At 44.3% G+C, this 144,179-nt stretch overlaps 2 protein-coding genes across 2 annotated transcripts; both read right to left on the bottom strand.

Annotated features, from left to right (window-relative positions):
* Window positions 1-59,491: 59,491 nt before the first annotated feature.
* LOC308171955 (polyadenylate-binding protein 4-like) lies at window positions 59,492-111,951 on the bottom strand (the record flags this gene model as incomplete). The annotated part of the gene is made up of 5 exons (XM_080546868.1): window positions 59,492-59,790; window positions 65,252-65,375; window positions 65,511-65,852; window positions 66,253-67,092; window positions 111,841-111,951. 5 exons carry the CDS (start codon window positions 111,949-111,951, stop codon window positions 59,492-59,494), a joined length of 1,716 nt encoding a protein of 571 aa, XP_080402994.1.
* Window positions 111,952-112,384: 433 nt separating this feature from the next.
* Window positions 112,385-114,252, bottom strand: LOC308171954 (polyadenylate-binding protein 1A-like; the record flags this gene model as incomplete). The annotated part of the gene is made up of 3 exons (XM_080546867.1): window positions 112,385-112,522; window positions 112,658-112,999; window positions 113,401-114,252. The coding sequence occupies 3 exons, from the start codon at window positions 114,250-114,252 to the stop codon at window positions 112,385-112,387; spliced, it is 1,332 nt and encodes a 443-aa protein (XP_080402993.1).
* Between the last annotated feature and the right edge of the window lie 29,927 nt (window positions 114,253-144,179).

The following is a 144,179-nucleotide window of genomic DNA, read 5'->3' as shown; positions in this document are numbered from 1 at the left end:
ATACATAAACACCAGAGGACGCCAAAGGGTCGCTCCACCATAAGAGCAACCCCCCAAACCTTACAGTATCCCCCCCCGACGAACGGCACCTGCCGTTCACCTGGGTGCCTCAGGATGTAGTTGGCGGAAGTCTGTGATAAGTTTCGGGTCCAATATGTCCCTCTGAGGCACCCAGGACCGTTCCTCCGGCCCATACCCCTCCCAATCCACCAAAAACTGCAAGCCCCTACCCCTCCGACGGCAATCCATAATCCTCCGTACCGTATAGACTGTCTGTCCATCAATGATGCATGGCGGGGGAACAGGGGGGGGTGGTGGGGACATGGGGCAAGTGACGAAGGGCTTCAGGAGGGACACATGGAAGGTCGGGTGAACCCGCATGGAAGGTGGGAGTAGTAGTCTATACGCCACCAGGTTCACCCGCCGCACCACCTTGAAAGGACCCAAGAAGTGGGGCGCTAGCTTCCTGCACTCGACCCGGAGGGGAAGGTCCCGGGTCGAAAGCCATACCTTCTGCCCCGGGCGAAAGATCGGGGCCGGGCGACGCCTGCGGTTGGCCTGAAGCTGGGAACGAACCGACGCCCGCTGGAGCGCCGCCCTCACCCGCCTCCAGGTCCGGCGACAGCGACCGACGTGGGCCTGGACGGAGGGCACCTCCGCCTCCTCCTCCTGCTCAGGGAATAGGGGGGGTTGATAGCCATATTGGCACTGAAAGGGGGATAGGCCAGTGGATGAGCAGAGGAGGGTGTTGTGGGTGTATTCCGCCGACGCCAGTCGCCAACTCCACGTCGCCGGATTGCCGGAGACGTAGCACCTCAGCACGCCCTCCAGGTCCTGGTTGACGCGCTCCGTCTGCCCATTGGACTGTGGATGGAAACCGGAAGACAGGCTAAGGCTGGTCGCGAACGCCTTCCAGAACCTGGAAGCGAACTGAGGACCCCGATCCGACACCATATCCTGCGGGAGACCATGTACCCGGAAGATGTGCTGCACCACCAGGTTGGCCGTCTCTCGGGCCGAGGGGAGTTTGAGGAGGGGGATGAAGTGGGCCGCCTTGGAGAAACGGTCCACTACCACCAAGATGGTAGTGAACCCGTCAGAGGGAGGGAGACCTGAAATAAAGTCAAGGGAGATGTGGGACCAGGGGCGTTTGGGGATGGGGAGGGGTCGGAGTAGCCCCGCTGAAGGCTGGCGAGATGTCTTGCTGCGCGCACACACAGGACAGGCTGCCACAAAGGCGCGCGTATCCCCCTCCGCTGTGGGCCACCAGAACCTCCTGCGAATAAAGTCCAGGGTCCTGGCAGCCCCGGGGTGGCCAGTGAGGGACGACGCATGCGCCCATTGCAGCAGCCGTGAGCGCGCGGTCTTGGGAACATACAACCGCCCCCTGGATGCAGGCCAGGTTCTTGTGGTCCGTCCACACCACAAACGGCTGTGCGGCCCCCTCCAGCCACTGCCTCCACTCCTCCAAAGCCAATTTAATGAACAGCAGCTCACGGTTTCCCACGTCGTAGTTACACTCGGCCGAGGACAAACCATGAATGGTATTATGTTTGTGTTGTGCTAATAAATGTAGATCCACACAGGTATACAAACTGAGATCCGTTTACTGTCAACTGCCATTCCTTCTGACAACACACACACACCGTCGTAAAGCTCTAACGGACGTACGTAACGTAACGTCGTAAAGGGCAACAAAGTGCTGCAATGACAATGACACTGTCGTACATAACATTTCCCCCCCCTTTCCAAAACTCAAACAACTAAAGTAACAGTCAAACAGGAGTAGGGCCTGAAGGCCTATGTGTGAAATTTAGTGACATAGTCCTGGAGGTGTGCAGGGCGAGCCCGTTCCCGCTGTGGCCTATCGACCTCCCCCCTGGGCTGTGACCCTGCGAGGAAGCCAGGGTTAGGTGGAGGAGGGTGAGGAAGAGGAACAGCAGGTAGAGGCTGAGCGGGTGGAGGCCACATAGGCAGTGGCTGTGGCGGAGCCTGGGGCGGCCTAGCTGCCCTTAGCAGTACAGGACTCGAGGCCTTTGAAACAGTTCTATCTGTCTCTGCTGCACCGGCTGCTGGCAGCAGTGTGGCCATGGCAGGCCCAGGAGGACCAGGCACCCTCCGCAGTCGGCTGGCGTGCCAGCGGGATCCGTCGCTCAGCAGGAACGTGGCTGGCCCCAGCTGACGTGTCACCTGAAGGGGCTGAGACCAGAAAGATGCCATCTTGTTATGTCGCTGGGGCCTACGGGCCCGAACCCAGTCGGACACCTTGATGGTGGTGGTCTTTACTCCACGTTTCTTGTCGAAGCGTCGCTTCATCTCCCCCTGATGTGTGGCCACTGCTGCTTGAGCAGCATCTCGGGTGCTGCCTGCTGCAGTTGTCACTGCATCCCGGGACCTGAGTCTGTTCAGTGGCAAGTCCATCTCACGGCCAAGCATGAGGGATGCTGGAGAGGTCTGCGTTGTTGCATGCTGACTAGCTCTGTAGTGCAACAGTGTTTGGTTGAGTGCGGCCTGGAATGTGCACCCCTGGAACAGATGTGCTCGGATCCCATTTTTAAGGCTTTGGTTGAAACGTTCCACCTTGGCCTGAGGGTGGAAGTATGGCGTGCGGGTGTGCTTGATCCCCTTGGTGCGGAGGAAGTCCGAGAACTCTGCTGAGATGAACTGGGGCCCATTATCTGTGGTGATGGTGAGTGGCAGACCCCATCTAGCAAACAGGCCTTCCAGGATGTCAATAATGGTCCGTGTTGTGACCGTTCCTGCTGGGACCACTTCAGGCCATTTGGAGTGGAGGTCGTATGCCACCACCAGAAAGCGTTGGTGGTGCGGGACCCCTCGGCCATGGATCTCTCCACAGATATCAAGCTGGAGATGCTCCCATGGGCGGGGTGGCCACGGGGTAGGCTGCAGGGGTGTTGAGGCTGGCAACCCACTTTTCCCGCTGAGCAGACATGGTGCACAGTCCTTGACCATTGTTTCGATGTCATGGTCGATGCCTGGCCACCACACCAGGTCGCGGCATCGTTGCTTGACCCTCACTATGCCCAAATGACCTTCGTGCGCCATGGACATGTACATAACAAATGGCACTTCCGAGTCCGGATGGGCTAGGACCGGAGCAGAGGTCCACGAAGGTCCACGAAGGAGCCCTCCGCCTCCGAGGACCAGGCGAACGTACGGAGGTTGGACCTGGTGAGGGCAGTTAAAGGGGCAGCTAGGGCACTAAAATTGCGGATAAAGCGTCTATAAAAATTAGCTAACCCTAGGAACTGCTGTAACTGTTTCAAGGAGGAGGGGCGGGGCCAGTCTAACACGGCACTGACCTTGGCAGGGTCCATGCTTAAATCCCCCCGTGTTATAATGAACCCCAGGAATGACACTGTGTCGGCGTGAAAGACACATTTCTCTGCCTTAACAAATAACTGGTGGTGGAGGAGGCGCTGGAGGACTTGACGGACATGATGTTGATGTTGAGTATTGTCTTTAGAAAAAATTTGGATATCGTCAAGAGACCAATCAAATCCCGCAGTACGTCGTTGACTAGTGCTGGAAATACTGCGGGTGCATTAGCGAGACCGAAGGGCATGACCAAATACTCATAATGTCCATTAGGTGTGTTAAAAGCCGTCTTCCACTCGTCCCCCTCCCTAATCCTCACCAGGTTGTATGCATTCCGTAAATCCAATTTGGTAAACACCCTTGCTCCTTGCAGTGACTCAAAGGCGGTATCCATGAGGGGCAGGGGATATCGGTTTTTAATGGAAATGTCATTTAGTCCGCGGTAATCAATGCAGGGACGCTGTCCCCCGTCTTTCTTAGCCACAAAGAAGAAGCCTCCGCCAGCGGGCGAGGTGGAAGGACAGATATGACCCGCGGCCAGTGCTTCCTCTATGTATTCGTTCATGGAGATGGTCTCCGGACGGGAGAGGGAAAACAGGCGTCCCCGCGGCGGCACAGTACCCGGCAGCAGATCAATGGCACAGTCATACGGTCTATGGGGGGGTAATTCCTTGGCCCGAGACTTGCTAAAAACTTCCCCCAGGTCCCAATACATCCGGGGCACACCTGTCAGGTCGGGGTTGGAGAGGGAAGAAGGCCCAGGGGAACTAGGGAGAGGGATGGAATGGGGGAGAGGCGAGAACAGGGACTGCAACAGGGGTGCGAGAGTCGTGGGCGGATACTCCGTATGTGCAGTGACGGAGCCTGCTTCTAGGGAGAGCCGACCTGTGGACCAGTCTATACGGGTTGATAGAAGCTAACCAGAGGTGACCTAACACAATAGGGCAATCAGGAGAGGCCACAATAAAAAATGTTATGAGTTCCCAACGACCCCCCCCCCACCTGGATATGCACTGGCATGGTGCGCTGGGTAATGGTCCCCGACCCCAATGGTCGACCGTCTAGGGCTCGAACAGGAACCGGTTCCTCCAATTCCTCTAACGGAACCCCCCACCCCCAGGCTAGGCCCTCGTCCATCAAATTCCCCGCTGCCCCTGAGTCCACCAGAGCCCGAACTCGCCGGGTGCAGCGTCCCCATCCCTCCTTAATAAAAAAAAAGGTTTGTGGGTCATTAAAACCCGAGGGTAGGTCCCTACCCGCTAGTACCCCTCCCGACACTAGCGGGCTGCCCCGTTTCCCGAGGTCCCTGGACAGGCGCTGTAGCGATGGCCCTTGCGACCGCAACAGAAGCAGCGCCGCTCGTCTAGCCGACGCCGCCTCTCTGTGCTGGAGAGGTGTGTTGCGCCCAGCTGCATGGCCTCCTCCTCCTCCGTGGTCTCCTCCGGGAACCACCGAGCCGCCTCCCTAGCAGGAGGAGGTTGGGATGGAGCGCCCCTCGACGAGCCTCTCTCACGTGATCGCTCTCGGCGCCGATTGTCCACACGCACCGAGAGCTCCACTATGCCGTCTAGCCTCTCTGGGAGCTCCCGGAGGGCAAGTTGGTCCTTCATCGCCTCCGAGAGCCCCTGGGCATAGAGTACGACCAGGGCATTCTCCTCCCAACCCGCCTCCTTAGCTAGAGTACGGAACTCGATGGAATAATCCGCCACCAAGCGATCCCCCTGTCGACACGCCGTGAGCCGCCGACCGGCTTCGTGCCCCGATATCACCCGGGAGGTGTCGAATATTTTGCGTAACTCCCGGGTGAATGCTGTAGCGTCAGAGCACGCCGGCGACTGACTCTCCCACTCGGCCGTGGCCCAGGACAGAGAACGGCCCGTCAACAGGGTGATGATGGAGGCCACTCGGGACTGCTCGGTGGGGAAGGTCAGGGGCTGCAGGCTGAAGATCAATGAACACTGAGTCAGGAACTCTCTGCAGCCCTCTGGACGTCCATCATAGCGTTCGGGAGGAGGTAGTCGGGATTCCCGAGTGGTCACCGGAGGTGGAGGAGGCACGGCTGCTGCTGCTGCTGCCGCTGGAGGGTTGGGCTTGGTCTGAGCGGCCACCAGGCTATTCACGGCGATGGTCAGCTTCTGGATCTCAGCTAACATCGCCAGCTGGTTCCGCTCCTACTGGGCTACCTTAGCCCCTTGGGTACTCAGCACCGTGCGAATCTGATCTGCCTCTGATGGGTCCATAGTGGTCGGTTGTTCTGTTACGGGTAGCTAATGTATTTGGACTCAGGTGCAGAGCAGAACAGAGTAGATCGATGCAGGAGTGTGATTCAAAATAAAGGTACTCTTTATTTGAGCAAACATGAATAACAAACCGCACAGTAAGCGATGAAACAAAAGAGGAGAAAGCAAGTCTCCGATACTTAACTAATAATAGAAAACAAAAACAACAAAAGAAAAGAGGAGATGGCTTTTGTCTCCCAAAACGCCGTCAATAGAACATGGCAAGGCAAGGTACTTACAATAGTCATTCTGTACTTATTTCCTAGGCAGACGAGGAACGATAAGGCTACGAAGACGCGCGCACACACACACACAACGCAACGTATAGTGAACAACCGACAACAAGAGAGGAAACAGAGGGATATAGTAAATAGCCACAGCCAAGCAAGACACACCAGGTAACAATCAAGTAATTAGGACAGAAAAAAATACATACATAAACACCAGAGGACGCCAAAGGGTCGCTCCACCATAAGAGCGACCCCCCAAACCTTACACTCTTCCAGCTGTTGCATCACTGGGTAGTCTGAGTCAGTACTCAGAGCACAGTAGTAGAGACCTGTGTCTGCCAGGGTCAGATGCTTTATGACAAGTTCAGTTGATATTGTGTGTGAGGTATGTCCAGTACTGCTCAATGATCCTGCACCTTTATACAGCAGATACTGAGGTGCCTGGTCAGGGTAATGCATAAACCAGTAAAACCTAATAGCGTGCCTCTTAGATTTATACGTGAAGCTCAGTTTCACAGATTCTCCCTCTTTTCCACAGACTTCAGGTGTAACAGGGACTGGGAGTTTTCTTTGAGGAGAGACACACACACACACACACACACACACACAAAAGTGTGCACGCACGCAGACATAAAACACTTTGAACACACACACACACACACACTCACACACACACACACACACACACACACACACACACACAGTGGATGAATGGATATAGCACTAGATCAACCTACACAGATCAACGTATTACTGAACATACAAACAGCATTTCCATGTGTAGTCTATGCAGATATAGAGGATGGTTGAAGGACACTGGCACCTATGAACATAGTTGTTGTACAGGAGCTGTATATCCTGTAGTCACAGTGGGCCTCAGAGCACAGTAGTACACAGCAGAGTCAGACAGCTGCAGCCTCTGGATCCTCAGAGGAACTGACTTCAGAGTGGAAGTGATATTGAGATTGGCATCAAATCTCCCTTTGAATTCTTCAGCATTTTCCCCTTTGTCTCCAAATGTGAACCTCTTCAACATGAACCTGGGGTAGTCGTTAGCTTCTTGTTTGTACCAGAACAGATAGGGACCTGTATCTGTAGTATCAAATTCACAGCCCAGTGTGACTAGACCTCCCTCAGTAGCAGTCACATCTCCTGTATACTAGATCACTTCTCTGTCTTGGACACTGTATTCTGTTGCTGTGATGCTCGTTGCTGAGAGTTTTCTGCAGAGAGGAAAAGGGGATGTATCTGACTCTGAAATCTAACCTCACTCTCAACTGTGTTAACATTGACTTCTAGAGGAACCATTTCCTTTACAGATGCTGGTGTTTTTTTTTTTTTTTTTATTATTACTCAGTAATTACAAATAATTAGCCTACCTCAGGACATATATACCTCAGCATATAAATGATATGCTAAATAAACACACTAAATATATTATATACAAAAGCAAGGCATTATCTTATTATCATTACTAAATACTACTACTATATATATATATATATATATATATATATATATATATATATATATATATATATATATATAGAGAGAGAGAGAGAGAGAGAGAGAGAGAAGATATATATATGTGTGTGTATATACATATATATATATGATATCAATAATAACTTTAATAACATCCAATAGCACTCATTTTCTATCTGATGCTGTATAAAGAATGTGTGGTCTGTAGAGGTTTTTGTACAGTGTTTCTGGGTTTCCTGTCACTGTGGGCAGCATTGCACAGTAGTAGAGAGCAGAGTCTGTCACTTCAGCAGAGGAGATCTCCAGATCCACACGTTTGGATGTTTTGTCATGTTTTACAGCCATCCCTGTATTATATCCAGGGCCATCCGTAAGCGTTTTCAGATGCTGTGGACCTGATGTGGGGTTTTGACGATACCAGTAGAGGTTTAATACAGAGTTGACAGAGACAGAGTAGTTACAGGAGAGAGTAACACTGTCCCCTTCTAAAGCCTGTACTGCATTAGTGAATGGAGAGATTTCCTCAGCGCTTTCACCTAGAAAGAGTGAGTCTTTTTAGTTTATGAACTTTACATAATGGTAACTTATATTATATTGTCATTTACATGTGACATATATATACATACACCAGGGTTTCCGTTAACCGGTAATTACCGGTCTTTGTCCGGTAAAATTTGTTGAAGTCCGACAAATTGAAAACTCGTCGGACATAATGTCCGGTGAAAATAATTCCCTCTAAGCACAATTTGAATACAATTCGCTAAAGTTCACATTCTGATTCCTTCTATTTTAAAAAAGACGAATATATAGGCTATGTATTTCTTTTATTATGATATGATTTGACACCGGCATGATGATGACTCCTAATGTGTAGGCAGGCCTATGCGAAACAGCGGTAATAGCCAGATGCCACATGGGATTGATGCCAGATGGGATTACAGCCTAACCAGTCTATTACCGCTAAACCCAGTAGCCCATTCGGCGATAACCCAGCCCATCTGGCAACCCTGCCAACCCGGCCACCATAATAATACGCAAACGTTGCAGCTCAAAGTGCACCATAGCGAGCGATTAAATTAATGTAAACATGGCAAAACAAAGTAAGCTTAGCAATTACTTCATGAAACCAAGCAACAATGAGTCTGAGGAGAAGTCTGGCTCTGAAGAGATGGAGGCAGCTGACGCCGTCGTGGTGAGCACCGGTTGCGCAAACAATTGCAGGCCCTCCGGGACAACGCGTGCGTGTCCGACACCCGGCTGGAGGAGCTGCTGGCTCGGGCATTCTTGGACATGTGCACAGATTGGTTGTCAGAGGACTACGTCTACTGGGAATGTCCAAGGGAGAAGCAAAAAGGCTCAGCAAGTATTGCTCTGTCTCTGCGATTATTGGCAGCCGCCAAATAATGGCGGAGACGGTGTTACTTGTACCCGTGAGTCTTGTCCTGTTGTATGTGAAAGACATTGTCCATGTCTGTTTGTGAATGCATCCCATCTGTGCCTTCAGTATTTGTGTCCCTGTATACTTGTTTCTATGTGGACAGAAATAAATGATTAAAATGTGTGTGTGTGTCTGTGTGTCTGTGTGTGCGTGTGTCTGTGTGTGCGTGTGTGTGTGTGTGTGTGTGCGACAGCGAGTGAGAGAGAGAGAAAAAACCAAATTAAAATGTCATCGTATCCCAGCCTGCCTATCAATTGTTTTTTAATAAACAGTTATGTTCTCCTCATTGTCATACTCCCGAGTCCGATTAAGTATGATTTGACAGGCAGCTAAACGAAATGCCTTCCCAACCAGCGAGACCTGGTTAAAGAAATGACGTTGTTTTATTGATAAAAAAAGGGTAAAACTGGAAAGAGAAAATAGAAAACTCACATTAATCCCAAACAATTTAACAAACTTCAGTTAACGTAATGTGGAGTCCGTTCATTGATCGATGCTGTCTGTTCAGTTCCCAGTGAGGCGCCCGTTCAGCGCTGGACATAATGGCATAGTGCGCATGCGAATCATGTTATATTATTATATATTATATAGCTCGCATCTAATCGTATCGGATGAGAAATAGACATTAAATGGCATATATAGTCCGCTACACAACAGTAATCACCGTGACAAACAGCTATATTATCTTTTAATATGATGACCGGAATATCTCACGTTTGTCCGGTAAATCGAAATCTTCCCGGACACGATGTCCGGCGGCAATTTTTTCTAACGGAAACCCTGATATACACTTGATCAGTTCCATCACATTTGAAACAAAGTTTTAACAGCATAATTTGGATTGACAATAATTTTATGAAAAAGCAAAGTCACTGAGGAGAGTCACGTGACCACTCGTTGACGATGCACACGTAGTCTTCTTGTCCGCTCAATTTGCCACTTAATTGCACTAATACTTTACAATTTATCGAATAATATATTAGAAACAGCAATGACCACATCACTTGCTATGGGAAGTCGCAAAAGAGAGGTTGAAAACTCTCCAACTAAGAAGAAATGTAAAGATACATCTATCTCTAAAGAAGACCTCGACGCCGCCATTGCTGACGGTATCAGGCTAGCGCTGCAAGAACAGCAATCCATCCTGAACACAGCTATTACTTCGGCCATCAAAGATGCTGTGGATTCCATCCTAACCCCTCAGCTTTGCTCAATCAAAATCGACATCGAAAAGACCAACGAGTTTATCCGAGGTATGAAAACGGATATCGAGCACCAAGCTAAGCTAGCCCAAAAGACCCAGAGCCGCATCGACTCTGTTCAGATGGCTGTGCGCGAGGACAGACATAGCATTGCTGAACTCCGAAAGCAGGTGGAACAACTCACAGAGAAAACAGCTGACATGGAAGATAGGGCTCGGCGAAATAATCTACGTCTGGTAGGCTTACCAGAGTCGTTGGAGGGCTCGGATGCTGCAGGTTACCTCAAAGCCAACCTGGTGAAGTGGATTCCCTCCTTGGCTGGCCGAGTCATCGAGATTGACCGTGCTCACCGCATATATAACGGCCGCGAGCAAAACAGCAATCGCCCCCGTACCCTCATCTTCCGTCTACTGAGATGGCAGGACAGGACCACCATCCTAAAGGAAGCTAGGAAGATATATCCAGTGAAGCAAGACAAATCCACCCTCCTGTTCTTCCCAGACTACAGTGCCCCAACTACAACCAAGAGGAAGGGGTTCAACACGGTTATCAAGGATGCGCATGGGTCTGCAGCCTTTCCTAATCTACCCCGCTATTCTCAAAATGGAGCACGATGGCAATAAGATGTCCTTCGACTGTCCGTCCAGAGCAGAGGACTTCATCCGATCCTTGAAGTCACCACTTCAGCCACACCAATCCGAATCCTACTCCGGTGCTGTGCGGCGCGACCCAACAACGAAGCTGTCTACAGGACCCGTGCGACCCACACCTGCCAGGCGGCCCGGCCGAGAGGACTCTACCGCTGTCAATGATCCGGTGATCGAGGATGGTGACGGGATGGAACTGACCACCTAATCAGCCACGACATTGCCATGGGGACTGCTTTAGATTTCAACGATAGAAATGACTATTTTACTTTATTTTCCCCCAGGATATGCAATTGCTTATGGATGTTTACTTTGACTAACGCTGAGTCTAACGAGGTATGGTTGTTATGTTCCCCTATCTCAAACTATCATTTTTCACCATTATGATGGCCTGCTGATATCCCGTTATTTTCATTATTTAATGCCATGTCTAGGCTACCTTTTTTTGAGGGGATGATATGATTCTTTAAGTTCGATAAAGACTCATTGTTATAACTAGCAGGTGGTGTATTGAGCCGATTTGTGGGCTACAGCGTTGCAATAGACTGAGTCACGTCTCAGAGAATGTTTATGTTTTGGCAAGCCTGTAGGTTACCTTCGCGGTTTGCTAACTTTTTTGTACATTGTATTTTTCTCTTCATTTGTTTTTCTCCCTCCCCCTCCCAACGGACAAGTCGCGTAACGGATTGGACTTTTACTGTACTGATAGAAATACTAAGTAGTCATGACCAGAACTTTCATTTCATTCAGATATTCTGTATTTGCTCATTAGAATCCCATGGCGTCTGACCTAACTTTTATGTGCTGGAATGTGAACGGGCTTAACTCGGCTATAAAGAGAACGCGGATTCTAGAATTCCTCCACCGTAAGAAAGTCTCCATAGCTCTAATACAGGAATCACATCTTAAGGAATGTGACGTTACACGTTTTCAGAACAAACATTTTAAAGTTATTGCGCACTCTTGCGCTCAAAATAAGACCCGGGGTGTGCTCGTCTTGGTTGACAGGAGGTTGCATTTGACTCTTGATCAGATAAGAAATGACAAACAGGGCCGATTTGTTTACATAAAGACGAGAATAAACCAGGTTAAATTGATGCTAGCCTCCATTTATGCCCCTAATGAAGTCGACGCAGAGTTTCTACCAGATATCAGTAACACATTGTTAGAAAACTCTGCAGGCTATCATTTAATAGTAGGTGGTGACTTCAATTCTGTCCTCGATCCCTCAGTAGACAGGTCCTCTCCAGTTAATGTAAGCTCACAATCAACTGCACTTCTAAATTCATTTATAACGGATTTAAACGTTGTTGATGTGTGGAGAATTCAGAATAATAAGGCCAGAAATTATACATTTTATTCTAACAGACATAAATCTTTTTCCAGAATTGATTTCATTTTTGTAAGCCCATCCCTCATTCCCTCCATGTCCCCAATTGATATTCTGCCAATACTGTTGTCTGATCACTCACCTGTGTCATGCAAGATTCAGCTCTCTGCTAATACTGACAAGGCCACTAGGTGGCGGTTTAACACCACTTTGTTGACAAACCCTGACTTTTCGATCTTTCTTAAAGCTGAACTTGAAGTATTTCTTGCTATAAACAGAGCACAGTGTGACAATCCTCAAATTTTGTGGGAAATAACCAAATGTTTTCTCAGGGGCCTTTGTATTTCGTTCTCCTCCACTCTCTCTAAAGCACGTAACAAGCGTTTTAATGAGCTAGAGAAGGAAATAAAAACAGTAGAACATTTACAAAAACAAAATTTTACAGAAGATCAAGCCACACGGCTCGCTTGTCTCAAAGGAGAATATAATGCTATATCTCTCTCAAAGGCTGAATTTATCTTTCATAGAACGAGACAGATATTATTTTGATGCTGAAAGGCCCAGCCGCTTATTGGCACTGAGACTGAAGGAGAATGAAAGCAAAGCCTCTATAAATGCTATTAGAGACTCTGCGGGCACTGTTCATACTGCTCCCCAAGCTGTGAATAGTATATTTCAAACATTTTACTCCAACCTGTACCAATCTGACATAGATTATGATACATCTCGCTGCAAGGCGTTCCTTCATGGCCTCAATTTACCTAAGATATCACAGACTGAAAGGGAAGTTCTTGACTGCCCTCTTGACTTAAAGGAGCTACACAATGCCCTTCAATCTCTACAGAAAGGAAAATCGCCGGGCTTAGATGGTCTTCCACCAGAACTGTATTTAGTACTTTGGGAGTTGATAGGTCCTCTTATTATGGACTCCTTTAATGATGCTATATCTAGAGGTGATTTTCACAGAGATCAAAAAGTTGCCCTTATCTCTCTTTTGTTAAAAAAGGGGAGAGACTCGTTGGAGTGCTCTAGCTACAGGCCTATCTCCCTGATCTCGTGTGACCAGAAACTGTATGCTAAGGTTTTGGCTATACGATTGGAGGCTGTAACAGACGCCTTGATCAGTGAAGACCAGACAGGGTTCATGAAGGGACGCCTTGCATCTGACAATATGCGCAGACTGCTTCATATCATCAATTTAACCGATAGCTCTCCCAGCCCCTGTGCAGTATTCTCGCTTGACGCTGAGAAGGCTTTCGATCGGCTTGAATGGAACTACATGTGGGCTGTTTTAGACCATCTTGGCTTTGGGGTTAATTTCATTGCTATGATTAAGACTTTGTATAATGCACCAACCGCTTCTGTTCTCACAGGTAATGTTATTTCCCCTCCAATCCAACTGGAGCGCTCGGCGAGGCAGGGCTGCCCATTGTCACCATTCTTGTTCTGTCTCTCTCTTGAGCCCTTAGCCCAAGCCATCAGACAGAGTACTTGCATTTCCCCCATTTCTATTCTAGATCATAGCCACCACATCTCATTATATGCTGATGACATTCTATTATTTCTAGATAATATTGATACTTCTGCCCCCCATGTGTTAGAAATGTTTGAAGATTTCGGTAGATTGTCAGGCTATAAGATTAACTGGACGAAGTCAATTCTAATGCCCCTTAGTCCTTCAGCAAGAACCTCCTGTCTCCCTAGACATATCCCAGTGAAAGATAAATTTACTTACCTTGGCATCACTATATACCCAACCATACCACGGATAATTAAAGACAACTTTGATGTAACCTTGAACAAAATCAAAACGGACATTCAAAGATGGGATAGCCTCAAAATATCTCTTCAGGGCAGAGCTACGATAATCAAGATGAATGTTTTGCCAAGGATCAACTTCCTGTTTTCCATGTTACCATTACCCCCACCACCCAAATAGTTTGATGATATTAATTCGTTGGTCTCAAGGTTCATATGGGCTGGCAAACGCTCGAGAATCCGTCTTACAACTTTGCAACAACCCAAATTGTCGGGTGGGATGGCAATTCCAGATTTTAAGATGTATTATTTAGCTTTCCAGACTCAAGCCTTACGCACCTGGGTGAATCCAAATTCAAAAGTACCTTGGAGGTCAATAGAGGCAGGCCTGGTCAGTCCAGTCAGATTAGAGGACTTACTTTTCTCAGGCACTGGACGTAGGACTCTCAGTCATAGATTTGGTTGCATTATAGATAACGCCCTTAAGGTGTGGAAAGCGTCTGAGAAAATCATGGGAGGTTCCTTGCGATTCTGTTCCTCCACTCCTCTATGGAATAACCAAAACTTAATGTCGGGTAACCGACCATTCAACCAGCAAACATGGAGCTCTCGGGGTGTAAATACTCTCAGAGACCTGTATGACAATGATGGCCTAGTTTCATTCCAGCACCTCCAAACTAAGTTTGTCCTTCCAGCGTCATCATATTTTGTCTATCTACAGCTGAGGTCCTCACTCAAGGCCTATGGAGTGCCTTGGCGCTCCCCACTTCCAACTCACCCCATGATAGCCTGGATTGAACATACCCCAACCTCTCGTGGCTGTGTATCCAGAATATATCGCAATCTAATGGACGCAATTAAAAAACCACTTGCGGTTGAGGCTTTATGGAGCCGAGAGCTTGGTGAATTGGATTTCCACCCAAACTGGGACACAATATGGTCTAATCTCAATTCAACCTCCAAAAATTTAGCTCATCAGTTAATTCATTTTAAAGTCATCCACAGGGCCTATGCTACACCATATAGAAGATACTTAATGAAACTACAACCCAACTACTACTGTCAATTCTGCCCTACCCCGACACCGGGTTCATTTCTCCATATGTTCTGGGAGTGTCCAGTCGTGGCCAACTTTTGGAACCATGTCAATTCTGTAATGTCCAAGTTATTTAAGATTGACTATGTTCCTAATCCATGTTTATGTTTGCTCAATGATGACTCTGATTTCGATTTAAGTATTACACAAAAGAAAATGCTATTTGCTGGTTTCACCTCTGCAAAAAAAACTATTCTTCAACATTGGATAACACCTGATTTCAGTATGAACACTTTTTGGTTTTACTCTTTACAGAGGATTGTGAATCTTGAGTGCACAACGGCCAGATTGAACAAAGCAAGGCCCAGTACAGTTGATGCATGGAAGGCTTATTCATTGAACTTGACTAACTTGACTGCTCTATGATTTGATTTTCCACTTACCCCAATCCGGATTGTGTTGTATTTCTACTATCTGGCTGTGACTTGTCTGCTACACTACCCCTTTTCTTTTTTGTTTTCTTTATATTTTTTCCCTCCCTTCCTTTCTTGTTCTGTATTGTCGTTGTTATGTGTTGATAAAAGCAATAAAAAATCTTGATCACAAAAAAAAAAAGCAAAGTCACTTACCAGAACACATTGCAGAGACAAACAGGAGTAAAGCAAGTAACATTGTGATACTAATGTACAGTTTACAATGTTGGACAAACAAACTGACAGTTGGTGAATCTTTCACGTCTCCTGTCATAACATGTAGAGTATGAAAAGGACCATTCCTCTAGCTCCTCCCCCTTGACACAAAACCCTTCTGATGATGCCAGTGAAGTGTGTGTTGGTGTCAGGGTGATGCAGGGTAGGTTTTTGTACAGTATTCCTGGGTTTCCTGTCACTGTGGGCTGCAGGGCGCAGTAGTAGAGAGCAGAGTCTGTCACTTCAGCAGAGGAGATCTCCAGAGAAACCTGAGTTTGGTCTCTATTTCGTCTGACAGTCATTCGACCCTCTTTCGTCGGTTCAGAAAACATAATCAGGAGGAACTGTGGAGGTGATCCAGGGTTCTGGTGATACCAGAGGAGATTCTGTGCAGATGAGTAGTTACATGATAGTGTGATATTGCTGCCCTCCAGTCCATACACCTCCTCTCTGGTTGGCTCAATGGTCTGTCCATCACTACCACCTGCATTAAGATGAGGTATCAGACAGATAAACATGATTACTCTATCTTCAAAACACTAATAGAGCCATGAGATATACTGTAATAACGTCCTATAATGATAACATGTACTGCAACTCTTAATAACTGACTTAAAATGATGTAACTGCAACATGAATTACTCACATGCAATTATCAAAAGCAGAATAAAGGTATAGATTGGCATCATGATTATAACTGGAGATCAACATGAGAATAATAGTGACTATACTGAATACTCCTAACTCACACCTCATGGTTTTGAATGAACTGTCTCCTGTGATTACTGTAACATCTTTAGCTCCACCCTGCTTTGACTTGAAAGATGAACACATGGATGTATGGTGTTGTTGAACAAACCATCCTCCTTATTCATCAGGAGGTATTGAAGTACGGCTGTCTGTCTCCCTCTACTGGATGTTGTGGAGAAGTGTATCTATTATTGTTATTATCTCCTACAGGCATTTCAGGCTAACAGAGGCAGGCAGAGGGGCTGTCCTGCCCAAGTAATGGTGCAGTAGGGTAGGCCTCAGTGTTGTTTTTGGTGCAGGCTCTTCAACATCATTCATCCATTCAACATGAGGAAATGTATTTTATTTCATTATAATAGGTCATTTGTTTAAGCCAGAATCTAATTGTAATCCAAATGCAATGGTCACTTTATTGCCCATTTGCAGTTAATGAAATTATTAATGCAGTTAAGAAAGTTCCTACATTGAGGAGGAGACAGAGACAGTTTTCCTCTCATGAGACGTCAGTCAGGGAGGTTTCTGGGATGTCAGTCAGGGTTTCTGGGTTTCCTGAGTAACTTTGCTGCCTTCTTCTCTGTATACTTGGTTTGACTGGATAGTTTGTCCAGAACTGGCACCTGGAAATATGAGGAGGTGAACATTGAGTCATGACCTTTTTCAAACAATCAAAGATAGTTTCTTATAATTTTACATCTACTAATTAAATTGAATAGATACGACTCTAAATGTCAGTCTTTTCCCAAGAAATAAATAAGACTACTACAATACTGTGAAGCAGTACACTACTTATGCAAAAGTGCTGAAAAAAGATAATTGAACAGAACATCAAACTGACTAGTGACAACGTTTTAATGCATTTTCAATGGAACATATCAGTCTTTCTGTTGATGTGTCTCTCCAAAGAACTTTAATGCAGTCAGGTTTTTGTACAGTGTCTCTGGGTTTCCTGTCACTGTGGGCTGCAGGGCGCAGTAGTAGAGAGCAGAGTCTGTCACTTCAGCAGAGGAGATCTCCAGATACAGATGGTTCTTCTCATCATTCAGTCTCGTTGATATTCGTGGATTTGGATTTCGGTCATCTGCATGACTTGTGGTCCTTAACCCTGATATGGTTATGAGAAATTCGGGTGCTTTTCCTGCATCTTGACGATACCAGAAGAAGTAATCATTACTTGCAGCAGTTTTGGAGTAGTTGTAGGAGAGAGTAACATTGGTGTCTTCTAAACTAGACACTTCAGTCTGGACAGGAGTGAGGTCCTGAGAACTGACACCTGCATATTAAAACATATAGAAATATTAAGTTATTCGGGGAGATGAATTTGACATTTCTCACTCATTCATTTCATAACTAAATGAGTATGTATTTAATTTGGTTAAATTCCATGAGTATCATCACATGTTCAGGACCTACCCATAACTATCACCAGGAACAACACAGAACACAGCAACACCATCTTAGATGAAACAGAGATGAAGGGACAGAGAGCACTGCTGTTTCTGGAAGTTTCATCCTCTTTTATGTACTTCACTGCCTCTGTAGCCCCTCCCCTGCCACAAGCCCCTCCCCTTAGTGTCAGTAGGTGTGTTTCATGTACTGTAGGTTCATGTGAGGTTTTTGTACAGTGTTTCTGGGTTTCCTGTCACTGTGGGCCTCACAGCACAGTAGTAGAGAGCAGAGTCTGTCACTTCAGCAGAGGAGATCTCCAGATCCAAGCGGTTTCCAGTAACTTTAGCAGACAATCTTGTGTTTGGATTCAGAGGATCTGCATGCCTTGAGTTAGTCCCTGATCCCAATATGTACATGATGAACTCTGGTGGTTTTCCTGCATCTTGTTGATACCAGAAGAATTGATCTGAAGCTGTAGCAGTTTTGGAGTAGTTGTAGGAGAGAGTAACATTGGTGTCTTCTACAGTAGACACTTCAGTCTGGACTGGAGTGAGGTCCTGAGAACTGACACCTGGACAGAAAATGATTTTACAACATTATTGATCATTCCATTTAATTTGATCTTTATTTAACTTAAACGATTCAAACATAATGAGCATCACAATGAGTATCATGGTAAGACATTATATCACCTACCCATAACTATGTTCAGGAACAGCAGAGAACACAACAACATCATCTTACATGAAACAGAGACAAATGATAACTGAACATTCCATCCAGGTGTTTATGTACTTCACTCTCTGTTTAGCCCCTCCCCTGCCACAAGCCCCTCCCCTTAGCATACTTCAGTGTATGTAGGTGTGTTTCATGTACTGTAGGTTCATGCCAGGTTTTTGTACAGTATTTCTGGGTTTCCTGTCACTGTGTCACAGCACAGTAGTAGAGAGCAGAGTCTGTCACTTCAGCAGAGGAGATCTCCAGAGAAACATCCTTGTCGTTTTTCTGGATGGTAGCTGACAGGCGAGGGTATGGTGGAGTAGCGTTTACTATAGAGCCCTGTTCTGAGATGTACAGGAGGAACTCTAGTTTAGATCCTGGATATTGGCGGTACCACTGTACGTTGAGGATACTGCTGTCATTGCTGCAGTGGCTCGCCTGGTCTTTGATACACACACACACACACACACACATACACAGACACACACAGACACACACACACACACAAACACACTCATTCTACCCCCGATGCCGATTATACCCGGCAGCTGCAGTGGCTCGCCTGGGCTTTGATATAGCGCGTTACACACCAGCATAGGCAGGCTGACCCGATCCTCACAGCATCTGGACCGGCAGAGGGTAAACATCTGAAAAGTTCAGTTCATTACTGTTATGTTGATGAAGCATGCTCTTCTCTCTGTCTGTCTGTCTGCTCCACACGTGTGCAGCCATCTGAGATGTAAGACATCCCGCAGGTGTACCGGTGACACACGGCTTTGGGGAGGAGGAGGCAGACGTGAAAGAAAGTGATGATGTGCTACTCCGGAGCGTCTCTCCGTACTCCAGCTCATTATGCATGCATGTAGGGCATCAGAGGGTTACCCAGCTGGTGGCTTGTGGGCGTGACAGAGAGAGAGGCAGCGTTGCAGAATTTCGACAGATCAGGTGTTTTCAGAAGATACACCTTGTTTCTTCAACCTCCCACCGCGCTCCTTCCACCAGCTATTCTTCCTAGTAGACACTTGTGTACTGCTGTCATAGCCTTATGGCGGTGTGGGAGGCTTACAAAAGATTGCGTGCCCCATCTAGGCTTACATGGAAGACTATTGGTAGAAGGTATGTAAATGCAGCATCCGTGACACCCATGTTTTGTGGTTACGCAGTGAGGTGGATAATCTTTGGTTATTATAGAGACATAGAGAAGGATGTGCTATTGTATGATGAGGTTTCCGCCACCACCATTAGGCACTATTTACTTTCCCACTCTCCCTGTAATCTGGGGTAAACCCACCCAGTAACGAGGCACCTCCAAACTGCTGATGAACATTGTTGATAGACCTCAGTTTTATGCAAGTGAATCAATGTAATTAGTTCTGCCTTTGCGAGGCGTCATTAAAATACTAAACAGTTTTAGGGCGGATAACAAGACAATGTAAACCTCATCAGAGAGTGGGAGGGAGAGAAGGGTTAGGGCAGAGAGCAGAGCAGGCCTGGTTTGTTTGAAGTGTGGACGAGCGTCATGGCATCATGCAGTGCAGGGTGGTGTATGAGACAGGAACGTCTGTGGACCATTATTGAAAGATTAGACCCTATTCCTGACGCTCAGTTTCTTGCATCTTGTTTTTATTCGTGAATGATTTCATATTCATAATACCCATAGAAATCATCCTTTGTCAGCACCTGTGAATATGTCGGCCGTTTCTTCGTCACCGTCCTCATCCTCACCGGTGGGAGCACGGGAGACGGCTTTCTCTGTGCGTGGTCAATGGCGTCGCTAAGGGCGTTGAGCTCATTCTCTAGGCTTTCCCAGTCGAAAGCGTTGGCCATTGTGAGCCAGTCGTCAGTCTTGGTCTCGGAGGTCTGTTTCTCTTCGTTGGAGATAGGGTCAATGGCGTTGCTCATTGCGACAATCTCGTTCTCTAGGCCTTCCCAGTCGAAAGGGGTGGCCAGTGTGTCTCTGTCGTCAGTCTTGGTCTTGGTCTGTGTATCTTCATTGGAGACAGGGTCAATGGCGTTGCTCAAGGCGACGATCTCATTCTCTAGGCCTTCCCAGTCGAAAGGGGTGGCCAGTGTGTCTCTGTCGTCAGTCTTGGTCTTGGTCTGTGTATCTTCATTGGAGACAGGGTCAATGGCGTTGCTCAAGGCGACGATCTCATTCTCTAGGCCTTCCCAGTCGAAAGGTGTGGCCACTGTGTGTCTGTCGTCAGTCTTGGTCTGTTTGTCTTTGTTGGAGACAGCGTGGTCGTCATAAGAGGTGGAGTGATCGGGGACAACAGGAAGCTGCCAGTCAACCTGGAGCTCACCCACGCTCTGCACCAGGGAGGTCTGGCAGAGGGAGGCCTGTCAGGAGAGAGAGAAGTAGAGTAAGGTTGAGGTCAGAGGGGCAGGGTTCAGGGTTCTGGGTCAGGGGTTACGGCCTGGGTTCAGGTTCAGGTTCAGGTTCTGACTGTCAGAGATAGTAACAATGTCCATGACAACACAGTCATATACAGTACAGTAGGAGAGATGTAAATACAGAACAGCGCTGCTAGGATCCTGATGAGGGTGCGAAAATACGATCACATCACCCCCATCCTCAAATCCCTTCACTGGCTCCCCGTCTCACTCAGAATTGAGTTCAAGGTCTCCCTCCTCAAGTCAAAGTCAAAAGTCACTTTATTGTCCCATCACTGGGAAATTTGTATTGGGCTTGCACCCCACAGCAGCCAACAAAGAGCAACAGACAATACAGAATATTAGCACACAAACAGAAGGCGGCCCTGATTAAAACAAGAGTGGAAATAAAACGATAAGCAAGATATGTTCACATTCATCTGGTGCAGTTTAAAGGTTTAACAGAAACGGGAATAAAATAATTTTTAAATCTATTTAATCTAGCGCGGGGGACTCTGAACCTCCTCCCAGAGGGCAGCAGTTCATACTCTGCATGTAGGACATGGGAGGGATTCATGAGAATTCTATTAGCCTGTCTGAGAGTAGCCTGTTCAAAAATAGACTGCAGGGATGAGTGGTCTTTCACCCCTATGATCTTCCATGCAGTCTGTATCAGTCGGACCAGTTTGGACCTTAGTTTTACAGATAGGTTACCAAACCAAGATGTAATGCCGTATCTGATGAGACTCTCTAAGACAGACTGGTAGAAGAGTAGCATACATTTTTGGTCAACACCATGAACTCTAAGGCGGCGTAGGAAGTGTAGTCGTTGTTGTAATCTGCTACAAAGGCTGTCTACATGAGTGCTCCAGGTGCATTCACAGAACTGCCCCCCCCCCTTCCTCAAGGAACTCCTCCATACCCCTCAGACCTCCTCACGCACCCGCCGCTCTGCTGCCACCAACCCTGACTCACCTAAGGGCACCACAGTCTGTGGATGCTTTTAAACAAGGCCTTAAAACCCACCTTTTTAATAGAGCCTTTTATTAGCCTTTTTTATTGAACATTTTATTCTTTTAATGTTTCTTCTTGTTTTTAATCTGTAGCACTTTGAGTTTTCCTTATGTAAAGTGCATTACAAATAAAATGTATTATTATTATTATTATTATTATGTTTGACATGAAGTTGTAGAAGAGATTTGATTGTCTTACAGAGTGTTCAACGTCTTCATCCAGGTCTTTCTGTGGTGGCGGTGTACGGGGTTCAGGGTTTTTGGTCAACACTTGTTTGGTTTGGTCTTTGCGCCTCCTCACTTCCTTTTTCCTGTTGTCCTTACTCCTTTCAGTGTCACCGGTTGTTTTGCCTTTGTTCCTACCTCTCCTCTTACCATTGGCTCTGGACTCTGGAGCTTTTGATTTCTGTGTATTATTAAAAGCCAAAAGATCTGTCAAAGCTCTTACCGTTGTCACAGTTGGGAGAATCGTTATCGACATGGACTCTGGAGTTATGGACTCTGGAGTTAGACTCTCTGGAGTTAGACTCTCTGGAGTTAGATTCTCTGGAGTTAGACTCTCTGGAGTTAGATTCTCTGGAGTTAGACTCTCTGGAGTTAGATTCTCTGGAGTTAGACTCTCTGGAGTTAGATTCTCTGGAGGCTTTTGACGTTTTGCTGGTCTTCTTGTTCATGGGTTTCTCCGTTTCACTTTGCGATTGACCCATGAGGGTTTGGTAGCAGTTAATCAAATACTGAGACAATAAATAAATAATCAATCTGACCACAATGTCTTATGAGTATAAGCAGGTGGACTCATCTAGAGCGTGTGTGAAAGTGGCCTGTCTGTCATGGAACCTTGACATAAGTAGGTCTAGTGCATTATTGCATCACAATACAGTAACTTCAGCAAACAAATCAAATCAGTTTAGGTGCCATTATGACATCATCAGGTTTGTCTTGTGTCATTATGACATTATCAGGTTTGTCTTAATTAAATAGCAGCAAGTTGTGGATGTTGATGAATGAATGAATGAATGAATGAATGAATGAAAGCATTTATTTCGAACATGTGCAGAGAGAAATAGTTATAACAACAAAAGACAAAACAAAAACAAGAAAAAACAAAACAAAACAAAAACAAGAAAAAACTAAACAAAACAAAAAACAAAACAAAAAACACTATTTACTTCACATGTCCGAAAAGGAGTAGGAAGAAGCATAAGCTTATTTAATCCTACCCCTTCTCCAATAAACAGAGATGAATAATTAATAAACAGCAGTTGACTTCAATATAAATATAATATATATATTTTAAATTAAATCACATTATGATGATCTTACTATACTACCCAAATAAGCACCCTCACAGAAATACCAGTTTCACAATCATAGCAATCAACAGACATATCATACACAGACAGCAGTAATCTAGGCCTTCAGTAAAAACTGTTACATACATTAAAAACGGTTAATGTTCATGGAGAAAAAAAAAGTTAATGACATTTTCATGATGAACTTTTGTCAAGACAAGACTGCTCCTCCAGGTGTGACTACAGTTGTCTGATGCCTCTAACCCTCTGGTATATGATATCAGATTGTGGTTTAATGTTTGATTCTGATCCAGACCACAACAAAGCATTTCAGTCAGGAGGGTTCTTGTACAGCCTCCTAGCGACTTTGTATCACTGTGTGTAGCCAGCCATCATCCAGAGCACAGTAGTAGAGAGCTGTGTCTGCCAGGGTTAGACGCTTTATGACAAGTTCAGTTGATGTCCGGGACGTTATGGATTCATAACGACTATCAGGGATATATTGATCGCTCCAATCTCTGGCACCTTTCCACAGTAGAAACTCAGGTGCCTCGTTCGGATGATGTCTGTACCAGTGAAGTTCAACACCTTCATAGTTTGACTCATAAGTGCATCTCAGTGTGACAGATTATCCCTCTCTACTGATGACTTCAGGTTTTACAGGAGAAATGGAATCCTCAGCTATCAGCTCTGTAATAAAGATACAATAATACAAATATGAGAGAAAAAACACTATAATGTTGTTCATTACATCGACCATAGGACAGCACAGAAAATACAAACTTGATATTTAAAGATTTACCATAATAACAATTATGATCTTTTTTATTATGTTTACACTGCACTAGAATATAATTAGATTAGATATTGTTCACCTGGGGCCATAATGAGAACCAGTATGAGTGAGTTCTCCATGTGGAACAGAGATGTACTAGATCACTTCTCTGTCTTGGTCACTGTATTCTGTTGCTGTGATGCTCGTTGCTGAGAGTTTTCTGCAGAGGAAAAGGGGATGTATCTGACTCTGAAATCTGACCGCACTCACAACTGTGTTAACATTGACTTCTAGAGGAACCATTTCCTTTACAGATGCTGGTGTTTTATTTAATTTTTATTATTACTCAGTAATTACAAATAATTACCTCAGGACACATTTATAAATGATATGCTAAATAAATAAACTAAATATCTTATATACAAAAGCAAGGCATTATCTTATTATCATTACTGAATACTACTACCATCACCCCCTCCCCCCTGGCTCGCAACCTCGGCTTCATTCTGGACCCCACCCTCTAATTCGATCCCCACGTCAGTTCTATTGTCAAGACATCCTACTTCCACCTCCGAAACATTGCAAAAATCAGACACTGCCTCTCCCCGCCCGCTGCTGAATCCCTCATCCACGCCTTCATCTCCTCCCGCCTTGACTACTGCAACTCCCTACTCACCGGCATCACCTCCCGCTCCCTCCATACACTCCAGATGGTCCAAAACTCTGCTGCACGCCTCCTCTCAAACACCCGCTCCCGTGACCACATCACTCCTGTCCTCCACTCTCTCCACTGGCTCCCCATCTAAGAACGTATCCAATTCAAAGTCCTCATCCTCACATACAAAGCCCTCCATAGCCTGGCCCCCCCTTACCTGACTGACCTCCTTCTCCCCCACCGCCCTACCCGTACCCTCCGATCCTCATCCATTGTTCCCCTCACTGTCCCACCCTCAAAACTCAAAGGCTTCGGTCACCGTGCCTTTTCACGAACTGCCTCAGGAACTCTCTCCCCCAACCACTCGGAGACTCACCCTCACTCCTCACTTTTAAATCCCACCTCAAAACCTACCTGTTCTCCCATGCCTACAGCCTCCCCTACCCCTAGCCATCTCCCCCGCCCCCCCCACCCCCCTGGACACGCATACAACCTCCCCTACCCCTACCCATCTCCCCTAACCCTGCCACCCCCCTGATATGCATACAGCCTCCCCTACCCCTAACCACCTCCCCTGTCCCTACCACCCCCCCCCCCCTCCCCGTTCGCTGACTCTCTGTTCCATGTTACTTGTTGTTTTTGTGTCTTCCGTATCTCCTATATTGTCAGCGTCTTTGAGCCTCGGAAAAGCGCTATATAAATGTAATGAATTATTATTATTATTATTACTTCCTTTCAGATTCAGATAACGTTTATTGCTTGACGCATATAGGAATTTGTTTTGGCATTACAGTAGTGTTTTTATGCTTTTTTTCACATGTATACATGAACAAAAACAAATGTAAAAACAGGACTGTCAGGACAGACAGTGCATTGGATAGTGCTATATAGTATATATATATATATATATATATAATATATATATATATAAAGTGCAGTGCAGAGTTTTTCAATGGGTTCAGTGCATATTCAGTCCTGAGCAGACTTGGGGGCGGGGGGGAGGGGGAAGCCAGAGTCATTTAGCAGCCTGGCGGCTGAGGGGAAAAAAACTGAGCCTGTGGCGGGCCTTTACTGTTTTAGGCAGCCGCAACCTTCTCCCAGAGGCAGGGTTCGAGTTATAAGCTGAGCTTTGTGGGGGTCTCCAAAATAACAGTGTGAAATGTTCTCATGCACGCGCGCGAATCATGCCCACACAGCGTTGGGACTTACACGTTTTAATTAGCCATAGGCTACTCATTTCACCACATCAACAGCACCACATGAAACAACAGCTATAAGCGATAGTCACGGGTATCTTGGCCAATCATTTTGTTGTTTTTGCTATACAGTCCATTCACTTTCCCTGTTAGCACGACACATTGTCCACATCTCCATTTCCAGTGACATCGCACCTGACATAAATAATCATGTATGCTCGTCCATGAATTGTGCTTTCATCTAATGTTTTGCTACTACGGGAATCAAGTGATTTGACATTAGAAATGAATTTGTTTCATCTCTTGTGCAATGTGCTCTACGGATCGGTGAGCAGGGGCCAACTGTCGCGCCATTCATCTCATTAAGTTTCATAATTGGATTCAGTTTTGTATAAGGCATCCTTTCTTTAGCGACAGTACAGGCTGCCCTGAACGAACTAGCTGTCTCCTTATACTGGAGGTGAGTTCTGCTACTTTCTTCGGAAGCACTTGCTTTTGTTTGAGCTCTGCTACTTCAACAGTTTCAACGTTAGGTGTCATAACAGGTGCAGCTGAATTCAAGTTTGGTTTCTTGGATGAAAACCCGAAACTTTCCAGGCTTGTCGACTCGGTCGGCAGCAGTGGCCTTTTTTGGGGCGGCAAGATAGCTAGCTACTGAATGTTTTCTTCTCAATAATCGTGTTTTCACGTTCGCAAGCTCTCAACGATCATATTCTGCTGTTGCACAATATTCTACTGCGCCCCATAGTGTCTTGGTGGTAAAGTGCAGGCAGTCAAAGGCCTACTGTCATTCACAGGAGATTAATGCTGGTGCGCGTAGTTCTTTTGGAAAACGTGTTTATTTTAGAATATTTATCATATAAATACATATAAATATCATTACATTGACATTTTTGATCAAATAATGGTTGTGGTAATGTATTATTAGCGACCCCCACAGATGTATGATTTTACTGCTTTCATGGGAGCTCAGACCTTCCTTATGGGAGCTCAGCTCCCATTGGCTCCCACATAACTCGAACCCTGCCCAGAGGGAAGCAGGGTGAGGAGGCCGTGGCCGGGGTGGGAGGGGTCGGCCATGATCTTCCTTGCCCTCCTTAGAGCCCTGGTGTCGTGCAGGGAGTTGAGGGAGGGCAAGGGACAGCCGATCACCCTCTCCGCTGCATGTATAACCCTCTGCAACTATATATACAGTGTATATAGAGAGAGGATATACAGTATATGATATCAATAATAACTTTAATAACATCCAATAGCACTCATTTTCTATCTGTTGCCGTATAAAGAATGTGTGGTCTATAGAGGTTTTTGTACAGTGTTTCTGGGTTTCCTGTCACTGTGGGCAGCATTGCACAGTAGTAGAGAGCAGAGTCTGTCACTTCAGCAGAGGAGATCTCCAGATCCACACGTTTGGATTTTTTGTCATGTTTTACAGCCATCCCTGTATTATATAGCCTGCCATCCGTAAGCGTAATCAGATGCTGTGGACCTGATTTGGGGTCTTGACGATACCAGTAGAGGTTTAATACAGAGTTGACAGAAACAGAGTAGTTACAGGAGAGAGTAACACTGTCCCCTTCTAAAGCCTGTACTGCATTAGTGAATGGAGAGATTTCCTCAGCGCTTTCACCTAGAAAGAGTGAGTCTTTTTAGTTTATGAACTTTACATAATGGTAACTTATATTATACTGTCATTTACATGTGACATATATATATATATATATATATATATATACATCTGATCAGTTCCATCACATTTGAAACAAAGTTTTAACAGCATAATTCGGATTGACAATAATTTCATGAAAAAGCAAAGTCACTTACCAGAACACATTGCAGAGACAAACAGGAGTAAAGCAAGTAACATTGTGATTCTAATGTACAGTTTAGAATGTTGGACAAACAAACTGACAGTTGGTGAATCTTTCACGTCTCCTGTCATAACATGTAGAGTATGAAAAGGACCATTCCTCTAGCTCCTCCCCCTTGACACAAAACCCTTCTGATGATGGCAGTGAAGTGTGTGTTGGTGTCAGGGTGATGCAGGTTAGGTTTTTGTACAGTGTTTCTTGGTTTCCTGTCACTGTGGGCTGCAGGGCGCAGTAGTAGAGAGCAGAGTCTGTCACTTCAGCAGAGGAGATCTCCAGAGAAACCTGAGTTTGGTCTCTATTCCGTCTGACAGTCATTTGACCTTCTTTCGTCGGTTCAGAAAACATAAGCAGGAGGAACTGTGGAGGTGATCCAGGGTTCTGGTGATACCACTGGAGAGTCTGTGCAGATGAGTAGTTACATGATAGTGTGATATTGCTGCCCTCCAGTCCATACACCTCCTCTCTGGTTGGCTCAATGGTCTGTCCATCACTACCACCTGCATAAAGATGAGGTATCAGACAGATAAACATGATTACTCTATCTTCAAAACACTAATAGAGCAATGAGATACACTGTAATAACATCCTAGAATGATAACATGTACTGCAAATCTTAATAACTGACTTAAAATGATGTGACTGCAACATGAATTACTCACATGCAATTATCAAAAGCAGAATAAAGGTATCGATTGGCATCATGACTATAACTGGAGATCAACATGAGAATGATAGTGACTATACTGAATACTCCAAACACACACCTCATGGTTTTGAATGAACTGTCTCCTGTGATTACTGTAACATCTTTAGCTCCACCCTGCTTTGACTTGAAAGATGAACACATGGATGTATGGTGTTGTTGAACAAACCATCCTCCTTATTCATCAGGAGGTATTGAAGTACAGCTGTCTGTCTCCCTCTACTGGATGTTGTGGAGAAGTGTATCTATTATTGTTATTATCTCCTATAGGCATTTCAGGCTAACAGAGGCAGGCAGAGGGGCTGTCCTGCCCAAGTAATGGTGCAGTAGGGTAGGCCTCAGTGTTGTTTTTGGTGCAGGCTCTTCAACATCATTCATCCATTCAACATGAGGACATGTATTTTATTCCATTATAATAGTATAGTAAACAAAGTAATTTGTTTAAACCAGAATCTAATTGTGATCCAAATGCAATGGCCACTTTTGGGAACCATCTATTGCCCATATGCAGTTAGTGAAATGTAAGTAAAGTTCATATTGAGGATGCGCCACAGAGTGTTTTTTAAAATTTATGTCAGGGAGGTTTTTGTACAGCGTCTCTGGGTTTCCTGTCACTGTGGGCTGCAGGGCGCAGTAGTAGAGAGCAGAGTCTGTCACTTCAGCAGAGGAGATCTCCAGATCCAAGCGGTTTCCACTAACTTTAGCAGACAATCTTGTGTTTGGATTCAGAGGATCTTTATGCCTTGAGTTAGTCCCTGATCCCAAGATGGACATGAGGAACTCTGGTGGTTTTCCTGCATCTTGACGATACCAGAAGAATTGATCTGAACCTGTAGCAGTTTTGGAGTAGTTGTAGGAGAGAGTGACATTGGTGCCTTCTACAGTAGACACTTCAGTCTGGACTGGAGTGAGGTCCTGCGAACTGACTCCTGCATATGAAAGTATATCGAAATATTCAGTTATTAATGGGAATGAATCTTATATTTTCAGTCATGAATGACATGACTAAGTAGCTCAATATTGAATTTTATTCAATCGCATGAGTATCACCACATGTTCATGACCTACCCATAACTATCACCAGGAACAACACAGAACACAGCAACACCATCTTAGATGAAACAGAGATGAAGGGACAGAGAGCACTGCTGTTTCTGGAAGTTTCATCCTCTTTTATGTACTTCACTGCCTCTGTAGCCCCTCCCCTTCCACAAGCCCCTCCCCTTAGTATCATTAGGTGTGTTTCATGTACTGTAGGTTCATGTGAGGTTTTTGTACAGTGTTTCTGGGTTTCCTGTCACTGTGGGCCTCACAGCACAGTAGTAGAGAGCAGAGTCTGTCACTTCAGCAGAGGAGATCTCCAGATCCAAGCGGTTTCCAGTAACTTTAGCAGACAATCTTGCGTTTGGATTCACCGGATCTGCATGCCATCCCGTGATGTACACGATGAACTCTGGTGGTTTTCCTGCATCTTGTCGATACCAGAAGAAATTATCTGAACCTGTAGTAGTTTTGGAGTAGTTGTAGGAGAGAGTAACATTGGTGTCTTCTACACTAGACACTTCAGTCTGGACTGGAGTGAGGTCCTGAGAACTGACACCTGGACAGAAAATAATTTAAACAGTATTAATATTATTGATAATTCCCTTGAATTTGATCTTTATTTAACTTAAATTATTAAAAACATGAGCAACACAATGAGTATCATGGTAAAACATTATATCACCTACCCATAACTATGTTCAGGAGCAGCAGAGAACACAACAACATCATCTTACATGAAACAGAGACAAATGATAACTGAACATTCCATCCTGGTGTTTATGTACTTCACTCTCTGTTTAGCCCCTCCCCTGCCACAAGCCCCTCCCCTTAGCATAGTCAGTGTATGTAGGTGTGTTTCATGTACTGTAGGTTCATGTGAGGTTTTTGTACAGTGTCTCTGGGTTTCCTGTCACTGTGGGCTGCAGGGCGCAGTAGTAGAGAGCAGAGTCTGTCACTTCAGCAGAGGAGATCTTCAGAGAAACATTCTTTTCGTTTTTCTGGATGTTAGCTGACAGGCGAGGGTATGGTGGAGTAGCGTTTACTATAGAGCCCTGTTCTGAGATGGACAGGAGGAACTCTGGTTTAGATCCTGGATATTGGCGGTACCACTGTACGTTGTAGATACTGCTGTCATCATATTTACAGGAGAGGTGGACATTTCTCCCCTCCACAGCATGCTCTTCTGGAGAGTTTGGCTTTATATCCCCAAAACTGATTGCTGAAAAATGTTGGAATGGAAAATGTGTATTAAATTGTGAATATATTGCGTGTGTGTCATATCATATGTAACATACTGTATATGCAACACTGTCACTGCAATATGAGATAAAATCTGCAGATTAAATACAGTACATTCTAACTCACCTGAAAGAGCTGTAAAGAAGAGAAACGAGAGGAGCCACATCTTGGCAGACCTTTGAGCAGTGTGTAGAGACACTGTCCTGAACTGTGAAACATGAACCATCAAGTCAGTAGGGGTTTTGTTGTGTGGAGAAGTAGGGTTGCTTTGTGGTAACTTCATCACATCTGGGCACCTGCCTCTCAGCTCATGACTGCCCCCTACTGGTGCATTCTGTACACCACACCTACTAGATGTATCTGGAATATGGATGCTGCAGTTTGCAAGATTAGTGAGAGAAGATTATCACAGCCTTGGGTCCAAGGACGAAGCAAAACAATCAACACAGGATTCAAACTTTTATCTTAAGCAAGGCTTTATTTCAAAGCATGATTTGTGTTTACCCAGTCTTTCTGCAATACAAATATGTAAAGAATACTATAAATATAATACTAATAAAATAAAATGAAGTATGTCATATTGAATTATAGAGAATGATAGATTTGCATCACCACACTGATGCATCCACTGATGCCTTTTCCACAGTAGGGTCTCTTGTGACGTTTTTGTACAGTGTCTCTGTGTTTCCTGTCACTGTGGGCCTCACAGCGCTGTAGTAGAGTGCAGAGTCTGTCACTTCAGCAGAGGAGATCTCCAGATACAGTTGGGTCTTCTCTGTGTTCAGTTTACCAGAGAGGCGAGGGTCCAGAGACTCAGCAGTCCCTCCGGTCCCAGTGGAGCCTACAAGGAGAAGGAGGTACTGGGGAGCAGATCCTGGGTTCTGCTTGTACCATAGTAGAGAGAACGCTGAGGAGTAGTTGCAGGACAGAGTAACTTTGCTGCCTTCTTCTCCATGTACTTCATGTTGGTTTGACTTGATAGTTTGCCCAGAACTGACACCTGGAAACATGAGGAAGTGAACATTGAGTCATGACTTTTTTTAAACATATAATATTTCATAATTTTACAACTACTGAGTAATTTTTATAAATACTACTCTAAATGTCAGTATTGTCCCAAAAATAAACAAGACTATTACAATACTATGAAACAGTACACCACTTACCCATAAGTGCAGAAAAAATGATAATTGAACAGATACACAGCATTGCTGGGGTTGGACGTGAAACTGACTAGTGCCAAAGAAAGGTTTTAATGCATGAAACTGAATTATTCAGCGATGTTGGAACACATCAGCCCTGTCTTTCTGTTGAAGCTCCACCCCAAAGGACTTTAATGCAGTCAGGTTTTTGTACAGTGTCTCTGGGTTTCCTGTCACTGTGGGCAGCAGGGCGCAGTAGTAGAGAGCAGAGTCTGTCACTTCAGCAGAGGAGATCTCCAGATCCACACGGTTTCTCTCCTTATTCAGGTTAACAGACAGTCGAGGGTACGGAGGATCAGCTCTCACTACAGTCTCTTCATCTCCATATGCTGAGATGAGGAGGAGGAACTGAGGAGCAGATCTGGGATGTTGGTGATACCATAACAGACTACTTGATGCACTACTAGTTAGTGAGTAGTTGCAGGAGAGCTTGACATTGTCACCCTGGATCGCATGTTCTTCCAGACTGTTGGAGAATATTTCATTTTCGTAACTGTCACCTGCAGGAAGCCAAGATTGTGTATTGTGTCACAAGACAAATCTTGAGTGAGTTGTCTTGTGTATTGTTATGAACATCAATATATTATGTTTTCAAAGTTGTTGTTAAGAGGTTGTCACATATCTATTAACGTCTATTACGGTTTACTGTATTTCACTTACCTACGAATGTTAAAAATACGAAGACTATCCAACACAGCATGGTTGATGTTAAAGAGACAAGCTGACAATGAACAGAGAAGAACACTTCATGGCACTCTGGTTCTCCCTCTCTCTCTTCTTCTTCTTCTTCTTCTTCTTCTTCTTCCATTCTAGCTCCTCCTCTCAATGCAGTTGTACATGACATCTCCTTTCAGAGAGGATCTTCTGAAGAGGAGGAACCACAGTCAGGGAAGAAGATGTGTTGGAAAGAATAAGCTTTGTTTTTCGTGTCTCTGATTTTCAAGACCAATAAGAAACAATGAAGAAAACCTCTCTCCAATCTACCCTTTGTTATGGAGTTTCAGATACATGTTTTCGTATGTCTTTAATGTCCACTGAATTAATGTCAACATGTGAGAAAGATAACAGTAGTGATTGAGTTATTAACTGCCTCTATGTTTTTACAATGGAGTTAATGTGATAGTTTGACCTTATGTGAGGTCACATTGTGTAAAGTGTTGCCCCCATCACACTAAACATGCTGCCACTCGTTCACCCAACAGGTGTTACCACAACAATACTCTTATCTCCAGAGCCTCTGCAGCCGTGTGGCTGATACTGAACTGTGGTGAGAGAATGACCTGTAAACTGGTCTACAACAGGGCCTTTCTCAGCGTAGGGGTTTTTGTACAGCCTCTAGGAGACTTTGTATCAGTGTGCGGCCCTCAGGGCGCAGTAGTAGAGAGCGGCGTCTGTCAGAGTCACTGGTTTGATCACGAGGCTGATGGACTTTGGAGACGATTCAATCGTATATCGACTATCAGTGCTGTGTTCATCTTTGTTTGTTCCTGCACCTTTATACAGTAGAAACTCAGGCGCCTGGTTAGGATGTTGCCGGTACCAGAAAAGGTGGATGTTTTGGCTGCTTGAATCATAGGAGCACCTCAGTGTCGCAGAGCCTCCTTCTGTATGGGTGTATTCTTCCTTCTCAGGAGTCATTTCATCACCACATACTAAACCTGCAGTGGGAAAACTATTATGTCAATTATTAAAAACAATATATGTATATGATATTTGTTCATATCAGCATGACTATCTACATTAATATGCTTGTTTGTATTTTCTTATGATTGTTTCGTAATAATATGAATAATGTCATGGTGATAATAAGGATATCAGGATACTTGTTGTTGTTGTTTACATGTGTTGTTTACCTGTAGTGATGATTAGAATCAGGACACTGAGGGGTTTCTCCATCTCCAGACAGACTGTTGCAGGCCTTCACTCTCCTCTAAAGTCTTCCTCTGTGTGTTACTGTGGGCTTTACAACCAGCTGGGACGTCACCACACCCACCAAGGAAACAGGAGGGGCAGGTTTACTGTTCTATAGCTTCAGTGTGTCTGTCTGTCTGTCTGTCTCTGTCTGTCTGTCTGCCTGCCTGCCTGCCTGCCTGCTTGTCTGTCTGTCTGTCTGTCTGTCTCTGTCTCTCTGTCTGTCTGTCTGTCTGTCTGTCTGTCTGTCTAAAACTTGATGAAAGTCATTTAAGATCGGATACAGTGAGTGTGTGTGTGTGTGTGTGTGTGTGTGTGTGTGTGTGTGTGTGTGTGTGTGTGTTCATCCATGTGTGCAGGATATATTCCAGGACCAGGTGCAACCATAGTCTCTCTGATAACCTAACGCCTCTACCAGAGTGCATCTGATGTAAAGTTGTGGTCTGGATATGACTTCTGACCTCATTAGATAATAACATCTTATCTCTGCTCAGCTTTTTGTACAGCCTCTTCCAGCTGTTGCATCACTGGGTAGTCTGAGTCAGTACTCAGAGCACAGTAGTAGAGACCTGTGTCTGCCAGGGTCAGATGCTTTATGACAAGTTCAGTTGATATTGTGTGTGTTATGGATTCATATCGACTATCAGAGGTATGTCCAATACTGCTCAATGATCATGCACCTTTATACAGCAGATACTGAGGTGCCTGGTCAGGGTAATGCATAAACCAGTAAAACCTAATAGCGTGCCTCTTAGATTTATAAGTGCAGCTCAGTTTCACAGATTCTCCCTCTTTTCCACAGACTTCAGGTGTAACAGGAGACATGGAATCTCCAGCCACCAGTTCTGTAAAAATACAGAAACAACATGATTGCAGTACAGTAACATAACATCACCTCCGTCCAAAGATAGAAGAAAATACGTTCAAAGCAAGTTATTTAAATGGTAATGATGATACTAGTTTACGATCTTAAACTTTAAAACAGAAACATTGTTTACCTGAGGCAAGGAAAACGCAAAAGTGTGCACGCACACACATAAAACACTTTGCACACACACACACACACACACACACACACACACACACTCACACACACTCACACACTCACACACACACACACACACACGCACACACACACACACAAACTATTTCCTCAGTAGACATTTTCAGAATATACTTTCGGGAAATATGGCAATTAGAACCTCTGCTGCAATGTCAGAGAGAGAGAGAGAGAGAGAGAGAGAGACACAGAGAGAGAGAGACAGAGAGAGAGAGAGAGAGAGAGAGAGAGACAGAGAGAGAGAGAGACAGAGAGAGAGAGACAGAGAGACAGAGAGAGAGAGAGAGAGAGAGAGAGAGAGAGAGAGAGAGAGAGAGAGAGAGTATCTGACTAGAAGTGTCCTCCACTGGCAGTTGCAAGTGTTGTTCCCTCTGGATGCTGGTTCTGTTCTGAGGACTCTGGTGTTTAGTGTTTCCTTTGGAGAACCGCTTGGTTAAACTCACTGCAGCTCATGAACACGGCCAGCGCTGTGGCCAGCTGCAGCCCGAACCACCAGTTACGTTCTTTGACGTTTTTTTTACATTTACATTTGACATTTTTGGCATTTAGCAGACGCCTTATTCCAAAGCGACTTAGAATCGATACATTTGACTAAAGCAAGTGAATCATCAGTTCACCAGTTCTAGCAGGAAGAGTGATCTAGCTCAGGCCAGGGGCCACTGGCAGTTGTCGTGATAGAAGAAGAAAGATAATTAATTAATAGACACTGGAGCAAGGGAGGCAGTAGAGTCTTAGGAGGCATAGTATAGGGAAAAAGCAGGTGTCTCAGGAGACACAGTGCTGGGGGGTGGTAGATGTCTCAGGAGGAGCAGTTAAGGTGTAGCCTGAAGAGATGGAGGTCTTCAGTTTCCGACGGAGGATGGGTAGTGACTGCGGTTCTGACAGCCGTGGGCAGCTCATTCCACCAGCGGGGAGCCAGTGTAGTGAAGAGACGTGACCGGGCAGAGTTTAATTCAACTGATTGATTTAGTAGTTCAATTCTGTATTAAAACAATTTGTCGTTCAATTAGAGAAACGCACCAATAACGCCCTGGTGTTTAGTCAGGACATAGGAATTATTACTATACATAAATATTGAGTTATGACATTTTGAATGAGACACTTTCATAAATCGTCATCTATTATTTGTTGATTGAATAAGGTTAAATGTTGGAAGAGTATCCTACAGTTCTACCAACTGGTTTTCCGTCCATGTCCTGACGCATCGAAACAGCTTTGTGTTTCACCATTCATCCTCAGAATGACAGTTGGTTTACAATTCAGCTGATTTGATTTCTCATTCCTCGACAGTTTATCACAAACAACATTCTCATGGAGCACTCGCACACACACACACACACACACGCACACACACGCACGCGCGCACACACACACACACACACACACACACACACACGAATTTCGATCGAAAACCATATGATACCATGAAAACACTGATGATACCATAACAAAATCTTACATGACCTAGCTCTGTACTTACCATGACTTTGGGTGCAAATTGCAACGACTCAAACCCTGAGGCCTACACCTTCACCTAAAGCCTGGGACTATCCTAATCCTTACCCCCCCCCCCCCCCCCCCCCCCCCCCTCTCTCTCTCTCTCTCTCCAGCCCAGCTGTGCGGGGAGGGGTGGAGCCAGGTGGGGGAGGCCTGCCTGCGGATCAACAGCAGCAGGGAGAGCTACGACAACGCCCAGCACTACTGCAAGAACCTGGAGGGCAACATCGCCTCTCTGACCACCGGCAAGCAGGTGGACTTTGTCCTGGACGAGCTGCAGAAGCTCATGCTGCAGGACAAGGTACCGTACTATAATAATAATAATAATAATAATAATAATAATAATAATAATAATAATAATGATAATGATAATAATAATAATAATAATAGCAACAACTTTTATTTGTATAGCGCTTTTCCTGCAAATGTTGCAGCTCAAAGTGCTCCAATCATTATATAATCATCATTTAATTATTTAGTCATTTTAAAGGCAATATTAAAAAGATTTTTTAAATCAATCAACAATTTGGGTGCATAAAATGAGAATGCAGCCTCACCAAATCCCCGTAGGTACCGTACTATAGCAGCTGGTCTCAGATCAGTCAAACTGTGATAACTCAACAAATTGAGGTAAGGGTCAGGGCACATTGTTAGGGTAGGTAAGTTTAGGTTAGTTAGTGTGTAAAACGTGTGTGAACCGTGTGTGAAACGTGTGTGAACCGTGTGTGAACCGCATGTGAACCATGCGTCTCCCTCCCTGCTGCGTCCCCAGCGTCTGTCCCCCTGGGTGGGCCTGAGGAAGATCAACGTGTCGTACTGGGGCTGGGGGGGGTGTGTGTGTGTGTGTGAGTGTGTGTGTGTGTGTGGACAGTGTCTGGAGTGGCAGACCGGGGACTGTCTGGGTGAGTGTGAGTGTGTGTGTGAGTGTGTGTGTGGGGGGGGGGGGGGTGGTGTGTGTGTGTGTGTGTGTGTAGACAGTGTCTGGAGTGGGTACAGTGTGATCCTCTCTCTCTCTCTCCCTCCCTCTCTCTCTCTGTCTCTGTCTCTCTCCCCCCCCCCTCTCTCTCTCTCTCTCCCTCCCTCTCTCTCTCTGTCTCTGTCTCTCCCCCCCCCCCCCTCTCTCTCTCTCTCTGTCTCTGTCTCTCTCTCTCTCTCTGTCTCTGTCTCTCTCTCCCCCCCCCTCCTCTCCCCCTCTCTCTCTCTCTCTGTTTCTCTCTCTCATACACTCGTGCTAAGGCACATCTTAATTGCATGCCCGCATCAGAACACAGGTCCTTGTCTGACCCTCAGTAATGGTTTCCCCTGTGAGGCTGTGAGTAATATACACCGGGATGAGAGAGAAGGGGAGAGGGCACTCTACTGAGCCTCTCTAGTGAGACCGCTCTCCTCGCTGTCACGGAGGCCTTCCACTCTGCTCAAGCTTCCTCCCTCTCCTCTGCTCTCATGAACGAACGAGTCGTTTAATGACCAACACACGACCAAGGTCGGTGGAATTTGTTGTCGGTACAGATGGAAAAAACCTCAATACAGCAGTACTGTCAAATTCATCAAACATGACTATCACAATGGACGATGTACACACATAACCACAAAGACAAAATCATAGTCAATGTTTACAACTTATAAAGTGCAGTACATCTGGCAGGGTTAGTGCAGTGAGTCAGGTGTTGAGAGTCCCTATGGCAGAGGGGAAAAAACTGTTCCCCGCCTCCACCATCAGACCCCTGCAGCTCATCCAGAACGCTGCTGCCCGTCTGGTGTTCAACCGCCCCCAAATTCTCCCATGTCACCCCTCTCCTTTGAACCCTTCATTGGCTCCCAGTAGCAGCTCGCATCAGATTCAAGACCCTGGTGCTCGCCTACCGGGCAACAAAAAAGAACAGCCCCTTCCTACCTGCAAGCAATGGTCACCCCCCCCAAACACCTGCCAGTTCACTCCACTCCTCCACCTCTGCTGGCCGACTGGCCCCACCGCCTCTACCTGGATGCAGCAGTCACGCTACCCGGTCACGGCTCTTCACTGTCCTGGCGCCCCGCTGGTGGAACGAGCTTCCCACTGCTGTCAGGACCGCAGTGTCACTCCCTATCTTCCGCCGTAGACTGAAGACCACTTAACTGTCCCTCCTGAAACCTCTTAGACCCCTCTACCCCCCTGTAGAGTTTCTCTAGTGTAAATAATTATAAGAAAAAAAAACTAAAAAAACGTAATACTTCCTTCGACTACCAATGGCCTCTGGCCCGAGCATAGATTACTTTTTCTAAGCTGACTGATGGATCGATGATTCACTTACTTAGACAAATGTATTTGTCGTAAGTCGCTTTGGATAAAGGCGTCTGCTAAATGCCACAAATCTAAATGTAAATGTAAATGGAGAGGTGAGGAGAGGAGAGGAGAGGAGAGGAGAGGAGAGGGGAGGAGAGGGGAGGGGAGGGGAGGAGAGGGGGGGGAGGAGAGGAGAGGAGAGGCAGGGTGGGAGGCATCAGAGCACAGGGGATTGTCATTCCCAGTCAGACAGTGATGAATTGAATCTCACTCTGATATCACGCCGTCTCCATCGTGCCCTTCTCTCTCTCTCTCTCTCTCTCTCTCTCTCTCTCTCTCTCTCTCTCTCTCTCTCTCTCTCTCTCTCTGTTTTTTCACTGTCTGTCTGTGTATCTGTCTCTCTCTCGCTGTCTGGCTCTCTCTTTCTCTCCCTGTCTCTCTCCCTGTGCCTCCCCCCCCCCCTCTCTCTCTCTACACCCTCTCTACCACCCTCTTTGCTCTCTCTCCTCTCTCCCCCCCCCTCCCTTCCTTCCCTCTAACTCTGTCCGCCACCGTCGTCCCTCAAGAGAGAGAGAGTTGGGCTGAGAATACCAAGTGTCAGAGAAGTTTGGAGAGTTCGTCGGTCAAACTTTTCAATCTCGTTCCCCCCATGTCTCCTAACTGGTCTCCTAGCGGTCTCGGCAGCACCATTGATATTTCCCCCAGGTTTGGGGGGTACTGTAAGGACTCTCCTACGTTCCATAGACGATCCATAACCGATCGATACCCATCACCGAGGGAGGGGGGGGGGCGGTGGGGGGAGGTCGGAAGGTGGTGTCTGGAGTCAAACGAAAGCCAGTGTGGCTGTTTCCTCCGATTAGTCGGAATGCCAGAATCGTCCGTAATGGACGATTAGTGTTGCAATTTGTCTCCTTCAAGAGCTAGATTTAGATTCCCCCCCCCCCTCTGGCCCGAATTCAGAATAGGGTTTTTTGGTTGTTGTTGTTGATTTTGCAATCTTTTGTTTGCCCTTGAGAAACTCATTGAAACACCCAGACGTTATTATGAGGCGCATGCAATTCCCTGGTTGTGTTTGAACCAGCGTTGGAAATTTCCCCAATTGAAATTTCCTTGAGGAAAAAGCGAATTTGTTTGTGCTGTGTGTGAATGGTAATGTTATGGTTTTTGAATCTTGCCTTCGTATTGGGATACAAGGTTGGCTTAAATATGATTTTGGAAACTTGTCATATAAGTTTCGCTTTACATAAGAGTGACATAGAGGTTGTCACCACAGCAGGCAATGACAATATCTGACAAACATACGCAGAGGCATCTGCCAGCATTCAACATTTTTTTACAGCATATAATTTCAGCTCTTTGTGATGGTTGTGTGTGTGTTTGTGTGTGTTGGTTCTGCTGTGTGTCTGTGTGTGTGTTTTTCTTGGGTTTGAGATGATAGACCCATCCCCTGTCTCAACCTCTGATTGTTGCTGCCACACACACACACACACACACACACACACACACACACACAGACACAGACACAGACACACACACACACACACACACACATACACACACACACACACACACAGACACACACACACACACACACACACACACACACACACACAGACACACACACACACACACACACACACACACACATACACACCCACACTGACAGTGATTGAATGCATAGGGCCATTTGATAAAATACAGCAATGTGTTTGCAAACTCTCAAGACATGCTTCAGTACATTCAGTACACGCACACACACACGCACACACACACACACGCGCACACACAATAAACTAACACAAAAAGATCAACTTCTTACTTCATTTAAACAACATGATCATGTCAGTTTTTTTCAGTTCAAAATGTTGACCTCTTTCTCTGGTGGGTCTTCTATTGGAGATGTTAACAAAGTGCATTTATAAACATGTAAAATGGAGCTGTTGCATTCCCAGTATGAGCTAGAATGTATGTTCCCTGAGGTCTGTTATCCTTCATCTTCAGATCCACATCACAGCATGGCGAGACCGAGCACACCAAACATGACCAGCAGGGCTGTGGGAGGGAGGGGGGGAGGGAGGGAGAAAGAGAGAGAGAATAAGAGAAACATTGATTGTAAATAATATTTAGAGTTTTGAGTTTTTTTCTTTCTCATGAAAAACGTTTTTTTACCACTCCTGTTGTCTTGACAACAAACCAATCTTCCATCCATTTCCTTACTAAATACTTTTGAATTTAAATAGAATGTTATCTGTATTGAATGTGCACTAAACCAGAACTGTACATCTGTATATCAACTGCTCCACTTCTGTCACTCAGTATGACTATGGCCCTTCCTCAACTGTTAGAAACTCCATCCTTCGCATCCTCTCCTCTGTCCTCCACTTGATTCTTACATTGGAAGAGATGATCAATGTGCCTCTCTTTTGCACATTCTCCTACGATGTTTTTGGAGAACGAAGCAAGTGGAGGAGAGGGAGGAGAGGGCGCCAGGAATCAAGTTTCTAACAATTGAGAAAGGCCCATACCGTACTGTACTCAGTATGGGCTTTCCCTCTCCTACCAGATGAGATGTCCACATATTCCCACAGACCCTTACCTTGAGAGACGGACTGCTGGAATGTGATTCCGTGGCTGGTGGTGGGGGGGGTGGCGGTGGCGTTGGCAAGGGAGTTGACAACGGTGCTGTTGACGTTGGCCACGTTCACTGCTGACGTGCTGACCAGGCGGGAAGTAGGACTACCAAGGGTTCCTGGGAGCAGAGAGAAATGACTGAGTCAGAGACACCAGAGAGCTGTGTGTATGTGTGTGTACGTGTGTGTATGTGTGTGTATGTGTGTGTATGTGTCTGTGTGTGTGTACGTGTGTGTACGTGTCTGTATGTGTGTACGTGTGTGTACGTGTGTGTATGTGTGTGTACGTGTGTGTACGTGTCTGTATGTGTCTGAGTGTGTGTGTGTGTGTGTGTGTCTGTATGTGTCTGTGTGTGTGTGTGTGTGTCTGTGTGTGTGTTGGTCTGTGTCTGAGTGTGTGTGTGTGTGTGTGTGTGTGTGTGTGTGGCTAGTTTTCTCACCATTAGTGAAGGTTCCATCAGAGAGGGAGATATAGTAGCTGGTGTCAGACGCGGCGCGGGCCGTAGCGTTGGGCAGGGTGGCGCTGAAGGTGCACTGGATCACACCGCCACTGAACGAACCCACCAGATTACTCACAGCCAGCTATAGAAACACAAACGTTAGCATCAGCATGTCTGGTGTTAGTCACACTGTGATTCAGCAGGTGCTGACCGCTAACAGTAGCAGCCCCGTTGAAGGACCAGAATTTGAATTCAATTTCAATGTAATATTCATGAATCATTTTGACTCATTCATGGTGTTAATATCTTAAGAGGATTGATCATGATCATGATCATGAATTGAATCCTAATTAATTTCCTGAACTTCCTGATATTAAGCCTCACCCCCTGAGTCATTCCAGGAAGTAAACCTCATGCAGGTTCTGATTGGTTAAGCAACTCACCGTGTCATCCTGGGTCAGAGTTCCATTGTTCAAGAGAGTGGGGATGAGCTTCACTGTGCCGTTGTTATTAGCACAGACATACGTGGTGTCATTCCCGCCCTGCAGGAGATAGAGGGGATAAGAGAACATTAGATCAACATACAGTAGGGTTAGGGTTAGGGTCAGTACAGTACACAATTCCAGTCAGACTGGCTGTTGTTTTCAGACATTTCAAGACAACTTTTCATAGAAAAGACTAAATGTTATCAACAAATTCAACATTTCAGAGACAAGTATTACCTGCGTGGCGTCAGTGGACAGGCCAAGAGCGATGTAGCCTGATGACTCTCCTCGTAGCTGCAGATTGAACTCCTGTCCTGCTGTCTGCTGGAGGGAGGCAAAGAAGCAGGAGCCTGCCACTCCGGGGTCACAGTCAGAAGGCGTAGAAGCGCAGAACTCAGTCTTCCCACAGTTGGCCTTGGAGATCTGTGGGTTAGGGTTAGGGTTAGGGTTAGGGTAGAGACAACATAGGGTTAGGGTAGAGACAACATAGGGTTAGGGTAGAGACAACATAGGGTTAGGGTAGAGACAACATAGGGTTAGGGTTAGGGTTGAATAAAGGTGTATTTGATTTGATTAAGGAACAATCTGAGAGGTCAAGTGACGGTGGGTAAAGAGAGAGAGAGGGAGGGGCAGGACATCCCTGGTACTGACGGTGGGTAAAGAGAGAGAGAGGGAGGGGCAGGATATTCCTGAGGGAGGGGCAGGACATTCCTGGTACTCGTCTCTTGTGAGAATGAGACATTTAGGCTACTCACCGTGAGACCTGTGGTAGCAGTGGTGTTGGCTGTAGCATTGGTGTTGGCTGTAGCATTGGTAGCTATATTACCCCGACTCGGTTTTCCTGCAGTCCCCGACATCATACAGCCCACCATTACCACGACCGCAATAATCAGCTTACTGCCCATTCCTGGTGTAGAAGGTAGGGTTAGGGTTAGGTAAGGGTTAGGGTTAGGGGTAAATCAGGCGCTTATGATAAACTCACAAAATATCAACATCAATCTTGTTTTGTGTGTCTATCTTAAGTATCATATGCAGGACTGCAGGAGAACTGCAAAGACAATTCCTGCTCTCTCCCACCCGTTGCTCAATGCAACCTACTTCTGTAAGCCAAACAATGAATCTGTCAATCATTTTATCATTGAAATGACCTTGAAACAAGTGTGGTTGAACACTGTTGAACACTGAACAAGTTGCAGGTTACAGGGCCACAGCAAGTAATAGATGCCCAGCAACGTCCCAAAATCTTATTCAGGCAGAAGGGCAGGGTCTTGGCAGGTGCACACACTGTCACAGACTGTGATGCATCGTAAGTAATGATTCAGCTACATATCGCACCTTTAACCTTTATTTCAGTTTTTTTTAAGCTTACAAGTGATATCTTACAAAAGTCTGTCATTTGTTGATGATGTTCGTCTCAAAGGCTATCCAATTCATCAGTTAAAATATCTACTTTGAATAGTGATTTTATCTGAATCTGGAAACTGAAAAAATATATACCATATTATAACTAAATGTATGATCATTATATTACATGAAACTTGGGATAAAATATTAAAAAGAGTAACGAAAACAGTGCATGAAATCAACTACTATTTGAATAAAGCTTAAACTAAGTATTAGTTCCAACACAAGGGCAGTGAGTCGGCGTATTCACCAACAAAACTGCAATGAAGTTGTTTGGACTAACAAAGTACATTTGGTTGGATTTAGTAGTCATTATTTCCATTGAATTATCTGCAATTCACTATTGACTAAAGGCAATCATGTGACATTATTACATATTATTATTAATAGTAAAATAACAAAACATATTTGCATAGGTAGAACAAATATAATCAGTCACGCCAAGCTATCTGACACACTGCTCTAAGAAAAACAGTTAGACTTTGCCAAAATACAAAAGAAAATCAAGCATATTATAATCTTGTACATTTTCTCTATAACTGGCCTAACTTGCCTATTAATATATATTTTAAATCATGTTTGAGTAAAATATCCACATCACAAGATTTGGCAAAAATAGTCAACGTGTTTACCTGTCATTGTGTGTTTTGTTGAAGTAAAAAGCGTCTTGTTTGTAAAGAAGATCCTCCAAGCGAGATGTTGTCCGTGAGGTAAAGGTGTTTCAGGTGCGCTCTTCAAATAGATGCTCTCACAATGTGTCAACCTGGAGGTGAAGTGATACCTGCTTGCACTCTAGCGCTATTTAACATGTCACTGAGGGGAGGGGGGCATGGGAGGAAGAGGAAAGCTTGCCCTATAAGGTGTGGCATTTTCTTTTTTGTGTTTCACAATAGGATCCAGACGTCATTCTATAGGGCTGTACCTGGGCTGTACCTGCTCTGTACCTGCTCTGCAACTCCTCTATGGAACAATAGAACTGAGCCAAGTCACTTGACTTTTCCTGAAGCCTCGCCTCGCCTCTTTAGTGTACAATAACTTCTGACTGGGACATTCCCCCTGGAGTAATCTAGGGCTTTACTCAAGGGCACACTGGTGGTGGTGTTTCAGTCCAATTCACTATTCACTAGACCACCAGTATCCCCTTGATATGTAAGGATACAAATCTGAATGACATTTTGCATTGTGTGGGACATGGCTGTTTGACAATTGGAGCAGATATAGATGGTCAACATGGCATAACAGGACCAACAGTGTTGGGACGTGCTTGTGGAACAGGGAAAGAGTGCAAAACAAGGCTATATTGTGGTTAAATATTTATTGCTTGTGTACATGTGGCAACGTTTTTTTTAATGTATGTGAATCTATCTGGCTAGCCTATGTGTTGCAATTATGAATCTATGACTATCTTTGTATGTTCTATATCTATCTATCAATATCTACCGACCTCCTGTCTATTTCTATCTCTGTCTCTGTCAATGAATGTATTCTGTCTAGCGTCCGTATGTCTCCACTCTGACTACAACCCTCCAATATGAGGGAGTTCAACGTCATTCTATGCAGTACGAAACTTGTAACACTGCCTCGTTTGCGGAATGATTGACAAAACTGTTCAATCCATGATTTTATATCTTCATGTGTGGGGTCTCTCTCAGATAAAAAATATGTTATGATTTAGAAAATCTTTATGTGTGTAGTGTACCAGACTTTAGCCAGGTTTTAATTTATTTGAAAGCCTGGTACACATAATAAGGATTATAGGATAGTAGTACCCTGACTGACCTGTAGAGGCAGCCATGTGCTACAGGGGAAATAAAGGGCCGAAGAACGAAAAGAAGACGGGTCAGTCAGCTCGCTTCTTGATTGGCTACATTCCATTCCACGTCACAATCGGACTCGGGAGTTGTCAGTTTCGCCCACACACACGAGGATTTTTGGTCGTAAATATTGAACACGTTTAATATTTACGATTGTCGGGAGAAATTGACTCTTAACACACCTCACACCACAGGGCAATCTTGTAGGATAATCTTTAGAGGCATCCGATAATCAGGCGTTTGCTGTCCTTGGTCAGAAGGGGGGAAATCGGGCCAAAATCGGCCAGATTATCTTTATGTGCCTACCAGATTATCTTTATGTGGGTACCAGATTATCTTTGTACCGGGTTTAAGAGATGATTTGGTATTTCATGCATGTATGACACATCATTTTAAAGCTTACAATCTGTACTTTCATAATCTGTTAATAAAATGTTACAATTAAAAAAGTATAATCTGTCAGCAAAATAAGCTTGTTTCTCATGATTTTTTCCGATGCGCTTGGGGGGTGGGTATGTATGCTTCCATTTTGGTGTGATTGGCTGTTGAACTCGATAGCTGAGCGAGGGGGAGGGAGGGATAAAAAGAGCACATGTTTCAATGTTTTCATTCTGTGTTCACATGTGTGCTGTACCTTGGACTCAGATGCTTGCTGAGGCAATCAACAGATTTCCAGCTGCCGGTACGAGGATCGACAGTGGAGAATTTATGAGGTGGAACACCGATGAATACATGCATGGACATAGCTACAGAGATGAATACATGCATGGACATAGCTACAGAGATGAATACATGCATGGTGTTGGGAATTTGTATTAAAATAACTAGAAGTGATAAATCATGTACTATGTGCTCATTTAAATAATATGTGAACCCACGCCGTCCACATAGCAGACAGCTCCTCCAGACAAGCCAACCTCACCTGTGGGGTCCCTCAGGGCTCCATCCTCGGTCCCATCTTGTTCTCCCTCTACATGCTCCCCCTATGTCTAATCCCTCAACGCTACAAGATCTCATTCCACTGCTATGCGGACGACACCCAGCTCTACATGTCAATCAACACTGACGACCCCGCCGATCTGAAGCGCCTGATGGACTGCCTCCGCGATGTGAAGGAGTGGATGGCCCAGAGCTTCCTACAGCTGAATGAGAGCAAGGGGGAAATCCTCCTCATCGGCAACACCACCGCCATCACTCAGCTCAGCACCAACATGGGAAGCCTGTCCACCCTTGTCAGACCACATGTCAAGAACCATGTCATCTTTGACTCCGAGCTTAACCTTGACCGACAAGTGAACTCCGTCGTGAAGGCATGTTTCTACCAACTACGCATCATAGCCAAGATCAAGTCCTTCCTCACCCCCAGCGACCTGAGGAGGGTCGTCCTCATGCTAATCTCATCTAGGCTCGACTACTGCAACTCACTCTATGCTGGACTTCCTGATAAGACCATCTACCGCCTGCAGCTAGTCCAAAATGCCGCTGCCAGGCTGGTGTCAGGCACCAAAATGAGGGACCACATCTCCCCTGTCCTCATCTCCCTTCACTGGCTCCCAGTGAAGAAGAGAGTGAAGTTCAAAATCTGCACCTTTGTTTTTAAAGCTCTCAACAGTCTCGCCCCACCCTACATCAAGGACCTCCTGGACCAGTCTACCTCCTCAAGGCCTAGACGCAGGCTCAGGTCCGACGCCCAACTCAGCCTGAGGGTCCCACGTACCAACCTCAAGAGGAAGGGTGACCGTGCCTTTGCGGTGATAGCACCGACCCTGTGGAACGCGCTCCCTTCTGCCATCAAGTTTGCCCCCACTCTGGATTTCTTTAGAGCCAAGTTAAAAACCCACCTCTTCCTAAATGATATTCCCTAAGTCTACTCCCTATTTGTTGTGAATTGTATGCCTGAGATTTACGTTTAAGTCGTCTGTGTCTGATTGCTTTCTGTGTTCCTTGTCTTTGTCTTTATCTGTTCCTTTACCCGGGCTGCGCCCCGGGCCGATGGGGGCGCATCTATAGGTGGTCTATCTATAGGTTAGCTTGTTGTATAGGTGGTCTATCTATAGGTTAGCTTGTTGTATAGGTGGTCTATCTATAGGTTAGCTTGTTGGATAGGTGGTCTGTCTTTAGGTTAGATTGTTGTACAGGTGGTCTAGATACCACTTATACAACAAGCTAACCTATAGGTTGTTGTATAGGTGGTCTATCTATAGGCTAGCTTGTTGTATAGGTGGTGTGCTTTTTGTATGATAGTTTATTTGGCAGGGACAGTGTACATCAAAGAATGCAGCAGAATTAGCCAAGAAGGCTAGTTTTCATCCGTAGTCCCTGAACACCTGTCTCCCGTTGCTGCTGACTACCCTCCGCTGGCTAGACAGAACACACACACACACACACACACACACACACACAGCTAGAACCCAACACACTGCTCTGTGTAACAGTGTTTCTAAGTTGTTTAAAAGCAGTTCCCTCAGGTCCTCGTTGACCAACCACCGTGTGAGTAATGTTGTTAGACTGCAGGAGACGGAGGGAGGAGAGAGAAGGTCACCTAGCAGGCCTGAGTGCTCTCCCTCTCTCTCTCTCTCTCTCTCTCTCTCTCTCTCTCTCTCTCTCTCTCTCTCTCTCTCTCTCTCTCTCTCTCTCTCTCTCTCCCTTCTCTGTCCTCACTCTCTCTCTCTCTCTACTCTGTCCTCTCTCTCTCCCTACTCCCCCCTCCCTCTCTCTCCCTCCTCTGTCCTCTATCTCTCTCTCCCTACGCTGTCCTCTCTCTCTTCCCCCCTCTCTCTCTCTCTCTCTTCCTACTCTGTCCTCTCTCTCTCCCCCCCCCCTCTCTCTCTCTCTCTCACGTGTTGCTCTACATTTGTCGCTCCCTGCAGAGGTTTAACCTTTAATCTTTTTCCACCTTAGTTTTTTTTGCCTGAGGGAGCGCACACTTCACACACTCCCTGACGGTGCATAGCTGATCGCCGGGCCATAAAAGTACAGCTGTCTAATGATCTAGTCGTTTTTGGCAAAACATTTTGGGCCGCTACCCACACCTTTAGCTGTGTAACTCATTCCACAAATGCATGATCCTTACAAGTTGTACCTCGTTGTAAAGGTGACTAATCAGGCTTTCCAGCGATATAAAATACAATACCAATTGGTATTATTAAAGGGGAGCAAGAATCGATTGAAATAACTTTTCCAAACTTTTTTTGAGGGGTTTAGTAGTTCATTCACCAGGAGTCAGGAGGTAGAGCCGCCGTCTAATGATCGCAAGGTTGGCAGATCGGCGGTTCGAGTCCCCGGCTGGGCACATGTCGAAGCGTCCTTGGGCAAGACACTGAACCCAAAATTGCTTTCAGTGAGTGAGTGGGCCGGCGACCTTGCATGGTAGCTTGCCGCCGTTGGTGTGTGAATGTGCGTGTGAATGGGTGAATGAGAGGCCGTTGTAAAGCACTTTGGATAAAGGCGCTGTATAAGTGCAGTCCAGTTACCACTTAGGAGGCCTTGTTGTTGGTCTATCTAGTCCAACCAGGGTTTTTACTTTTATCGTCAAGGTCCAGTTTACCCTTTTCTAGACACAGCCGAGTCCATCAATTTAATTTCCTAATGAAATAATTTATTCATTTCGTAATCGTTTTTTTTCAATGCTAACATTTTATTTCATCAGTGAATGGGTATTGTTTCATAGTCCGGGTCTCCTTTTTTATGCGTTAGCCGCTTGGAACTCTGGGAAGTGGCCAATTTTCTGTACAGCCTCCTCAGCCCTCCAGCGCAGCGACCGCTTCATCCACCTGGTAGCGCAGAGCCTCAGGAGACGCCAGCAGGCGCAGCAGATCACGGTTGTCCATCTCCAGCAGCATGCCCGTGACCTTGGGGGTGATGCTGGGGTGCATGCTGAGGATGGATGGGAAGAGATGCTCACCTGGAGGGAGGGGGGAGTAAATATCAGTAACACTAACTGTTGTAACTTTATAGGTTACCTGATCGATTGACAGTTAAAAGAGATTGATTAATATGTTACATGATTAATTGACAGTTAAAAGAGATTGATTCATATGTTACATGATTGATTGACAGTTAAAAGAGTTATTATTTATCGTTAAGGTAGTTAAAAAACAAGAAGTACATTTCTGTTGTATTAGTTAAAGAATGGGTTTCAGAACTGCAGGTTCCAGAATGCCTTGCAACAAGACGTCTCACAGAAGTCGACAGTTTGTTGTTTTTGAGAAATGCAAATTGTACCGTCCAGAATATGAAAGTGAATATCTAACAGCTTGTTTTATTGAATTGAAAGTGATCACAAGTGCATGTCAGCAGATTTGTATATAAAGAACATTTTCGCTTGATAACACCAGTCCTAGCCATCATTTCAGAAGGTAGAAATTCTACAGTAACTGTAACAGCTAATGGGGATCCATAGAAACAGACAAATAGACTCGCCTATCATCTGCTTCTGGTCCTCATGGGGAACTGTAGCCAGTATGGAGGCAGTCAGTGTCTCCTGGTCCTGGTCCTGGACATGGACAGCAGGCTGCTGCACGGGGACTTGTAGCTGGGGAGCCGTGTGCTGCTGGCGGTCGTGTCCACCAGCTGTGGACTTGTTCTGGGGCACAGCGTGCAGCCGTGCCATAGCTGGATCACCATCTGCAACGGCAGGGTGCTTTCTCAAGGCCTGGGTAGCTGAGAGGGGAAGATAAGCATAACCAAAGGGATATTTATGGCAAATGTTTGGATAGTGCTCCTGTCTCTATGTCAGGGGTCCCCACACCTTCTGAAACATCCCATTCAAGCACCTTTTTAAGGACTTTCAAGACTCGATTACCTCAAATTCAAGGACCCAACACGGCATAGTTTGAGACAGAGCTAGTTGACGAGCTGAGTAAAACATTTTTGAATATATATTATTTATTTTTTAGCGAGAGAGAGAGGGGAATTCAAGCACTTTCAATGGCCCATGTCTATTTTCAAAAAACTTTTAAGACCCTGATTTATTTTTCACAAACTTTCAAGGGTTTCAAGGACCCGTGGGAACCTTGCTTTTTCTTATACACATAATAATGTTAGCTGTAGCTATCTCACCCAGTGACTAACACTGACAGATATTGACAGCTGTCAATCTAGAGGGGGAGTGGTTGTGTTACCGCCCATTAGCTGGCTGTGTGAAGGTGTGAAAAACAACCAACTCTTTAAACAGCTTTTTCTCTGGATTGTGATTGTATGACACATCATTCGAAAGCGTACAATCTGTAGTTTAAGCACATGTAAAAAAAAGAAAAAAAAAAGACTTTGCCTACTGGTTGCTTTGACTACTTTTCACCAGCAGCTGTCACATTTTTTCCTTCATAAACACACACCTGGTATGTGGTCCTGTGGCCCTGGTTCAGTTGCTCAAACTGGCTCTTCAGGACAGCCTGGCGCTCTCCTCTCTTCTGGGCCCGGCCCACGTAGACCCGCCTCCCGTTTATCTCCTGGCCGTTCATCTCCTCGACGGCCCTCTTGGCGTTCTCGTGCCTCTCGAAGTTGACGAATCCAAAACCCACGGATCTACCAGCGCCATCAGTCATGACCCGGACGCTCAGGGCCGGTCCGAATCTCTCAAACCTCTCCTTCAGGCGTCGGTCGTCCATATCCTCCCCAAAGTTCTTGACGTACACGTTAGTGAACTCTCGCTCTTTGCGAGACTTCCAGTGTCCGACAAACACTTTTTGGTCGTTCAACAACGTGCCGTCGAGTCTCTCGATAGCTCTCTCTGCGGCCTCCTGGGTGTTATACTGGACGAAGCCGAAGCGTTTAGAGAAGCCGTTCTCGTCAGACGCTACCTTGCAGGAAAGGATGTCCCCGAACTCGGAGAACGTGTCGTAGAGGTCCTTGCTGTCGAAAGCCTTCGCTAAATTCTTGATGAAGATGTTGCCGACTCCACTGTTCCTTCTAGAGGGGTCACGCTGACACCACATGATGCGCATGGGTCTCCCGTTGACGTCGTCGAAGTTCATGGTGTCCAAGGCGCGCTCGGCGTCAGCTCGCTGTTGGAAGTTGACGAAAGCGTACCCGAGAGACCGGCGTGTCCTCATGTCCCTGCACACTCTTATAGAGGTGATCGGTCCAGAAGGGCTGAATTTCTCAAATAGCATTCCTTCAGTGGTGTCCATGTGGAGATCTCCTACATACAAGGAGGCCGTCGGTTGAATAGGCGCACTAGGATTCATTGTCTGGTGACTTTCGGATAGCGAGAGTTGGAGAAAAACTGTGAGAAGAACGAATAACTAATCTATCTATCTGGCTCTTCACAGAGGAATGGCAGGTAAATCAACGGCATGTGTACTGCAGCTGGATTCTAGAACCCCAGCTGCATGTTCTACATTGTTATGTCATCACATTGTTAGACAAACATGTTTTTTATTGTGTCATGAACATGAAAGCTTTGGGATTAAATTGCATAATAAAATCATGTTTGTCTATTATAAAATTGTCTTACTATATTCTTATGAAAGATTAATGATAGCAAAACATGATTTTATTTCATGCAACCGATGTCCATGATTCATTGAGGTAGATGCAACACCTTTTTCAGTGGTATAATATTGTACAACTGATCCAATATTGATCTGATCTTTGATCAATATTGTATCAGTTAGTATGCAAAATATTATACAACAGTACCCATACTACTAAATTCACATTTTGCCAAATTCTGAATGAATTGACCATTTCAAGGAATGTTTGGTTACTGGGCAACACCTGGCTGCTACTGAACTTCCTGTGAGTCAGCTGATACTGGGTTAGTACTTTGTTAGCTAACAGGAAGTTCGTCTGGATCCAGCATGGTATTGCCTAGTAACCGAACATACCTTGACATGGTCAATATAGTACATTACAGGTAGTTCTGTTCTGTTAGTTCTAATTGGAAAAGAGACATTACAACTGATATTACAGTACAACATCACTTATTTTTAAGAAAAAATTCTTTATTTGTCATGCATAAGTGCACTTGACTCAAACACATGTAATGGGCAACTGGAAACAGTTAAGTTTACTGAATGGTTTAAAACTTTACATAGTACAGTAGTACAATTACAAAAATGTTATTTGTGCAAAAAAATCAACAATGAACTGGTTAGGTTGGAGCTGCTGGCACAGTGTGGCAAAAGAATGTACACACTAACACTGGAAACAGTTAAGTTTACTGAATGGTTCACTAAATAAACAAAATCTCGATCCCCGTAACACCAGTAGAACTGACATGAACATTGTCTGTGCATTGGGACGGCTTAAACACTTTACATGAGATCGACAATTAACTAGTTAGGTTGGAGCTGCTGGCAGACACCTTCGTGTCTGAACATTCAGGGAGGAGTACATTGAAAAATAATAATAATAATAATAATAATATAGAGGTTACTGACCTCACATCTCACTCAAAAAGTTTGAGTTTCAAGGCTTGTGCCTTCTTTGACAGTGTACTGCCATCCAGCTGCATTAGGATTTTCTGTACAACTTCAAAAGTGTACCTCAGTTCTGCAGGGTAGCCCAGATTTAAATTATAGATTAGACCAAACAGCATGGCTGTTGCGAAGGGCACGCTTGGGAGGTCTCGCAGTACAGCCTGCCCTTCGAGGACGATCCCGATGTCCCCTTCACTTGGGTCGTCGCTCTTTATATTGAAGATCCCCACTGTGGTCGCCTCGATCCCATCCTGGATGGTGGCTTCGTCTGCAGTCTGGAGAAAAAGATTGTCAAGTTACATTACTTGGAATATGAACGTTGGTTTGGAAAAATGTTGTGCATGAATGCGTTCAAAAGAGATTTTTTTTCTTCCAAGAATGTTGAACTGAACACAGCCATTTGAATCTGGTGAACGTGAACTAGTTCATTTTGGGGGGCTGTGAACCTGTAGTTCATATTTAGGAAGATAAATCAATGAGAATTAAAAGTAGGCTAGCCTAACTCGACTACAAAACAATGCTAGATTCAGATTCTTCGCCTTGAGGCTCGTTATAGGCTACTATCAGTGTTTCACACGATTAAGGCTGTCGCGCGAGCATCAGGAGCAAGTGAGAGAAGTGTCAAGTAATGTTTGGATTAGGTTTAGGCTTAGGGCTGGTAATCATGTGGGGTTAACAGGCTCTGCATCGATGGGAACTAGCCTCTACCCATTATGTTGCTATAAATGACACTGCATTACTGCATCTTATGCATAAAAGGAAATTATTGACATTGGTTTAGTGGTAAAACAAAACTTTTTAAATCACTGTCTATGATTCTATAATAGACTGTAGCAATAGCTTGTGGTACACATATAAAAAGGGACTTTTTGGGACTGAACTTAGTTCAAAATAGTGAATTATGAACTTGAACACTTTAGTTGGACTTACATCATACTCCCTCACCAGACAATCTGGCTTCTCGTTGAGGTACACACAGAGACCCTTGAGGATGGACTCCCTTCCAAAGTCAATGTCATCATTCTGGAAAGAGAGTTACCGGTATTTCATTTGTCATAACAACCGACAAGGGGTGTTAGATCACTGCAATGCTAAAAGGAAAATTACACCTTTTGGGGAGGTTAGCCTATTTACCACCTTCCCCATTGTGAGACAAGAACATGTGGCATTTTCTTCTCTGTGCATTCTGTATGAACATTTTGGAAATCCAAAGAATTACCCTAGCTTAGCTGCAAGAACTAAACTGAATGGGCCCCGCTAGCATTGTTGCAGCATTGCTAGTGGAGCCCATTCAATTTAGTTCTTACAGCTAAACTTGGGTAATTCTTTGGATTTCCAAAATGTTCATACAGAATGCACAGAAGAAAATTGTATATGTTCTTGTCGCACAATGGGGAAGGTGGGGAAGGTGGCAAATAGGCTAGACTGAAAAAGGTGTTTTTCCTTTAAAGGTGCACTTCCCCCATTAGCAATCAGCTTTCTGTTCTTCCATAAGTGTCAGTACATTACAATGAAGGTGGTTTTCCTGACCTCAATCTTCCCTGGGCTTCCAAAAAAAGTATATGTTGTTTTTTTAAACTACACAAATTATGTCATAAAGATGTCAAAATCGTCATATGACATAATTTGTCCAGATTTTAAATGTTACTTTTAATTAACTTTTTTGGAAGCCCAGGGAAGATTGAGGGCAGAAAACCCACCTTCATTGTAATGTACTGACACTTAGGGAAGGACAGAAAGCTGATTGCTAATGGAGGAAGTGCCCCTTTAGTGCAGCTAAAAAATGGTCTCAGAAAGCCACCATCCCAGGCCACCTAAACAGAAGGACTGAAATTATGTCAAGAGGGGGGTCCAGGCAGGGCAGATTGTCAGCTTAGTCTAGAGGCAGGGATGGAGAGTATGACAAAAGTCCTCTGTGCCCTGTGGTTACTGCATAATTGTACACCAACATCACTGTTGTACAAGAACTGTACATAATTTGCAGGCAATATACCACATTACATTTGATTTTAATCACCATCATGCAACACATATTAGAGTACAAAGAATTGGGGTACATTATTCTATCAAATATTTTTCTGGAATAAATGTACATACTTTGTCCATGGCTTCCTGGATTGCCATCACTTTTTTGCCGATCACACCTCCTCTCTTTTTAAAGCGATGCAAAAGCCTGTAGGTGTGCATGTCAAGCTCGGACAGGAACTTAGATTGGAGAGGCATTGTAGTGATGAATGGGTGAATGAGAGGCCGTTGTAAAGCACTTTGGATAAAGGCGCTGTATAAGTGCAGTCCAGTTACCACTTAGGAGGCCTTGTTGTTGGTCTATCTAGTCCAACCAGGGTTTTTACTTTTATCGTCAAGGTCCAGTTTACCCTTTTCTAGACACAGCCGAGTCCATCAATTTAATTTCCTAATGAAATAATTTATTCATTTCGTAATCGTTTTTTTTCAATGCTAACATTTTATTTCATCGGTGAATCGGTATTGTTTCATAGTCCGGGTCTCCTTTTTTATGCGTTAGCCGCTTGGAACTCTGGGAAGTGGCCAATTTTCTGTACAGCCTCCTCAGCCCAGTGGGCCTCCAGCGCAGCGACCGCTTCATCCACCTGGTAGCGCAGCGCCTCAGGAGACGCCAGCAGGCGCAGCAGATCACGGTTGTCCATCTCCAGCAGCATGCCCGTGACCTTGGGGGCGATGCTGGGGTGCATGCTGACGATGGATGGGAAGAGACACTCACCTGGAGGGAGGGGGGAGTAAATATCAGTAACAGTAACTGTTGTAACGTTATAGGTTACCTGATCGATTGACAGTTAAAAGAGATTGATTAATATGTTACATGATTGATTGACAGTTAAAAGAGTTATTATTTATCGTTAAGGTAGTTAAAAAAAAAGAAGTACATTTCTGTTGTATTAGTTAAAGAATGGGTTTCAGAACTGCAGGTTCCAGAATGCCTTGCAGCAAGACGTCTCACAGAAGTCGACAGTTTGTTGTTTTTGAGAAATGCGAATTGTACCGTCCAGAATATGAAAGTGAATATCTAACAGCTTGTTTTATTGAATTGAAAGTGATCACAAGTGCATGTCAGCAGATTTGTATATAAAGAACCTTTCGCTTGATAACACCAGTCCTAGCCATCATTTCAGGAGGTAGAAATTCTACAGTAACTGTAACAGCTAATGGGTATCCATAGAAACAAACAAATAGACTCACCTATCATCTGCTTCTGGTCCTCACGGGGAACTGTAGCCAGTATGGAGGCAGTCAGTGTCTCCTGGTCCTGGTCCTGGACATGGACAGCAGGCTGCTGCACGGGGACTTGTAGCTGGGGAGCCGTGTGCTGCTGGCGGTCGTGTCCACCAGCTGTGGACTTGTTCTGGGGCACACCGTGCAGCCGTGCCATAGCTGGATCACCATCTGCAACGGCAGGGTGCTTTCTCAAGGCCTGGGTAGCTGAGAGGGGAAGATAAGCATAACCAAAGGGATATTTATGGCAAATGTTTGGATAGTGCTCTTGTCTCTATGTCAGGGGTCCCCACACCTTCTGAAACATCCCATTCAAGCACCTTTCAAGGACTTTCAAGACTCGATTCCCTCAAATTCAAGGACCCAACACGGCATAGTTTGAGACGGAGCTAGTTGACGAGCTGAGTAAAACATTTTTGAATATATATTATTTATTTTTTAGCGAGAGAGAGAGGGGAATTCAAGCACTTTCAATGGCCCATGTCTATTTTCAAAAAACTTTTAAGACCTTGATTTCTTTTTCTCAAACTCACAAACTTTCAAGGGTTTCAAGGACCCGTGGGAACCTTGCTATGCGCAGGGATGCTTCACTAAATAAACTGACCTATGTGCTGAGACGTCATCCTACGGGGCACCTGGGAAGGTGTGGCGGGGGTCATAGCATCGAAGGTCTGAGGCCCGGTAGCCCATGGAGACGTGGTGGTGTCGTCGGGCGTGTTCTGGAAGTGCTGAGGTTTCGCCTCAGGTTCGAGGGTAGCCAGGTGATGAGTGGGTCTCAGCTGAGCTGAGGAGTATTGGGCGGTTCCACAGTCCTGGGTCTGTGGAATGTGAGAAGCCATGAAGAGTCCAGGTGGGGGAGCAACCTGGTAGGGTAAGTTAGGTAGGAAGTCTGGGTCGGGAACGGCGCAGACGCTGGCCATCCTCTGTGGCATGTTCCGGTTGGTTCTGAGAGCCTGGCGCTCCTCCTTGCGCTGGGCCAGGGCCACGTACAGGGGCTTGGTGGCCACGATGCGGCCGTTCATCTCGGTCACGGCCTTGGTGGCCGCCTCGGGGGAGGAGAAGCACACGAAGCCGAATCCCTTGCTGCGTCCTTCCTCCGTCATCATCACCTTCGCGCTGGTGATGGTTCCGAAGCGGGAGAACTCTTTGTGCAGTTGGTCGTCGTCCAAGCGGTCGTGCAAGTTCTTCACGTACAGGTTGACACCCTGCTGGTAGAGAGAGAACATGTTTTATGTTTTTATACCTCAAATACATCAAGAATGTTTACCGAGACTATCAGCTTCTTTTTCTTATACACATAATAATGTTAGCTGTAGCTATCTCACCCAGTGACTAACACTGACAGATATTGACAGCTGTCAATCTAGAGGGGGAGTGGTTGTGTTACCGCCCATTAGCTGGCTGTGTGAAGGTGTGAAAAACAACCAACTCTTTAAACAGCTTTTTCTCTGGATTGTGATTGTATGACACATCATTCGAAAGCGTACAATCTGTAGTTTAAGCACATGTAAAAAAACAAACAGAAAAATGACTTTGCCTACTGGTTGCTTTGACTACTTTTCACCAGCAGCTGTCACATTTTTTCCTTCATAAACACACACCTGGTATGTGGTCCTGTGGCCCTGGTTCAGTTGCTCAAACTGGCTCTTCAGGACAGCCTGGCGCTCTCCTCTCTTCTGGGCCCGGCCCACGTAGACCCGCCTCCCGTTTATCTCCTGGCCGTTCATCTCCTCGACGGCCCTCTTGGCGTTCTCGTGCCTCTCGAAGTTGACGAATCCAAAACCCACGGATCTACCAGCGCCATCAGTCATGACCCGGACGCTTAGGGCCGGTCCGAATCTCTCAAACCTCTCCTTCAGGCGTCGGTCGTCCATATCCTCCCCAAAGTTCTTGACGTACACGTTAGTGAACTCTCGCTCTTTGCGAGACTTCCAGTGTCCGACAAACACTTTTTGGTCGTTCAACAACGTGCCGTCGAGTCTCTCGATAGCTCTCTCTGCGGCCTCCTGGGTGTTATACTGGACGAAGCCGAAGCGTTTAGAGAAGCCGTTCTCGTCAGACGCTACCTTGCAGGAAAGGATGTCCCCGAACTCGGAGAACGTGTCGTAGAGGTCCTTGCTGTCGAAAGCCTTCGCTAAATTCTTGATGAAGATGTTGCCGACTCCACTGTTCCTTCTAGAGGGGTCACGCTGACACCACATGATGCGCATGGGTCTCCCGTTGACGTCGTCGAAGTTCATGGTGTCCAAGGCGCGCTCGGCGTCAGCTCGCTGTTGGAAGTTGACGAAAGCGTACCCGAGAGACCGGCGTGTCCTCATGTCCCTGCACACTCTTATAGAGGTGATCGGTCCAGAAGGGCTGAATTTCTCAAATAGCATTCCTTCAGTGGTGTCCATGTGGAGATCTCCTACATACAAGGAGGCCGTCGGTTGAATAGGCGCACTAGGATTCATTGTCTGGTGACTTTCGGATAGCGAGAGTTGGAGAAAAACTGTGAGAAGAACGAATAACTAATCTATCTATCTAGCTCTTCACAGAGGAATGGCAGGTAAATCAACGGCATGTGTACTGCAGCTGGATTCTAGAACCCCAGCTGCATGTTCTACATTGTTATGTCATCACATTGTTAGACAAACATGTTTTTTATTGTGTCATGAACATGAAAGCTTTGGGATTAAATTGCCTAATAAAATCATGTTTGTCTATTATAAAATTGTCTTACTATATTCTTATGAAAGATTAATGATAGCAAAACATGATTTTATTTCATGCAACCGATGTCCATGATTCATTGAGGTAGATGCAACACCTTTTTCAGTGGTATAATATTGTACATATAACTGATCCAATTTTGATCTGATCTTTGATCAATATTGGATCAGTTAGTATGCACAATATTATACAACAGTACCCATACTACTAAATTCACATTTTGCCAAATTCTGAATGAATTGACCATTTCAAGGAATGTTTGGTTACTGGGCAACACCTGGCTGCTACTGAACTTCCTGTGAGTCAGCTGATACTGGGTTAGTACTTTGTTTGCTAACAGGAAGTTCGTCTGGATCCAGCATGGTATTGCCTAGTAACCGAACATGCCTTGACATGGTCAATATAGTACAATACAGGTAGTTCTGTTCTGTTAGTTCTAATTGGAAAAGAGACATTAAAACTGATATTACAGTACAACATCACTTATTTTTAAGAAAAAATCTTTATTTGTCATGCATAAGTGCACTTGACTCAAACACATGTAATGGGCAACTGGAAACAGTTAAGTTTACTGAATGGTTTAAAACTTTACATAGTACAGTAGTACAATTACAAAAATGTTATTTGTGCAAAAAAATCAACAATGAACTGGTTAGGTTGGAGCTTCTGGCACAGTGTGGCAAAAGAATATACAAACTAACACTGGAAACAGTTAAGTTTACTGAATGGTTCACTAAATAAACAACATCTCGATCCCCGTAACACCAGTAGAACTGACATGAACATTGTCTGTGCATTGGGACGGCTTAAAAACTTTACATGAGATCGACAATTAACTGGTTAGGTTGGAGCTGCTGGCAGACACCTTCGTGTCTGAACGTTCAGGGAGGAGTACATTGAAAAAAAAAATGAAAAAAAAATAATAGTATAGAGGTTACTGACCTCACATCTCACTCAAAAAGTTTGAGTTTCAAGGCTTGTGCCTTCTTTGACAGTGTACTGCCATCCAGCTGCATTAGGATTTTCTGTACAACTTCAAAAGTGTACCTCAGTTCTGCAGGGTAGCCCAGATTTAAATGATAGATTAGACCAAACAGCATGGCTGTTGCGAAGGGCACGCTTGGGAGGTCTCGCAGTACAGCCTGCCCTTCGAGGACGATCCCGATGTCCCCTTCACTTGGGTCGTCGCTCTTTATATTGAAGATCCCCACTGTGGTCGCCTCGATCCCATCCTGGATGGTGGCTTCGTCTGCAGTCTGGAGAAAAAGATTGTCAAGTTACATTACTTGGAATATGAACGTTGGTTTGGAAAATTGTTGTGCATGAATGCGTTCAAAAGAGATTTTTTTCTTCCAAGAATGTTGAACTGAACACAGCCATTTGAATCTGGTGAACGTGGACTAGTTCATTTTGGGGGGCTGTGAACCTGTAGTTCATATTTAGGAAGATAAATCAATGAGAATTAAAAGTAGGCTAGCCTAACTCGACTACAAAACAATGCTAGATTCAGATTCTTCGCCTTGAGGCTCGTTATAGGCTACTATCAGTGTTTCACACGATTAAGGCTGTCGCGCGAGCATCAGGAGCAAGTGAGAGAAGTGTCAAGTAATGTTTGGATTAGGTTTAGGCTTAGGGCTGGTAATCATGTCGGTTTAACAGGCTCTGCATCGATGGGAACTAGCCTCTACCCATTATGTTGCTATAAATGACACTGCATTACTGCATCTTATGCATAAAAGGAAATTATTGACATTGGTTTAGTGGTAAAACAAAACTTTTTAAATCACTGTCTATGATTCTATAATAGACTGTAGCAATAGCTTGTGGTACACATATAAAAAGGGACTTTTTGGGACTGAACTTAGTTCAAAATAGTGAATTATGAACTTGAACACTTTAGTTGGACTTACATCATACTCCCTCACCAGACTCCCTTCCAAAGTCAATGTCATCATTCTGGAAAGAGAGTTACCGGTATTTCATTTGTCATAACAACCGACAAGGGGTGTTAGATCACTGCAATGCTCAAAGGAAAATTACACCTTTTGGGGAGGTTAGCCTATTTACCACCTTCCCCATTGTGAGACAAGAACATGTGGCATTTTCTTCTCTGTGCATTCTGTATGAACTTTTGGAAATCCAAAGAATTACCCTAGCTTAGCTGCAAGAACTAAACTGAATGGGCCCCGCCAGCATTGTTGCAGCATTGCTAGTGGAGCCCATTCAATTTAGTTCTTACAGCTAAACTTGGGTAATTCTTTGGATTTCCAAAATGTTCATACAGAACGCACAGAAGAAAATTGTATATGTTCTTGTCGCACAATGGGGAAGGTGGGGAAGGTGGCAAATAGGCTAGACTGAAAAAGGTGTTTTTCCTTTAAAGGTGCACTTCCCCCATTAGCAATCAGCTTTCTGTTCTTCCATAAGTGTCAGTACATTACAATGAAGGTGGTTTTCCTGACCTCAATCTTCCCTGGGCTTCCAAAAAAAAAAAAATGTTGTTTTTTAAAACTACACAAATTATGTCATAAAGATGTCAAAATCGTCATATGACATCATTTGTCCAGATTTTAAATGTTACTTTTAATTAACTTTTTTGGAAGCCCAGGGAAGATTGAGGGCAGAAAACCCACCTTCATTGTAATGTAATGTACTGACACTTAGGGAAGGACAGAAAGCTGATTGCTAATGGAGGAAGTGCCCCTTTAGTGCAGCTAAAAAATGGTCTCAGAAAGCCACCATCCCAGGCCACCTAAACAGAAGGACTGAAATTATGTCAAGAGGGGGGTCCAGGCAGGGCAGATTGTCAGCTTAGTCTAGAGGCAGGGGTGGAGAGTATGACAAAAGTCCTCTGTGCCCTGTGGTTACTGCATAATTGTACACCTCACTGTTGTACAAGAACTGTACATAATTTCAGGCAATATACCACATTACATTTGATTTTAATCACCATCATGCAACACATATTAGAGTACAAAGAATTGGGGTACATTATTCTATCAAATATTTTTCTGGAATAAATGTACATACTTTGTCCATGGCTTCCTGGATTGCCATCACTTTTTTGCCGATCACACCTCCTCTCTTTTTAAAGAGTTGCAAAAGCCTGTAGGTGTGCATGTCAAGCTCGGACAGGAACTTAGATTGGAGAGGCATTGTAGTGATGAATGGGTGAATGAGAGGCCGTTGTAAAGCACTTTGGATAAAGGCGCTGTATAAGTGCAGTCCAGTTACCACTTAGGAGGCCTTGTTGTTGGTCTATCTAGTCCATCGTTTCTCAACGGGGGCGGTACCGCCCCCCAGGGGGCGTTCAGACAACATCGGGGGGCGCTGGAACAGATATTTTTAAAAGGGGGGCGTTGAGGTGTTCTTGGGGGGGCGTTCGCGCATTTAGTATTTTTCTCATGAAAAACAGCTGTGTTATTACGGACACATTCGTAAATGCACGATAGCTGAATGTCGATACACGATGAACGGTCAGTTCGCTCGGACAAACCGTGTTTCGGTCGACTGTTCGACCCTGCTGGCTGCCTGTCCCGCCCTAATGCGAGCCACGGCCGCTGCTATTGGTTGATAGAACGACATGTAGAAATGTGATTGGCTGAGCGGGAAGCCTTTTCTAAAAAGCTGCTAGTTTGGTTGCAGTGCGCCATAGAGCCCTACACGTGCCCATCTCTGAGCGCTCTGAACTTGGCCGGGCTCTGTGATGCAGACACACGTAGCTCAGCGCCCAAAAAAATAAAAGTGAGAGTGTCATCAAGAAGATGAAGCTAAAAACTCAGCTAGCAAAGGCAGAGCTTTTGATAGTTTCCAATGTGTCTGGGTAAGCTGCATTGTAGAAGAACCTTGACAGTTCATGTACAGTGCAGAAATTGCAATACTATGCTACGATAGAAAGAACCCCGGTTCATCCCATCTGTAACATCATGTTGACCAATGCCCAACTTCTATGAGTGTTTTCCTTGTAGGCTATGCTTGAGTGACATATGTTTCAGTTTGTGGGCTCATTGTAATTGTTGCGTTCGCTTCGTTCGCTTCCTTTCAATACAGCTTATTTAATTTAGTTAAAATGAGTGCTGATACCATACCACCATACCGCTAATACCATACCACCATACCAGAACATCACAGCAGGAACAACCTATCTCAAAAAAGCGATCGTAATAAACCAGTCCTGAAAGTTCTCTGTCGCTTACCAATAATCGAACCTAGAGAAATCAGCTACGAATGTCCCCTCCCCTCGCAGGTTCATTACAGTATATTACATAAATGTATTACTGTTAAGTGTTGTTGTGGATGTTATCCCTAGTGCCATTCTGAGGTTAGCATTGCGATGTGTTTGCAAACTAAAATACGATCGCTTTTTTGTGATATGTTGCTCCTCTTGTGATGTCCTGGAAACGAACGCATCAGCTGCAGCGTCTTTTGTATTGATCAGCTGTCAGCAGTGTTATTACGGGTACGTTCGTAAATGCACGAACGGTCAGTTCGCTCGGACAAAACCGTGTTTTCAGTCAGAGCGCCCATCTCTGAAGCGCTCCCAGAGCGCAGAGCTCTGAACTTTGGAACTTTGTTATGTTTTGATATGTTTTGATATGAGAAATTCGAAGTGGTCAGTTTATGAAAATAATAATACCATAGAATACTAAATAAAATATTAAAATAATAGCCCCCTAGCGTTTGCCGCCATATTGTGACACCCCCCCCCCCCCCAAAGTCCAATAAAAATTGGAGAATAAATATTAGCATCATAAAACAGCAATTTGGAGAAATGCAACACCAGCACACTTAAAAAAAAACTAACAATGTTAGTTGTAATGTACAGTTCTGCAGCCTACTGTTTGTTCTGCATCGGACATGTGTGAAATTGCTGCTGTTCCGTAGCAGTCTGTTTGTATTCTCTGATGTTGTCTGAGTTTGTTTAACACTCAGAAACAGCATTTTTATTCACATTCACATGGCTTTTCTGCTCTCTGGTAAACTAATGATAATGATATTCCAACTGCCCAATCCAATCTATTATTTGGCATTCAGTGACATGCTTTTTAAATTATATAACACAGAATATTAGTCAACATTAATATTTAGGGAAGAAAATAAGCCTACTTTTTTTGATGGGGGGTCGGTAAGAGGCCTGGATAATGGACAGGGGGGCGCTGGCCCAAAAAAGGTTGAGAACCACTGATCTAGTCCAACCAGGGTTTTTACTTTTATCGTCAAGGTCCAGTTTACCCTTTTCTAGACACAGCCGAGTCCATCAATTTAATTTCCTAATGAAATAATTTATTCATTTCGTAATCGTTTTTTTTCAATGCTAACATTTTATTTCATCGGTGAATCGGTATTGTTTCATAGTCCGGGTCTCCTTTTTTATGCGTTAGCCGCTTGGAACTCTGGGAAGTGGCCAATTTTCTGTACAGCCTCCTCAGCCCAGTGGGCCTCCAGCGCAGCGACCGCTTCATCCACCTGGTAGCGCAGCGCCTCAGGAGACGCCAGCAGGCGCAGCAGATCACGGTTGTCCATCTCCAGCAGCATGCCCGTGACCTTGGGGGCGATGCTGGGGTGCATGCTGAGGATGGATGGGAAGAGACGCTCACCTGGAGGGAGGGGGGAGTAAATATCAGTAACAGTAACTGTTGTAACGTTATAGGTTACCTGATCGATTGACAGTTAAAAGAGATTGATTAATATGTTACATGATTGATTGACAGTTAAAAGAGTTATTATTTATCGTTAAGGTAGTTACAAAAAAAGAAGTACATTTCTGTTGTATTAGTTAAAGAATGGGTTTCAGAACTGCAGTTTCCAGAATGCCTTGCAGCAAGACGTCTCACAGAAGTTGACAGTTTGTTGTTTTTGAGAAATGCGAATTGTACCATCCAGAATATGAAAGTGAATATCTAACAGCTTGTTTTATTGAATTGAAAGTGATCACAAGTGCATGTCAGCAGATTTGTATATAAAGAACCTTTCGCTTGATAACACCAGTCCTAGCCATCATTTCAGCAGGTAGAAATTCTACAGTAACTGTAACAGCTAATGGGTATCCATAGAAACAAACAAATATACTCACCTATCATCTGCTTCTGGTCCTCATGGGGAACTGTAGCCAGTATGGAGGCAGTCAGTGTCTCCTGGTCCTGGTCCTGGACATGGACAGCAGGCTGCTGCACGGGGACTTGTAGCTGGGGAGCTGTGTGCTGCTGGCGGTCGTGTACACCAGCTGTGGACTTGTTCTGGGGCACAGCGTGCAGCCGTGCCATAGCTGGATCACCATCTGCAACGGCAGGGTGCTTTCTCAAGGCCTGGGTAGCTGAGAGGGGAAGATAAGCATAACCAAAGGGATATTTATGGCAAATGTTTGGATAGTGCTCTTGTCTCTATGTCAGGGGTCCCCACACCTTCTGAAACATCCCATTCAAGCACCTTTCAAGGACTTTCAAGACTCGATTCCCTCAAATTCAAGGACCCAACACGGCATAGTTTGAGACGGAGCTAGTTGACGAGCTGAGTAAAACATTTTTGAATATATATTATTTATTTTTTAGCGAGAGAGAGAGGGGAATTCAAGCACTTTCAATGGCCCATGTCTATTTTCAAAAAACTTTTAAGACCTTGATTTATTTTTCTCAAATTCACAAACTTTCAAGGGTTTCAAGGACCCGTGGGAACCTTGCTATGCGCAGGGATGCTTCACTAAATAAACTGACCTATGTGCTGAGACGTCATCCTACGGGGCACCTGGGAAGGTGTGGCGGGGGTCATAGCATCGAAGGTCTGAGGCCCGGTAGCCCATGGAGACGTGGGGGTGTCGTCGGGCGTGTTCTGGAAGTGCTGAGGTTTCGCCTCAGGTTCGAGGGTAGCCAGGTGATGAGTGGGTCTCAGCTGAGCTGAGGAGTATTGGGCGGTTCCACAGTCCTGGGTCTGTGGAATGTGAGAAGCCATGAAGAGTCCAGGTGGGGGAGCAACCTGGTAGGGTAAGTTAGGTAGGAAGTCTGGGTCGGGAACGGCGCAGACGCTGGCCATCCTCTGTGGCATGTTCCGGTTGGTTCTGAGAGCCTGGCGCTCCTCCTTGCGCTGGGCCAGGGCCACGTACAGGGGCTTGGTGGCCACGATGCGGCCGTTCATCTCGGTCACGGCCTTGGTGGCCGCCTCGGGGGAGGAGAAGCACACGAAGCCGAATCCCTTGCTGCGTCCTTCCTCCGTCATCATCACCTTCGTGCTGGTGATGGTTCCGAAGTGGGAGAACTCTTTGTGCAGTTGGTCGTCGTCCAAGCGGTCGTGCAAGTTCTTCACGTACAGGTTGACACCCTGCTGGTAGAGAGAGAGCATGTTTAGTGAGATGTTTTTATACCTCAAATACATCAAGAATGTTTACCGAGACTATCAGCTTCTTTTTCTTATACACATAATAATGTTAGCTGTAGCTATCTCCCAGTGACTAACACTGACAGATATTGACAGCTGTCAATCTAGAGGGGGAGTCGTTGTGTTACCGCCCATTAGCTGGCTGTGTGAAGGTGTGAAAAACAACCAACTCTTTAAACAGCTTTTTCTCTGGATTGTGATTGTATGACACATCATTCGAAAGCGTACAATCTGTAGTTTAAGCACATGTAAAAAAAACAACTGAAAAATGACTTTGCCTACTGGTTGCTTTGACTACTTTTCACCAGCAGCTGTCACATTTTTTTCCTTCATAAACACACACCTGGTATGTGGTCCTGTGGCCCTGGTTCAGTTGCTCAAACTGGCTCTTCAGGACAGCCTGGCGCTCTCCTCTCTTCTGGGCCCGGCCCACGTAGACCCGCCTCCCGTTTATCTCCTGGCCGTTCATCTCCTCGACGGCCCTCTTGGCGTTCTCGTGCCTCTCGAAGTTGACGAATCCAAAACCCACGGATCTACCAGCGCCATCAGTCATGAACCGGACGCTCAGGGCCGGTCCGAATCTCTCAAACCTCTCCTTCAGGCGTCGGTCGTCCATATCCTCCCCAAAGTTCTTGACGTACACGTTAGTGAACTCTCGCTCTTTGCGAGACTTCCAGTGTCCGACAAACACTTTTTGGTCGTTCAACAACGTGCCGTCGAGTCTCTCGATAGCTCTCTCTGCGGCCTCCTGGGTGTTATACTGGACGAAGCCGAAGCGTTTAGAGAAGCCATTCTCGTCAGACGCTACCTTGCAGGAAAGGATGTCCCCGAACTCGGAGAACGTGTCGTAGAGGTCCTTGCTGTCGAAAGCCTTCGCTAAATTCTTGATGAAGATGTTGCCGACTCCACTGTTCCTTCTAGAGGGGTCACGCTGACACCACATGATGCGCATGGGTCTCCCGGTGACGTCGTCGAAGTTCATGGTGTCCAAGGCGCGCTCGGCGTCAGCTCGCTGTTGGAAGTTGACGAAAGCGTACCCGAGAGACCGGCGTGTCCTCATGTCCCTGCACACTCTTATAGAGGTGATCGGTCCAGAAGGGCTGAATTTCTCAAATAGCATTCCTTCAGTGGTGTCCATGTGGAGATCTCCTACATACAAGGAGGCCGTCGTTGAATAGGCGCACTAGGATTCATTGTCTGGTGACTTTCGGATAGCGAGAGTTGGAGAAAAACTGTGAGAAGAACGAATAACTAATCTATCTATCTAGCTCTTCACAGAGGAATGGCAGGTAAATGAACGGCATGTGTACTGCAGCTGGATTCTAGAACCCCAGCTGCATGTTCTACATTGTTATGTCATCACATGGTGACATCCTTAATGACTGGATGTGATGTGGGGAATGTTTTAGAAGAATTTTGGTCATTGTTACATCACAGACCATAGCCAGGGTCCATGTTGTATAGAGGTCAGCAAACCCATATTAATAATAATAAAGTTTATTTGTATAGCACTTTTCCTGCAAACGTTGCAGCTCAAAGTGCTTAGGCTATATTAGGCAGTGGAGGCTCCTCCATAGAGGTGGAGGAGGCCTGGCCTCCCCAATAATTTGAGAGAAGAGAGAGATTTAAAAAAGCAATACTTTTATTTATTTATTTAACAAAAAACATATTTTAAATGTTTTTATATTCATATTATTTCCGTTTTGTTCATAAATCTGAATTTTTCCATGGCTAAAACCCAATATTGCAATTGTAAAGCACCTACAGGCCAGAATCCCTATCCGTTTGTATTGAGGAGGCCAGGCCTCCCCCAGGAAAGTGGTTTCTCATAGAAGTCAATGTAATGTAATTTTTTTCATGGCAATATGTGATTGGCCAAATCACTGAAAATGGGTGGGCAGAGGAGGCCTGGCCTCACCATGCATTGAGTCCAGGGCTGAAAGATTGACATTTTGTTCGTCCAATCACATGAAGCCATTTTTCCCTGAAAATAATAGCTCATTTGGCCAAATACTTTTGCTTAAAATGACCTCGGAAGTCGGTGAGATGGCGCGATTTATACATCGAATAGGTAGACAACATTTAGGATTTATTGAACAGTTTTATTTTTAATATTAATAATTAATAATTGTATGTAGTATGTTGTGGTGAATGTTGTGAGCCTGAGCAGAAGGGACAATAGCTGCTGCAGGCGGACCAGAGATTCATGCCAATTGTTTTGTTTATTTGATGACCCATTGTGCAGGTAACTTATTACATATGTTGTTTGAGTTCTATGTTTTGGTGCATTTTGTAAGAGTCCACTCGTGGTGTTGCTAGCATTCGCGATCTAGGGCATGGCTAGTCAGTAACGTCATGTTGCATTCCACATGTAGTACCTTTTTCCGCCACACGCGTGTATGAGTGCTGCTCTGCAGGATAAATATTAGAAATGGATGAAGTATTGTTCTGAATTGTATGTTGTGTGTCTGATTGACATAGTGTTTGAGTGCTTTTGACATGTCATTGATTGTATGTAGTATGTTGTGGTGAATGTTGTGAGCCTGAGCAGAAGGGACAATAGCTGCTGCAGGCGGACCAGAGATTCATGCTAATTGTTTTGTTTATTTGATGACCCATTGTGCAGGCAATAAAAGCTGCTTCATCCACCATCCTGAGAGTGTCCCAATCCTTTCAGTACCGCCAAACACAAATTAATATTTTTTAACAAAGACAGATAAGAAGAACAGGGAACATTCCATCGCGAGTGAAGCGAGCAAGCGGAAAGAGCAAGCCTCCTCAATTCTGGAAGTCACCAGCCTCCACAGATATTAGGAATACTTGAGGAATCCTTTCCCCAGCGGAGATGTATTACACGTAAACAAGGATATTGTTACTGAATATGAGGGAGAGAGAGGGGGACAGAGGGAGAGAAGGAGGTAGGGAGGTAGGGAGAGAGGGAGGGAAGGAGAGAGAGAGAGAGAGACTGAGATGGACGGACAGGGCGTTTGTGTTTGTGTGTGTGTGTGTGTGTCTGTGTCTGTGTGTGTCTGTGCGTGTCTCTGTGTGTCTGTGTGTCTGTGTCTCTGTGTGTGTGAGAGATAGAGAGAGAGAATCCGCTCCAGTTTGCCCCTCAGCCATGCTACAGATAACAATAAAAGACCACAACAGTTTGGGGGTACTCGACGTGATTTATCTGCAAGGTTATATTTCATGTGTTTTAATGTGTTCTCTGTTATGATGGGAGTAATTCAACAGGGGCGGCTCTTTTTTTCTTCCCCAAGTCATATCGTTAAGTCGAGTTCCTTAAACGGTGCGAACGATACGATACTTTTAAATCAACCGGTTGGTTTCCCGAGGTGCTCTGCGAAACGTCGAGACGCGCTCGGGGCTTTCACCTGGCGGATGGATGTTTTTCAATTACATTTCTTCACATATCATCAGCTTAATGAGCTATACAGGGCTCCACAATAATAAAAAAAAGCGTTATAGAAATATGACGCCCGGATGCCTCAGTGTTTCACAGTTTGAGAAGTTTGTTCTGGAAGAACTTTCAGAAACATTTTCCCCTCACGAGGGGTTTATAAACACGGATGATGAGGGGAAAAAAACGAAACTCAAATTTCAGCTGCGGCTTTCTCGTAATTGCCGGAGCGTTGTCATGGTTTCGTGTCCATTAGGTGGAGGTGGAGGAAGGGACACAAGCTGAAGAGGCACTGCTTGTTAAGTCGTGACGTGTTTCCGGGTCCCAACGTTGGCTGAGGCGCTGTCTTCGAAATGGAGAAATAATAATAATAATTAATTATATTTATATAGCGCTTTTCCGAGGCTCAAATACCCTGACAATAAGGTATTACTACAATGGGGAAAAGTGCTCCCATCACCACTAAGACTGTTAGAAAAGTGCTCCCATCACCACTAAGACTGTTAGAACCTGGCCAGAAGGGTCCGCTCCACTGCAGATCTGCCTAAATGACACCCTATGGCAGGAATATGAGCATGAGGACCTGGAACAGTACACGTCGTCGGTTCTGAACCACATAGTGAACTGCACCAACTCAGTCACCGTGGACAAACGGGTCCGGGTCTACCCCAACACGAAGCCATGGATGACTGGGAAGGTCCAAAAACTGATCAACGAGAGGGACAACGCCTTCTTCGCAGGGAAGCGCACACCGCTGTACAGCTCCACCAGGGCCAACCTACAGCGCGGCATCAAAGCGGCCAAGGCAGAGCACAGAGAGAAGATTGAGGAATGCCTCCTGAGCAACGACTCCAGGCGGATGTGGCAGGGGGTTCAGCTGATGACAAACTTCAGAGCCAACAGGCTCACAGCCGCAGAGGACGACCCCCTGCTGGCGGGAAAGCTGAACACCTTCTACGCCCGGTTCGACGAGGGGCGAATGGAGGTAACCGCAACACAAACACCACTCTCTCCAGCTCTCAGCAGCCTCACCCTCACAGAGCATGAGGTGAGACGCGTACTGAAGGCAGTGGACCCCAGGAAAGCCTCGGGGCCGGATGGCGTCCTGGGACGGGTGCTGAGAGACTGCGCCGACCAGCTGGCCGGGGTTTTCACCAACATCTTTAACCAGTCCCTGTCCCAGGCCACCGTCCCACCCTGCCTGAAAACCTCAACTATCATCCCAGTCCCGAAGAAAAGCACGGTGAGCTGCCTAAACGACTACCGCCCGGTGGCACTCACACCAATCATCATGAAGTGCTTCGAGAAACTAGTCCGGGCCCACATACTCACACGCCTCCCGCCCAACCTGGATCCATACCAGTTCGCCTACAGAGCCCACAGGTCCACAGAGGACGCCATAGCGACGACTCTCCACGCCACTCTATCCCACCTGGAGAGGGGAAACAGCTACGCGAGACTGCTCTTCGTGGACTTCAGCTCCGCCTTCAACACCATCCTTCCAGACAGGCTAGTGACCAAACTACTAGACCTGGGTCTATCACACTCTATATGTGCGTGGATCAAGGACTTCCTGACCGACCGCCCCCAGAGGGTGCGGGTGGGCCCCCACACCTCCACAGCCCTCAGCCTCAGCACTGGGTCCCCCCAGGGCTGCGTGCTAAGCCCCATCCTCTACAACCTCTACACCCACGACTTCACCCCCGTCCACCCCAGCAAATACATCGTAAAGTTTGCAGACGACACCACCGTGGTGGGATGTATCTCGGGGGGGGACGAGGCGGCGTACAGGGATGAGGTAGAGCAACTGAGCAAGCTGTGCAAGGTTAACAACCTGCTGCTAAACAAGTCAAAGACCCAGGAATTCATCGTAGACTTCAGGAGGAAAAAGTCCGAGATCCAGCCCCTGCTCATCGACGGAGAGAGCGTGGAGAGAGTCTCAACCCTCCGATTCCTGGGACATCACATGCGGGATGACCTGGCCTGGAAGGACAACACAAAAGGCACCATCAAGAGGGCACAACAGCGGCTATACACCCTGAGATGCCTCAGGAAAGAACACAACAAGCAGGAGATACTGGTGGCCTTCTACCACGGCGCAGTGGAGAGCATCCTCACCTACGGCATCTGCAACTGGTTCCACAGCTGCACAACAGCGGAGAGAAACGCGCTACAGAGAGTCGTGAGAACAGCACAGAAGATCACCGGCGCCCCCCTCCCCTCTCTGGAGGAGCTGTACAACACACGCTGTCTCAGGAGGGCCTCCAAGATCTCCAGGGACCCGACCCACCCTGGGCACGTACACTTTGTCAGGCTGCCCTCGAACAGGAGGTACAGGACCCCGGCCGCTAAGACAAACAGACTGAAGGACTGCTTCTACCACAGGGCCGTCAAGGCCCTGAACACAGAAAATGCCTAAGTTCTGGGCCCAGGACAGTCCGGACGGATTGTATGGCAGCTAGTGCTGAGGCACAAACATGTACATTTCAAGCCTGCAAACTGTGACACTTTAAAATAACGTGAAAAAATACTTTTGTGCAATATGACAACCCTAGTTGACTATCTGTGCAGTATAGTACAGTGGATTGTGTACATAGCCTTTATTGATGTAAACCAGCTCCCTACCTTCTTGTGATTTTATGCTTTTTTTTTCCCCTTTCCTAACACCAGGGGAGCCACCCCTCCTAAATTTCGTTGTTTGGTACCTGTACTGTAGCAATGACAAATAAAGTCCATTCCATTCCATTCCATTTTGATATTTTAAGGTTAAAACCACACCCAGTGTTGGAATGGGATGAATTGGATTTGGGCTTCAACGTACACTTCAGTCCAAACTTCAACATGATGACTGAGCCAAAAAACTAAAACAAAATTGTGTGCACATTATGCAGCGATGAACTGTCTTTCCACAACAGTATTGTTTTGTGTAATTTCAAGATCCCTTGAGCCAACATCTTGCTTCTTTAGACATGACAGAAGATGATATACACTTGCTGTTGTTTTAATGATTTGTAATGACTGTGCTATGGGCCTATAGGTACGATACTTTATTCAAGTTGCATGTGTATCTTTGTGAGAAAGGATCTGTTATAAAATGATCAGACCTGTTTCTTTCTCTCGTGGATTGCATCACTTGCTATTAGCAATGTGTCTAAATGATCAAATAAAACTCAGATGAAAGATTTATATTTGAAATAGAACATTTGTTATTTTAATAATCACAAAAAACATACTCACACACAAATAAACAATTTAACCCCTTAAAAACCCTGAGGTTAAATAAATAACTATATACAGAGAGGAGATAAAAGATCCATATTTGAAATTGAACATTTGTTATTTAAATAATCACAAATAAACACACACTCACACACAAATGAACAAGTTAAGCGTATTCCAGCAGGGTTCCAGCAGGGTTCCTGTCACCAGCAGGGTTCCTGTCACAAGCCGAGGATGGTGCTGACAGCCTGGTTACTCTGCCAGGCTGTCCACATGGTCCTTTCCTGGCACGCTGTGCTCATCCACTACCTGAAAAATAATACCAATGCCAGGATACCACCTTCAGGTTTTGTGCGGATATGCTCAGATCTGACATCAGAATAACATTCTACACATGACAAAGATATACAATCATCAATAATTAACTGAATACAACATGAAGCAGAATTATAACCTGCAGGAAATGACATGCCCACAATTAATATAGAATATCTCCACAACCATAAGGGCCATTGTAATAATCTTGGTATCAGATGAAAACTAACACCTGTGGGGTGTCAGAATCAAAATAGATGTTACTGTGTAGTAGCAAATAGAGCTAGGACTTTGTATGTAATCAGTATTCCAATGTATGATTAGTACTTGTCCCAAGTTAGATGCTAGTATGTGAGCCAGTGACACTTTGGAGAGGTTTTAGTACAGGTATGTCCAGACGGACCACCAAATTGTGCCATTTGGAGAACTTTTGGCACCACCAGTGCCATTTGACCTTTCTCATGTACCAGACTGTAAAACTAATTATATTTCACCGACAGATCACTATAGGTATACATTCCATCCAAATTCAACTGTTTTCTCACCATTCACCTCTATACGTTTTCCCGCTCAAAGAAAATCATACAAAGAAAATGAAGTTTGACTCAGATTTATTGTCAAACTGAGAATATACAGAATTACAATGAAAGCCAACGTTGAAATATGAAACAGAAAATATAACCAAACACACAATAAAACCAAACCTTGAAATTTCTGAAATAACAGGTAAAAACAAATCAGAAGTATATACAATGTCTGCCACTCAGTCATTTGCACCTGCATTTGCACTTTCTTCACCACAAGAATGTTTCCTGGATAGGATTTCACGATGAGGACAATAGTGAAATAAGATTCATTTTTATCTAATCATGAAAATAGGTTGAACCATCCCGTAAAAAACTATGATGTCTGTGACCACTAAACAGTCTGATACTCCAATCCTACTCCTACACTTAACTCCTAACACTGAGGACCATGTGTTGGTTATTACAATTCTTCTAATGAGGTCAAATACAGAATCCATTGGAGGATACAACCTTCCTGTTCTGTGACCAAAGACCACAAGTTACTATAAATACATGGATGAATCTATCTTCTTTTTAACTATTATAATAATAATAATAATAATAATAATAACAATAATAATATATGCAAACACTTTTATCCAAAGCAACTTACATTGCAGTGAGTGCATACATGTTTCAGTATATATGGTCCCAGCAGGGATATATGGTACTACACAAGGGGTAATGGAACTCTGTCAGTGTGCGTACCATGATGCTCTCAGGTTGCAGGACTTACTGAAACTGTTCTGACTCTAGGAGCAGTGGTACTCTCTCCTGTGTGTATTCTCTGATGTACCTTTGGGGGATGTTTGTAACTCTCCTCACACTCCCCACAAATGTTATGGCTTCTCTCCTATGTGTGTTCTCTGATGGGTCTTTAGGGTTCCTAATAGAGTAAAACTCTTCCCACACTGGGAGCAGTGGTACGGCTTCTCTCCTGTGTGTATTCTCTGATGGTTCTTTAGGTCTCCTAGTTGAGAGAAACTCTTGCCACACTGGGAGCAGTGGTATGGCCTCTCTCCTGTGTGTGTTCTCTCATGTCTCTTTAGGGTTCCTAATCGATTGAAACTCTTCCCACACTGGGAGCACTGGTATGGTCTCTCTCCTGTGTGTATTATCTGATGTCTCTTTAGGGTTCCTAATAGAGTAAAACTCTTCCCACACTGGGAGCAGTGGTACCAGTTCTCTCCTGTGTGTATTCTCTGATGGTTCTTTAGGTCTCCTAGTTGAGAGAAACTCTTGCCACACAGGGAGCAGTGGTACGGTCTCTCTCCTGTATGTATTCTCTCATGGGTCTTAAGGTGATCTAGTCTACTGAAACTCTTCCCACACTGGGAGCAGTGGTATGGCCTCTCTCCTGTGTGTATTCTCTGATGGATCTTAAGCTTTCCTGCCTCATTAAATCTCTTCCCACACTGGGAGCAGTGGTATGGTTTCTCTCCGGTGTGTATTCTCTGATGCTTCTTCAGGTCTCCTGCTTGACTGAAACTCTTCCCACACTGGGAGCAGTGGTATGGTTTCTCCCCGGTGTGTATTCTCTGGTGAATCTTTAGACTTCCTGCTTGACTGAAACTCTTCCCACACTGGGAGCAGTGGTATGGTTTCTCCCCGGTGTGTATTCTCTGGTGACTCTTCAGGTCTCCTGCTTGACTGAAACTCTTCCCACACTGGGAGCAGTGGTATGGTTTCTCTCCAGTGTGTATTCTGTGATGCTTCTTCAGGTCTCCTGCTTGACTGAAACTCTTCCCACACTGGGAGCAGTGGTATGGTTTCTCTCCGGTGTGTATTCTGTGATGCATCTTCAGGGCTCCTCCTCCACTAAAACTCTTCCCACACAGTGGGCAGCGGTAGGTCTTCTCTCCGGTGTAAGTCTGTGGGTGTGTTTTAAGGTGATTCTTCCGCCTCGAGCTCCTGTGTTGTTGATGGTTTCCTGGTGTGGTGGAGCTGGGCTCGCTGTCTGAACCTGGGTTGGAGCTCTGCTGGTCTGTAAGAATAGGAACATATACAGGGTTACATAGGCAAGTTTATTTGTATAGCACATATGATACAACAAGGGCAATTCAAAGTGCTTTACATACAGCATTAGGATATTAAGAAAAAGAAATATAGAGAGAAATTAAATATCAACATTTGTTAATCTATCTAAGTATGTCTCAGAGAGACAAACCTCTGCACCTCCTACAAGCATCGTACCACCATACAGGATTACGGTCAGATTATCACGGGGAGTGGCTGCACATATGATGCAGAAGAGGTTGATTATCATTATTAAAAAATAATAGTAATAAATATGCAAATATTTTTAAATTGATATACATTATATACTGTATCATAAATACACTTTATACACATTATATACTGTATCATAAATAAAATTGTATTTGTTCCATGTTCCATGAAAATCCGTTGAGGATTACAGACATAATCAAATGTAGGCTACTGCAAGTACTTTGCTGCGATAGCTATAGCGAGACCTACTGTTAAGTTTATCATTCATAACTGTCTGTACATAGACATATAATATCCTATCACTACTGCGTATGTAACTGGGGTAAAACCTGTTATAGAAATAGCTTTATACGAGGTAGATTTAGAACATGTCAGGATACTGGGTGGTAGAACGCACTTATCTCTGAAAAGTCATGAAAGGAGGGTCCTGAAATTTGATCGACTTCAAAGGTAGAATCTATTTTTACTCACTAGGTCAAATGACCCCACCCATGGCTGTTCTAGTGTTAATGACCCCACCCATGGCCGTTCTAGTGTTAATGACCCCACCCATGGCTGTTTTGGTGTTAATGACCCCATCTGTGACTTCTAGTGTTAATGACCCCACCCATGGCTGTTCTAGTGTTAAGTCTAGAATATCACTGTTCTTTACTCTGATATCCAGTCTATCCCATTTCGACCTCATTCAGAGCAGACATTGTGACTTTGCAACTGCAAACCACGGCCTCACACGAGTTGCACAAAGGACAGACGAAAACGTGTTGATATGAAATCAAAATACTCATCAGAACATATGTTTGTTCCGTGGTGTATTCCGGTAGAAACGATCAAACAGATACAACATCTCTTCTGATTAGTATGTTCACCTCATTTAAACTTTCCTCAAGAAACAACCACCATTACGAGACGAATGAAACAAACAATGCGATGCAGGACTTGCTGCTACGAACACGTTTTACTTACATTTCTGCGTTTTCACCAATGTGGAGATACCGGCGCTGCTCCAAACGGCCCTGTCGGAAGTCTTAAAAAATAAGAAATAAATGTCCTACAAGCTGGCGACCTCGACGGACTCACATCAGGAGTAGAATGAAACATGTTATAAACACGTTGTCGTCTTTTGATGACGTCATCACCGGGTCCTTCCGGAGCTGTGTTCTGGAACTCCGCCCACTTAGCTCGGGTACATTTCTTAAAAATAAAAGCTTGTTTAAGCATTTAGAAATACTACATTTGGATAAAGTAACGCAAATGATATGCAACTACATAATTCTTCTAATATCCTAATTATTGTGGTGAAAGACTGCTGCACTGCATAAAGGGACATATAATTGATTGTACACAAATAATCTTCCAAGGCTAAACATGATTACTACCACTGACTGTACTCAGCAACACTTCTAGAATATGGATCAAGTGAGTTTCAATCATGAGGGGTGACATACAGCTGTCTCTTGTCGTGTAATTTCTACTAATTAATCAATAATAAAGATACACGTGAGTTGCTAGGCTTACAAGAACTTACCACCAGTGTTGCCACAGTTACTTTGAAAAAGTATTCTGATTACTGATTACTGATTACTCCTTTAAAAAGTAATCTAGTTACTTTACTGATTACTTGATTTTAAAAGTAACTAAGTTAGATTACTAGTTACTTTTTTTGTTACTATTGGCAGCTGCCTAGGCACCCGACCCCCCCCCCCGCAACATAAAAATGAAAACTGGTTTTGCCAAAACTCACTTTATTTTAACAGTAACTTAAATTACATAATTAAACTTTAAACAATAACTTAAAACAACAAAATAAAGAGTCTTTCTTTGCCTCACCCAACATAAATACTTGTTTTTAAACAATAAAATAAATATAATCTTTATTTAACAGTAACTAGCAAGGAGTGGTTTCACAAAACCTAAAACCTACCCTGACCATTCAGATATGATCCTAATATAATCCTAATCCTAAACTGGGTGAGTCTTATCAATTTAGTTTATCAATGATCAACATTTATGTTCTTGTCATCCTTTGCTGACACAAACTCAAAATAATCCTTATATTTCCAGCTATTTAACGCATATCTCTGTTCTCGCTCCATTGTGTAGGCTACGCTTCTGTTTACACTGTGCAATCAGCGTGGTGATACACGTGAGCGATTCTGCTCCAATCTCGCGATAGTCGAGAGCCGTTTTTTGCGGGCATGGCCTTCCATAGTAACCTCGTGTTGAAAACGTGGGCACTGACGTCACTCCCCAAGACGCGAGAAATGTTTGTTTACTATCGAACATTACAAAGAAATACTGCATTTAGCCTAAGTTATGAGGTAGTAACGCAATAGTAACGCACAGCCACTTGAATAAGTAACTTTAATCCGATTACTGATTTGGAAATAGTATCGCGTTAGAATAGTCGTTACTGGGAAAAGTATTCAGATTAGAGTATCGCGTTACTTAGTATCGCGTTACCGGCATCACTGCTTACCACTAAGGTACACGATGTGATGAAACAAAGTCTCCTCCGTTTATTAAGAGTTCTTAGAGAAGCAAGATACAAAGCAAAGCTACCTCAGTAGGGGTTACTGAGGGGTAAAAATACTCATAATACAACAATAAGGAAGACAAGATATTATCACTTATCATCAACACAAACACATTTCCATCAGTGGGGTGGAAGCTGTTTAATGTTTGCACTTTTATTTCGAAAAATGAGAATACATTTCAATGAAAATCAATGACACACTGGCTAGTCAACTAACACAGCTTGTTTTGTGAGCCTGCTATTAATGCAAAGTATATTTTAGTTAACTAGGTAGCAGTAGGGATTACTCACCAAACCCACTGCATTACAATATATTGGCTTGTCTAGCGAATTTATTCAGATGACTCAGGGTCGATCACTCTCTATGCTTGGGAGTCAAATGAATTGCCTGACCCAGCTGAAACCACTTTACACTTTACAAGTGTTCTGGGTCCTTTGTGTCATAGATGAATGAGGCACCTAGCAGACATCCTGTCTGTGATCAAATCGACAAACCCCTTTTTTCCTTGCTATTAAATTTGAATGTTTCAGTAGTTGGGTGTATCATGTTTGATCTTATTTTAATGTATGTTTTATGAGTAGTGTGTTGTTGTCATTTTCATTATTGTGAGATGTTTCTTTCCAGTATTTTGTTGTGCCTTTTTAATAACATTCCACAGAAACCCAGCCAAATGGTCAATCAGCTCATGACAATTGGTATGGAGCTCATTACAGTGGTTATTGGGATGTAAATAGTGTCACACCTCTGGCTGATGTCTCTGTGGAAAACACTGTTTATGAAATGAATACTTTTGTTGTGTTACTTGCCAGTGAGTGTCCCCATTTGATAAAAGGTATTTTGATATTTTAAGGTTAAAACCACACCCAGTGTTGGAATGGGATAAATTGGATTTGGGCTTCAACGTACACTTCAGTCCAAACTTCAACATGAAAAACAAAAAACAAAAACAAAAAACTACAACAAAAGTGTGTGCACATATTGCAGCGATGAACTGTCTTTCCACAACAGTATTGTTTTGTGTAAATTCTAGATCCCTTGAGACAACATCTTGCTTCTTGTGACATAACAGAAGATTATATACACTTGCTGTTGTTTTAATGATGTTTAATGACTGTGTTATGGGCCTATAGGTACGATACTTTATTCAAGTTGTTGTTTTAATGATGTTTAAAGACTGTGTTATGGGCCTATAGGTATGATACTCTATTCAAGTTGCATGTGTATCTTTGTGAGAAAGGATCTGTTATAAAATGATCAGACCTGTTTTTTTCTCTCGTGCATTGCGTCACTTGCTATTAGCAATGTGTCTAAATGATCAAATACAACTCAGATGAAAGATTTATATTTGAAATAGAACATTTGTTATTTTAATAATTACAAAAAACATACTCACACACAAATAAACAAGTTAACCGCTTAAAAACCCTGAGGTTAAATAAATAACTATTTACAGAGAGGAGATAAAAGATCCATATTTGAAATTGAACATTTGTTATTTAAATAATCACAAATAAACACACACTCACACACAAATAAACAAGTTAAGCGTATTCCAGCAGGGTTCCAGCAGGGTTCCTGTCACCAGCAGGGTTCCTGTCACAAGCTGAGGATGGTGCTGACAGCCTGGTTACTCTGCCAGGCTGTCCACATGGTCCTTTACTGGCACGCTGTGCTCATCCACTGCCAAAAAATATGACCAATGCCAGGATACCACCTTCAGGTTTTGTGTGGATATGCTCAGATCTTGCTTCCTCTAACATTCTACACATGACAAAGATATACAATCATCAATAATTAACTGAATACAAAATGAAGCAGAATTATAACCTGCAGGAAATGACATGCCCACAATGAATATAGAATATCTCCACAACCATAAGGGCCATTATAATAATCTTGGTATCAGATGAAAGCTAACACCTGTGGGATGTCAGAATCAAAATAGATGTTACTGTGTAGTAGCAAATAGAGCTAGGACTTTGTATGTAATCAGTATTCCAATGTATGTTTAGTACTTGTGTAGAGTTAGAAGCTAGTATGTGAGCCAGTGACACTTTGGAGAGGTGTTAATACAGGTATGTCCAGACGGACCACCAAATTGTGCCATTTGGAGAACTTTTGGCACCACCAGTGCCATTTGACCTTTCTCATGTACCAAACTGTAAAACTAATTATATTTCACTGACAGATCACTATAGGTATAAATTCCATCCAAATTCAACTGTTTTCTCACTTGTTTTGAAAAGTAAACCATTCACCTCTATACATTTTCTCACTCAAAGAAAATCATACAAAGAAAATGAAGTTTGACTCAGATTTATTGTCAAAGTGAGAATATACAGAATTACAATGAAAGCAAACTTTGAAATATGAAACAGAAAATATAATCAAACATAAAAAATAAAAAAAACTTGACATTTCAGAAATAACAGGTAAAAACAAATCAGAAGTATATACAATGTCTGCCACTCAGTCATTTGCACCTGCAATTGCACTTTCTTCACCACAAGAATGTTTCCTGGATAGGATTTCACTATGAGGTGAATAGTGAAATAAGATACATTTTTATCTAATCATGAAAATAGGTTGAACTATCCCGTTAAAAACCATGATATCTGTGACCCCTAAACAGTCTGATACTCCAACCCTACTCCTACACTTAAGAGCAGGAGTAGGGTTGGAGTCTTGATCTGGGATGTTGACGGTACCACAGTAAGTTGTTGACATTGCCTTCATAGTTACAGGAGAGAGTGACGTCTGATCCTTGGAGGACATTCACCTCAGTTCTCACCGGCTGTATTGAATCCTCAAGACTATGATCTGCAACACATTCATATGGTCATTATGTTGTAAAGTTATTCCTGATGATGTTTTAATGGTAAACTGACAATCTGGATTTGATGCACCTCATGAGAAGATTTTGATGTAGAATTGTATGTGAATTATTAGTTATCTGATCGAAAACTACTTATACAATAATTTAATTGTGATGTTATCTTACTTCTAACAACATTAATATTTAAAAACTTACCAAGAAATGTTGAGAGGAGCAAAAACAATATGAGCAACATCCTGACGAAGCTTGGAAACAGACTGACAGCGAGAGACAGTGAGAGCTGAGTAGACAGTCCAACCACACGCACGCATGCATGCACGCACGCACGCACACACACACACACACACACACACACACACACACACACACACACACACACACACACACACACACACACACACACACTATTGTAACTGTGTTTGCATACAAGCCTGATTTACTTTTAAAGTGACAGCACTGTATCTGCCTTGTTTGATATTTCTCTGTTGATAAGGATCAAGGTAATTCTGAACAGCAAACCTGCATCTAAATGTATGTGTGTCAATTGGCATGTTTTTGTACAGTGTCTCTGGGTTTCCTGTCACTGTGGGCTGCAGGGCGCAGTAGTAGAGAGCAGAGTCTGTCACTTCAGCAGAGGAGATCTCCAGATCCACACGTTTCTGGTCTTTGTCATGTGTGATGTTCAGTCCTGGTATTGGGTTGGTTACCTGTCCTGTGTACTCCATAATGAGGAACTGTGGTGCTGATCCAGGGTTCAGGCGGTACCATAACAGACTGTTAGTTGTGGATGAGCTGGTGTACTTGCAGGAGATGTTAACACTACTACCCTCCATAGAATGCTCTACATCTCTGTGTGGGGTGATTGTATCTTCTCCAACACTTGAACCTGTGAAAGAGGAGAGGTATGACGCTGTTTAGTAAATACACATTATTTCTGTCTAATATTTATCTAGAAACCCAAACTGTATTACGCTCTGGTTGAGAGAGTCTGCTAAATGGCTAAAATGTAAATGAATTAAATGTTAATAACATGTTCCAGCTGCGTATACATTCAGTATTTCTCCTCATGTTCAATTGACAAGGAGTGAATTCTTACCCACAAGAGTACAAAACAACATCACTGAATAGAGCAACATCATAGCTAAAGCACTGCGTCAGATAGAGAGACTAGAAGCTTTGCTGAACCAGAGTGATCTTCACTTGGAACATTCACTCTTAAAGGTGACTCTGTTCTGCTCACTGTCTGTTGGGAGTGATGTTGAGCTCCTCCCCTTTAACACAATAGAATGTTGCATAATTGGCTTCAGTGAGACAACCTGTTGCCAATGCACTGTAGTGTACTCATCACTCCACTAGGTGGCAGTGAAAGGTAACAAATTACTCGAGACTAGAAACACTCTCAGGTAATAAGAGGTTTTTGTACAGTGTCTCTGGGTTTCCTGTCACTGTGGGCCTCAGAGCGCAGTAGTAGAGAGCAGAGTCTGTCACTTCTGCTGAGGAGATCTTCAGATACAGTCTTTTTCAATAACTTTAACAGAGAACCTTGTGTTTGGATTTAGAGGATCTGCAGATCTTGTGGTGATCGCTGTTCTATATATGGACCAGGGTTTCCGTTAGAAAAAATTGCCGCCGGACATCGTGTCCGGGAAGATTTCGATTTACCGGACAAACGTGATATATTCCGGTCATCATATTAAAATATAATAACATTTTTTTTTTTCAAAATCATATTTTTTTCCCCAAATCTAATATAGCTGTTTGTCGCGGTGATTACTGTTGTGTAGCGGACTATATATGCCATTTAATGTCTATTTCTCATCCGATACGATTAGATGCGAGCTATATAATATATAATAATATAACATGATTCGCATGCGCGCTATGCCATTATGTCCAGCGCTGAACGGGCGCCTCACTGGGAACTGAACAGACAGCATCGATCAATGAACGGACTCCACATTACGTTAACTGAAGTTTGTTAAATTGTTTGGGATTAATGTGAGTTTTCTATTTTCTCTTTCCAGTTTTACCCTTTTTTTATCAATAAAACAACGTCATTTCTATAACCAGGTCTCGCTGGTTGGGAAGGCATTTCGTTTAGCTGCCTGTCAAATCATACTTAATCGGACTCGGGAGTATGACAATGAGGAGAACATAACTGTTTATTGAGAAACAATAGGCAGGCTGGTATACGTATATAAAGAAATACCACAATGTCTAGATGTATAACATTTTATTGAACAGTGCAAGCATGTAGGCTTCTGGCGTGACATCGTACCCCTAACGTTCTTAGGGCTTGTTTGAAAAGCTTAGACTGAAAGTTAGTGCCCTGGTCAGATTGTATAACAAGAGGAAGACCGAATGTGGAAAAAAACGTTGTTAAAGCTTTCACCACTGAGCTGGCTGATATGTTACGCAACGGAACAGCTTCGGGAAAACGAGTAGCAGCGCACATAATAGTGAGCAAATACTGACTTCCACTTTTAGTCCTAGGCAAAGGTCCAACACAATCAATTATTACACGTTCAAATGGCTCCCCTATAGCAGGAATGGGATGCAATGGTGCGGGTGGAATGGATTGATTAGGCTTACCCGCCATCTGACAAGTATGGCAACAGCGGCAGTGCTTGGCAACATCCGCCTTCAGTCCGGGCCAAAAGAAATGTTTCAATATCAGCTGATAAGTTTTAGTTATACCTAAATGTCCTGACCACTGGCTCTCATGTGCTACAGATAACACCTGTTGTCTATAACCCACAGGCACAACCACTTGTTTTACAGTATTCCACTCACAACCATTTGCATTAGGAGGAGACCATTTACGCATTAATATCCCATCGTTAAGGAAATAAACTACGTTGCCCCCTATTTCAGATTCCTCACTAGCTGCATGTAAAAAACATTTGTTTAATGACTGATCAGCTACTTGAGCGACACGCAATCGCTCGCCGGTTACAGGCAGAGATAGGCTGTCAGCGGATGGTATGGTAGGACTCGGGGAGGATGGTAACTCTACCACTTTCTCCCTGGGAGAAGCTGAAACAATCGGGTTCTCATCCCTTTCAGAAAAGGCTTGCATAATCACACTATCACAGAGAGAAACATCGCTATCCTCCTCTCTGCCTCGACTCGATTGTGCACGAGTTATAGCGCACACCGGAAACAACCGCTGTTTCGCATAGGCAGCCTACACATTAGGAGTCATCATCATGCCGGTGTCAAATCATATCATAATAAAAGAAATACATAGCCTATATATTCGTCTTTTTTCAAATAGAAGGAATCAGAATGTGAACTTTAGCGAATTGTATTCAAATTGTGCTTAGAGGGAATTCTTTTCACCGGACATTTATGTCCGACGAGTTTTCAATTTGTCGGACTTCAACAAATTTTACCGGACAAAAACCGGTAATTACCGGTTAACGGAAACCCTGATATGGACATAAGGAACTCAGGTGTTTGTCCTCCGTGTTGTCGATACCAAAATAAATAATCTTAATGCCAGCAGTTTTGAAATATGTGTAGGAGAGAGTAACGTTGGTGCCTTCTACAGTAGACACTTCAGTCTGGACTGGAGTGAGGTCCTGAGAACTGACACCTGGACAGAAAAGAATAATACAAATGTTTGATCTTTATTTAATTTGAACAAATAAAAATATGACCAACACAATTGTTAACATATGGTGAAACATTATGGGCCCTATTATGCACTTCATAAGTCTTAAGCAATAAGACGAGGCGGTAGATCTAAACTTAAGACGTGGAGGCGTGGTCAAGGCAACTTTGCTATTATGCGTGCGGTAGTGGGCGCCTAAAACCCGGCGCTAAGCAAAGAAATTAGTCATGGGTGTGTTTTGGGCGTCTTCTCAATCAACCCAATCAGCGTGCCAGGTGCCATTCCCTTTAAGAACCGGCTGCGTTGAGTCATTAGCGCTATGCTATTATGGAAGTCCTAAGAAGGAGGTCAGCACGCTTCTCTGCCTCTCCCTTCTGAAATAAAGCATTTATACTGTGACCGTAATTGACGTCTTGCCGTGGAGCCACGTGCGTGTTCATGTGTGCCCACATGCATGCGCAAACCGCGGAGGCGCGCTCGTGTTTCAAAACGTGCATGAAGTCTAAACTTAAGAACTTTTCAAACCACTTCTTAGCGCTAGGAGCAAAGTCAGATCGCATAATAGCAGGGGCGCCTAGTGCACTTCATTAACATATGAACACTCCCACAATGAGTAATATATGCACGGGAGTATTGCGTCTTATGTGTGGGCGCCTATCGACACCGGCATAATAGCAGTAGCGCGTATGAAGCGCATAATAAGGGTGGCGGTAGGTCTTAACCTGGCGGTGCGTCTTAATTAAGACTTAAGACGGCAAGTTAAGAAGTGCATAATAGGGCCCTATATCTCGTACCCATAACTATGTTCAGGAGCAGCAGAGAACACAGCAACATCATCTTACATGAAACAGAGACAAATGATAACTGAACATTCCATCCTGGTGTTTATGTACTTCACTCTCTGTTTAGCTCCTCCCCTGCCACAAGCCCCTCCCCTTAACATAGTCAGTGTATGTAGGTGTGTTTCATGTACTGTAGGTTCATGTGAGGTTTTTGTACAGTGTCTCTGGGTTTCCTGTCACTGTGGGCCTCACAGCACAGTAGTAGAGAGCAGAGTCTGTCACTTCAGCAGAGGTGATCTTGAGAGACAAGCGATTTCCACTAACTTCAGCAGACAATCTTGTGTCTGGATTCCCAGGATCTGCATATCGTGTGGTGGTCCCTGATCCTGAGATGAACATGAGGAACGTTGGTGCTTTTTCTGCATCTTGACGATACCAGTAGAATTCATCTCCAAAAGATGCAGTTTTGAGTAGTTGAAGGAGAGAGTAACACTGGTGTCTTCTACAGTGGACACTTCAGTCTGGACTGGGCTGAGATCCTGAGAATGAACACCTGTATGTGAAAGTATATAAATATGAAGTTATTCAGGGAAATGTATCTCTAATTTCTCTGTCATTCATTTAATGACTAAAGGATTACATATTTATCTTTATTCAAATACATGAGTATCACTATCACATGTTAATCACCTACCCATAACTATCACCAGGAACAACAGCAACACCATCTTATATGAAACAGAGATGAAGAGACAGGGAGCACTGCTGTTTCTGAAAGTTTCATCCTCTTTTATGTACTTCTCTGTTAAGCCCCTCCCCTTAGTGTCAGTAGGTGTGTTTCATGTACTGTAGGTTCATGTGAGGTTTTTGTACAGTGTCTCTGGGTTTCCTGTCACTGTGGGCTGCAGGGCGCAGTAGTAGAGAGCAGAGTCTGTCACTTCAGCAGAGGAGATCTCCAGATCCACACGTTTCTGTTCTTTGTCATGTGTGATGTTCAGTCCTGGTATTGGGTTGGTTACCTGTCCTATGTACTCCATAATGAGGAACTGTGGTGCTGATCCAGGGTTCTGGCGGTACCATGACAGACTGTTAGCTGTGTCTGAGCTGGTGTACTTGCAGGAGATGTTAACACTACTACCCTCAATAGCATGCACTACATCTCTGTGTGGTGTGATTGTATCTTCTCCAACACTTGGACCTGTGAAAGAGGAGAGGTATTACGCTGTTTAGTAAATACACATTATTGATCTAGAAAGCCAAACTGTATTATGCTCTGGATGAGAGAGTGCTAAATAACTCAAATGTAAAAATGAATAAATAATTAATTGGTATTCCAGCAGCATATACATTCAGTATTTTTCCGTAAGTTCAATTGACAAGGAGTGAATTCTTACCTACAAGACTGCAAAACAACATCACTGAATAGAGCAGCATCGTAGCTAAAGCACTGTGTCAGATAGAGAGACTAGAAGCGTTGCTGAACCAGAGTGATCTTCACTTGGAACATTCACTCTTAAAGGTGACTCTGTTCTGCTCACTGTCTGCTGGGAGTGATGTTGAGCTCCTCCCCTTTAACACAATAGAATGTTGCCTAATGGCTTCAGTGAGACAACCTGTTGCCAATGCACTGTAGTGTCCTCATCACTCCACTAGGTGTCACTATTGTATGAAAGGGAACCAGAGACTAGAAACACTCTCTCAGGTAATAAGAGGTTTTTGTACAGGGTCTCTGGGTTTCCTGACACTGTGGGCTGCAGGGCGCAGTAGTAGAGAGCAGAGTCTGTCACTTCAGCAGAGGAGATCTCCAGATACAGTTGGGTCTTTTCTGTGTTCAGTTTACCAGAGAGGCGAGGGTCCAGAGACTCAGCAGTCCCTCCGGTCCCAGTGGCGCCTAGGAGAAGGAGGTACTGGGGAGCAGATCCTGGGTTCTGCGTGTACCATAGTAGAGAGAACGCTGAGGAGTAGTTGCAGGACAGAGTAACTTTGCTGCCTTCTTCACCATGTACTTCATGCTGGTTTGACTGGATAGTTTGCCCAGAACTGACACCTGGAAACATGAGGAAGTGAACATTGAGTTATGAACAGATAATACTACAAATGCAGTATTTTCCCCAAATAAATAGGACTACTATAATAGGTTGAAGCAGTACACTACAAAGTGTTGAAAAAAAGACAATTGAACAGAAACACAACATTGTTGGGGTCGGACGTCAAACTGACAAAGAATGCACCAAACTAAATTCCTCTGCAAGGTTTTCAATGGATCATGTCACCCTGTCTTTCTGTTGAAGCTCCACCCCAAAGGACTTTAATGCAGTCATGTGTTTGTACAGTGTCTCTGGGTTTCCTGTCACTGTGGGCTGCAGGGCGCAGTAGTAGAGAGCAGAGTCTGTCACTTCAGCAGAGGAGATCTCCAGATCCACACGGTTTCTCTCCTTATTCAGGTTAACAGATAGTCGAGGGTACGGAGGATCAGCTCTCACTACATTCACTTTATCTCCATATGCTGAGATGAGGAGGAGGAACTGAGGAGCAGATCTGGGATGTTGGTGATACCATAACAGACTACTTGATGCACTACTAGTTAGTGAGTAGTTGCAGGAGAGCTTGACATTGTCACCCTGGATCGCATGTTCTTCCAGCCTGATGGAGAATATTTCATCTTCGTAACTGTCACCTGTCAAGTCAAGATTGTGTAATGAGTCATTTATTGGCAAATCGTAATATGTTGTGTTTTGTTATGAATATATTATGTTTTAAAAGTTGTTATTAAGAGGTTATTACATATCTATTATGTTACTGTATTTCACTTACCTACGAATGTTAAAAGTCCGAAGACTATCCAACACAGCATGGTTGATGTTAAAGAGACAAGCTGACAATGAACAGAGAAGAACACTTCATGCCACTCTGGTTCTCCTCTTCTTCTTCTTCTTCTTCTTCTTCTTCTTCTTCTTCTTCTTCTTCCATTCTAGCTCCTCCTCTCAATGCAGTTGTACATGACATCTCCTTTCAGAGAGGATCTTCTGAAGAGGAGGAACCACAGTCAGGGAAGAAGATGTGTTGGAAAGAATAAGCTTTGTTTTTCATGTCTGATTTTCAAGACCAATAAGAAACAATGAAGAAAACCTCTCTCCAATCTATCCTTTGTTATGGAGTTTCAGTACATGTTTTCATATGTCTTTAATGTCCACTGAATTAATGTCAACATGTGAGAAAGATAACAGTAGTGATTGAGTTAATAACTGCCTCTATGTTTTTACAATGGAGTTAATGTGATAGTTTGACCTTATGTGAGGTCACATTGTGTAAAGTGTTGCCCCCATCACGCTAAACATGCTGCCACTCGTTCACCCAACAGGTGTTACCACAACAATACTCTTATCTCCAGAGCCTCTGCAGCCGTGTGGCTGATACTGAACTGTGGTGAGAGAATGACCTGTAAACTGGTCTACAACAGGGCCTTTCTCAGCGTAGGGGTTTTTGTACAGCCTCTAGGAGACTTTGTATCAGTGTGCGGCCCTGAGGGCGCAGTAGTAGAGAGCGGCGTCTGTCAGAGTCACTGGTTTGATCACGAGGCTGATGGACTTTGGAGACGATTCAATCGTATATCGACTATCAGTGCTGTGTTCATCTTTGTTTGTTCCTGCACCTTTATACAGTAGAAACTCAGACGCCTGGTTAGGATGTTGCCGGTACCAGAAAAGGTGGATGTTTTGGCTGCTTGAATCATAGGAGCACCTCAGTGTCGCAGAGCCTCCTTCTGTATGGGTGTATTCTTCCTTCTCAGGAGTCATTTCATCACCACATACTAAACCTGCAGTGGGAAAACTATTATGTCAATTATTAAAAACAATATATGTATATGATATATGTGTTTATATCAGCATGACTATCTACATTAATATTCTTGTTTGTATTTTCATGATTGTTTAGTAATAATATGAATAATCTCATGGTGATAATAAGGATATCAGGAGACTTGTTGTTGTTGTTTACATGTGTTGTTTATTGATGATTAGAATCAGGACACTGAGGGGTTTCTCCATCTCCAGACAGACTGTTGCAGGCCTTCACTCTCCTCTAAAGTCTTCCTCTGTGTGTTACTGTGGGCTTTACAACCAGCTGGGACGTCACCACACCCACCAAGGAAACAGGAGGGGCAGGTTTACTGTTCGATAGCTGCAGTGTGTCTGTGTGTCTGTCTGTCTGGCTCTCTGTCTGTCTGTCTGTCTTTCTAAAACTTGATGAAAGTAATGTAAGATCGGATACAGTGTGTGTGTGTGTGTGTGTGTGTGTGTGCGTGTGTGTGTGTGTGTGTGTGTGTCAGTGGAGGCTCCTCCATAGAGGTGGAGGAGGCCTGGCCTCCCCAATAATTTGAGAGAAGAGAGAGAGATTTAAAAAAGCAATAATTATATTTTTTATCAGACACACAACATACAATTCAGAACAATACTTCATCCATTTCTATTATTTATCCTGCAGAACAGCACTCATACACGCGTGTGGCGGAAAAAGGTACTACACGGAGGCCAGGCCTCCTGTCGTAAAGTGGTTTCTCATAGAAGTCAATGTAATGCAATTTTTTTCATGGCAATATGTGATTGGCCAAATCACTGAAAATGGGTGGGAACAGGAGGCCTGGCCTCCGTGTAGTACCTTTTTCCGCCACACGCGTGTATGAGTGCTGTTCTGCAGGATAAATATTAGAAATGGATGAAGTATTGTTCTGAATTGTATGTTGTGTGTCTGATTGACATAGTGTTTGAGTGCTTTTGACATGTCATTGATTGTATGTAGTATGTTGTGGTGAATGTTGTGAGCCTGAGCAGAAGGGACAATAGCTGCTGCAGGCGGACCAGAGATTCATGCCAATTGTTTTGTTTATTTGATGACCCATTGTGCAGGCAATAAAAGCTGCTTCATCCACCATCCTGAGAGTGTCCCAATCCCTTCAGTACCGACAAACACAAATTAATAATTTTTAACAAAGACAGATAAGAAGAACAGGGAACATTCCATCGCGAGTGAAGCAAGCAAGCGGAAAAAAAATTGGCCTCCTCAATTCTGGAAGTCACCAGCCTCCACTGGTGTGTGTGTGTGTGTGTGTGTGTGTGTGTGTGTGTGTGTGTGTGTGTGTGTGTGTGTGTGTACCAGAGTGCATCTGATGTAAAGTTGTGGTCTGGATATGACTTCTGACCTCATTAGAAAATAACACCTTATCTCTGCTCAGCTTTTTGTACAGCCTCTTCCAGCTGTTGCATCGCTGCGTAGTCTGAGTCAGTACTCAGAGCACAGTAGTAGAGAGTTCAGTTGATATTGTGTGTGTTATGGATTCATATCGACTATCAGAGGCATGTCCAGTACTGCTCAATGATCATGCACCTTTATACAGCAGATACTGAGGTGCCTGGTCAGGGTAATGCATGAACCAGTAAAACCTAATAGCGTGCCTCTTAGATTTATAAGTGAAGCTCAGTTTCACAGATTCTCCCTCTTTTCCACGGACTTCAGGTATAACAGGAGACATGGAATCTCCAGCCACCAGTTGTGTAAAAATACAGAAACAACATGATTGCAGTACAGTAACATAACATCACCTCCGTCCAAAGATAGAAGAAAATACGTTCGAAGCAATTTATGGTAATGATGATACTAGTTTACGATATTAAAATGTGACTTAATAACAAAAACATTGTTTACCTGAGGCCAGGATGAGGTGGCATGACAACTGCATGACAACTTTACAAGCACAAGATGAAACTCTGATGTCTTTATGGGGCTTGGAGTTTTCTTTGAGGAGAAACACACACACACACATAAAACACTTTGCACACACACACACACACACACACACACACACAGTGGATGAATGGATATAGCACTAGATCAACCTACACAGATCAACGTATTACTGAACATACAAACAGCATTTCCACGTGTAGTCTATGCAGATATAGAGGATGGTTGAAGGACACTGGCTCCTATGAACATAGTTGTTGTACAGGAGCTGTATATCCTGTAGTCACAGTGGGCCTCAGAGCACAGTAGTACACAGCAGAGTCAGACAGCTGCAGCCTCTGGATCCTCAGAGGAACTGACTTCAGAGTAGAAGTGATATTGAGATTGGCATCAAATCTCCCTTTGAATTCTTCAGCATTTTCCCCTCTGTCTCCAAAAAATGTGAACCTCTTCAACATGAACCTGGGGTAGTCGTTAGCTTCTTGTTTGTACCAGAACAGAAAGGGGCTTGGATCTGTAGTATCAAATTCACAGCCCAGTGTGACTAGACCTCCCTCAGTAGCAGTCACATCTCCTGTTGGCTGGGTGACTGAGTCCTCTCCTCTGCACTCTGGAAAACAACCAACATATTTATTCATATTCGTGCCAGGAAGAAATATATCAAGCAAAACATTCTAGAGGGGACGGTGTTGATTTGTTAACTCTGATTGTGCTTATTGTTGTGCTTTTTTATCTGAACAAATACTAAATGAAACTAAAGTAATAAACTAGAGGTGATTAATCCTGGTGGTGTCATACCAAGACAGAGAGGCAGACTCAGCAGGTTCCTCAGCCAGTGCTCCATGTCTGCTGTGAGGTGAGATGGAAGAGGCAGAGCAGCAAACACACTCTGATGTACATGTGCTGCTGTGAGCTGAGCTTTGACTCCCTCTACCCTACTGTTCATTCTTCATCTTCCTCATCTTGTGTCCTGTGTAGCCTCCTATGGGGAGGTGTCTGCAGTGCTGACAGGATGGCATCGCCTGGAATCAGGGAGGAACATTTGCTTTGCAACGTCGCCCCCTTCAGGTTGACTTTCACACTGCTCAACTAAACTCTGAATTATGAGGAGGACCGTGATTGATCCTTTGAGATTTCTAGATTTGGTCACCGCCCCATATGGAGCACCACAAGACTGGCCAGAGTAGAAATGAGGGCTACTCTCTGTTCTCTACCTTCTACACTAACCTTAATAAGAACAATACGTTACTTAATATTTGTTGGTTTGTTGATCTTGGTACACATGTGGCTGCTACCCAGGTAACTTGTATAAACGCTCACCCCACTGTCAGAAACTGAATTGAAAGCTGTACTGTAAATAAATAGCAGCAAGTGGATGTTGATGATCTTACTATACTACCCAAATAAGCACCCTTACAGAAATACCAGTTTCACAATCTTAACAATCAACATACATATCATACACAGACAGCAGTAATCTAGGCCTTCAGTAAAAACTGTTACATACATTAAAAACATTTAATGTTCATGGGAAAAAAAAGAAGTAAATGACATTTTCATTATGAACTTTTGTCAAGACAAGACTGCTCCTCCAGGTATGACTACAGTTGTCTGATGCCTCTAACCCTCTGGTATATGATATCAGATTGTGGTTTAATGTTTGATTCTGATCCAGACCACAGCAAAGCATTTCAGTCAGCAGGATTTTTGTACAGCCTCCTAGCTACTATGCATCACTGTGTGTAGCCATACATACAGATAGCACAGTAGTAGAGAGCTGTGTCTGCCAGGGTTAGACGCGTTATGACAAGTTCAGTTGATGTCTGGGACGTTGTGGATTCATAACGACTGTCAGGGATATATTGATCGCTCCAATCTCTGGCATCTTTCCACAGTAGATACTGAGGTGCCTGGTTAGGATGATGTCTGTACCAGTAAAGGTAAACACCTTCATCGTTTGACACATAAGTGCAGCTCAGTGTGACAGATTCTCCCTCTCTACTGATGACTTCAGATTTTACAGGAGAAATGGAATCCTCAGCTATCAGCTCTGTAATAAAGATACAATAACACAATTATGAGAGAAAAAACACTATAATGTTGATCATTGCATCGACCATAGGACAGCACAGAACAGCAAAACTTGATATTTACTGATTTACCTTAATAACATATATTAATCTATTATGTTTACACTGCACTAGAATATATAATTAGATTAGATATTGTTCACCTGAGGCCATAATGAGAACCAGTATGAGTGAGTTCTCCATGTGGAACAGAGATATACTAGATCACTTCTCTGTCTTGGTCACTGTATTCTGTTGCTGTGATGCTCGTTGCTGAGAGTTTTCTGCAGAGAGGAAAAGGGGATGTATCTGACTCTGAAATCTGACCTCACTCTCAACTGTGTTAACATTGACTTCTAGAGGAACCATTTCCTTTACAGATGCTGGTGTTTTATTTCATTTTTATTATTACTCAGTAATTACAAATAATTACCTCAGGACACATTTATAAATTATATACTAAATAAATGAACTAAATATCTTATATACAAAACAAGGCATTATCTTATTATCATTACTAAATACTATGTATATACTGTATATATATGATATCAATAATAACTTTAATAACATCCAATAGCACTCATTTTCTATCTGATGCTGTATAAAGAATTTGTGGTCTGTAGAGGTTTTTGAACAGCGTCTCTGGGTTTCCTGTCACTGTGGGCCTCACAGCGCAGTAGTAGAGAGCAGAGTCTGTCACTTCAGCAGAGGAGATCTCCAGATCCAAGCGGTTTCCACTAACTTTAGCAGACAACCTTGTGTTTGGATTCAGAGGATCTGCATGCCTTGAGCTAGTCCCTGATCCCAAGATGGACATGAGGAACTCTGGTGGTTTTCCTGCATCTTGTCGATACCAGAAGAAATTATCTGAACTTGTAGCAGTTCTGGAGTAGTTGTAGGAGAGAGTGACATTGGTGTCTTCTACACTAGACACTTCAGTCTTGACTGGAGTGAGGCCCTGAGAACTGACTCCTGCATATGAAAGTATATAGAAATATTCAGTTATTCATGGGAATGAATCTTATATTTTCAGTCATGAATGACATGACTAAGTAGCTCAATATTTAATTGTATTCAATTGCATGAGTATCATCACATGTTCATGACCTACCCATAACTATCACCAGGAACAACACAGAACACAGCAACACCATCTTAGATGAAACAGAGATGAAGGGACAGAGAGCACTGCTGTTTCTGGAAGTTTTTTCCTCTCTTATGTACTTCACTGTTGTGCCTCCTAATCCGACACGCCCCCGTGAGCCTCGTTCTGGCGCCCCCTCCCGGCCGGATTGAGTGGGCCGGATCTCTGGCTCTGTTTGCAGCAGGTGTGGGCTATTACGTTTCAGCCCAGCTGTCCCAATCACCACCTGGACAGCCGCCTACTTAACCCTGCTACAGACGGAGATCCAACGCTTGGACATAACTTTCTGTATGGACCCCCTCTGACTACTCTCATCTGGATTTCCCTCCCTGGCTCGACCCCTGGACTCCCCTCTGGACTACTCTCATGGATCACTCTCCCTGGCCCGAAAAGGATCTCGGACTTTGCTCACTAGGGTAGTATCGCAGCACATAATACAACACCCCTGACCTCATACACGCACACACACATAGTATAATTACACACCCCATAACTATCGCCTGCATCACACCTTATGTTTGTTTTTTCCACTAGTTAGTGTAGGGCCTATTTCTTTGTTTATATCATCCATAATAAATCATTATATATTCTCCTGGCCTCTGTCTCTGTTTCTCTGGGGTTCCACCACATTTGGCTTTTCCAGTTTCAAGGTGTGCATAACAGTATGTCCAAGCCATTATGAGCCAAGGTGGAACTCCAGAGAACAAGGGTGGTTCCCCGGGTATTGGGGTTCTCCCATTAGTCGTAGATTTACGCAGAGAGGTAAATAGCCATGCTACGCAACTTACCAGTCTGCAGGCCGAGCTCCAGAAGGCCTTCCCCACGGTCCAAGGCCAGATAGCCGTACTGGAGAATACCACCCGTGCCACCGTCGGGGCTGTAAATAGTCTCGAGACGAAGATGGACGCCCTGTCCGGGTCTCTCGCCTCCATCCAGCGTTCTCTGGACCTCATCGCCGCTGGCAGCAGACCACCCCCTGACACGAGTTCCATATCTGGGCAGATGACTAATCCCCCGGTCGATCCTGTGAACCCCGTTTCGCTCTATCCTCCTGTCGCTCACTGGGAACCCAGGTTAGTCAGCCCCGCTCCATTCCATGGTGACTTTGATTGTTGTCGGGGTTTTCTGACCCAGTGCGAATTAGTATTTACGCACCAGCCTTCCAAGTACTCCTCCGACGGGGCCAAGGTAGCGTTTATCATGTCTCTACTCGCTGACAAAGCGCTCAAATGGGCCATAGCCGCTGTCGGGAGCAGTTCAAGATACTCCACGGATTACCCCCTGTTTAAAGCGGAGTTCCGGTTCGTGTTCGACCACCCCCAGGACGGGCAGGATGTAACCGGCCGCTTGTTAGCCATCTCCCAGGGTTCCCGCTCTGTAGCCGAGTACATGGTCGAGTTCCGTACTCTAGCCACGGAGACAGGCTGGAATGACGGAGCCCTCCTCAGCCTTTTCCACAAGGGGTTACATGATTCCATCAAGGACATGTTGGTGCGCGACGATCCCGGCACCCTTAATGAGCTGATTACCCTGGCCCTTAGGATGGATGCACGCCTCCAGGTACGACGCACCGACCGCGTCCAGCGAGCTGTCACGCGCCCCACTACCTATCGCGCCGGAACGACCCCGCCCCCTTCTCTGCCCATGCTGCCTCCTCTCGTGGCTACTTCCGGGGCTGGGGAGCCCATGGAGATCGGCCGCTCTCGGCTCTCGCGAGAGGAGCGAGAACGGAGGCTTCTCAACAAGCAGTGCCTGTACTGCGGCAAGGAGGGGCACATCATCCGGGCGTGTCCTGTCCGGCCAAAAGATCCAGCTCACCAGTAGGGGGCATACTGGTGAGCAACACCTCTCTCTCTCAGCCCCAGGTCACCCCCAGTCGCCTATTCCCTGCCACTCTCACCTGGGGGAAGGACACCCTGTCTGTCAGCGCCCTCATCGACTCCGGGGCTGATGGTTGTCTAATCGATGAAAACTTAGTCCACCAGGCGGGCATCCCCCTAGTCCTTCTAGACCGCCCCATCATGCCTAGGGCCATTGATGGCCGTTCCCTAGGAACTATCACCCACACCACTGGGCTTATATCTCTTACGATCTCCGGGAATCATACCGAGGAGATCCGGTTCTTTGTCCTTCAGACCCCCACGTCTCCCCTGGTGCTGGGTAGACCCTGGCTCGAGAGACATGAACCTCACATCTCCTGGGCTTCGGGCCAGATCCTAGGCTGGAGAGGTACGTGTTACGCCTCCTGCCTTCGCTCCGCCCTGTCTCCCTCTAGCGACCCCAAGTCTAAGATCACTCCGCCTGACCTCACCGGGGTTCCTCACATCTACCACGACCTAGGCCAGGTGTTCAGCAAGGACGAGGCACTCTCCCTTCCACCCCATCGCCCGTATGACTGTCCTATAGACCTCCTGCCTGGTGCCACCCTTCCTAAAGGTAGACTTTACAGCCTCTCACTCCCTGAAAAGGAGGCGATGCGTAACTACATTACGGAGTCCATCAACTCTGGTATCATCCAGCCCTCCTCCTCTCCCCTCGCGGCTGGATTCTTCTTCGTATCCAAGAAGGACGGTGGGCTCAGACCTTGCATTGATTTTCGGGCTCTGAATGACATTTCTGTAAAGAACCGTTATCCCCTTCCCCTCATTAGCTCCACCTTCGAACCCCTCACCCATGCCAAGGTATTCACCAAGCTGGACCTACGTAACGCCTACCATCTAGTCCGCATCAGGGAGGGGGACGAGTGGAAGACCGGGTTTAACACCCACCTCGGCCATTTTGAATACCGCGTCATGCCTTTTGGTCTATCTAATGCCCCTGCTATTTTCCAGGCCCTGGTCAACGATGTCCTTCGGGACATGTTAAACATTTTTGTTGTTGTGTACCTTGACGACATTCTTATTTTTTCTCGGTCCGTGGAGGAGCACCACCAGCACGTCCGGCTAGTCCTGCAGAGGCTCCTGGAGAACCGCTTATTCGTGAAGGGGGAGAAGTGCGTTTTCCACACCAGCTCGGTCACCTACCTGGGTAATGTGGTGGAGGACGGACAGATGCGGGCGGACCCTGCCAAGGTCAAGGCCGTCGTGGAGTGGCCTCAGCCCACGGACCGGACCCAACTTAGACGCTTCCTGGGGTTCGCGGGATTTGTGAGGCGGTTCATTAAAGGGTTCAGCCAGGTCGCAGCGCCGCTCACTGCGCTTACCTCCACCTCACGGCCCTTCTGCTGGACCGCCGCTGCTGAGACCGCTTTCGGCACACTAAAACACCTGTTCTCCTCCGCGCCAGTGCTGATCCACCCCGACCCCGAGAGACAGTTCATCGTAGAGGTAGATGCTTCGGACACGGGGATCGGGGGGGTCCTCTCTCAACGGTCGGGGGAGGACCAGAAGATACACCCTTGCGCCTACTTCTCTCGGCGCTACGAACCCGCGGCCAAAAATTACGACGTGGGCAACAAGGAGCTGCTGGCGGTTCACGAGGCCCTGAGGGAGTGGAGACACTGGCTGGAGGGAGCCAAACTACCGTTCCTGGTGTGGTCTGACCATAGGAACCTCACTTACCTTGGGTCCGCCAAGAGGCTCAACTCTCGACAAGCCCGCTGGGCTCTTTTTTTTAGTCGTTTCGACTTCACCCTTACCTACCGTCCCGGCTCCAAGAACGTCAAAGCTGATGCTCTCTCCCGCCAGTTCCCCAAGGCGGATTCGGGTGTCGCTGAGGGGGGAGATACCATCCTGTCCCCGTCCCGGGTGGTGGGGTTCGTAACCTGGCCCGTCGAGGCTTTGGTGAGACAGGCTCAGCGGGCCGAACCAGACCCTAGGACTGGACCCCCTAACCGTTTGTTTGTGCCTACAGCTGTCCGAGCCAGGGTGTTGGAGTGGGGCCACTCCAGCTGCTTCGCTTGCCACCCCGGCGAGCGGCGGACGGCGGCATTCATCGGGAGGAGGTTCTGGTGGCCCAATCTCAGGGGGGACACCAGGGAGTTTGTGGCCGCCTGTACGGTGTGCGCCCGTAGTAAGGCCTCCCATCGGCCTCCTGCGGGTCTCCTGCAGCCTCTCCCGGTGCCCAGCCGACCGTGGTCGCACATCGCCGTGGACTTTGTTACTGGGCTCCCTGTCTCCCAGGGGTGCGACACCATTCTCACCATCGTGGACCGGTTCTCCAAGGCGGTCCACTTCGTTCCCCTCCCGAAACTGCCCACAGCGGCCGAGACGGCGGACCTCCTAACTCTCCACGTTGTACGCCTCCACGGGATCCCCTCGGATGTGGTTTCTGACCGGGGCCCCCAGTTCGTCTCCAAGGTCTGGCGGGCCTTCTGCAGAGGCATTGGGGCCACCACCAGTCTCACCTCCGGGTACCACCCTCAGTCCAATGGGCAGGCCGAGCGGGCCAACCAGGCTCTGGAAGCCGCTCTCCGATGTGTCTCCGCCCACAATCCCTCCTCCTGGGCGAAATACCTGCCGTGGGTGGAGTACTCCCTCAACACTATGGAGAGCGCCGCCACTGGTATGTCCCCATTCGAATGTTCCCTGGGTTACCAACCCCCTCTGTTTCCCCAACAGGAGCTGGAGGTGGCGGTCCCAACCACCAGGGCCCATCTCCGCCGGTGTCGCAACGTGTGGAGGACCGCCAGGGCGGCGTTGCTCCGCGCCACCGAGCGCGCCCGGCGGAGCGCGAACCGGCGGAGGGTGTCGGCCCCTGACTACCAGCCAGGTCAGAGGGTTTGGCTGTTGGCCCGGGACCTGCCCCTCCAGACCTCCCAAACCTCCACCCGGAAACTCAACCCCCGGTACGTTGGTCCCTATCCCGTGGACCGTATCGTCAACCCCACGGCGGTACGTTTGACCCTTCCTCCCTCCCTCAAAATACACCCGGTGTTCCATTTCTCCCAGCTTAAACCTGTGGCCGCCAGCCCTTTGTCTTCCCCCAGCCCGGCTCCGCCGCCGCCCCGTGTCCTGGATGATGGGGACCCGGTATGGACGGTAAACAAACTACTGGAGGTCCGCCGCCGGGGTCGCGGGTTTCAATACCTAGTGGACTGGGTTGGCTACGGGCCCGAGGACCGGACTTGGGTGCCTACGTCCTATCTCGCCGACCCGTCCTTATTGGAGGATTTCTACCGAGCCAACCCCGGGGCCCTGGGTCCGTCGTCCGGTGCCTCCCCTGAGGAAGGGGGTACTGTTGTGCCTCCTAATCCGACACGCCCCCGTGAGCCTCGTTCTGGCGCCCCCTCCCGGCCGGATTGAGTGGGCCGGATCTCTGGCTCTGTTTGCAGCAGGTGTGGGCTATTACGTTTCAGCCCAGCTGTCCCAATCACCACCTGGACAGCCGCCTACTTAACCCTGCTACAGACGGAGATCCAACGCTTGGACATAACTTTCTGTATGGACCCCCTCTGACTACTCTCATCTGGATTTCCCTCCCTGGCTCGACCCCTGGACTCCCCTCTGGACTACTCTCATGGATCACTCTCCCTGGCCCGAAAAGGATCTCGGACTTTGCTCACTAGGGTAGTATCGCAGCACATAATACAACACCCCTGACCTCATACACGCACACACACATAGTATAATTACACACCCCATAACTATCGCCTGCATCACACCTTATGTTTGTTTTTTCCACTAGTTAGTGTAGGGCCTATTTCTTTGTTTATATCATCCATAATAAATCATTATATATTCTCCTGGCCTCTGTCTCTGTTTCTCTGGGGTTCCACCACATTTGGCTTTTCCAGTTTCAAGGTGTGCGTAACACTTCACTGCCTCTGTAGCCCCTCCCCTGCCACAAGCCCCTCCCCTTAGTGTCAGTAGGTGTGTTTCATGTACTGTAGGTTCATGTGAGGTTTTTGTACAGTGTCTCTGGGTTTCCTGTCACTGTGGGCCTCACAGCACAGTAGTAGAGAGCAGAGTCTGTCACTTCAGCAGAGGAGATCTCCAGATACAAGCGGTTTCCACTAAGTTTAGCAGACAACCTTGTGTTTGGATCCCAAGTTTGGTGCCCTGATCCCACGATGTACATAAGGAACTCTGGTGGTTTTCCTGGATATTGGCGGTACCACTGTAAGTTGCGGATACTGCTGTCATCATATTTACAGGAGAGGTGGACATTTCTCCCCTCCACAGCATGCTCTTCTGGAGAGTTTGGCTTTATATCCCCAAAACTGATTCCTGGGGGAAAAACGTATTTGTAAACTGCATGTATGAATGTAACATATTATATACTCTTATATTATATAGTATACTGTTTAATTTCAAATATTGAGACGTACAATCGGCTACAATAAACATATACAAAGATTTTTTTTTTGAGAAATAAGCATTCAATCAATACATGGTGTAACTCACCTGAAAGAGCTGTAAAGAGGAGAAATGAGAGGAGCAACATCTTGGCAGACCTTTGAGTAACAAACAGAGAGAACACAGACACCTGACTACACTTCTTCACTCTAACATCCCCTACATGTGGATCTACGCCTAAACAGCACCCCCTACTGGCTCTAGAGGGAATTACTGCTCTCTGTTTGAGCATGTGAATGAATGAATGAATGAATGAATGAATGAATGAATGAATGGACTTTATTGTCATTGCTACAGTACAGGTACCAAACAACGAAATTTAGGAGGGGTGGCTCCCCTGGTGTTAGGAAAGGGAAAAAAAAAACACTTTTAGAAAAAGAATAAAATCACACGAAGGTAAGGAGCTGGTTTACATAAATAAAGGCTATGTACACAATCCACTGTACTATACTGCACAGATAGTCAACTAGGGTTGTCATATTGCACAAAAGTATTTTTTCACGTTATTTAAAGTGTCACAGTTTGCAGGCTTGAAATGTACATGTTTGTGCCTCAGCACTAGCTGCCATACAATCCGTCCATACTGTCCTGGGCCCAGAACTTAGGCCTTTGCTGTGTTCAGGGCCTTGACGGCCCTGTGGTAGAAGCAGTTCTTCAGTCTGTTTGTCTTAGCGGCCGGGGTCCTGTACCTCCTTTTCGAGGGCAGCCTGATAAAGTGTACGTGCCCAGGGTGGGTCGGGTCCCTGGAGATCTTGGAGGCCTTCCTGAGACAGCGTGTGTTGTACAGCTCTTCCAGAGAGGGGAGGGGGGCGCCGGTGATCTTCTGTGCTGTTCTCACGACTCTCTGTAGCGCATTTCTCTCCGCTGTTGTGCAGCTGTAGAACCAGTTGCAGATGCCGTAGGTGAGGATGCTCTCCACTGCGCCGCGGTAGAAGGCCACCAGTATCTCCTGCTTGTTGTGTTCTTTCCTGAGGCATCTCAGGGTGTATAGCCGCTGTTGTGCCCTCTTGATGGTGCCTTTTGTGTTGTCCTTCCAGGTCAGGTCATCCCGCATGTGATGTCCCAGGAATCGGAGGGTTGAGACTCTCTCCACGCTCTCTCCGTCGATGAGCAGGGGCTGGATTTCAGACTTTTTCCTCCTGAAGTCTACGATGAATTCCTGGGTCTTTGACTTGTTCAGCAGCAGGTTGTTAACCTTGCACAGCTTGCTCAGTTGCTCTACCTCATCCCTGTATGCCGCCTCGTCCCCCCCCGAGATACATCCCACCACGGTGGTGTCGTCTGCAAACTTTACGATGTAGTTGCTGGGGTGGACGGGGGTGAAGTCGTGGGTGTAGAGGTTGTAGAGGATGGGGCTTAGCACGCAGCCCTGGGGGGACCCAGTGCTGAGGCTGAGGGCTGTGGAGGTGTGGGGGCCCACCCGCACCCTCTGGGGGCGGTCGGTCAGGAAGTCCTTGATCCACGCACATATAGAGTGTGATAGACCCAGGTCTAGTAGTTTGGTCACTAGCCTGTCTGGAAGGATGGTGTTGAAAGCGGAGCTGAAGTCCATAAAGAGCAGTCTCGCGTAGCTGTTTCCCCTCTCCAGGTGGGATAGAGTGGCGTGGAGAGTCGTCGCAATGGCATCCTCTGTGGACCTGTGGGCTCTGTAGGCGAACTGGTATGGATCCAGGTTGGGCGGGAGGCGTGTGAGTATGTGGGCCCGGACTAGTTTCTCGAAGCACTTCATGATGATTGGTGTGAGTGCCACCGGGCGGTAGTCGTTTAGGCAGCTCACCGTGCTTTTCTTCGGGACTGGGATGATAGTTGAGGTTTTCAGGCAGGGTGGGACGGTGGCCTGGGACAGGGACTGGTTAAAGATGTTGGTGAAAACCCCGGCCAGCTGGTCGGCGCAGTCTCTCAGCACCCGTCCCAGGACGCCATCCGGCCCCGAGGCTTTCCTGGGGTCCACCGCCTTCAGTACGCGTCTCACTTCATGCTCTGTGAGGGTGAGGCTGCTGAGAGCTGGAGAGAGTGGTGTTTGTGTTGCGGTTACCTCCGTTCGCCCCTCGTTGAACCGGGCGTAGAAGGTGTTCAGCTTTCCCGCCAGCAGGGGGTCGTCCTCTGCGGCTGTGAGCCTGTTGGCTCTGAAGTTTGTCATCTGCTGAACCCCCTGCCACATCCGCCTGGAGTCGTTGCTCAGGAGGCATTCCTCAATCTTCTCTCTGTGCTCTGCCTTGGCCGCTTTGATGCCGCGCTTTAGGTTGGCCCTGGTGGAGCTGTACAGCGGTGTGCTCTTCCCTGCGAAGAAGGCGTTGTCCCTCTCGTTGATCAGTTTTTGGACCTTCCCAGTCATCCATGGCTTCGTGTTGGGGTAGACCCGGACCCGTTTGTCCACGGTGACTGAGTTGGTGCAGTTCACTATGTGGTTCAGAACCGACGACGTGTACTGTTCCAGGTCCTCATGCTCATATTCCTGCCATAGGGTGTCATTTAGGCAGATCTGCAGTGGAGCGGACCCTTCTGGCCAGGTTCTGACAGTCTTAGTGGTGATGGGAGCACTTTTCCCCATTGTAGTGTATGCAGGAATCAGGAGGATTGACACATGGTCAGACATGCCTAGATGAGCTAGCGGACTAGCCTTGTAAGCACGTTTGATGTTGGTGTATACCTTATCCAGTGTTTTTTCTCCTCTCGTTGCACATTTCACATGCTGATAGAACTTGGGTAGTACTGCCTTCAGGTCGACATGATTGAAGTCCCCCGCTATGATGTGAATAGCCTGTGGATCAGTGCTTTGTTGGCTACTGATGACTTCATATAGTCGCGCCAATGCTACTCTGCTGTCTGCGCTAGGCGCTATATACACACATGTTATTAGCACCGCGTTAAACTCCCTTGGGAGGTATGTGGGTCGGCATTTAACAGTCAAGTATTCCAGGTCTGGGGAGCAGTGGCTACTTACAGTTTTCGTGTTTAAGCACCAGCTATCCTTCGTCGATATTATGATCCCACCTCCGCGGGACTTACCGCTAAGCTCCGTTCGGTCAGCGCGGTGTAGCGTGCGCCCCTCCAAGCTAACAGTTGCGTCCACAATGTTGTCAATGTGATGTGCTCTTTACAGTACAGTTCAAAGACACATTATTTGATATCAGATCATTTAATGTTCTTATTGGTACTTTATCAGGAAATAAACAGTGAGAATCAAACGTTTGTAGGTCAGAGTAACACAATGATAGTAACTGCTAAATGAAGACTGGAAATTAATATATATGCCATTTACGGTAGTTGACAATAATGCAAAGCGACTTACAGTGCAGTGAGTACACATTTTTCTATGGTACCAGCGGGAATACATTATAGTATATTTATCATGAACACTATCATGTATTTATTTGATGCTGTAGATTTGGGACAGTTTGCATCTTCAGAGAGAGCTTGTTTTGTGATTCAATTATAATCTGTTTTGACATCATTTGTGATACTCAAAATAATCACAAAAACAATGGATTGTTTTGGAGAAGTGCCTGTATCACTCTTGGGGTAGTTTGCCAAAAACATGTTACACCCATTCTCTGAAAGAATAAATGGGAAACACAATAGTGAGTCGGCTGGTCCTCAGTGTAGAACAGTAATAATTAAAATATCAAAATAAGAGTATTATTTCAAAATCTCAATATTCAACAGTAATAACCATCCGTTATATTTCCATTTAAAATCAATAGGCTAGAATCACAATAAACATACAATAGTCTGTTAAGTAAGCTAATAAAAATGATCACTTCTATATTTGTATTATCATTACCATTATAAAACAATTTGATATACCTTTTAAAAGTATTCCCATATCATTTCAGCCACACAACAATTACAGTAGCGATATAATCGCTCTCATTCAACTATAACAACCTGTGAGCTGCCTGGTTTGCACTAGCCGTCATTCTCAAACGTTAGGAGAAAACAAAGAAAAACAAAGAAAATGTAAACTACAAAACACTCTAACATTGAATCCTTTTTTATCTACGATGATGTTGCTGTGTTCTGTGTTGTTGTCTATTATTGTTATTATCTCCTACAGGCATTTCAGGCTAACAGAGGCAGGCAGAGGGGCTGTCCTGCCCAAGTAATGGTGCAGTAGGGTAGGCCTCAGTGTTGTTTTTGGTGCAGGCTCTTCAACATCATTCATCCATTCAACATGAGGAAATGTATTTTATTTCATTATAATAGGTAATTTGTTTAAGCCAGAATCTAAATGTAATCCAAATACAATGGTCACTTTTGGGAATCATGTATTGCCCATTTGCAGTTGATGAAATGTGAATTAGTTCATATATATTCATATAATAAGTTCCTACATTGATGATGAGCCAGAGAGTGTTTTTCTCTTATGAGACGTCAGTCAGTGAGGTTTTTGTACAGTGTTTCTGGGTTTCCTGTCACTGTGGGCCTCACAGCACAGTAGTAGAGAGCAGAGTCTGTCACTTCAGCAGAGGAGATCTCCAGAGAAACATTATTTTCGTTTTTCTGGATGTTAGCTGACAGGCGAGGGTATGGTGGAGTAGCGTTTTCTATAGAGCCCTGTTCTGAGATGTACAGGAGGAACTCTGGTTTAGATCCTGGATATTGGCGGTACCACTGTACGTTGTAGATACTGCTGTCATCATATTTACAGGAGAGGTGGACATTTCTCCCCTCCACAGCATGCTCTTCTGGAGAGTTTGGCTTCATATCCCCAAAACTGATTCCTGTGGGGGAAAACTTATTTGTAAACTGCTTGTATGAGTGTAACATTATATACTCTAGACATAGAATGATCAATTTCAAATGTTGAGACGTACAATCGGCTAAAATGAACATATACAATGAAAATGTTTTGAGAAATAAGCATTCAATCAATACCTGTTGTAACTCACCTGAAAGAGCTGTAAAGAGGAGAAACGAGAGGAGCAACATCTTGGCAGACCTTTGAGTAACAAACAGAGAGAACACAGAGACCTGACTACACTTCTTCACTCTAACATCCCCTACATGTGGATATACGTATAAACAGCACCCCCTACTGGCTCTAGAGGGAATTACTGCTCCCTGTTTAATCACATTGTACCTGAATTCACACCACAGCTAAACTGAGCCAGCTGTACTGGTCTGGCCTGGTTACACACCCAGCATAGATGTTGTAACAGGACTAGAAGGACAAGAGTATTAGAGTCAGCACGGTATGGTTTGGGTCGGTCCTATAGTGGGTAAAGCTCTGTGTTCTATACATAGATCATATTACATGTCTTTGAAATATAACTGATGTTGATTTTCTGATTGGTATTGTAAGGGTAAAACAATGGTTATACTGCAGCGTGACACAATGATAGTATTATGCAAATGAAATATCTTAATATTAACTTGGGCAGTATTTACTTTTACATGTGACAATTACCAATATCAGTATCAAGTAATATTGTATTGTATCATGTATTATTAGGAAGATTGTGGTAGATTTTTAATTGTGATTCAACTGTAATGTGGACTTAAATGGTGTTGATAACAACTTATGGAATTGCTTTCTGTCTGTGCATGTTGTCAGGTTTTTGTACAGTGTCTCTGTGTTTCCTGTCACTGTGGGCCTCACAGCACAGTAGTAGAGAGCAGAGTCTTTCACTTCAGCAGAGGAGATCTCCTGATCCACACGGTCCTTCTTGTCATTCAGTTTAATAGACAGTTGTGGAAACAGAGTTGTGTCTTTCGACACAAAGCTGCTGGTTTGCACGTTCTTATCCGATGAATTGAGAATCAAGGACCCCAATTGAAATAAGCCAGTGGCTTTCTTGGGTTTTTATCCTGTTAGTTGACCTTGTATGTAATATGTACTTTCATGTACCTACTTCTGCAAATCTTCTAATAAAGTTTTCAATCAATCAATCAATCCACCTCATTTTTCTGGTTTTCTGCTCGAAATGACATGCCCACAGTGAATATAGAATATCTCCACAATCACAAGGGCCTTCATAATGATATTGTTATCAAATGAAAGCTAACACCTGTGGGGTGGCTGTAGAAGTGTCAGAATCAAAATCTATGTTACTGTGTCAGAGCAAATAGAGCTAGAACATTATAAAACATCTCAAATTCAGTCTCCGCCTAAAAAAACAACAGCTTTTCCAGTGAATATCACCTTGGAAACCTGATAACGAAGCCAAAATCATCTAGCAATCAGTACTCCAGGGTCTTATTAGTACTTGTGCCAAAGTCGATGCTAGCAGTGTTGCCACAGTTACTTTGAAAAAGTATTCTGATTACTGATTACTGATTACTCCTTTAAAAAGTAATCTAGTTACTTTACTGATTACTTGATTTTAAAAGTAACTAAGTTAGATTACTAGTTACTTTTTTAGTTACTATTGGCAGCTGCCTAGGCACCCGACCCCCCCCCCCCCCCGCGCAACATAAAAATGAAAACTGGTTTTGCCAAAACTCACTTTATTTTAACAGTAACTTAAATTACATAATTAAACTTTAAACAATAACTTAAAACAACAAAATAAAGAGTCTTTCTTTGCCTCACCCAACATAAATACTTGTTTTTAAACAATAAAATAAATATAATCTTTATTTAACAGTAACTAGCAAGGAGTGGTTTCACAAAACCTAAAACCTACCCTGACCATTCAGATATGATCCTAATATAATCCTAATCCTAAACTGGGTGAGTCTGAGTTTATCAATGATCAACATTTATGTTCTTGTCATCCTTTGCTGACACAAACTCAAAATAATCCTTATATTTCCAGCTATTTAACGCATTATCTCTGTTCTCGCTCCATTGTGTAGGCTACGCTTCTGTTTACACTGTGCAATCAGCGTGGTGATACACGTGAGCGATTCTGCTGCAATCTCGCGATAGTCGAGAGCCGTTTTTTGCGGGCATGGCCTTCCATAGTAACCTCGTGTTGAAAACGTGAGCACTGACGTCACTCCCCAAGACGCGAGAAAAGCTATCGAACATTACAAAGAAATACTGCATTTAGCCTAAGTTATGAGGTAGTAACGCAAAAGTAACGCACAGTCACTTGAATAAGTAACTTTAATCCGATTACTGATTTGGAAATAGTATCGCGTTAGAATACTCGTTACAGAAAAAGTATTCAGATTAGAGTAACGCGTTACTTAGTAACGCGTTACCGGCATCACTGGATGCTAGTAATGTGAGCAAATGCAACTTTGTACCTGTTTTAGTACAGGTATGTTTAGGCGGACACCTATATGTTTAGGCCATTTGGAGATATTTTGGCACCATCTTTGACCTTTGACCTTTCTCATGTATCAGATTTCTTTTTCTTTTTTTTGGGGGGGGGGGGGATTTTTTTGGGTTGGCCGACCAATGGTATGGAAATTCGGCGTTGAAACCGGACATGACACATTCTCCAGTTGGAGAAAACTGGATGTGACTTAGGCCGTGTTTACCGTCTCGGGGAAAAAATGGTGGCATCGTATAGCATGCAAAATTGTGAAAAAAATGTGATATCGATGAAGAGAATTGATCGAGGTAAACTCTTTATATCACTTCGGATGCCGATGGGGGTCCGTTGGCTCCTATGAGGTTAAAAAAGTCCTGGGTTGCTTACACACTATATTTTGGGTCATTGTCCATCTGTATTGTGAAGCACCATACAATCAACTTAGCTGAATTTGTCTGAATCTGAGCAGACAGAATATCCCTAAACACTTCAGAATTCATCTGTCTGCTTCTGTCTTCTGTCACATCATCAATAAACACTAGTGACCCAGTGCCATTGGAAGCCATGCATGTCCATGTCATCACACTGCCTCCACGTTTTTTCACAGATGATGTGGTATGCGTCGGATCATGAGCCGTTCCAAGCCTTCTCCATACTTTTTTCTTCCCATCATTCTGGTACAGGTTGATCTTAGTTCCATCGGTCCAAAGAATGCTGTTCCAGTGTTTCCTCCAGGAATGTTTCCATTCGTGGCGGATATGTTTGTCCGCGCGTACAGCGCGTGTGATTTTTTTCGCGTGCACGCGCATGAAACGCGCACGCGCGCTCAAAACAACGACCTAATTTCAAACTAGAGGGAGGATGGCAAAAAAATAATAAGCTACAAAAATCTTCCCAGAACCTGATTTGCACGACCAGCTGTCGCTGTAGGACACGTTTGATTGCAAAATTCATTTATCCTTTATGTTCCCAGTTGAGGGCGTGTAGCTGTCGTTAGTTGGCCTGCTTTTATTTAGTTATGCGTACGTTTGAGTTAGTCATCTCTAGGATTGTTGTTTGATATTAGCCTATACTTTCTCTTATCTGCATTTTGAGCAACTGTACAAGACCCAACAACACAACTCTGATACAGGACTAATGTTACCTAGCTGCTATAGCTAACCCAACCCTGCTACAAGACCCAACAACACAACTCTGATACAGGACAACATGTTACCTAGCTGCTATAGCTAACCCTGCTACAAGACCCAACAACACAACTCTGATACAGGACAAAATGTTACCTAGCTGCTATAGCTAACCCAACCCTGCTACAAGACCCAACAACACAACTCTGATACAGGACAACATGTTACCTAGCTGCTATAGCTAACCCTGCTACAAGACCCAACAACACAACTCTGATACAGGACAAAATGTTACCTAGCTGCTATAGCTAACCCAACCCTGCTACAAGACCCAACAACACAACTCTGATACAGGACTAATGTTACCTAGCTGCTATAGCTAACCCTGCTACAAGACCCAACAACACAACTCTGATACAGGACAAATGTTACCTAGCTGCTATAGACCCATTTGTACTAAACAACTACAACGTTGTATTGGACACATTTTTTTCGAACTAATCCACAGACAGCAGTCTTATTAACGGGCCCCTGTGGTGCCAGGTGTGGAGGCGACCCAGCAGCCAGCACAGTGGGGATATACACTATCAAGCCAAGCTCTACTGTCAATATTTGCGTGTGTGTGTGTGTGTGTGTTTTACTTTGAACGCAATTTCAATTGCAATGTCCCAAGTATTACCTACATCTCCTCTGTGGAAAACTCTAATCCCGACGCAGCAGTTATTGTGCTCGGCGATTTTAATCACACCAACAGAACTTCCCAATTACAAACAACAGGTGTCATGCCCCAGCAGAGGAGCTAACATACTAGACCACTGCTTCGTTACTATCAACTGGAGCCCATTCAATTTAGTTCTTACAGCTAAACTTGGGTAATTCTTTGGATTTCCAAAATGTTCATACAGAATGCACAGAAGAAAAATGTTCTTGTCGCACAATGGGGAAGGTGGGGAAGGTGGCAAATAGGCTAGACTGAAAAAGGTGTTTTTCCTTTAAAGGTGCACTTCCCCCATTAGCAATCAGCTTTCTGTTCTTCCATAAGTGTCAGTACATTACAATGAAGGTGGTTTTCCTGACCTCAATCTTCCCTGGGCTTCCCAAAAAAATAATATGTTGTTTTTTTAAACTACACAAATTATGTCATAAAGATGTCAAAATCGTCATATGACATCATTTGTCCAGATTTTAAATGTTACTTTTAATTAACTTTTTTGGAAGCCCAGGGAAGATTGAGGGCAGAAAACCCACCTTCATTGTAATGTACTGACACTTAGGGAAGGACAGAAAGCTGATTGCTAATGGAGGAAGTGCCCCTTTAGTGCAGCTAAAAAATGGTCTCAGAAAGCCACCATCCCAGGCCACCTAAACAGAAGGACTGAAATTATGTCAAGAGGGGGGTCCAGGCAGGGCAGATTGTCAGCTTAGTCTAGAGGCAGGGGTGGAGAGTATGACAAAAGTCCTCTGTGCCCTGTGGTTACTGCATAATTGTACACCAACATTACTGTTGTACAAGAACTGTACATAATTTGCAGGCAATATACCACATTACATTTGATTTTAATCACCATCATGCAACACATATTAGAGTACAAAGAATTGGGGTACATTATTCTATCAAATATTTTTCTGGAATAAATGTACATACTTTGTCCATGGCTTCCTGGATTGCCATCACTTTTTTGCCGATCACACCTCCTCTCTTTTTAAAGAGATGCAAAAGCCTGTAGGTGTGCATGTCAAGCTCGGACAGGAACTTAGATTGGAGAGGCATTGTAGTGATGAATGGGTGAATGAGAGGCCGTTGTAAAGCACTTTGGATAAAGGCGCTGTATAAGTGCAGTCCAGTTACCACTTAGGAGGCCTTGTTGTTGGTCTATCTAGTCCAACCAGGGTTTTTACTTTTATCGTCAAGGTCCAGTTTACCCTTTTCTAGACACAGCCGAGTCCATCAATTTAATTTCCTAATGAAATAATTTATTCATTTCGTAATCGGTTTTTTTCAATGCTAACATTTTATTTCATCGGTGAATCGGTATTGTTTCATAGTCCGGGACTCCTTTTTTATGCGTTAGCCGCTTGGAACTCTGGGAAGTGGCCAATTTTCTGTACAGCCTCCTCAGCCCAGTGGGCCTCCAGCGCAGCGACCGCTTCATCCACCTGGTAGCGCAGCGCCTCAGGAGACGCCAGCAGGCGCAGCAGATCACGGTTGTCCATCTCCAGCAGCATGCCCGTGACCTTGGGGGCGATGCTGGGGTGCATGCTGAGGATGGATGGGAAGAGACGCTCACCTGGAGGGAGGGGGGAGTAAATATCAGTAACAGTAACTGTTGTAACGTTATAGGTTACCTGATCGATTGACAGTTAAAAGAGATTGATTAATATGTTACATGATTGATTGACAGTTAAGAGTTATTATTTATCGTTAAGGTAGTTAAAAAAAAAAGAAGTACATTTCTGTTGTATTAGTTAAAGAATGGGTTTCAGAACTGCAGTTTCCAGAATGCCTTGCAGCAAGACGTCTCACAGAAGTCGACAGTTTGTTGTTTTTGAGAAATGCGAATTGTACCGTCCAGAATATGAAAGTGAATATCTAACAGCTTGTTTTATTGAATTGAAAGTGATCACAAGTGCATGTCAGCAGATTTGTATATAAAGAACCTTTCGCTTGATAACACCAGTCCTAGCCATCATTTCAGGAGGTAGAAATTCTACAGTAACTGTAACAGCTAATGGGTATCCATAGAAACAAACAAATAGACTCACCTATCATCTGCTTCAGGTCCTCATGGGGAACTGTAGCCAGTATGGAGGCAGTCAGTGTCTCCTGGTCCTGGTCCTGGACATGGAGAGCAGGCTGCTGCACGGGGACTTGTAGCTGGGGAGCCGTGTGCTGCTGGCGGTCGTGTCCACCAGCTGTGGACTTGTTCTGGGGCACAGCGTGCAGCCGTGCCATAGCTGGATCACCATCTGCAACGGCAGGGTGCTTTCTCAAGGCCTGGGTAGCTGAGAGGGGAAGATAAGCATAACCAAAGGGATATTTATGGCAAATGTTTGGATAGTGCTCTTGTCTCTAAGTCAGGGGTCCCCACACCTTCTGAAACATCCCATTCAAGCACCTTTCAAGGACTTTCAAGACTCGATTCCCTCAAATTCAAGGACCCAACACGGCATAGTTTGAGACGGAGCTAGTTGACGAGCTGAGTAAAACATTTTTGAATATATATTATTTATTTTTTAGCGAGAGAGAGAGGGGAATTCAAGCACTTTCAATGGCCCATGTCTATTTTCAAAAAACTTTTAAGACCTTGATTTATTTTTCTCAAACTCACAAACTTTCAAGGGTTTCAAGGACCCGTGGGAACCTTGCTATGCGCAGGGATGCTTCACTAAATAAACTGACCTATGTGCTGAGACGTCATCCTACGGGGCACCTGGGAAGGTGTGGCGGGGGTCATAGCATCGAAGGTCTGAGGCCCGGTAGCCCATGGAGACGTGGTGGTGTCGTCGGGCGTGTTCTGGAAGTGCTGAGGTTTCGCCTCAGGTTCGAGGGTAGCCAGGTGATGAGTGGGTCTCAGCTGAGCTGAGGAGTATTGGGCGGTTCCACAGTCCTGGGTCTGTGGAATGTGAGAAGCCATGAAGAGTCCAGGTGGGGGAGCAACCTGGTAGGGTAAGTTAGGTAGGAAGTCTGGGTCGGGAACGGCGCAGACGCTGGCCATCCTCTGTGGCATGTTCCGGTTGGTTCTGAGAGCCTGGCGCTCCTCCTTGCGCTGGGCCAGGGCCACGTACAGGGGCTTGGTGGCCACGATGCGGCCGTTCATCTCGGTCACGGCCTTGGTGGCCGCCTCGGGGGAGGAGAAGCACACAAAGCCGAATCCCTTGCTGCGTCCTTCCTCCGTCATCATCACCTTCGCGCTGGTGATGGTTCCGAAGCGGGAGAACTCTTTGTGCAGTTGGTCGTCGTCCAAGCGGTCGTGCAAGTTCTTCACGTACAGGTTGACACCCTGCTGGTAGAGAGAGAGCATGTTTAGTGAGATGTTTTTATACCTCAAATACATCAAGAATGTTTACCGAGACTATCAGCTTCTTTTTCTTATACACATAATAATGTTAGCTGTAGCTATCTCACCCAGTGACTAACACTGACAGATATTGACAGCTGTCAATCTAGAGGGGGAGTGGTTGTGTTACCGCCCATTAGCTGGCTGTGTGAAGGTGTGAAAAACAACCAACTCTTTAAACAGCTTTTTCTCTGGATTGTGATTGTATGACACATCATTCGAAAGCGTACAATCTGTAGTTTAAGCACATGTAAAAAAAAAATAATAATAATGACTTTGCCTACTGGTTGCTTTGACTACTTTTCACCAGCAGCTGTCACATTTTTTCCTTCATAAACACACACCTGGTATGTGGTCCTGTGGCCCTGGTTCAGTTGCTCAAACTGGCTCTTCAGGACAGCCTGGCGCTCTCCTCTCTTCTGGGCCCGGCCCACGTAGACCCGCCTCCCGTTTATCTCCTGGCCGTTCATCTCCTCGACGGCCCTCTTGGCGTTCTCGTGCCTCTCGAAGTTGACGAATCCAAAACCCACGGATCTACCAGCGCCATCAGTCATGACCCGGACGCTCAGGGCCGGTCCGAATCTCTCAAACCTCTCCTTCAGGCGTCGGTCGTCCATATCCTCCCCAAAGTTCTTGACGTACACGTTAGTGAACTCTCGCTCTTTGCGAGACTTCCAGTGTCCGACAAACACTTTTTGGTCGTTCAACAACGTGCCGTCGAGTCTCTCGATAGCTCTCTCTGCGGCCTCCTGGGTGTTATACTGGACGAAGCCGAAGCGTTTAGAGAAGCCGTTCTCGTCAGACGCTACCTTGCAGGAAAGGATGTCCCCGAACTCGGAGAACGTGTCGTAGAGGTCCTTGCTGTCGAAAGCCTTCGCTAAATTCTTGATGAAGATGTTGCCGACTCCACTGTTCCTTCTAGAGGGGTCACGCTGACACCACATGATGCGCATGGGTCTCCCGTTGACGTCGTCGAAGTTCATGGTGTCCAAGGCGCGCTCGGCGTCAGCTCGCTGTTGGAAGTTGACGAAAGCGTACCCGAGAGACCGGCGTGTCCTCATGTCCCTGCACACTCTTATAGAGGTGATCGGTCCAGAAGGGCTGAATTTCTCAAATAGCATTCCTTCAGTGGTGTCCATGTGGAGATCTCCTACATACAAGGAGGCCGTCGGTTGAATAGGCGCACTAGGATTCATTGTCTGGTGACTTTCGGATAGCGAGAGTTGGAGAAAAACTGTGAGAAGAACGAATAACTAATCTATCTATCTAGCTCTTCACAGAGGAATGGCAGGTAAATCAACGGCATGTGTACTGCAGCTGGATTCTAGAACCCCAGCTGCATGTTCTACATTGTTATGTCATCACATTGTTAGACAAACATGTTTTTTATTGTGTCATGAACATGAAAGCTTTGGGATTAAATTGCATAATAAAATCATGTTTGTCTATTATAAAATTGTCTTACTATATTCTTATGAAATATTAATGATAGCAAAACATGATTTTATTTCATGAAACCGATGTCCATGATTCATTGAGGTAGATGCAACACCTTTTTCAGTGGTATAATATTGTACATATAACTGATCCAATATTGATCTGATCTTTGATCAATATTGGATCAGTTAGTATGCACAATATTATACAACAGTACCCATACTACTAAATTCACATTTTGCCAAATTCTGAATGAATTGACCATTTCAAGGAATGTTTGGTTACTGGGCAACACCTGGCTGCTACTGAACTTCCTGTGAGTCAGCTGATACTGGGTTAGTACTTTGTTAGCTAACAGGAAGTTCGTCTGGATCCAGCATGGTATTGCCTAGTAACAGAACATGCCTTGACATGGTCAATATAGTACATTACAGGTAGTTCTGTTCTGTTAGTTCTAATTGGAAAAGAGACATTAAAACTGATATTACAGTACAACATCACTTATTTTTAAGAAAACATATTTATTTGTCATGCATAAGTGCACTTGACTCAAACACATGTAATGGGCAACTGGAAACAGTTAAGTTTACTGAATGGTTTAAAACTTTACATAGTACAGTAGTACAATTACAAAAATGTTATTTGTGCAAAAAAATCAACAATGAACTGGTTAGGTTGGAGCTTCTGGCACAGTGTGGCAAAAGAATGTACACACTAACACTGGAAACAGTTAAGTTTACTGAATGGTTCACTAAATAAACAAAATCTCGATCCCCGTAACACCAGTAGAACTGACATGAACATTGTCTGTGCATTGGGACGGCTCAAAAACTTTACATGAGATCGACAATTAACTGGTTAGATTGGAGCTGCTGGCAGACACCTTCGTGTCTGAACGTTCAGGGAGGAGTACATTGAAAAAAATAAAAAATAAATAATAATAGTATAGAGGTTACTGACCTCACATCTCACTCAAAAAGTTTGAGTTTCAAGGCTTGTGCCTTCTTTGACAGTGTACTGCCATCCAGCTGCATTAGGATTTTCTGTACAACTTCAAAAGTGTACCTCAGTTCTGCAGGGTAGCCCAGATTTAAATGATAGATTAGACCAAACAGCATGGCTGTTGCGAAGGGCACGCTTGGGAGGTCTCGCAGTACAGCCTGCCCTTCGAGGACGATCCCGATGTCCCCTTCACTTGGGTCGTCGCTCTTTATATTGAAGATCCCCACTGTGGTCGCCTCGATCCCATCCTGGATGGTGGCTTCGTCTGCAGTCTGGAGAAAAAGATTGTCAAGTTACATTACTTGGAATATGAACGTTGGTTTGGAAAAATGTTGTGCATGAATGCGTTCAAAAGAGATTTTTTTTCTTCCAAGAATGTTGAACTGAACACAGCCATTTGAATCTGGTGAACGTGAACTAGTTCATTTTGGGGGGCTGTGAACCTGTAGTTCATATTTAGGAAGATAAATCAATGAGAATTAAAAGTAGGCTAGCCTAACTCGACTACAAAACAATGCTAGATTCAGATTATTCGCCTTGAGGCTCGTTAGGCTACTATCAGTGTTTCACACGATTAAGGCTGTCGCGCGAGCATCAGGAGCAAGTGAGAGAAGTGTCAAGTAATGTTTGGATTAGGTTTAGGCTTAGGGCTGGTAATCATGTGGGGTTAACAGGCTCTGCATCGATGGGAACTAGCCTCTACCCATTATGTTGCTATAAATGACACTGCATTACTGCATCTTATGCATAAAAGGAAATTATTGACATTGGTTTAGTGGTAAAACAAAACTTTTTCAATCACTGTCTATGATTCTATAATAGACTGTAGCAATAGCTTGTGGTACACATATAAAAAGGGACTTTTTGGGACTGAACTTAGTTCAAAATAGTGAATTATGAACTTGAACACTTTAGTTGGACTTACATCATACTCCCTCACCAGACAATCTGGCTTCTCGTTGAGGTACACACAGAGACCCTTGAGGATGGACTCCCTTCCAAAGTCAATGTCATCATTCTGGAAAGAGAGTTACCGGTATTTCATTTGTCATAACAACCGACAAGGGGTGTTAGATCACTGCAATGCTCAAAGGAAAATTACACCTTTTGGGGAGGTTAGCATATTTACCACCTTCCCCATTGTGAGACAAGAACATGTGGCATTTTCTTCTCTGTGCATTCTGTATGAACATTTTGGAAATCCAAAGAATTACCCTAGCTTAGCTGCAAGAACTAAACTGATTGGGCCCCGCTAGCATTGTTGCAGCATTGCTAGTGGAGCCCATTCAATTTAGTTCTTACAGCTAAACTTGGGTAATTCTTTGGATTTCCAAAATGTTCATACAGAATGCACAGAAGAAAATTGTATATGTTCTTGTCACACAATGGGGAAGGTGGGGAAGGTGGCAAATAGGCTAGACTGAAAAAGGTGTTTTTCCTTTAAAGGTGCACTTCCCCCATTAGCAATCAGCTTTCTGTTCTTCCATAAGTGTCAGTAATGAAGGTGGTTTTCCTGACCTCAATCTTCCCTGGGCTTCCAAAACAAATAATATGTTTTTTTTTTAAACTACACAAATTATGTCATAAAGATGTCAAAATCGTCATATGACATCATTTGTCCAGATTTTAAATGTTACTTTTAATTAACTTTTTTGGAAGCCCAGGGAAGATTGAGGGCAGAAAACCCACCTTCATTGTAATGTACTGACACTTAGGGAAGGACAGAAAGCTGATTGCTAATGGAGGAAGTGCCCCTTTAGTGCAGCTAAAAAATTGTCTCAGAAAGCCACCATCCCAGGCCACCTAAACAGAAGGACTGAAATTATGTCAAGAGGGGGGTCCAGGCAGGGCAGATTGTCAGCTTAGTCTAGAGGCAGGGGTGGAGAGTATGACAAAAGTCCTCTGTGCCCTGTGGTTACTGCATAATTGTACACCAACATCACTGTTGTACAACTGTACATCATTTGCAGGCAATATACCACATTACATTTGATTTTAATCACCATCATGCAACACATATTAGAGTACAAAGAATTGGGGTACATTATTCTATCAAATATTTTTCTGGAATAAATGTACATACTTTGTCCATGGCTTCCTGGATTGCCATCACTGAGAATCACTGAAAGCTAACACCTGTGGGGTGGCTGTAGAAGTGTCAGAATCAAAATCTATGTTACTGTGTCAGAGCAAATAGAGCTAGAACATTATAAAACATCTCAAATTCAGTCTCCGCCTAAAAAAACAACAGCTTTTCCAGTCAATATCACCTTGGAAACCTGATAACGAAGCCAAAATCATCTAGCAATCAGTACTCCAGGGTCTTATTAGTACTTGTGCCAAAGTCGATGCTAGTAATGTGAGCAAATGCAACTTTGTACCTGTTTTAGTACAGGTATGTTTAGGCGGACACCTATATGTTTAGGCCATTTGGAGATATTTTGGCACCATCTTTGACCTTTGACCTTTCTCATGTATCAGATTTCTTTTTCTTTTTTTGGGGGGGGGGGGGGGGGGATTTTTTGGGGTTGGCCGACCAATGGTATGGAAATTCGGCGTTGAAACCGGACATGACACATTCTCACATCAACTGGATGTGACTTAGGCCGTGTTTACCGTCTCGGGAAAATAATGGTGGCATCGTATAGCATGCAAAATTGTGAAAAAAATGTGATATCGACGAAGAGAATTGATCGAGGTAAACTCTTTATATCACTTCGGATGCCGATGGGGGTCCGTTGGCTCCTATGAGGTTAAAAAAGTCCTGGGTTGCTTACACACTATATTTTGGGTCATTGTCCATCTGTATTGTGAAGCACCATACAATCAACTTTGCTGAATTTGTCTGAATCTGAGCAGACAGAATATCCCTAAACACTTCAGAATTCATCTGTCTGCTTCTGTCTTCTGTCACATCATCAATAAACACTAGTGACCCAGTGCCATTGGAAGCCATGCATGTCCATGTCATCACACTGCCTCCACGTTTTTTCACAGATGATGTGGTATGCGTCGGATCACGAGCCGTTCCAAGCCTTTTCCATACTTTTTTCTTCCCATCATTCTGGTACAGGTTGATCTTAGTTCCATCGGTCCAAAGAATGCTGTTCCAGAACAGGGCTGGCTTTTTTAGATGTTTTTTTGTCAAAGTCTAATCTGGCCTTTCTATTCTTGAGGCTTATGAATGGCTTGCACCTTGTGGTGAACCCTCTGTATTTGCTTGTGTGAAGTCTTTCTTTTATGGTACACATGGATAATGATATGCCTACCTCCTGGAGACTGTTCTTCACTTGGCTGGATGTTTTGATGGGGTTTTTCTTTACCATGTAAAGGATCCTGTGATCATCCACCACTCTTGTCTTCCATGGACGTCCAGACCTTTTTGTGGTGCCAAGCTCACCAGTGCATTCTTTTTTTCTCAGAATGTACCAAACAGTTAATTCGGCCACTATTAAAGTTCCCACTATCTCTCTGATGGATTTTTGTTTTGTTTTTACAGCCTAAGGATGGCCTGTTTCACTTGCATTGAGAGCTCTGTTGACTGCATGTTGTGCATATACAGCAACAGCTTCCAAATGCAAATGCCTCACTTGGAATCAACTCAGACCTTTTACCTGCTTAATTGATAAAGAAATAATGAAGGAATAAATAGCCCACACTGGCCCATGAAACAGCTTTTGAGTCAATTGTCTAATTACTTTTGGTTATTATATATAAAAGAGCTATAATTCATAAACCATTCCTTCAATGTGCGCGGTATGATGACGCGCTCGAACCAAATATGGTGTCCAAGTGTCCGGGTGATGCGCGTGTAGGCTGCAGCTGGATATACTTGCTTTTCGTAGCTGTGTTCTGGAACTCCGCCCACTTTCTTTAAAATAAAAGCGCCCGCGTTCAACTTGTTTAAGCATTTCGAAATGCTACATATGGATAAAGTAACGCAAATGATATGCAACTACATAATTCTTCTAATATCCTAATTATTGTGGTGAAAGACTGCTGCACTGCATAAGGGGACATATAATTGATTGTACACAAATAATCTTGCAAGGCTAAACATGATTACTACCACTGTACTCAGCAACACTTCTAGAATATGGATCAAGTGAGTTTCAACCATGAGGGGTGACATACAGCTGTCTCTTGTCGTGTAATTTCTACTAATTAATCAATAATAAAGATACACGTGAGTTTCTAGGCTTACAAGAACTTACCACTAAGGTACACGATGTGATGAAACAAAGTCTCCTCAGTTTATTAAGAGCTCTTAGAGAAGCAAGATACAAAGCAAAGCTCTACCTCAGTTCTGAGGGGTTACTGAGGGGTAAAAATACTAATAATACAACAATAAGGAAGACAAGATATTATCACTTCTCATCAACACAAACACATGTCCATCTGTGGGGTGGAAGCTGTTCAATATTCAGATTTGTTTTTGTAAATACTGTAGCAACCCTGTTACTGTGTTGTGTGCGAATGCACCCCTGTGATTGGTGGAGGTGGGCGCATGCGTGTTGTTGTTGTGTTGAGACCGTGGAGAGAGGAAAAACTCCGGTGAATTGAGAAAGTTGGTATGCGAGTTAAACAATTAAACAATCAGTTACAAGAGAGAAGCTATCTGTTGTTATTCCACCACTGTCCAAGTTGGGACGTTACAATACATTTCAGTTTTGTTGAAAATCAATGACACACTCGCTAGTCAACTAACACAGCTTGTTTTGTGAGCCAGCTAACAATGTAAAGCAGTGTTATAGTTAATAGTTATAGGTGCATGTAGGTCCGTTTACCTGCTGGAACTTTCCCCTTTTTATCCAACTGAGCTGATGTGCCATGCAGGCGTCATGCAGGGGTCAAAGAAGTCAATACCACACAGGAGTTCAACCAAATCAAATGGTGCATCAGTCAGACAGTCACCGCAGGTCAGTGAGCTAATTACACCTCCTAGAATATGGATCAAGTGAGTTTCAACCATAAGAGCTCTTAGAGAAGCAAGAGAAAGGAACCACTTTACACCACTTTACAAGTGTTCTGGGTCCTTTGTGTCACAGATGAACGAGGCACCTAGCAGACATCCTGTCTGTGATCAAATCGTCAAACCCCTTTTTTCCATGTTATTACGTTTGAATGTATTAATAGTTGGGTGTATAGTCATGTTTGATCTTATTTAATGTATGTTTTATGAGTAGTATGTTGTTGTCATTTTCATTATTGTGTGATGTTTCTTTCCAGTATTTTGTTGTGCCTTTTTAATAACATTCCACAGAAACCCAGCCAAATGGTCAATGAGCTCATGACAATTGGTATGGAGCTCATTACAGTGGTTATTGGGATGTAAATAGTGTCACACCTCTGGCTGATGTCTCTGTGGAAAACACTGTTTATGAAAGGAATACTTTTGTTGTGTGAGTGTCCAGTGAGTACTTTTGCCAGTGAGTGTCCCCATTTGATAAAAGGTCTTGATATTTTAAGGTTAAAACCACACCCAGTGTTGGAATGGGATGAATTGGATTTGGGCTTCAACGTACACTTCAGTCCAAACTTCAACATGATGACTGAGCCAAAAAACTAAAACAAAATTGTGTGCACATATTGCAGCGATGAACTGTCTTTCCACAACAGTATTGTTGTGTGTAATTTCAAGATCCCTTGAGCCAACATCTTGCTTCTTGTGACATGACAGAAGATGATATACACTTGCTGTTGTTTTAATGATTTGTAATGACTGTGCTATGGGCCTATAGGTACGATACTTTATTCAAGTTGCATGTGTATCTTTGTGAGAAAGGATCTGTTATAAAATGATCAGACCTGTTTCTTTCTCTCGTGGATTGCATCACTTGCTATTAGCAATGTGTCTAAATGATCAAATAAAACTCAGATGAAAGATTTATATTTGAAATAGAACATTTGTTATTTTAATAATCACAAAAAACATACTCACACAAAAATAAACAATTTAACCTCTTAAAAACCCTGAGGTTAAATAAATAACTATTTACAGAGACGAGATAAAAGATTCATATTTGAAACAGAACATTTGTTATTTAAATAATTACAAATAAACACACACTCACACACAAATGAACAAGTTAGGCGTATTCCAGCAGGTCCTGTCACAAGCCGAGGATGGTGCTGACAGCCTGGTTTCTCTGCCAGGCTGTCCACATGGTCCTTTCCTGGCACGCTGTGCTCATCCACTACCTGAAAAATAATACCAATGCCAGGATACCACATTCAGGTTGTGTGTGGATATGCTCAGATCTGACTTCAGAATAACATTCTACACATGACAAAGATATACAATCATCAATAATTAACTGAATACAAAATGAAGCAGAATTATAACCTGCAGGAAATGACATGCCCACAATTAATATAGAATATCTCCACAACCATAAGGGCCATTGTAATAATCTTGGTATTAGATGAAAGCTAACACCTGTGGGTGTCAGAATCAAAATAGATGTTACTGTGTAGTAGCAAATAGAGCTAGGACTTTGTATGTAATCAGTATTCCAATGTATGATTAGTACTTGTCCCAAGTTAGATGCTAGTATGTGAGCCAGTGACACTTTGGAGAGGTGTTAGTACAGGTATGTCCAGATGGACCACCAAATTGTGCCATTTGGAGAACTTTTGGCACCACCAGTGCCATTTGACCTTTCTCATGTACCAAACTGTAAAACTAATTATATTTCACCGACAGATCACTATAGGTATACATTCCATCCAAATTAAACTGTTTTCTCACTTGTTTTGAAAAGTAAACCATTCAACATCTATACGTTTTCCCGCTCAAAGAAAATCATACAAAGAAAATGAAGTTTGACTCAGATTTATTGTCAAACTGAGAATATACAGAATTACAATGAAAGCAAACGTTGAAATATGAAACAGAAAATATAATCAAACACACAATAAAACCAAACCTTGAAATTGCTGAAATAACAGGTAAAAACAAATCAGAAGTATATACAATGTCTGCCACTCAGTCATTTGCACCTGCATTTGCACTTTCTTCACCACAAGAATGTTTCCTGGATAGGATTTCACTATGAGGACAATAGTGAAATAAGATTCATTTTTATCTAATCATGAAAATAGGTTGAACCATCCTGTAAAAAACTATGATGTCTGTGACCACTAAACAGTCTGATACTCCAATCCTACTCCGACACTTAACTCCTAACACTGAGGACCATGTGTTGGTTATTACAATTCTTCTAATGAGGTCAAATACAGAATCCATTGGAGGATACAACCTTCCAGTTCTGTGACCAAAGACCACAAGTTACTATAAATACATGGATGAATCTATCTTCTTTTTAACTATTATAATAATAATAATATATGCAAACACTTTTATCCAAAGCAACTTACATTGCAGTGAGTGCATACATGTTTCAGTATATATGGTCCCAGCAGGGATATATGGTACTACACAAGGGGTAATGGAACTCTGTCAGTGTGCGTACCATGATGCTCTCAGGTTGCAGGACTTACTGAAACTGTTCTGACTCTAGGAGCAGTGGTACTCTCTCCTGTGTGTATTCTCTGATGTACCTTTGGGGGATGTTTGTAACTCTCCTCACACTCCCCACAAATGTTATGGCTTCTCTCCTATGTGTGTTCTCTGATGGGTCTTTAGGGTTCCTAATCGATTGAAACTCTTCCCACACTCGGTGCAGTGGTATGACCTCTCTCCTGTGTGAATTCTCTGATGTACCTTAAGGTTTTCTAGTCTACTGAAACTCTTGCCACATTGGGTGCAGTTGTGTGACTTCTCTCCTGTATGTATTCTCTGATGGGTCTTTAGCGCTCCTGGAGTAGTAAAACACTTCTCACACTGGGAGCAGTGGTACGGTCTCTCTCCTGTGTGTATTATCTGATGGATCTTAAGCTTTCCTGCCTCATTAAATCTCTTCTCACACTGGGAGCAGTCATATGGCCTCTCTCCTGTGTGTGTTCTCTCGTGGATCTTTAGGGTTCCTAGTTGACTGAAACTCTTCCCACACTCGGTGCAGTGGTATGGCCTCTCTCCTGTGTGAATTCTCTGATGGACTTTTAAGTGTGCTGCCTGAGTAAATCTCTTGCCACACTGGGAGCAGTGGTACGGTCTCTCTCCTGTGTGTATTCTCTCATGGGTCTTAAGGTGTTGTAGTCTACTGAAACTCTTCCCACACTGGGAGCAGTGGTACGGTCTCTCTCCTGTGTGTATTCTCTCATGGGTCTCTAGCGCTCCTGGAGTAGTAAAACACTTCTCACACTGGGAGCAGTGGTACGGTCTCTCTCCTGTGTGTATTCTCTCATGGGTCTTAAGGTGTTGTAGTCTACTGAAACTCTTCCCACACTGGGAGCAGTCGTATGGCCTCTCTCCTGTGTGTATTCTCTCATGGGTCTTTAGGTCTCCTAGTTGAGAGAAACTCTTCCCACACTGGGAGCAGTGGTACCAGTTCTCTCCTGTGTGTATTCTCTGATGTGTCTTTAGGTCTCCTAGTTGAGAGAAACTCTTCCCACACTGGGAGCAGTGGTATGGCTTCTCTCCTGTGTGTATTCTCTGATGTGTCTTTAGGTCTCCTAGTTGAGAGAAACTCTTCCCACACTGGGAGCAGTGGTATGGCTTCTCTCCTGTGTGTATTCTCTGATGGACTTTTAAGTGTGCTGCCTGAGTAAATCTCTTCCCACACTGGGAGCAGTCGTATGGCCTCTCTCCTGTGTGTATTCTCTGATGTGTCTTTAGGTCTCCTAGTTGAGAGAAACTCTTCCCACACTGGGAGCAGTGGTATGGCTTCTCTCCTGTGTGTATTCTCTGATGGGTCTTTAGCGCTCCTGCCTGAGTAAATCTCTTCCCACACTGGGAGCAGTTGTATGGCCTCTCTCCTGTGTGTATCCTCTGATGTGTCTTTAGGCCTCCTAGTTGACTGAAACTCTTCCCACACTCGGTGCAGTTGTGTGTCTTCTCTCCTGTGCGTTTCCTCTGATGTTGCTTTAGGGTGTTATGGGAAGCTAAACTCTTCCCACACTGACGGTCAGGGTAAGTATGTTCTCCTCTGTGAGCCTGTGGTTGTTTGTGGTTTCCTGACATGGTGGAGCTGGGCTCGCTGTCTGAGCCTGGGTTGGAGCTCTCTCCTGTAAGAGTAGGAACATATACAGGATTAGAAACATTTCATTCAACCTTAATTCATAAAGGGGAAAACATACTGAGAACAAGGCCTCTTTTGCAGTTGCCCCCTGTCCACAATATCTATACGATTACAAAACAACACATAAGAAATACATTTGAATAGAGACATCAATACATCACTTAAAACCACAACCTTCTTAAACTCAGACATGCAATTGATACCATTCCTGTGAGTAGTGCAGATTGGGAAATTGAATTGTTATTGTAAAGCATGGGTCACCAACAGTCGGCCCGCGGGCCGAATGCGGCCCGCCAAAGCTTCCCATCGGGCCCGTGGAATATTTATGTTTTTTTAAATATTAATGAATTCAGAAAATGTGAGGGAAATACCGTTTAGAACATATAGGGCGCGTTCGTAAATTCGTCGGAGCGCACACTGGATTCAACGTCGTCATGGAACCAAGTAATTTGATTGGACTAGAGGCAGTCACGTGGACGCTCTGATTCTCTCAGAGCGAATTTACGAACGCGGCCATAGCATAGATTCATATCGTTCTTCCAATGCAGGACGATTCAGACCTAACTCATTCACAAAGCTGCAACCTTGCATCTAAATAGCAGTAGCAAAGCTGAAACTAATTCCCGTCTTTTAAATGGAATTCGGCAGACGTAGCGCCTATTCGCATGCAAGAATGGGGACACACTCATAGCTCTCATTTAACATTTCGTTTTTGTTTTTTTTCATATACTCATTTAACATTTCGTGTTTTTTTTCTTCACATGCTCTTGTTTAACATTTCGTGTTATAGGCTCTTTTTTCACATGCACATTATAGTGACTTAAATAACAAATAACTTCTCAGTCAAAACATGAATGAGGTAAATGGCTTGTTATGATTGTAGAACCCAGACAGCCCGGAGAGATGCACTAGTTGCCCTCTCGTTCAGATAACGTTCTGCTAATAATTCCACTGGCATGTCCATATCCAGCTTTTAAGTTGCTTTTAAGTCTATTTTTCTGTGACGGGTCTCAGGGTATGACTCCTCAGGGTATGATTCTCTGAAAGCTGCATGCCTTGTATAATTGTAACGGCGAAGATTGTATTGTTTTTCAATAGCTTCAGTGCAGATGAGGCATACAGGTTTTGCGTTACTAAATGTTGGCAGATGAATGCGTACTTGTCAGTCCATTCCTCATTAAAGCTGCGTTTTTCCACATCAATTTTACGCTTCAGGTTCTTTGAGAGTGACATTTTGCTTGATTGATAACTGAAAATGATTACAATGAAGTGAAGCCAAAATATATTGATCGCCCCCTGGTGGCTGGCTGCAGTATAGGTGTCAGGAGTCTGTTAACACTGATAATAAATCAATAACATACATTTTGTAAGAAAGTGAAGATATTAAACAATAATATGCTAATTATGCCTAAATAGAATAAATAAAAATAAGTCCGGCCCCCACAGTGTAAGCTTCGAAAAATTCTGGCCCTTGGACAAATGTAGTTGGTGACCCCTGTTGTAAAGCGTCTTTAGCAGTGGCTGGGCCGAGACCCAATTCTCTACACCCTCTGGCTCTGGTGGGTTTGAAAGTCTAAGCAATATGGTGGTGTCTCAAATGGTAATGGTAAATGGACTGACCTATTCCAAAGCGATTTACAATGGCCTCTAATTCACCCATTCGCACACCACTGGCAGCAAGCTACCATGAAAGGCGCGAGCCCGCTCATTGGGAGCAATTTGGGGTACAGTGACTTGCCCAAGAACAGTTTGACATGTGGTCTGTCAAAATACTTTTGAATGCATGCAGGATTCTGCCACAGTACAGGATAGTATACAGGATTGCTTTGCTGCATTGAGAATCTCCCTTCAAGAAGCATTTCCATGCAATGCCGTTATAGATCCAGCAGGGGGCGACTGGCAGTAGACAGCATATGCAAAGTAGTATTATAAAGAAATGAAGAAGAAGCCTTGACAAACACTCTAGCCAAGGTTAAGATACAATTATGGTGGGTATTGAGGTGGTCAGTATAGGATATCTTGACAGTTATAATAGATAATTTAAACACTACAAATTGAAAAGTTAGGTTGACAGAGTTGTGCATACAGGCCTAACGTTAGTGTATATGCTACTTTACTTGTTTAAATTATTCCACCTGCTGCTACTCAGATAACTGTTGGGGAAGACTTTACTCTAACACCTTCAAATAATAACAATAAAAACTCTCTAAGAAACCGGAGCTGCTGATCACAAGAGGCCCTTTATTACAGACCGGGGCCTGAGCGAGTTCACGATGCAACTCTCTAGGCACTCAGAAATATCATCTCTTATAGAATTCTCCTGGGGAGTGGGGACCCCTCCCCAAATACTCATTTACATACCGTGCCCCCAACTCCCAGCTCAATTCATGAGGGTTAGGGAGAGAAAACAAGCTCTTCACACAAATCCAACTTTAAAACGTGCAGAGTCGTCTAACTCGTGTTTTTATGACTTTCGGTTTTGATACCTATTCAACTTCAATGATTACACAACAACACTCAACTCTTCAACAACCGACACTACCACTCTCAACCAGTCAACCAACCCTCCACCCGGTCCACTGAACTACCCCAGGCTCCTATCTATCTATCTATCATACTATCTATCTATTTAACTATCTGACTCTGTCTAACCTTCTATCTATCTGTAACATACAATCCATCTATCTATCTATCAAACTGACTGTCTAACCATCTATCTTTCCAACATCATATCTATCTAACCTTTCAACTAAGCAGACTAACTAGAAATGACATTCTGCAATATGTCATAGATAAATAAGGTCTAGATTGGAAACGAGGACACACTGTAAGAGAAGTCAACAACTTTCAAAGCGACTCATCTATTCAGCCTTTGTAAATTCACCCTATTAAGTCTAGAATATCACTGTTCTTTACTCTGATATCCAGTCTATCCCATTTCGACCTCATTCAGAGCAGACATTGTGACTTTGCAACTGCAAACCACGGCCTCACACGAGTTGCACAAAGGACAGACGAAAACGTGTTGATATGAAATCAAAATACTCATCAAAACATATGTTTGATCCGTGGTGTATTCCGGTAGAAACGATCAAACCGATACAACATCTCTTCTGATTAGTATGTTCACCTCATTTAAACTTTCCTCAAGAAACAACCACCATTACGAACAATGAAGCAATGCGATGCAGGACTTGCTGCTACGAACACGTTTTACTTACAATTCTGCGTTTTCACCAATGTGGAGATACCGGCGCTGCTCCAAACGGCCCTGTCGGAAATCTTAACAAATAAGAAATCAAATAAATTTCCTCCAAGCTGGAGACCTCGACGGACTCACATCAGGAGTAGAATGAAGCATGTTATAAACACGTTGTCGTCTTTTGATGACGTCATCACCGGGTCCTTCCGGAGCTGTGATCTGGAACTCCGCCCACTTAACTCGGGTACATTTCTTAAAAATAAAAGCTTGTTTAAGCATTTAGAAATACTACATTTGGATAAAGTAACGCAAATGATATGCAACTACATAATTCTTCTAATATCCTAATTATTGTGGTGAAAGACTGCTGCACTGCATAAGGGGACATATAATTGATTGTACACAAATAATCTTGCAAGGCTAAACATGATTACTACCACTGTACTCAGCAACACTTCTAGAATATGGATCAAGTGAGTTTCAACCATGAGGGGTGACATACAGCTGTGTCTTGTCGTGTAATTTCTACTAATTAATCAATAATAAAGATACACGTGAGTTGCTAGGCTCACAAGAACTTACCACTAAGGTACACGATGTGATGAAACAAAGTCTCCTCAGTTTATTAAGAGCTCTTAGAGAAGCAAGATACAAAGCAAAGCTCTACCTCAGTTCTGAGGGGTTACTGAGCGGTAAAAATACTAATAATACAACAATAAGGAAGACAAGATATTATCACTTCTCATCAACACAAACACATGTCCATCAGTGGGGTGGAAGCTGTTTAATGTTTGCACTTTTATTTCGAAAAATGAGAATACATTTCAATGAAAATCAATGACACACTGGCTAGTCAACTAACACAGCTTGTTTTGTGAGCCTGCTATTAATGTAAAGTATATTTTAGTTAACTAGGTAGCAGTAGGGATTACTCACCATACCCACTGCATTACAATATATTGGCTTGTCTAGCGAATTTATTCAGATGACTCAGGGTCGATCACTCTCTATGCTTGGGAGTCAAATGAATAGCCTGACCCAGCTGAAACCACTTTACACTTTACAAGTGTTCTGGGTCCTTTGTGTTACAGATGAATGAGGCACCTAGCAGACATCCTGTCTGTGATCAAATCGACAAACCCCTTTTTCCCTTGCTATTACATTTGAATGTTTCAGTAGTTGGGTGTATAGTCATGTTTGATCTTATTTTAATGTATGTTTTATGAGTAGTGTGTTGTTGTAATTTTCATTATTGTGAGATGTTTCTTTCCAGTATTTTGTTGTGCCTTTTTAATAACATTCCACAGAAACCCAGCCAAATGGTCAATCAGCTCATGACAATTGGTATGGAGGTCATTACAGTGGTTATTGGGATGTAAATAGTGTCACACCTCTGGCTGATGTCTCTGTGGAAAACACTGTTTATTAAATGAATACTTTTGTTGTGTTACTTGCCAGTGAGTGTCCCCATTTGATAAAAAGGTATTTTGATATTTTAAGGTTAAAACCACACCCAGTGTTGGAATGGGATGAATTGGATTTGGGCTTCAACGTACACTTCAGTCCAAACTTCAACATGATGACTGAGCCAAAAAACTAAAACAAAATTGTGTGCACATTTGCAGCGATGAACTGTCTTTCCACAACAGTATTGTTTTGTGTAAATTCTAGATCCCTTGAGCCAACATCTTGCTTCTTGTGACATAACAGAAGATGATATACACTTGCTGTTGTTTTAATGATGTTTAATGACTGTGTTATGGGCCTATAGGTACGATACTTTATTCAAGTTGTTGTTTTAATGATGTTTAAAGACTGTGTTATGGGCCTATAGGTATGATACTCTATTCAAGTTGCATGTGTATCTTTGTGAGAAAGGATCTGTTATAAAATGATCAGACCTGTTTCTTTCTCTCGTGCATTGCGTCACTTGCTATTAGCAATGTGTCTAAATGATCAAATACAACTCAGATGAAAGATTTATATTTGAAATAGAACATTTGTTATTTTAATAATCACAAAAAACATACTCACACACAAATAAACAAGTTAACCGCTTAAAAACCCAGAGGTTAAATAAATAACTATTTACAGAGAGTAGATAAAAGATCCATATTTGAAATTGAACATTTGTTATTTAAATAATCACAAATAAACACACACTCACACACAAATAAACGTTAAGCGTATTCCAGCAGGGTTCCTGTCACCAGCAGGGTTCCTGTCACAAGCCGAGGATGGTGCTGACAGCCTGGTTACTCTGCCAGGCTGTCCACATGGTCCTTTACTGGCACGCTGTGCTCATCCACTACCTGAAAAATAATACCAATGCCAGGATACCACCTTCAGGTTTTGTGTGGATATGCTCAGATCTTGCTTCCTCTAACATTCTACACATGACAAAGATATACAATCATCAATAATTAACTGAATACAAAATGAAGCAGAATTATAACCTGCAGGAAATGACATGCCCACAATGAATATAGAATATCTCCACAACCACAAGGGCCATTGTAATAATCTTGGTATCAGATGAAAGCTAACACCTGTGGGATGTCAGAATCATAATAGATGTTACTGTGTAGTAGCAAATAGAGCTAGGACTTTGTATGTAATCAGTATTCCAATGTATGTTTAGTACTTGTGTAGAGTTAGAAGCTAGTATGTGAGCCAGTGACACTTTGGAGAGGTTTTAGTACAGGTATGTCCAGACGGACCACCAAATTGTGCCATTTGGAGAACTTTTGGCACCACCAGTGCCATTTGACCTTTCTCATGTACCAAACTGTAAAACTAATTATATTTCACTGACAGATCACTATAGGTATACATTCCATCCAAATTCAACTGTTTTCTCACTTGTTTTGAAAAGTAAACCATTCACCTCTATACATTTTCTCACTCAAAGAAAATCATACAAAGAAAATAAAGTTTGACTCAGATTTATTGTCAAAGTGAGAATATACAGAATTACAATGAAAGCAAACTTTGAAATATGAAACAGAAAATATAATCAAACATAAAAAACAAAAAAAAACTTGACATTTCAGAAATAACAGGTAAAAACACATCAGAAGTATATACAATGTCTGCCACTCAGTCATTTGCACCTGCATTTGCACTTTCTTCACCACAAGAATGTTTCCTGGATAGGATTTCACTATGAGGTGAACAGTGAAATAAGATACATTTTTATCTAATCATGAAACTAGGTTGAACTATCCCGTTAAAAACCATGATATCTGTGACCCCTAAACAGTCTGATACTCCAACCCTACTCCTACACTTAAGAGCAGGAATTCTGGTCTTGATCGGGGATGTTGACGGTACCACTGTAAGTTGTTGACATTGCCTTCATAGTTACAGGAGAGAGTGACGTCTGATCCTTGGAGGACATTCACCTCAGTTCTCACCGGCTGTATTGAATCCTCAAGACTATGATCTGCAACACATTCATATGGTCATTATGTTGTAAAGTTATTCCTGATTATGTTTTAATGGTAAACTGACAATCTGGATTTGATGCACCTCATGAGAAGATTTTGATGTAGAATTGTATGTGAATTATTCATCTGATCGAAAACTACTTATACAATAATTCAATTGTAATGTTATCTTACTTCTAACAACATGAATATTTAAAAACTTACCAAGAAATGTTGAGAGGAGCAAAAACAATATGAGCAACATCCTGACGAAGCTTGGAAACAGACTGACAGCTAGAGACAGTGAGAGCTGAGTAGACAGTCCAACCACACGCACGCATGCACACACGCACACACACACACCCACTATTGTAACTGTGTTTGCATACAAGCCTGATTTACTTTTAAAGTTACAGCACTGTATCTGCCTTGTTTGATATTTCTCTGTTGATAAGGATCAAGGTAATTCTGAACAGCAAACCTGCATCTAAATGTATGTGTGTCAATTGGCATGTTTTTGTACAGTGTCTCTGGGTTTCCTGTCACTGTGGGCTGCAGGGCGCAGTAGTAGAGAGCAGAGTCTGTCCCTTCAGCAGAGGAGATCTCCAGATCCACACGTTTCTGTTCTTTGTCATGTGTGATGTTCAGTCCTGGTATTGGGTTGGTTACTAGTCCTATGTACTCCATAATGAGGAACTGTGGTGCTGATCCAGGGTTCTGGCGGTACCATAACAGATTGTTAGTTGTGGATGAGCTGGTGTACTTGCAGGAGATGTTAACACTACTACCCTCCATAGCATGCACTACATCTCTGTGTGGGGTGATTGTATCTTCTCCAACACTTGAACCTGTGAAGGAGAGGGATGGTGCTGTTTAGTAACATAATTTCTGTCTAATATTTATCTAGAAATCCAAAGTGTATTATGCTCTGGTTGAGAGAGTCTGCTAAATATCTAAAATGTAAACAAATGAAATGTTAATAACAGTTGGTAATCCAGCTAAATATATATTCAGGACGATGACGTATGTTCATTTGACAAGGAGTGAATTCTTACCCACAAGAGTACAAAACAACATCACTGAATAGAGCAGCATCGTAGCTAAAGCACTGTGTCAGATAGAGAGACTAGAAGTGTTGCTGAACCAGAGTGATCTTCACTTGGAACATTCACTCTTAAAGGTGAATCTGTTCTCCTCACTGTCTGTTGGGAGTGATGTTGAGCTCCTCCCCTTTAACACAATAGAATGTTGCCTATTGGCTTCAGTGAGACAACCTGTTGCAAATGCACTGTAGTGTCCTCATAACTCCACTAGGTGTCACTGTTGTATAATGAAAGGGGCAACCAGAGACGAGAAACACTCTCTCAGGTAATAAGAGGTTTTTGTACAGGGTCTCTGGGTTTCCTGTCACTGTGGGCCGCAGGGCGCAGCAGTAAACAGCAGAGTCTGTCACTTCAGCAGAGGAGATCTCCAGATACAGTTGGGTCTTCTCTGTGTTCAGTTTACCAGAGAGGCGAGGGTCCAGAGACTCAGCAGTCCCTCCGGTCCCAGTGGAGCCTACAAGGAGAAGGAGGTACTGGGGAGCAGATCCTGGGTTCTGCTTGTACCATAGTAGAGAGAACGCTGAGGAGTAGTTGCAGGACAGAGTAACTTTGCTGCCTTCTTCTCCATGTACTTCATGCTGGTTTGACTGGATAGTTTGCCCAGAACTGACACCTGGAAACATGAGGAAGTGAACATCGAGTTATGACTTTTTTCCAAACATGTATTAAAAAGTATTTTATCATTTTATAACTTCTAAGTCATTTGAACAGATAATACTACAAATGCAGTATTTTCCCAAAATAAATATGACTACTATAATAGGTTGAAGCAGTACGTTACTTACCAAAAAGCCACTACCACATTAAGATCCAGTGTTTGACTGCAGTCCTCCAACTTCACTGCCACCATCTCTGGACCCTGCTGTGAACCCAGGTACTCTGTGGACTTGGCTTCAGACATAGTAGATGGGCTGTGAGATGGATCTGTGTAATGTAAACAAAGGAAGAGCCATAGTGGAGAGTTAATTTCTCAAATATTCAGATTAACAAACACCTAACAAAGAATATGCACTACTATGAATTATTATAGTAAAGTGTCTTTCATGTTGGCTGGGCTGTGGCCTGATTCTCTACCCCTCTGGGTGAGTGGTGCACTCACATACATCTGAATGCAGGATACTTTATTATTACTTAATTATTTACAGAATCCAATATTCTTAATGTAAATAGTAAAAAAAAACATGACCAAGAATCCATCCTTGATCCATCCTTTGTTATGTCTAAAACACCTGATTTAACCCCATCAGTTAAGACACACTGCGTTCTGTCTGTTAAATAATATTCAATACAGCTACATTAACCTGGTCCAGGTAACCTCTGAACAAGTAGGTAATGGTAATAATAAATAAGGACCCATCCCTAATACACAATTAACACCATAGACCAATAATGTACATTACATACAATTATAATATTAGCCAAGTTCATGAACTTACCATCCTTTCCTTCCTCTCCTCCATTTTCTTCTTTCACAATCACATCTTTCTCCTCCACTTCCTCCTCTTCTTTCATTATCACATCTTTCTCCTCCACTTCCTCTTCTATTTCTTCTTTCACCATCATAGCTTTTTCCTCCTCTTCCTCTCTTCCAGCCACCATCATTTCTTCTTCTTCCTCTTTCACTAACACATTATGTTCCAGTGGTTGACTGCAGTCCTCCAACTTCACTGCCACCATCTCTGGACCCTGCTGTGAACCCAGGGACTCTGTGGACTTGGCTTCAGACATGGTAGCTGGGCTGTGAGATGGATCTGTGTAATGTAAACAAAGGAAGAGCAACACATAGTGGAGAGTTAATTTCACAAACATTCAGATTACCAAACACCTAACAAAGAATATGCACTACTATGAATTGTTTGTAAAGCGTCTTTAGCAGTGGCTGGGCCGAGACCCAATTCTCTACACCCTCTGGCTCTGGTGGGTTTGAAAGGAATACACTGGTCTAAGCAATATGGTGGTGTCTCAAATGGTAATGGTAAATGGACTGACCTATTCCAAAGCGCTTTACAATGGCCTCTAATTCACCCATTCACACACCACTGGCAGCAAGCTACCATGAAGGCGCGAGCCCGCTCATTGGGAGCAATTTGGGGTACAGTGACTTGCCCAAGAACAGTTTGACATGTGGTCTGTCAAAATACTTTTGAATGCATGCAGGATTCTGCCACAGTACAGGATAGTATACAGGATTGCTTTGCTGCATTGAGAATCTCCCTTCAAGAAGCATTTCCATGCAATGCCGTTATAGATCCAGCAGGGGGCGACTGGCAGTAGACAGCATATGCAAAGTAGTATTATAAAGAAATGAAGAAGAAGCCTTGACAAACACTCTAGCCAGGGTTAATAAGATACAATTATGGTGGGTATTGAGGTGGTCAGTATAGGATATCTTGACAGTTATACTAGATCATTAAACACTAAAAGTTAGGTTGACAGAGTTGGAGTTGTGCATACAGGCCTAACATTAGTGTATATGTTACTTTACTTGTTTAAATTCTTCCACCTGCTGCTACTCAGATAACTGTTGGGGAAGACTTTACTCTAACACCTTCAAATAATAACAATAAAAACTCTCTAAGAAACCGGAGCTGCTGATCACAAGAGGCCCTTTATTACAGACCGGGGCCTGAGCGAGTTCACGATGCAACTCTCTAGGCACTCAGAAATATCATCTCTTATAGAATTCTCCTGGGGACCCCTCCCCAAATACTCATTTACATACCGTGCCCCCAACTCCCAGCTCAATATTCTGGGGCTGTTGCTGTGAAACCCTTTGATCAGTGATTAGGCTAACTCTTTCCCCCATATAGGCCTATTCCAAGCCTTTCTCATGATTACTCTGGGCATCATTAATAGCCTACCTCCTGGCTGGCTGTCTCCCTGAATAACAAATGGTACCATCTATTGCTAAATTCCTTCTCTGAATTCATGAGGGTTAGGGAGAGAAAACAAGCTCTTCACACAAATCCAACTTTAAAACACGCAGAGTCATCTAACTCGTGTTTTTATGACTTTCGGTTTTGATACCTATTCAACTTCAATGATTACTCTTCTTTCTTCTTTCGTGTAACGTCAGAGGTCCAACTCTGATTGATTACTCAATGATTACTCAACAACACTCAACTCTTCAACAACCGACACTACCACTCTCAACCAGTCAACCAACCCTCCACCCGGTCCACTGAACTACCCCAGACTCCTATCTATCTATCTATCATACTATCTATCTATCTACCTATTTAACTATCTGACTCTGTCCAACCTTCTATCTATCTGTAACATACAATCCATCTATCTATATATCAAACTCTGACTGTCTAACCATCTATCTTTCCAACATCATATCTATCTAACCTTTCAACTAAACAGACTAACTAGAAATGACATTCTGCGATATGTCATAGATAAATAAGGTCTAGATTGGAAACGAGGACACACTGTAACAGAAGTCAACAACTTTCAAAGCGACTCATCTATTCAGCCTTTGTAAATTCACCCTATTAAGTCTAGAATATCACTGTTCTTTACTCTGATATCCAGTCTATCCCATTTCGACCTCATTCAGAGCAGACATTGTGACTTTGCAACTGCAAACCAAGGCCTCACACGAGTTGCACAAAGGACAGACGAAAACGTGTTGATATGAAATCAAAATACTCATCAGAACATAATTGATCCGTGGTGTATTCCGGTAGAAACGATCAAACAGATACAACATCTCTTCTGATTAGTATGTTCACCTCATTTAAACTTTCCTCAAGAAACAACCACCATTACGAACAATGAAGCAATGCGATGCAGGACTTGCTGTTACGAACACGTTTTACTTACATTTCTGCGTTTTCACCAATGTGGAGATACCGGCGCTGCTCCAAACGGCCTTGTCGGAAGTCTTAAAAAATAAGAAATATATTTCCTCCAAGCTGGCGACCTCGACGGACTCACATCCGGAGTAGAATGAAACATGTTATAAACACGTTGTCGTCTATTGATGACGTCATCACCGGGTCCTTCCGGAGCTGTGTTCTGGAACTCCGCCCACTTAGCTCGGGTACATTTCTTAAAAATAAAAGCTTGTTTAAGCATTTAGAAATACTACATTTGGATAAAGTAACGCAAATGATATGCAACTACATAATTCTTCTAATATCCTAATTATTGTGGTGAAAGACTGCTGCACTACATAAAGGGACATATAATTGATTGTACACAAATAATCTTCCAAGGCTAAACATGATTACTACCACTGACTGTACCAGAGGCGGATTTAGGATTGTAGGAGATCCGGGGCTTAGCCCAGAGGGAGAGTATAATGTGCGTGCGGAGCAGATTTTTTTTGCCTTCAACCTTCAACTTACCACCACCTTAAAGCGGACAAAAGGCTGTATTACAAAATAGACAGTAAACACACACACACACACACACACACACACACACACACACACACACGTCAGTCACCATCATTTATATTTGTATAGAATTACAGAATTGATGGGCTGAGGCTAGTTATGTTACAGTATGTATATCAGGGCAGACTCTGGGCTCACCACTTATATTGTATTGATTGTCTTGTCCTGTGTTATATGACGATATATTACATGTATTGTTGGCCTGTGTATAGTACTGTGAAATCAAATCCCCCCTGGGACATTAAACAAACTTAGTTAGTTAGCGTTACATCTTAGGATAGATTTGAGTCATGTTCTGTATACATACATACTACCATAAGGGCATACTTAATGTGGTTACTTCATGTTTACTAGCTGTAACATTAACGTTACATCATTCTTTTTCACTTGTTACTCAGTCAACCAGAGTGCAGATATCAAAGACTATCAGCCTGTTATTCACTTTATTTGTATAAGTATTATCCTTTGTTTGATTTCTTACCATGTACCGTAACAGTACCTTGCTATGTTTCATTTTCATTATAAACATAACGTTATGTTATGATAGCCAGCTAGCATTAGCAAACTGGAAAAGTAGTGTCAGTGAGTCAGTCACCTTTCTAATAAGATTCACAAACCTGAAACATCATCTATGTCATCACTGCTGGTGATGTCATTGTTGTCAGCTGCTGATACTGCTGCTGCAACAGTTCTTGGCGCTTGTTTTGTTGAATTTTTTTTGGGATATCCATTCCTTACAAAGTCAGGCACTGATTGAGATCACGTCTTCTTCAGGGCAGGGCAGGCTACGCAGTACGCAGGCTAATGTCGCGCAGCTGCTGCCTCTCTGTTGGACTCCGGTACTGCACGTTTTTTTTTTTTTTAATTTATATATTTTTTTAAGTAAAACATTCGGGGCTTTTCAGAAAACATCCGGGGCTTGAGCCCAAGTAGCCACCCCCTAGCGCCGAAGTTGACACATATAGGAATTTGTTTTGGCATTTACAGAAGGTGCATTTATGCTTTTTTCACATATACACATGAACAAAACAAGTACAAATACAAATGCAAAAACAGGACAACACAGGACAGACAGTGCATGGATAGTGCTGTATATAGTGCAGTGCAGAGTTATTCAAGGTCCAGTGCATGTTCAGTCCTGGGGGCGGGGGGGAGGGGGAAGCCAGAGTCATTTAGCAGCCTGGCGGCTGAGGGGAAGAAACTGAGCCTGTGGCGGGCCTTTAATGTCTTAGGCAGCCGCAACCTTCTTCCAGAGGGAAGCAGGGTGAGGAGGCCGTGGCCGGGGTGGAAGGGGTCGGCCATGGTCTTCCTTGCCCTCCTCAGAGCCCTGGTGTCATGCAGGGAGTTGAGGGAGGGCAAGGGACAGCCGATCACCCTCTCTGCTGAACGTATCACCAGCTGCAACTTGGCCTTGTCCTTGGTCGTTGCAGCAGGGAACCAGGTGATGATGGAGTGGGTGAGGATGGACTCTATGATGGCCGTGTAAAACTGGACCATCATGGACCTCGGCAGCCTGAATTTCCTCAGCTGCCGGAGGAAGAACATCCTCTTCTGGGCCTTCTTCGTGAGGGCCTCGGTGTTCCGCTCCTACTTAAGGTCCCGGGAGATGGTCATGCCTAGAAAGCGGCATGACTCCACGGAGGCCACCGGTGTACCTCCCAGCGTGATGGGAGGGGGCAGGGCTGCTTTCCTACGGAAGTCCACCACCATCTCCACTGTTATGTAGCCTGGTCCAACCAGTGCTTTTACATTCATCATCGAGGTACGGCTTACCCTTTTTTTAGACATAGCTGAGTCAATCGATTTCATTTTGTGATTAAGTCATTTATTCGTTTTGCATAGTTATCGGTGAAGTAGGTTTCAAAGTCTGCGTCTCCTTTTTTACGCGTTAGCCGCTTGAAACTCAAACTGGGAGTTTGAATTTCTGTACAGCCTCCTCAGCCCAGTGGGCCTCCAGCGCAGCGACCACTTTGTCCACCTTGGAGCGCAGGAACTGTGGAGACTCCAGCATGCGGAGCAGGTCAGAGTTGTCCATCTCCAGCAGCATGCCAGTGACCTTGGGAGCGATGCTGGGGTTCAGCATGCACCTTGGGTGCATGCTGTGGATAGATGAGAAGAGACGCTCACCTGGAGGGAGGGGGAGAATAAATATCAGTAACAGTAATTATACTAACCTAATGGGGGATTCATTGAAACAAACAAATAGACTCGCCTATCATTTGCTTCAGGTCCTCATGGGGAACGACAGCCTCCTCAGCCCAGTGGGCCTCCAGCGCAGCGACCGCTTCGTCCACCTTGAAGCGCAGGAACTGTGGAGACTCCAGCATGCCGAGCAGGTCAGAGTTGTCCATCTCCAGCAGCATGTCAGTGACCTTGGGAGCGATGCTGGGGTGCATGCTGTGGATAGATGAGAAGAGACGCTCACCTGGAGGGAGGGGGAGAATAAATATCAGTAACAGTAATTATACTAACCTAATGGGGGATTCATTGAAACAAACAAATAGACTTGCCTATCATTTGCTTCAGGTCCTCATGGGGAACGACAGCCTCCTCAGCCCAGTGGGCCTCCAGCGCAGCGACCGCTTCGTCCACCTTGGAGCGCAGGAACTGTGGAGACTCCAGCATGCCGAGCAGGTCAGAGTTGTCCATCTCCAGCAGCATGTCAGTGACCTTGGGAGCGATGCTGGGGTGCATGCTGTGGATAGATGAGAAGAGACGCTCACCTGGAGGGAGGGGTTGAATAAATATCAGTAACAGTAATTATACTAACCTAATGGGGGATTCATTGAAACAAACAAATAGACTCGCCTATCATTTGCTTCAGGTCCTCATGGGGAACGACAGCCTCCTCAGCCCAGTGGGCCTCCAGCGCAGCGACCGCTTCGTCCACCTTGGAGCGCAGGAACTGTGGAGACTCCAGCATGCCGAGCAGGTCAGAGTCGTCCATCTCCAGCAGCATGTCAGTGACCTTGGGAGCGATGCTGGGGTGCATGCTGTGGATAGATGAGAAGAGACGCTCACCTGGAGGGAGGGGGAGAATAAATATCAGTAACAGTAATTATACTAACCTAATGGGGGATTCATTGAAACAAACAAATAGACTCGCCTATCATTTGCTTCATTGAAACAAACAAATAGATTTGCTTCAGGTCCTCATGGGGAACGGCAGCCAAAATGTCAGTCATAAGAGAGTCAGTCCGAAGCTCCTGGTCATGGATAGCAGGCTGCTGCATGGGGATCTGTGGCTGGGGAGCCATGTGCTGCAGGAGGTGTACACCAGCTGTGTACTTGTTACGGGGCACAGTGTGCATCCGTGCTGTAGCTGCGTCTGCACTGGCAGGGTGCTTTCTCAAGGCCTGGGTAGCTGAGAGGGAAGATAATCATAATCAAAGGGATATTTATGGCAAATGTTTGGATAGTGCTCTTTGGGGCAGGATTACTTCACTAAATATACTGACCCGCGCGCTGAGAGGTCATCATAGGGGGAACCAGGGAGGGCGTGGCCTTCATAGCGTTGAAGGTCTTAGGCCTGGTAGCCGACGGACACATGGCGTTGGTGGCCGTGTTCTGGAAGTGCTGAGGAGGTGTGTCTAGGAGATGAGTGGGTCTCAGCTGAGCCAGCTGGTTGGTGAAGTCCGGTGCAGCACAGTTCTGGGCCTGTGGAATGGCCGCCATGAAGAACCCAGGTGGGGGAGCAACCTGGTAGGGGTTGATGCCTGGGTTGGGAACGGCGCAGCCGCTGGCCGTACTCTGCACGTGCTGGTTGGTTGCGCGAGCCTGGCGCTCTTCCTTGCCCTGGGCCAGGGCCACGTACAGGGGCTTGGTGGCCACGATGCGGCCGTTCATCTCGGTCACGGCCTTGGTGGCGTCCTCGGGGGAGGAGAAGCACACGAAGCCGAATCCCTTGCTGCGTCCGCCCTCCGTCATCACCTTTGCGCTGGTGATTGTTCCGAAGTGGGAGAACTCTTTGTGCAGCTGCTTGTCGTCCAAACAATCGTGCAAGTTCTTGACATAACGATTGACACCCTGGTAGAGAGAAACTGTGTTTTACTAAGATGTTTTTCATGCCTCAAATACATCAACAATGCTTACCAAGATTATGAGCTTTCTTTTTTTTTTTTTTTTTTTTTAACTGTTTTTATTTTGGGTTTTCAATTTTATATAGAGGGCACAAACAAAACAATACAACGACAAGGACAATATTAAACATACACAGCAAGAACCCCAGAGCTGATTGAAACCCCCACAGAACCCAGACAGGACCACTGGAACTGTGAAGACTCCGTGGAAGCCCAATCAACCCCCCCCCCCACCTCCCCCCCCCCCCCCCGCTGCACATACAGTAAACAGTCACAGTACATACACTAGGGGTTTGGAGAAAATGAAAAATAAATAAAAGCAATAATAAATTAAAAAACAAACAAAACATGTCGCTCAGATATATTTATAATAGAATTAAGGTATGGACGTAGATATCATTACATTACATTACATTATTGTCGTCTAGCATAGGCCTTCATCCAAAGCGACCCACCCAAAACCCCACCAAACCAGTACCCTGGGGTCAGATAATGCATACATTTGCCAAGCAAGAATCCTTAGGGGAAACCTTGCAGTAAGGAAGATGACAAGGCAGGTCCAATATATTTTAAGTAGGGGTCCCAAGTTTGGTAGAAACTGTCCGTCTTGGAGTGTAACATGCAAGTGATATATTCATTGGGAATGCAGTCCATTATGATATTATGCCAAGATTTTTGGGAGGGGGGAGCTTCCTTTATCCAGTATAGCAGAATGTTTTTCCTTGCGGAAAATGTTAAGAGGTTGAACAACCTTTGGTGTTTGGCATTCGAGATCTGGCGATCCGGAGTGCCAAGAATGAGACACCTAGGGTCCAATCCCACCGAGACATTGAAAATAATTGAGAGTTCATTAACAACATTAGTCCAGTAGCTTTGGATTTTTGGAAAAGACCAGAAATAATTAAAGATATTACCAACATTGGATTTACATTTGCAGCAGATTGGTGAGGTGTTGCTGTCCATTTTATTTTTGAGTGCAGGTGTTACATGAATACGGTGTAAGATTTTATATTGTGTGGACTTAGTACGATTACAGACTGAGATCTTTTTGGCGTAGGTCCAAACTTCTTTCCACTCCGCCTCATTAAAAGTGACCCCTAGATCTTTTTCCCAAGCCAGTTTGATGGCCAGGGAATTTTGGGGAGATATCGAAGCAAGAGCTTTGTAAAATGCGCTGATGCGTCTGATGGGTTGTTGAGATAGCATCTCTTCCAAAACAGAGATATAATTATTAGTCATTAGAGTGGTGTCCTTAATAATAAACCGGGTGATTTGTAAGTATTTAAATTGATCAGATTTTTGAAGGTGAAAAAAGTGTTGAAGTTGTGTAAAGGAGAATAAAGAGATATTGTCGAACAGATCTACCAATTTTGTTATACCTTTCTATGAGCTTTCTGATACAGTATATGTTTGTTCATGTACACACACACCTGGTATCTGGTCCTGTGGCCCTGATTTATCTGCTCAAACTGGCGCTTCAGCACAGTCTGGCGCTCTCCTCTCTTCTGGGCACGGCCCACGTAGACCCGCCTCCCATTTAGCTCCTCGCCGTTCATCTCATCAACGGCCCTCTTGGCATCCTCATGCCTTTCGACGTCGACAAATCCAAAACCCATGGATTTACCAGCGTCATCGGTCATGACACGGACACTCAGGACTGGTCCAAATCTTTCAAAACTCTCCTGAAGGCGTCGGTCGTCCATATCCTCTCCGAAGTTCTTGACGTACACGTTGGTGAACTCTCCTTCTCCGGCCCTGGATCCGAGTTCAGCCTCTCGTTCTTTGCGCGATTGGAAGTGTCCGACGAACACCTTTCTGCCGTTCAATAACGTGCCGTTGAGTCTCTTAATCGCTCTCTCAGCAGCCTCCTGGGTGTTATACTGCACAAAGCCATAGCCTTTAGCATTACCATTCGCGTCAGACGCTACCTTGCAGGAAATGATGCTCCCAAACTCAGAGAACGTGTCGTAGAGGTGCTTGCTATCGAACGTCTCCACTAAATCCTTAACGAAGATGTTGCCGACCCCACTGTTCCTCCGAGACAAGAGATTGTTGTGTTAGCATGTCCCTGCACACCCTTGTAGAGACGATCGGGCCAGAAAGGCTGAATTTCTCATGCAGCATTTCCTCAGTGGTATCCCTGTGGAGATCTCCTACATACAAGGAGGCCATCCGTTGAATAGGCGCACTAGGATTCATGTCTCCAAATTTTTTTGGGAAAAGAACGAATAACGTTTATCTATCTAGCTCTTCACAGATGAATTGCAGGTAAATGAACGGCATGTGTACTCTAGCTGCATGTTCTACATGGTTGTCATCACTTTGTCAATTGTGACATCACAGACATATTCTATGCTACTTGTGTCCAAGTAGCATAGAACAACTTATTATAGAAATTAATTAATATAATTAATTAAACTAATTTGTTTGTTCATTTTCTACAACAACTGTTCAACGTAGAAACATACAGCACATTGTCACATGTTTAAATCACTTTTTCTTATACATTACTGTGTACAGACATAAAGCTTCAGATTTCATATATTGCTTCTAGATGTTTCCCTTTTTCTTTTCAGTAAAACTCTTTTATGGTTTATGGATACCCAAGTGTATCAAAGTTAGCATTTTGGTGGCAAAAATACCAGAACTGTCCCATCTCAATGCTTTGAGATGGGACAGTTCTGATATAACTACAGTAAACAGATAATAATAATAATAATAATATTAACTTTTTATTTGTATAGTGCTTTTCCTGCAAACGTTGCAGCTCAAAGTGCTCCAATCATTATATCATCATAATTTAATGATTTAGTCATTTAAAGGCAATATTAAAAAGATGGGTTTTTAGTCTTGACTTGAACATATTTGCTGAGGTTGCATCCCTAATGTAAACTGGCAGTGCATTCCACAATTTGGGTACATAAAATGAGAATGCAGCCTCACCAAATTTCTTCTTTTGTACATGTAGTACACAGTGTAAGCCAGCGTCAGAAGACCTGAGAGCTCTATTGGGCTGATATGCTAGCAAAAGGTCTTTCAGATATTCTGGTGCCATGCCAGTGAGAGCTTTATAAACAAGCAGAAGGATCTTGAAATCTATTCTGAACTTAACAGGAAGCCAGTGTAGAGTTTCTAAAATAGTTATGAGCTTGTCTGCTTGGTGCTTGCTAAAGAAGTCTGTGTCAGCGATGTGTTTTGTAGTCTCCATGATGTTGACTCAAGGTTTCCATAGTGACGAAGGCTGTTAGTCTACATGGTGGCTGTAGCTGGTCTGCATGATGAAGGTGAATGTTGGTCCCAATAAGGGATGCTATGGGGTG

The sequence above is a fragment of the Nansenia antarctica genome (genome assembly GCF_963989245.1).
Source record: "Nansenia antarctica genome assembly, chromosome: 16".
In the NCBI taxonomy this organism is placed as follows: Eukaryota; Metazoa; Chordata; class Actinopteri; order Argentiniformes; family Microstomatidae; genus Nansenia; species Nansenia antarctica.
Note: the sequence above shows the minus strand (reverse complement) of the source record. Positions and strands in the feature narration are given on the sequence as shown.